At 44.8% G+C, this 144,179-nt stretch overlaps 2 protein-coding genes across 2 annotated transcripts in view; both read right to left on the bottom strand.

Moving 5' to 3' along the window:
• Nucleotides 1-22,023, bottom strand: part of LOC121576400 (excitatory amino acid transporter 2-like) — a 47,056-nt gene extending 25,033 nt beyond the window's left edge. The window contains exon 1 of the mRNA XM_041889504.2: nucleotides 21,785-22,023. The gene's annotated coding sequence lies outside the window, so the exon portion shown is untranslated. The remainder of the gene's footprint in view (nucleotides 1-21,784) is intronic.
• A 13,902-nt stretch (nucleotides 22,024-35,925) lies between these two features.
• On the bottom strand, nucleotides 35,926-105,831 carry LOC121576399 (inactive serine protease PAMR1-like). The gene is made up of 14 exons (XM_041889501.2): nucleotides 105,559-105,831; nucleotides 67,944-68,120; nucleotides 64,929-65,054; nucleotides 62,762-62,876; nucleotides 50,244-50,461; nucleotides 49,434-49,541; nucleotides 44,081-44,251; nucleotides 43,201-43,392; nucleotides 41,969-42,943; nucleotides 41,611-41,787; nucleotides 41,322-41,388; nucleotides 40,649-40,881; nucleotides 39,965-40,341; nucleotides 35,926-37,149 (listed from the first exon to the last, which is right to left on the bottom strand). The coding sequence occupies exons 1-14, from the start codon at nucleotides 105,719-105,721 to the stop codon at nucleotides 36,580-36,582; spliced, it is 3,669 nt and encodes a 1,222-aa protein (XP_041745435.2). The 5' UTR covers nucleotides 105,722-105,831; the 3' UTR covers nucleotides 35,926-36,579.
• Nucleotides 105,832-144,179: the final 38,348 nt, after the last annotated feature.

Raw genomic sequence — 144,179 nt, 5'->3', positions numbered from 1 at the left:
CCCCTCAGCAGCCTCCTGTGGTTCATATACAGGCTTGACAATACCCCAGAGACATCCAGAGATTTCCACTATACACATGATGTCTATACAAACCATATACAGGATGTGCTTCATTAGTGCAGACAGTCTCTGTCATCTCCCAGCTGCTCTGTATCCACAGACTCTACTATAGATTCCTCAAGACACAACTTATATCATACTGCTACCGTTACATTACTCTAGAGATACATACCTACAGAAGCACCATATGCCATCTACCAACTAGAAACGATGTAATGCTCAGTAAACAGCAAGTAACACAGTAGTTGTACAACACTATGTGGAAAGACTGCACTGAACATTCATACTGTTCTGTAACATACTTAACTCCTTTGTAAACATGTGTAAACTCTAATAGAAACAGGCTAATAGATGTTGGCAGTGAGGGCATCAAGTATTCATTTAGTGTTATGTCTTTAATTGTGTGTGTGTGTGTGTGGGGGGGGGCTGGTATCAGGGAGGCAGGAGAGTGTGACAGAGCTGTCAGTGAAGTAGCAAGATTTCGCTCACGAGACTCCTCTCCTCTCTTCCTTCCTTTCTCATTCTCTAATCTATACAGACTATCTCTTTATACAATGTATTTTATCTGCATCTCTGTGATAAGCACTAGTTATCCTGCAGACCATTGCCTTGCTTGTGCTGATGTGTCTGAACGAATAGCCCTGGGTAAGATATATATTTTTTTGGTCAAGATCCTGTTAGCCAACAAATCTGGAACACTGGACTGGATTCTGAGCAAACAAGTGCAGAGCATACTAATAAACCTATTGCATTGATGGGGAAAAGTCTAGCTAGACAAGACCCAAGTGTTTTACTAATGACTACCCTAGCACTGTGACTTTCAATCAATTCAAACAATCATTGGGGACATACAGTATGTAACTCAACGACAATTTATGTACCAAATGAGAAAGTTCTCATTTTTCTAGTCTTTTGAAGTAGGGCCTAGGGCTTGCAGGTAAGCACGATTTGCTTGGCGTTTGCAAGCCTGTGCTTTATGACTACTTTTTTTCAGTGCAAACTTTGACACGCCAAGTTTGCTGTCCTTTCAGAGTCACAATGAGCGGGACGACCCCCTGCTGTTCTTTCAGAACCCCATCTGCTCTAGCTGCACAAAACCTTCAGTGAAAACATAATCATTTTACATGAAAAACACTGATGGTAAACACCATGCAGGATTTTATAACGTACAGCAGGCAATAGGCCCGAAGACACATTGTATAGGAATAGGCATATAATCTACAGTCTACTGGCATATTGAACGCGTTGTTGTGATGGAGACTGGGTAGCCTATTGCCGCCTGCTGCCCATGTGAAATACCCTTGGGGGCTGGTCCCCAGTTCATTGTTTTTCTTTCCACGTCATGATTCGCCGCATGTTTTGTCGAACTGTGTAAATATTTCTTCAGCCTTACGCAGTTATGGAATGCTGTTGTGAGAGAGAGAGCGAGAGAGAGAGATGGAGGGAGGGAGGGATGACTGGGGGTGGAGAGCTTCTTCCCGCCCATTTATGTCAACTAGCCTACAACCAGTGGGAGTCCATCATAATTACTTACATTTATACATGTATTTCCCCTGTCAAGTGTCTGATACTCACGCATGTAATCCCCAAATGCACTCCCAGGGAATTGAGGTTTGAGGCACAAAACAAAAATTCCCCCAAATACACCAGCCTAAGAATCCCCTTATGTGTGATTCCCTGTGCTGTTCTCGCAACTGTCGGACTCTCAGTGAGTTAAAGACAGCAACTTTCTATGGAAAGTTCGAGACCTGAGTGATTTCCCTCGGACAAGTTGGTCTTGTCTCTTCATTCACCATCATTACGGGCTGGCGTGTGCGTTCGACACAGCTGCACTTATCTCACCATGTTAGCTCAGTGTTTTTAACACAGACAGATATATTAGTAAAGGCTCAAGCACACGGAGGCGAGTTAGTGCAAAATACGATATGAATACAATATATTAATATCGGAGGATGTCAACGTTATTTGCTTCCCACTAATTACAGAAGCCACAAAACCTAGGCTACAGCAGACCCACACAAGTTTTGAAAGGTCCTTAACTGCGAGAGACATGTCAGGTATGTGGTTGCCTGGTGGTTGCAAGCACACTCCATACATGTTATTGAAAGGATTGGTAAGAAATCATTCAATCAATCAATCAATAAAATGACATGGGATAGCATCTATTTTTACAGCTGCCATGTCAACTCCCAGAGCTTATAACAGACAGATCAGGAAGATAACCTTTACATCTGCACATTTTAGGCGACTATGAGAGAACCATTCACACCCCATCTACACTCAAACCATCCAACCATTATGAGAAGGCCAATAGCCTATACTGTAGAAAACCGTGCATCCCTCTCATCAAAGACTAACTGCTATTGTATCAGCATGAGCCAACAGTTCTCAGAAGTATTAGCCACAGAAGGCTAATACTTCTCCTGGAGGGCCCCACACATCTCAACATGAAGTTGGGAGAAGGGAGACAACACATTTAGCTGCTCCCATTGCCGCTCCCTACTCTGATACTGTACAGTAGACAGCATGTGCTTACAGCAGCACACAATGATACACTTGTCAATTCCAAATGTGTCTAATAATCCATCTAATAATGACAGAGAAGGAGTAACGAGGCCTGAAGGTGGACAGATGGAGAGATACACAGATAGATGGATAGATAGATAGATAAATGAATGCAGGTCCTAATTAACCAGTGCATGGTGTGGTGAGCCAAGAAGCCTGGAACAAAACCCCATCTGTGTTGGTCAGCCATTGAGGCAAGGCGCTCTTGGAACACGCCACCCCTGCTGGAATAATGGGCCACTTTAGAGGCCTCCAAGTTAGTTCACAGGCCCCAGGTCTGGGAAACCGCTATAGCGCAGGGTTCACAAGAGGTTTTTAATTGTTTCCTCTGTTTTTCTGTTTGTGTTTTTTACTTTTTTTCACTCTCTCCCCTCTTTTAGTTCTGAAAGGGGGGCTGACAAACAGGCGATGAAGGGGATTGTTGTGTGTTCTGCTGGACAAGCGGTGAGGTAAACAAAACATGGCTGTATGCTCCATCAGCTCGGCTTGGGGATAGGCTGAGGGATGGGGGGGCGGGGAGGGGAGAAGGGGTAGGGGATGGAGGTTGGGGGCTGAGGGGTAGGGATGATAGGGTAGTATTAGGGATTCGGGGAGCGAGGGGAGAGGGGTATGGGTAAAAAGAGGGAAAGGGGGGTCCTCCGGAAGGAGAGGGAAGTGGGTGCTGGTCGTTGAGGTTACTCTTCAGAGTGCGGCCATTGTCCTTGGTGCTGAAGTTCTCATGCATGTCCCCCTTTTGGCTCCCGGAGTGTCTGAAAGTGATGGAGCTCTCTGTGATTGCAGCTCAGCTCTGCGCTCCCACAGCCCGGGCTATTTACCTAGTCAAGAGGGACATTAATGCCCACCGATCCCCCTGGGCTGCACAAAGCAGCACACAAACCTGCCTCACAGGCCCATTACGGCTCTAAATTGAGGATTTGGGGGGAGAGAAAAGGGAGGAAAGGAAGAGAAAGAAGGGGAGAGATGGAGCTGGGGGGGTGGAGGAGGAGAAAGGGTGTGTGTTTTCACTATCCGTTCGCTACCAACTTGGACCACAGTGGTTGAGAGAGGTCTCAGCGATAGAGATATTGTTTGGCAGATTCTTCTTCTACAGCTCCCAAGTGGCTGTGGAGACACCTCTATTTTTCCCTGCGAAGGAGTGGAGTGGTTTCACTGGAGAGAGAGAGGGGATGGCCAAGTGGGACTGGGTTTCTACTGTCTACAATGGAAATCCACTCACTCTACTGAACATCACCAGGAGGCCTCATGCAAACATGTAATTGCTGAAAAGTATCCGTTTTTAGACAGATACTTGGCTTCGGATTTATGACATTAAACTCTAACCAATCTTCTGTGATCACCAACAACATCTGGTACTCACCAACAGAAATGCTGACATGCTTGGTTTGTGAGTGTGTGACTGTGTATGTTTAGGAGTATGTTTATGTGTAAGAGAGTATGAGTGCCAAAAACAATGCACACTCTCAATGCTGTGTTCATCTGATGGCCGCTCGGAGTCTGACGTGCTGCATATTGGAACAATTGTTCGGATGAGGTCTTCCATTTGTTTTTAATGATTCCTTAATTGTGCTTTAATTATGATTCTTCTTTTGTTGCCCCACAATGGGAGATTGTTCTCAGTGGTATGGGCATTGGTGCCAAGAGAGGGAACAAAAAGTGTGCCCCCTCCCCTCCACTTCTCCATTTCCCCATTCCTGCACCCCCACTTCATCAACCCCTCCGTGGGCCCTTTCGTGACTCCCCCCCACTGACCTGAATTCCGCTGGAGTGGGTGCCAAGGAGATTGTGGGTGGTTTAGGGTTTGGAGAGAGCGCTCGAGAATGTGGGGGGGAATGCTGACCACCATAACACTTCCCTGGCCTGTACTAGCCCCAAGCACACCCCCGCCACCCTTCCATACAAATACTAATCTTGGACTTCCGCCTTTGAAATGATGGTTATCTAAGTCACACGACAGGATGCCTTTCAAGAGAAGCACACTTGAAATCTTGAAACCATTTAGAGTGCAGTGAGATTCCACTAAAACAGAAATATTGACCAATACACAAGAACAGTACAAAGTTGGGTCTGACGCAAACAATCTATGTGAGGAAAATGTATCGATTTCGTCCATCTTGTACAGTTTGATCTGCAAGAGTTTGTTGGAACTCCTTAAACAGATTTATTTAGCTAGCTCAGTTTTCGTACGGGACATGACAGACTGACATTTGATCTGACTACAGAGTTGACATAGTTTGCCCCTGTAACTTCTCACTCTTAGTTTGGCTTTGCCGTTATCAGCTATCCTACAAACTGTAAATAGGAAAACATGTTGGACTGAATCCAGGAGCAGCCTTTCAATTTCACTAGCCATTACTATCATGTTCAGCTAAGGCAGACTACAGTAAAATACACTGCATGTACAAAACATTAAGAACACCTGCTCTTTCCATGACATCGACTGACCAGGTGAATCCAGGTGAAAGCTATGATCCCTTATTGATGCCACTTGTTAAATCTACTTCAATCAGTGTAGATGAAGGGGAGGTGACAGGTTAAAGATGATTTTTAAGCCTTGATACAATTGACATGGATTGTGTTAGTGTACCATTCAGAGGGTGCCTTTGAACGGGGTATGGTAGTAGGTGCCAGGTGCACCAGTTTGTGTCAAGAACTGCACCGCTGCTGGGTTTTTCACAAATTAGTGTGAACCAAGAGTGGTCCACCACCCAAAGGATATCCAGCCAACTTGACACAACCGTGGGAAGCATTGGAGTCAACTTGGGCCAGCATTGCTGTGAAATGCTTTCGACACCTTGTAGAGTCCATGCCCCGACAAATTTAGGCTGTTCTGAGTGGGGGGGGTGCAACTCAATATTAGAAAGGTGTTCTTAATGTTTTGTACACTCAGTGTATATGCCCAAGGTAAACATGTGTATTTTTCTGTCAAAGTAAAGGATATACAACATTTCCATGTGACAGCTGTCCACCTGTGTACTTTGCCCCTCTCCTGAGCACCAAACCAAGGAAGATAAAACCCAAATAGCTTGTTTATGCGATTGATCGCGTTATCAGAATATATTTAGAAGAGTTGTGAGCTGTAATGCCGTTCATCTTTCCTAGAAGCACAGTTTATGATAATCTAGCAAACACTTGAAAGCAAGCCTCAAGGGATTGATTATTCAAGGCAGCATCCAACTGCAGAGAGAAGGCGAGGAAACAGCAAACAGCCATGAAAACACACCTGGGACTATATTCTTTCCCCTTGCAACTGCAACTAACTACACTACACAGACTATCTGCAGGGACCCAAAAGTTATTCTAAATTAGAGAAAAACATTTTTGCTATGTCCAGCGGAGATCTATGGGCATGCAGGCAGGCGGGTAGGCAGGCTGGTGAATGCCTGTGTGTCTGTTCTAGTGCAGTCATACAGAAAGAAAGGGAGCAAGGAAGGAGGCTTTTGTTTGTCTAAACCATGGGAATAGGCTCTCATTCTCTCTCAGCTCACTGACGACTGAAACACTGGAGTTACATGGAGGACTACAGCGGCGAAAATAGGAAGTATCCTTTAGAAAAGGGAGAGTCATATGAAGCAGATAGGAATAATACAGATGTAGGATCTTAATTTGAGCCAGTTTGCTACAGCAGGAAGATAATCCTACAGCAACAGGAAATGTGAATTATTATGTGGATTATAATTAATGTACATTTATGTAGGGGGTGATACATGTTTCGTAAGGGAAAATCAAGTCTGAAATGTCTAACTTCAGAAGCCTTTTTAAACCTCAAATACACTACAAGTTTTACATCTCCTGCATTGCCGGAAAGTTCTCCTGCAACAGGATGATCAAATTAAGATCCTATATCTGTAGTAGCGTAGAGTTCTAGAAATAAAGAGAAGGAAAGTGGTAGTGAGGGGAAAAGGACGAAAGAGTAAAAGGGAGGGAGAAAAGGGGAAAAGCAATGGATTGATGAAATTGAAGGACCAGGGGAAAGAGTAAGAAAGACAGGGAATGAGATGAGAAGAGACGGAGAGAGGCAAAAACAGATGGGATGATGAAACAAAAAGACAGGAGATAAGAGACAGGGGAATAAACAGAGAGATAGATAGGGGATAGTAGAGGAAGAGACAGGGAGATAGGCAGGGGAGAGGGGTGGAAGAAACAGAGCGCTAGACAGGGGATAGTAGAGGGAGAGACAGAGAGATATGCAGGGATAAGAGAAGGAGAGACAGAGAGAAGAGGAGCTGGATGGTACATTGGCAGCTTCTGTATGTTCCCAGGGGGATTACTCAAGTGATAGATGCTACAGAATGCCAGCGAGCCCACAGTGAAGCCCTATGAATGGAGCCACACAAAGACACACACACACACGCATGCACACACATGCGCGCGTGTGCGTGCGCGAGCGCACACACACACACATACATGCACACTCTCATCTTCGCTTTCCCTCCCTCGCTCCTCTGACCCTATTCAGCATATTTAACTATCTCTTTCTTTCTATTCTTCCCTGCCCCTACACCCTCTATCACTCTTTCTCTGTCTCTCTCTCTCGTCTCCCTCTCTCTCTCTCAGTAGCAGTCTCAGAGAAGCAGCAGATAGAGGTTGACTACCCCTAGCCTGGCTGGCTAGTGACAGGTAACAGATGCCTAACGTCCAGGGGGCTGGCACTGCCCTGTGACCCCCTCATGGGCTCAGCCTCTCATCCTCTCAGCAGCACACAGTGCCCTACTGTCTATCTACCTCCACCAACTCTCTACCCACCACCACCACCACCACCACCACCACTACTACTATTACCCCTCTGCCCATTTCTCTCCTCCAAAGAAAATTCCTGATAGATCACTCTCTGTTCCCTCTCTCCCAGCCTCTCTCGCTCTTTTTCTCTCTCTCAAATGAAAAGTTCTCTCCTCCGCTGCCAGAAAATGAAAGTGTTTCACTTCCCTCCATTCTAGCTGAACTCCATTCTCCAGTGAGGATTGTGTTACACTGTAAAGCATCTGGATGACAATGTAGGGCAAGGGTTCAGAACAAATCATATTGCAGAACAATGAGCTGTGAGGATCATTTCTCACTCTCAAGCCCTCACACGCATTCATACAAACACTCAAATGTGGGTAATTTTTGTCATGCAGTCAAGCCTGGCTGTTATAATAATATATGAGGTACTCTGTGTTGTCTACCCAATGTGGATAACCTATTATTGATGTCAATGTTTACTAGTCTTTCTAGTACAACATCTGCAGCAGCGTAAAGGCAGTTTCATTTATTTGATTTATTTCTTGTTTATTGGTTAACTCCAATCCACCATCTGGCCCTTTCCCAGTCTATCAGCCAGTAATATTACAGTGGAATTCCTCCACTCCTACTTCCACACCATAACAGGGGAAGGCACCCTTTTCAAATTAGGGTGGAAAAGCTTTGCAAATAGTCATTGGATGCTTGCTATATTAGATATGTACAGTTGAAGTCGGAAGTTTACATACACCTTAGCCAAATACGTTTAAACTCAGTTTTTCACAATTCCTGACATTTAATCCTAGTAAAAATTCCATGTCTTAGGTCAGTTAGGATCACCACTTTATTTTAAGAATGTGAAATGTCAGAATAATAGGAGAGAGAATGATTTATTTCAGCTTTTATTTCTTTCATCACATTCTCAGTGGGTCAGAAGTTTACATACACTCAATTGGTATTTGGTAGCATTGCCTTTAAATTGTTTAACTTGGGTCAGACGTTTCGGGTAGCCATCCACAAGCTTCCCACAATAAGTTGGGTGAATTTTGGCTCATTCCTCCTGACAGAGCTGGTGTAACTGAGTCAGGTTTGTAGGCCTCGCTCGCACAAACTTTTTCAGTTCTGCCCACAGATTTTCTATAGGATTGAGGTCAGGGCTTTGTGATGGCCACTCCAATACCTTGACTTTGTTATCCTTAAGCCATTTTGCCACAACTTTGGAAGTATGCTTGGGGTAATTGTCAATTTGGAAGACCCATTTGCGACCAAGCTTTAACTTCCTGACTGATGTCTTGAGATGTTGCTTCAAAATATCCACATAATTTTCCATCCTCATGATGTCATCTATTTTGTGAAGTGCACCAGTCCCTCCTGCAGCAAAGCACCCCCACAGCATGATGCTGCCACCCCCGTACTTCACGGTTGGGATGGTGTTCTTCAGCTTGCAAATAGCCCCCTTTTTCCTCCAAACATAACGATGGTCATTATGGCCAAACAGTTATATTTTTGTTTCATCAGACCAGAGGACATTTCTCCAAAAAGTATGATCTTTGTCCCCATGTGCAGTTGCAAACTGTAGTCTGGCTTTTTTATGGCGGTTTTGGAGCAGTGGCTTCTTCCTTGCTGAGCGGCCTTTCAGGTTATGTCGATATAGGACTTGTTTTACTGTGGATATAGATACTTTTGTACCTGTTTCCTCCAGCATCTTCACAAGGTCCTTTGCTGTTGTTCTGGGATTGATTTGCACTTTTCGGACCAAAGAACGTTCATCTCTAGGAGACAGAACATGTCTCATTCCTGAGCGGTCAGACGGCTGCGTGGTCCCATGGTGTTTATACTTGCGTACTATTGTTTGTACAGATGAACGTGGTACCTTCAGGCATTTGGAAATTGCTCCCAAGGATGAACCAGACTTGTGGAGGTCTACACATTTTTTTCTGAGGTCTTGGCTGATACCTTTTGATTTTCCCATGATGTCAAGCAAAGAGGCACTGAGTTTGAAGGTAGGCCTTGAAATACATCCACAGGTACACCTCCAATTGACTCAAATGATGTCAATTAGCCTATCAGAAGCTTCTAAAGCCATGACATCATTTTCTGGAATTTTCCAAGCTGTTTAAAGGCACAGTCAACTTAGTGCATGTAAAATTCTGACCCACTGGAAATGTGATACAGTGAATTATAAGTGAAATAATCTGTCTGTAAACAATTTTTGGAAAAATTACTTGTGTCGTGAACAATGTAGATGTCCTAACCGACTTGCCAAAACTATAGTTTGTTAACAAGATATTTTTGGAGTGGTTGAAAATCGAGTTTTAATGACTAAGTGTATGTAAACTTCCGACTTCAACTGTTTGTTCTATACAGATGCAGGATGTTAATTTGATCACCCTGTTGCATGAAAATGTACACTTGTAGTGTAGTTGAGGTTTAAAAAGACTTCAGAAGTTTTTCATTTCTACTTTGAAATGTCAGATTTGATTTTCTCTTACAAAAATGTATCAATCCTTACAAAAAATATCATATAATAATTCAAATTTCCTGCTGTAGAAAACTGGCTCAAATTAAGATTCTACATCTGTACATTAGATAACTAAAAGTATGGCCAAAAGTATATGGACACCTGCACGTCGTACATCTCATTCCATTGGCATTTATATGGGGTTGGTCCTCCCTTTGCTGCTATAACAGCCCCCACTCTTCTGGGAAGTCTTTCTAGATGTTGGAACATTGCTGCGGGGACTTGCTTCCATTCAGCCACAAGAGCATTAGTGAGGTCGGGCACTGATGTTGGGCGATTGGGCCTGGCTTGCAGTCGGCGTTCCAATTCATACTAAAGGTGTTCGATGGGGTAGAGGTCAGGGATCTGTGCAGGCCAGTCAAGGCTGAAATAGGAAAGGGCCTTCCCCAAACTCTTGCCACAAATTTGGAAGCACATAATCATCTAGAATGTCATTGTATGCTGTCGCGTTAAGATTTCCCTTCACTGGAACTAAGGGGCCTTGCCCGAACCATGAAAAACAGCCCCAGACCATTATTCCTCCTCCACCAAACTTACAGTTGTCACTATGCATTGGGGCATGTAGCGTTCTCCTGGTATCCGCCAAACCCAGATTAGTCAGTCGGCCTGCCAGATGGTGTTGCGTGATTCTTCACTCTAGAAAACGCGTTTCCACTGCTCCAGAGTCCAATGGCGGTGAGCTTTACACCACTCCAGCCGACGCCTGGCATTGTTTATGATGATCTTAGGCTTGTGTTTGGCTGCTCGGCCATGGAAACCCATTTCATGAAGCTCCCGACGAACAGTTATTGTGCTGACGTTGCTTCCAGAGGCAGTTAGTGAGTGTTGCAACCAAGGACAGACGATTTCTATGCGCCACACGCTTCAGCACTCGGCGGTCCTGTTCAGTAAACTTGTGTGGCCTACCACTTCACGGCTGAGCCGTTGTTGCTTCTAGACGTTTCCACTTCACAATAAGAGCACTTACATTTGACCGAGGCAGCTCTAGCAGGGCAGAAATTTGACGAACTGACTTGTTGGAAAGGTGGCATCCTATGACAGATACCACGTCGAATGTCGCTGAGCTCTTCAGTAAGGCCATTCTACTGACAATGTTTGTCTATAGAGATTGCATGGCTGTGTGCTCGATTTTATGCACCTGTCAGCAACCGGTGTGGCTGAAATAGCCAAATGCACTAATTTGAAGGGGTGTCCACATACTTTTATATATGGTGTACAGTGCCTTGCAAAAGTATTCACCCCCCTTGGCGTTGTTCTTATTTTTTTGCATTACAACCTGTAATTTTAATAGATTTTTATTTGGATTTCATGTAATGGACATAAACAAAATAGTCCAAATTGGTGAAGTGAAATGAAAAATAAATTACTTGTTTCAAAAAAAAATATATAATAATAACGGAAAAGTGGTGCGTGCATATGTATTCACCCCCTTTGCTATGAAGCCCCTAAATAAGATCTGGCGCAACCAATTACCTTCAGAAGTCACATAATTTGTTAAATAAAGTCCACCTGTGTGTTATCTAAGTGTTACATGATCTGTCACATGATCTCAGTATATATACAGCTGTTCTGAAAGGCCCTAGAGTCTGCAACACCACTAAGCAAGGGGCACCACCAAGCAAGCGGCAACATGAAGACCAAGGAGCTCTCCAAACAGGTCAGGGACAAAGTTGTGGAGAATTACAGATCAGGGTTGGGTTATAAAAAATATCCGAAACTTTGAACATCCCACGGAGCACCATTAAATCGATTATTTAAAAAATTGAAAGAATATGGCACCACAACAAACCTGCCAAGAGAGGGCTGCCCACCAAAACTCAATGACCAGGCAAGGAGGGCATTGATCAGAGAGGCAACAAAGAGACCAACAATAACCCTGAAGGAGCTGCAAAGCTCCACAGCGGAGATTGGAGTGTCTGTCCATAGGACCACTTTAAGCTGTACACTGCACAGAGCTGGGCTTTATGGAAGAGTGGCCAGAAAAAAAGCCATTGCTTCAAGAACAAAATAAGTAAACACGTTTGGTGTTCGGCAAAAGGCATGTGGGAGACTCCCCAAACATATGGAAGAAGGTACTCTGGTCAGATGAGACTAAAATTGAGCTTTTTGGCCATCAAGGAAAACGCAATGTCTGGCGCAAACCCAACACCTCTCATCACCCAGAGAACAGTGAAGCATGGTTGTGGCAGCATCATGCTGTGGGGATGTTTTTCATCGGCAGGGACTGGGAAACTGGTCAGTTGTTGCTCACTAACTGTAAGTCGCTCTGGATAAGAGCGTCTGCTAAATGACTAAAATGTAATTGAAGGAATGATGGATGGCGCTAAATACAGAGAAATTCTTGAGAGAAACCTGTTTCGGTCTTCCAGAGATTTGAGTCTTGAACGGAGGTTCACCTTACAGCAGGACAATGACCCTAAGCATACTGCTAAAGCAACACTCAAGTGGTTGAAGGGGAAACATTTAAATGTCTTGGAATGGCCTAGTCAAAGCCCAGACCTCAATCCAATTGAGAATCTGTGGTATGACTTAAAGATTGCTGTACACCAGCGGAACCCATACAACTTGAAGCTGGAGCAGTTTTGCCTTGAAGAATGGGCAAAAATCCCAGTGGCTAGGTGTGCCAAGCTTATAGAGACATATCCCAAGAGACTTGCAGCTGTAATTGCTGCAAAAGGTGGCTCTACAAAGTTTTTACTTGGGGGGGGGGGGGGGTAAATAGTTATGCACGCTCAAGTTTTCTGTTTTTTTGTCTTATTTTTTTTTTGTTTCACAAGAAAAAATATTTTGCATCTTCAAAGTGGTAGGCATGTTGTGTAAATCAAATTATACAAACCCCCAAAAAATCAATTTTAATTCCAGGTTGTAAGGCAACAAAATAGGAAAAATGCCAAGGGGGTGAATACTTTCTATCAATTAGGGCAAACAAAGCATATAAGATTGTATGTTTTGTTTATTTTGAGCAGCTACTCCCAATCTGTCATGGTCAACAAATCTCCATTTCCCCCTACATGTGTACTTTCCCCTCCCAAAAGCAAAGCCCCCCTAGTGTGTGTGTGTGTGTTTGCGTGTATGTGTGTGTGTAACTGGGCACTATCAAAGCCATTCTATGTTGATCTCATGTCCCTTGGGCTAGAAACCATTTAACGTGACCTATTTTTTAAAATAAAAAGTCCACTGAGAATCAATTTTACCCATGTTCAGATTTTATCAGTCCCCTTCTACTTCATAATTGTCTTTTTGGGTTTTATTTTGTTCCTCACCAGACCACCATAGGCAATACACGGCGTAATCCAGGAAGGATTCTGCATAATCTCCCATAGACTCAGAGTAATTCAGCTCCTTTTCCCAGATTAACTGACTAACCTCAGACACTACAATCAGACCAAGAGAGTCCTCTAGGAAATCACAAAATCAATGAGGACTGGACATCTCCTTCTCCTCCTCTGGACATTCACATGGAGTCACCAATAAAGACAACACTAAACAAGAAGGATTTTATTTTTTATTATTTTTTATTTATTTCACCTTTATTTAACCAGGTAAGCCAGTTGAGAACAAGTTCTCATTTACAACTGCAACCTGGCCAAGATAAAGCAAAGCAGTGCGACAAAAACAACTACAAAGAGTTACATATGGGGTAAACAAAACATAAAGTCAAAAATACAACAGAAAAAAGATATACAGTGTGTGCGAATGTAGTAAGTTATGGAGGTAAGGCAATAAATAGGCCATAGTGCAAAAATAGTTACAATTTCGTATTAACACTGGAATGATAGATGTGCAAAAGATGATGTGCAAATAGAAATACTGGGGTGCAAATTAGCAAAATAAATAACAATATGGGGATGAGGTAGTTGGGTGGGCTAATTTCAGAAGGGCTGTGTACAGGTCCAGTGATCGGTAAGCTGCTCTGACAACTGACGCTTAAAGTTAGTGAGGGAGATAAGAGTCTCCAGCTTCAGAGATTTTTGCAGTTCGTTCCAGTCATTGGCAGCAGAGAACTGGAAGGAATGGTGGCCAAAGGAGGTGTTGGCTTTGGGGATGACCAGTGAGATATACCTGCTGGAGCGCAGACTACGGGTGGGTGTTGCTATGGTGACCAGTGAGCTAAGATAAGACGGGGATTTGCCTAGCAGTGATTTATAGATGACCTGGAGCCAGTGGGTTTGGCGACGAATATGTAGTGAGGGCCAGCCAACAAGAGCGTACAGGTCACAATGGTGGGTGGTATATGGCACTGTGATAGACTACATCCAATTTGCTGAGTAGAGTGTTGTACATGACATCGCCGAAGTCAAGGATTGGTAGGATAGTCCGTTTTACGAGGGCATGTTTGGCAGCATGAGTGAAGGAGGCTTTGTTGCGAAATAGGAAGCTGATTCTAGATCTAACTTTTGATTGGAGATGCTTAATGTGAGTCTGGAAGGAGAGTTTACAGTCTAACCAGACACCTAGGTATTTGTAGTTGTCCACATACTCTAGAGTAGTCATTCTAGTTGGGTGGGCTAGCAGCGTTCGACTGAAGAGCATGCATTTAGTTTTACTAGTGTTTAAGAGCAGTTGGAGGCTACGGAAGGAGTGTTGTATGGCGTTGAAGCTCGTTTGGAGGTTTGTTAACACAGTGTCCAATGAAGGGCCAGATGTATACAAAATGGTGTCGTCCGCATAGAGGTGGATCCGAGCGTCACCAGCAGCAAGAGCGACATCATTGATATACACAGAGAATAGAGTTGGCCCGAGAATTGAACCCTGTGGAACCCCCATAGAGACTGACAGAGGTCCAGACAACAGGCCCTCTGATTTGACACATTGAACTCTATCTGAGAAGTAGTTGGTGAACCAGGCGAGGCAGTCATTTGAGAAACCAAGGCTATTTAGTCTGCCAATAAGAATGCGGTGGTTGACAGAGTCGAAAGCCTTGGCCAGGTCGATGAAGACGGCTGCGCAGTACTGTCTTTTATCGATCGCAGTTATAATATCGTTTAGGACCTTGAGCGTGGCTGAGGTGCACCCATGACCAGCTCGGAAACCGGATTGTATAGGGGAGAAGGTACGGTGGGATTCAAAATGGTCGGTGATCTGTTTGTTAACTTGGCTTTCAAATAATTTAGAAAGGCAGGGCAGGATGGATATAGGTCTGTAACAGTTTGGATCTAGAGTGTCACCCCCTTTGAAGAGGGGGATGACCGCGGCAGCTTTCCAATCTCTGGGGATCTCAGATGTTACGAAAGAGAGGTTGAACAGGCTAGTAATAGAGGTTGCAACAATTCCGGCGGCTAATTTTAGAGAGAAAGAGTCCAGATTGTCTAGCCCAGCTGATTTGTAGGGGTCCAGATTTTTTTCAGCTCTTTCAGAACATCAGCTGTCTGAATTTGTGTGAAGGAGAAGGGGGGGCATGGGCAAGTTGCAGCGGAGGGTGCAGAGCTGGTGGCCAGGGTAGTGGTAGCCAGGTGGAAAGCATGGCCAGCCTTAGCAAAATGCTTGTTGAAATGTTCGATTATTGTAGATTTATCGATGGTGACAGTTTCCTAGCCTCAGTGCAGTGGGCAGTTGGGAGGAGGTGCTCTTATTCTCCATGGACTTTACAGTGTCCCAAAACTTTTTGGATTTAGTGCTACAGGATGCAAATTTCTGTTTCAAAAAGCTAGCCTTTTGCTTTCCTAACTGAGTGTGTATATTGGTTCCTGACTTCCCTGAAAAGTTGCATATCACGGGGGCTGTTCGATGCTAATGCAGTACACCACAGGATGTTTTTGTGCTGGTCAAGGGCAGTCAAGTCTGAGGAGAACCAGGGGCTATATCTGTTCTTAGTTCTGAGTTTTTTGAATGGGGCATGCTTATTTAAGATTGATTGGAAAGCACTTTTAAAGAACAACCAGGCATCCTCTACTGACAGAATGAGGTCAATATCGATCCAGGATACCCGGGCCAGGTCAATTTGAAAGGCCTGCTTGCTAAAGTGTTTTAGGGAGTGTTTGACAGTGATGAGGGGTGGTCGTTTCACCGCGGACCCATTACGGACGCAGGCAATAAGGCAGTGATCACTGAGATCCTGGTTGAAGACAGCGGATGTGTATTTAGAGGGTAAATTAGTCAGGATGATATCTATGAGGGTGCCCATGTTTACAGATTTAGGGTTGTACCTGGTAGGTTCGTTGATAATTTGTGTGAGATTGAGGGCATCTAGTTTAGATTGTAGGTTGGCCTATCCCAGTTTAGGTCACCAAGCAGTACGAACTCTGAGGATAGATGGGAGGTAATCAGTTCACATATGGTGTCCAGGGCACAGCTCGGGGCTGAGGGGGGTCTGTAGCAAGCGGCAACAGTGAGAGACTTATTTCTGGGAAGGTGAATTTTTAGAAGTAGAAGCTCAAACTGTTTGGGCACAGACCTGGATAGTATGATAGACCTCTGCAGGCTATCTCTACAGTAGATTGCAACCCCTCCCCCTTTGGCAGTTCTATTGAGACGGAAAATGTTGTAGTTGGGGATGAACATTTCTGAATTTTTGGTGGCCTTCCTAAGCCAGGATTCAGACACAGGGTTGGCGGAGTGTGCTAACGCAGTGAATAACTCAAACTTAGGGAGGAGGCTTCAGATGTTAACGTGCAAGAAACCAAGGCTTTTACGGTTACAGAAGTCAACAAATGATAACGCCTGGGGAGTAGGAGTGATACTGGGGGATACAGGGCCTGGGTTAACCTCTACATCACCAGAGGAACAGAGGAGGACTAGAATAAGGATACGGCTAAAGGCTTTAAGTACTGCTCTTCTAGTGCGTTGGGTACAGAGAAAAAAAGGGGCAGATTTCTGGGCGTTGTAGAATAGATTCAGGGCATTATGTACAGACAAGGATATGGAAGGATATGAGTACAGTGGAGGTATACCTAAGCGTTGGGTAACGATGAAAGAGATAGCATCACTGGACGCACCGATTGAGTCGGTCTCCGCGTGTATGGGTGTGGGACAAAGGAGCTATCTAAGGCAGGTTGAGCTGGGCTGGGGGATCTCCAGTGAAATAGTACAATAAGAAATAACCGAAACAGCAATAAGCAAGGCATATTGACATGGGAGAGAGGCATAAAGCAATCACAGGTGTTATTCGAGAGAGCTAAGACAACAGCTGGTAATGGCGACAAAGTTTGGGCTGAGGCTAAACATAAACAGGATGCGGTACCGTATAAAGGAACAGTCCAGCAGGCATCAGCTGTATAGCTGAGTTATCATAAGGTCCGGTGAACAGCAATAGGAGAGTTCGGAGGTAGTTCGGGGGCTGCTACAGCACTGGCGAGCAAGAGGCCACAGCTTGCGTGTGCTAGCGGGCCAGGGCTAGCAGTTGGATCTTCGTGGTCGACGTCGTAACGGGAAGACTGTTGAAACCACATCAGACGATTTCATCGGCAGACCAGTCGTGTTGGATCGGCGGGGCTCCGTGTCAACACTAGGAGGTCCCGTCCGGTTTACAGAGAGGTAGATAGCCGGGAGATGGGCCTGGCTCAAGGCTATCTCATGGCTAACTGGTGCTTGCTTAGGGGCAATGGTAATTAGCCAACGACAACAGCCATTCGGTTGCAGCTAGCTAGTTGCGATGACCCGGCGCTCGGGTCCAGTGATTCCGGCAGAAAATCCGATATGCTCTGGGTCGATAGCATGCTGTGCAGACTGGCCGACAAATTGTCCAGGCTAGAGCTAGAGCTGGCTGGTGGGTAGTGCAGGCCACGGACAATGGTTTAGACCGCTAATGGTGGCTAATAGCAAGTAGCTAGCTAGCTGGCTACAACAGCCATTCGGTTGCAGCTAGACTAGTTTCAGCTTAAGGTTCTTGATAAAAGTTATAAAGAAATAATAGAATCCTTTCCACGTTGGGTGAGGCGGGTTGCAGGAAAGTATATTTAGTTAAATCTATTTCCCATGATGAAACTAATGTGAGTCTCTTCTTTAGAGTCATTCTCACAGAAACAAATTCATGTAGATTATTGTAAATGGTTGTTGACAAGACATTCCCTTGTGAGATACACGCACATGCTTGTGTGCACAAACCAATCCCTGTCCAGATACACACATGAAATGGCACATTGTGCACTGACATACATTAAGCTCTCCCTGAATGTCTGCTGTGTATTCATTCATGTAAGGCAGCAGCCAGCGTGTGCTGTAGTATAGAAGAGCAACCTCCGGGCTCAGGACAAAACATATTAGCTGCATGGACACTTTCCCCTCCATATTCTCCTTCCAATTACACAAGGCTACATTTCACCAGATCCTGGCCTGAGGACATATATCACATAGATCTCCAGCCAGCCACGGTCCCTACAGACTGACTCCCACTGGAGGATGAAATATGAATTAATAATATTCTATGTGTATTTATCAAAGCCCCAGTAGGCTTGACAGACACCCCCTCTCTGCCGGTTTTGACCATCACTACCATCACTCAAGCAGCGATTGACGTTACATCTGGAAACATGTCCTCTGGTTTTGTTCAAATGACAGGCTGTGAGAATAATGTGACTGCAATCAAGTGCCAAGAGAGTATGTTTCCATGGTGACGATAGTGTGTGTGTGTGTGTGTGTGTGTGTGTGTGCGTAATTGACGGGGAGTAGGGGCAGGGGGATATAGGGTGTGAAGCAATTGGTTCAAGGAAGGGGTGGTGAATATATACCACTTAATGTTAGACTTCCATCTTCACAAAATGTTTACATTTGGCAACTTGAACAAAAGGAAAATTAACATGTTCTTCCCGCTAAATATTAGGGGTAAACATTCATCAAGTGCATCGGTCAAGACTCTGGGTAAATCTGATTTGCAAAAACTGATCACCTTTATCTTTTCATATATTGACAGGATCAGCTATGGAATGATCAGTGAAATAACAAGGCCCATGCCATAGCTTATAAAATAAAATAAAATAACAAAAATAGGAAATGTGGAAGGAAAAATGCAAATCAATTACACTATATATACAAAAGTATGTGGACACCCCTTCAAATGAGTGGATTCTGCTATTTCAGCCACACCCATTGCTGACAGGTGTATAAAATCGAGCAGCCATGCAATCTCCATAGACAAACATTGGCAGTAGAATAGCTCAGTGACTTTCAAAGTGGCACAGTCATAGGACGTCACCTTCCCAACAAGTCAGTTCATAAAATGTCTGCCCTGCTAGAGCTGCCCCGGTCAACTGTAAGTGCTGTTATTGTGAAGTGGATACATCTAGGAGCAACAACCGTTCAGCCACGAAGTGGTAGGCCACACAAGCTCACAGAACGGTACTGCTGAGTGCTGAAGCGCGTAGTGTGTAAAAATAATCTGTCCTCGGTTGCAACACTCACTATTGAGTTCCAAACTGCCTCAGGAAGCAACTTCAGCACAAGAACAGTTTGTCGGGAGCTTCATGAAATGGGTTTCCATAGCCGAGCAGCTGCACACAAGCCTAAGATCACCATGCGCAATGCCAAGCGTGGGCTGGAGTGGTGTAAAGATACAGTATACAATGACATTCTAAACGATTCTGTGCTTCCAAATTTGTGGCAACATTTTGGGAAGGCCCTTTCCTGTTTCAGCATGACAATGCCCCCATGCACAAAGCGAGGTCCATACAAAAATGGTTTGTGGAGATCGGTGTGGAAGAACTTGACTGGCCTGCACAGAGCCCTGACCTCAACCCCATCGAACACCTTTGGTATGATGTGGTCCTCTGTAGCTCAGCTGGTAGAGCACGGCGCTTGTAACGCCAAGGTAGTGGGTTCGATCCCCGGGACCACCCATACACAAAAAATGTATGCACGCATGACTGTAAGTCGCTTTGGATAAAAGCGTCTGCTAAATGGCATATTATTATTATATTATTTGGAACGCCGACTGCGAGCCAGTCCTAATCGCCCAACATCAGTGCCCGACCTTATTAATGCTCTTGTGGCTGAATGGAAGCAAGTCCCCACAGCAATGTTCCAACATCTAGTGGAAAGCCTTCCCAAAAGAGTGGAGGCTGTTATAGCAGCAAAGGGACCAACTCAATATTAATGCCCATGATTTTGGAATGAGATGTTCAACGAGCAGGTGTCCACATACTTTTGGTAATGTAGTGTAGTTATATATATTTTTGCTTGATTATGGTAAGTACCGATAAGGGGCCTTATAGAAAGTAGACCATCAGTTAAATACAAATATTTTAAACTCTCCTAGAGGAAGTTGACAATAAAGTGAAAACAGTGAACATTTAACCCCAAGGTTGGTTTGATGAGCATGTACCTGTCTTGGAATTTCCCTCGGATTTTATCCGGCTACAGTAACAACAGACCAGGGACTAGAAAAAAAAGGCTTTATAACTCACAACAAACCACTTTGATAACACTGCACAACAAGATAACTATGTTACCGAACACGTTATTTTTCTTTTACGATTTACGCAACGGATATGGCTGTGTTGTAAACTACTGATAAGATACTGAATGAACACTAGAAGAGCTAACACCTAAAACACTAAAACAATGATGATCTCTCTTCATCGTAGTCCTCCCTGTCTCGCGTTGAGAAGACCTGACAGTATACCTAGAGCCACGCGTGTGGGAATGCCTTGCGGCGATGCAGATACGATGCAGCTCGCGCAAGATATGCGCTTTGGCACAGAGGTATGAAGCCGTTTGGTAGAGAAAATATATTAACGGGATTAGAAGGCCAGATGCACGACATACCAGTACATAATTACCACACATTGTCTGTTTGCAAACGTTGGCTCCTCAGTAGTAGACTAGATGTGAGTGTGTTATGACAGAAACACACCTTGAATCTCACCGTTAGGGTACCGTGGGGTAATTTAGCTCCCCCTAAGAACAATGTCCAATTACCGACACAAGCAAAGTTTGGAAAAAATGTGGTATGGGGATGATGGTCATGCATATGCAAACAAACTATGAAGGGAAATAAGTGGCTAACGTTTTGTTCTAATGTTGTTTTTAGAAAAGGGGCGTTTTTCCCAAGGACCGGGGTAATGATTTGGACAATGCTAATTTAGGTACCATTGATTTGCACTCACATTAAATTGTACTGCTTTATTTAAAATGGAATTAAATGTTTATCTCTAAACAAGTGGGTTCTTTCTTTAGGCTCCCCTAATGGTATATACTGTATATATATATATACAACATTTATAGATCTAACTTCATTTGATTATACATATAACTTTTTCTATATGTATGTGTAGATACATTTACCTTAGAATCGTTTTGTTAGTGACTTAAAAAATGTAGATGAGACAGATAACACTTTTAATTGTGCAAGAGCAGTGGCAGCAAGGGAAAGTGTTCAAATTTTGTTTCGTGACATAACGTGTTTTTTTGTGAGAATTAAGGGGGGAGGCTAGTTACCCTACTGTTCCTTTTACTAGTTGCAGGTAAATGATATAAAACAACATGAAGACAATGTAGCAATTGTCAGGTGTTTTTTTGGAGTCTAGAGGGAGTGCATATTGCTGTGCTGCCTAAAATTGTGTCCACATGCACCTGTTTTGCCCACGCCGGTAATGTGAAGCGCAGCCCATTGTTTTCAAGAGGAGCGAGCTCCAACACTTTGTTCCTGACCATGCTCTTATAAGTGCAGTATATGGACATTTTGACCATTTGATGGCTAACCACATTGCGACTTTACTTTAAGTTGGTGTAAAGAAGCATGAATATTATTAATAATAATGATAATAGTGACAATAATTGTAATAATGATAACAATTAGAATTAGAATAATTAGGTAGCCTATATAATGAATTATCGTGTGCTGATCATCATAATTATAATTGATAATGTATTATTAGGCCTACTGCAAGAATTATTCTTATTTGTATTATTATTATGCTCCCCTCTTTTGCCAAAAGCCTATGTCCTGTAGACATGTGATGTGCATGCATGATAATAATCGCCTCTCACCTTTGTTTTCAATCACGGAGTTATTGGGAAATAAGTTTCAGTCTCTCTTCTTCTCCCTTCTCCGGGTCTCGCGCATCCGCTTCAGAGATGTTCGACTGCTGAAATGCAAGCCTTCAGTGCGTCCAGGGCATGAGCGAGAGCAGCACCAGAAACCAAACAGACAGATTTCTATCACAGTAATCCGTGGAGCTCTATGCTCAACAATCCCACTGAATGAGCTCTGCCTCACTTCGCTCCTTCACGCTTTCACTTCCCCCACCTCCCCTCCTCCTCTTCACCCCTTTTCTTCTCTGAATGCCGATCCTCGTTGGTTGACAGTACAATCTTAATGCCCCCACCCATCTTTATTATGTTTTAACACTTTTACCTTCTTATAACACATGCTTTTGCTCCTCTGTGCCTGTGTGTGTCTGTGTGTGTGTGTGTGTGTGTGTGTTTGTGTATGTGTTTGTTCGAGGGGTGTCAGTATCAGGTCAGGTGTAGCATTGACAGGTTAACAACAAGTTCACTATTCTCTATTGCAAGCACTAACGGTTATATTGGGGGTATGGAATGAACTGGCAGTTGCACTCTAAAAAATGCTGGGTTGTTTGGTTGACTCAACTGCTGGGTTGCAGGCGTTGGGTCACTTAGTTTGGATGTTTTCTTTAGAAACTGCTGGGTGCTGTGTTATTGGTGCTGGGTTATTGAGATATGACCCAGCCGTTCAGATCAGAAGACTGGAGGCATAGTTTAGTAGGGGTGTGGCTTTCAGATAGTTATTTTTTGCCACCCATGAGAGTAAATGTAATTCCTGTTAATCTGTTCTTTAGTATAGTTGTCACATGTTAAAGTTGAACATTTACATTTTTGTAGTTTATTGATGGTTACAGAAGTATATGAGTTTCCTAAATGCCTGTGTAAATCCCATTGTTGGGATACAATAAGTTGGTATACCTTATTAGGCAATAAGGTGGTGTACCTTATTATAATATGTATTTGGGGGCGGCAGGTAGCTTAGTGGTTAAAATCTGTTCCCAGGGCGCCGATGACATTGATTAAGGCAGCCCCCACAACTCTCTGATTCAGAGGGGTTGGGTTAAATGCGGAAGACACATTTCGGTTGAATGCATTCAGGTGTGCAACTGACTAGGTAATCTTAATATTATAGAAGAATGTGTAATAAACAAATAATTTGCAGTATGTAAACTTAACATGATGGACAGGAATTACATTTACTCTCATGGGTGGCCAATAAGATCTAGCTGAAAGCCATGCCCCTAACAAGCCACGCCTCCTGAAAATAACCTAAGGATTGCATTAAAAAAGACCCAGCTGCTAGGTCAACCCAGCATGAGAGTAAAAAAGACCCATGTTTTGGGTATTCCCAACAACCCAACTGGCTGGGTCAAAATAACCCAACGTGTGTTCTGTCCAATATTTACCCAGCGCTGGGTTACCAAATAACCCAAATTGAGTTGTTTTTAACCTAGCATTTTTTAGAGTGTGTTTGGTCAACCACGCTCATGTAATGAGTAACCTTGCCTGAAACCTGAAAACTCCCCAAGCTAATGTCTAGGCTTTAACTCAGCAAGCTAATTCGACAGTGTTCAAATTCAGACGGTCACCAATTTCAGTCGGTCACATTGGTGCCTTTATCGGAACTCGGTCAGTTAATGTATCAGCTGCTGCGGTCGTTGTGGAGAGATGGAGAAGGTCAAAGGTGACTGCAGTGTAGCAGAGGTGGTTGGGTGAACCAAATTTGTGTGACGCGTAACCTTGCATGAAAACTGATGTCTCGTGTTAGCTCACCGTGTTACTGCCTGAAGGCTTTAGCTCAGTATATTTACTCTGTCACACTTGTCATTGTCATAGCCATATAGTATGACAGTTTGGACTAGAAGGCTTTGGCTATTTGGTGGGTCCTCACACAGACATACAGTACTGATTCATGGCAGGTGGATTTCATTGGTACTTTACCATGTGGATTCAATTACAGTAGTAGCACAACAACATCCACATGGTCTATTACGACACTGTTCTGGCACATCCTCCGTTTCTGACCCATGACCATAGAGGAAAACATGAGTGCAGGAACCACAACATATTTACCAGACACACACAATGTGGCCTCATGTAGATTATGTAATAACTCAAAGGTGCTACAAGTCTTCTGGCGAGACATTGATGTTTGGTAGTAAGAAATATGGATAGGAAAGAATGAAATTGATGGGAGAATGAGTGCTAGGGCCCCAATGGGGTGTGTGATCACCCCTAGGTTATAGGTTGGCAGTTAGCCTAGCGGTTAGAGCGTTGGGCCAGTAACCGAAAGGTCGCTAGTTGGAATCCCTGATAAATCTGTTGATGTGCCCTTTTTGCAAGGCAGTTAACCCTAATTGCTCCAGGGTTGCCATTGATAATGGCAGACCCTGGCTGTGACCCCATTCTCCCAGGGTATCTCAGGGAGAGTGGGATATGCAAAACTGTAAATTCTAATTCACACATGTGTATTAATACACACTTCTGTAAAATAGGACAAATATAAGCACCCACCTAATTATAATAACTGTCTTTTCATGCTAGGCTAGGATCATATTCTAACTGTATTTCCAGGTGCACCATTGAAGCCATTGTGCCATGTGTAGACTGTAGACTTTAAAAATTGTTATAGCACAAGGGTTCTAACATGGGTTTCTGGTACGCTGTAGTATGCAATTTTGGCTGTTGTCCAGGTGTATTTAGCACATGTACTTTAGTCCATAGGCACCTGAGCAATGGAGCAAACGGAGCAGCTGCACCCCCACTTTTTACCAGAAAATTATCATGATCCATTGGGTAATTTGTCATTTTCAATTATTAATAATGTTTTGAGCTAGTCTTTATTAAAATAGATATGTCCATTTTATAGATGAAATAATAATTAACATTGCATTTTGCACCCCGAGGTTATTGTGTTTCTTCACAATTTGCTGTCAAAGATGTAACCCACTCACTGAAGTTGTTTTTCAAAAGGCCACTATTAAACAGAATGACAATAAAAAAATAATTGATAGTCCTGCAGGCTACAGATTTGTTCAAGTATTAAACCCTTTTATTTTCTCTCAACTTAAAAGGGCAAGATTCTCAAGGTAGGCTACAGTAGAATGATTTTGTTCAAAATGTGTGGTTTTAAGAACCAAAACACAATTACATTATGTGTAAAGTGTTGTTCTTTGTTGCTATTCATACAATTTTGCCTACACAATAACAAAATATGCAGGCTGTAATGAGTATGTAGCCTTTATGAAAGAAAAGGTTGGAGACCCTTTCTCTTGCCCAAACTGTTAAAATATTACCCATATTACCAGAGCTACATTTTATTTATTCTATTGCAAATTCTGGCCTGCAATTTATGGATATATATATCTAGCTGCCAAAAAAAACATCAGATTTGATAATGATAATGATAAATTAATAATATGTTTGCCACATAATGTTTATGTTAACATAATCAATGACCAAATTGTTATGCAAAACTCCAGTTTGCATTTTCAAATTGACAGTTCTTGTTCAATGCCCTACCAGACAACACTGCCATATTGAGAAAGAAAATTGTTAAAAGATAAATCAAAGTTTATATTTGTAATTGTACGACATTATTGTGATCTCATTATTTGTGACAAAAAAAAGATGACAACTTAATGTGCAATTTATAAATGCTTTTTCTTAACCCACCATGTACAACATTCAAATTCAAATCCTTATTGGGTAAAACTATATTATTCCTCCCATTTCATGTCATACGTTATCCTGGTCACATTCTTAACAGTTTGGCCTGTCAATCGATGACTGTGGGTGGGATTGTCAGGGGAGGAGCAGGATATTTGTTAGAGTCACAGAGTTGGTAGGGTTTCAGACCTGTCAATCGATCACTATGGGAGGGATTTTCAGGGAAGGGGGCGGTATGTTTGTGAGTCACAAGGTTAGTAGGGTTTCAGACCTGTCAAGGAATTATTGGGGGTGGGATTTTCAGGGAAGGGAGTAGATTAGTAATCTAGTCATTAAAACACTTTTTCAATATAATTTATTTTGGCAAACCCTAAGGAAAATAGTTGTGTTCTGTCATAAATATATATTCTTCCTTTCAAGAAACAATGTAGAATTGCAGGATTTTGTCTATGAAAATGTTTTCTGGGGGAGGTCTTACATAGTAAGACAGTAAATACACAGTAATAACCAATCCATTACGGAGTTGTTTCTTTGGGATTCACCACTAGCCACTAGGCTTCTTTAGGTACCAGCTGTAGTTACAGTTGTGTTGAATTATTTGAAGTAAGGATCACATTGTTACCCCACAAATTCATATAGCCAGGTAAATGCCAGTACCATGAAATAACGTGTCACCAGGTGTCTTTTATTCAGTAGTTTTCCTCTCTATGAATAAGGATTGTGTTTCTCATTTTTGGACTGGGATTATAAAATTATATTTCAGGGATTCCCTCTTACAAACTAATACAAATGTCACATGCCAGGGTAAGCATGAATGGAGTCCAGCACCACTTACTACGACAGCTTCCGAAGTAAGATCAATCCAGTTAAACAATAATGAATTTGTAGGAAACATTCCTCACCTTAGTGGTCCAGGTGTATGTTTCTCTCAGCCTGGGAAAAGGTGTTTCCTGGTCACCAGAAGAGCTCATATAAGATCAAAGCTGGCCTGTGTTAGCGTGTTGGTGGTCTCCATTCACAGCCAGTCTTTGCCCTTATCAGAAGATCTAATCAGAGTTGAATGATGATTTAAATACACATTGTACCTTGACTTAAGTGCTGGATGTTTTTGTTTGTAATTGTGAATACACATACAGAACATTTGAGAGCATTTTCAAACACATACTTGCAATGCAAGTTTCCACCACTGCTTTTGGAATGTGTGCGTTCGGAAAGTATTCAGACCCCTTGACTTTTTCCCCATTTTGTTACGTTACAGCCTTATTCTAAAATTGATTACATTCATTTTTTCCTCATCAATCTACACACAATACCCCATAATGACAAAGCGATAACAGTTTTAGAAATGTTTGCAATAATAAAATAAAAAATATATACCTTATCTACATACTTATTCAGAACCTTTGCTATGAGACTCAACATTTAGTTCAGGTGCATCCTGTTTACATTGATCATCCTTGAGCTGTTTCTACAACTTGAATGGACATGATTTGGAAAGGCACACACCTGTCTATATAAGGTCCCACAGTTGAGAGTGCATGTCAGAGCAAAAACCAAGCCATGAGGTCGAAGGAATTGTCTGTAGATCTCTGAGACAGGATTGTGTCGAGGCACAGATCTGGGGAACGGTACCAAAACATTTCTGCAGCGTTAAAGGTCCCCAAGAACACAGTGGCCTCCATCATTCTTAAATGGAAGAAGTTTGGAACCACCAAGACTCTTCCTAGAGCTGGCCGCCCGGCCAAACGGAACAATCGGGGGAGAAGGGCCTTGGTCAGGGAGGTGACCAAGAACTCGATGGACACTCTGACAGAGCTCCAGAGTACCTCTATGGGGATGGGAGAACCTTCCAGAAGGACAACCATCTCTGCAGCACTCCACCAATCAGGCCTTTATGGTAGTGTGGCCAGACAGAAGCCACTCCTCAGTAAAAGGCACATGACAGCCCGCTTGGAGTTTGCCAAAAGTCACCTAAAGACTCTCAGACCATGAGAAACAAGATTCTCATGTCTGAAGAAACTAAGATTGAACTATTTGGCCTGAATGCCAAGTGTCACGTCTGGAGGGAACCTGGCACCGTCCCTACGGTGAAGCATGGTGGTGGCAGCATCAAGCTGTGGAGACTAGTCAAGATCAAGGGAAAGGTGAACGGAGCAAAGTATAGAGAGATCCTTGATTAAAACCTGCTCCAGAGCGCTCAGGACCTCAGACTGGGGCAAAGGTTCACCTTCCAACAGGACAGCGACCCTATGCACACAGCCAAGACAACTCAGGAGTGGCTTCGGGACAAGTCTCTGAATATCCTTGAGTGGCCTAGCCAGAGCCCAGACTTAAACCTGATCGAACATCTCTGGAGAGACCTGAAAATTGCTGTCCAACTTGACAGAGCTTGAGAGGATATGCAGAGAATAATGGGAGAAACTCCCCAAATACAGGTGTGCCAAGAAGACTCGAGGCTGAAATCTCTGCCAAAGGTTCTTCAACAAAGTACTGAGTAAAGGGTCTGAATACTTATGTAAATGCAGTATTTCCTTTTTTTTGCAAACATTTCTAAAAACCGGTTTTTGCTTTGTTATTATGGGGTATTGTGTTTAGATTGATGAGGGGTAAAAAAACAAACAATTTAATCAATTTTAGAATAAGGCTCTAACTTAACAAAATGTGATTAAAAGTCAAGGGGTCTGAATACTTTCCAAATGCACTGTATTTGCAGTAGTTGAAAACCTAATTCAAACGGCACTTGGACATCTGAGCTTACTTTGTTGCAGGTGTATGGTAACAAATGAATAAAATGAAAGAAAAGAGAAACCCACACGCTGCTCTTGCTAGTATCCCTGTTCTTTATTATGCTTTATGTATCGGCCTCAAGGCCTTTGTCAGAGCTTTTGTGAGCAGTTTTTATTTGCACCCTTATGTAGACATTGCTCCACCCACATCAAGGAAAAATAAACGTGTTACCAAATATAACAATGTGCATTACATAAATATTCTAATAAAGTGTGTACATAAAACGTATTAAACACGTTTGTAAAACCACAATGAGGACATCAACCTATCAAGTAAGTTTTCATAAATCATTGGGTACCGTGCAGGATAAAAACTGCAGGCAGAGTAGGCTGAAGTGATTAACGACAAGGCATTAGTTCATGTTCACATTTAGAACATTACATGCATTTCATCATTAAGACCTTTTGGGAATAATGTCTGGAGGGTGAAAATCCAAAAACATTATCTTTTACTCAGAGTATTATTTATATCACCTCCCCTGTCTGATATCTTAACTTTCTCTATGCCACAAAATCTAAAGGTAGAAATGTAATGTTTTTGGTCATTAAAATGTACTGCGACAGGACAATCCCTGCCATTTCTCCTAATATAACTTTTATGTTCACTAATTCTCTGTTTGAGAGAACGAGAGGTTTTTCCTACATAAAACAGCCTACATGGTTGGAGGAGCACGTAATAATGTCATTTATTTGGAACCGTTTTCCTGTATGTGGGTGGCAGAAATATTCACACTTCATAATATTGTTGCACTGTGCGTAGATTTTCATTTTCATTGTTAACAAAACGTTCTTCAAATAGACCCACATAAAGGTTAGAGTAACCTGGAGCGAATGTAGAGCCCATCGATGTTCCATTAGTTTGGAGGTAGTATTCATCATCAAACCAGAAATAGTTATAAGTCAAAAAATATTCAGCCAGCTCTAGAATAAAGTTTGTTGGTGGATATTCATTGGTATTTCGGACTTTCAGGTAGTGAGCTACGGCTGCTGGTGTACAGACTCTCGACATCTAATGTGACCAAAATACAGTCTTCTGTTAATCCTGTTATTGGTGAGATATTGTTTATAAAGTCTATAGAGTCTTTCACATGTGATGGCAATGCTTGCAAATTAGATTTAATATAGGAGTCTACAAAGATTGACAATGGCTCTAGCATTGAGCCTATTCCTGCGACCACTGCTCTGCCTGGATAATTGCCTGGTTGTGTTTTAGGTTTGTGTAATTTAGGCAAAATGTACAGGCATGGACGTATGGCACATTTGCAGCATTGGTATTCATATTCAGGTTTAAAGATAAGGTTTTTTAATAGGGCTTGCTCCAGATTTGAGCTAATATCCCTTTGGAACATGTGTGGGATCAACACTCAGTTTTCTATAGAAACATTGCTGAAATGTCTCTGAATCTCTTCTTTATATTTTTCATTGTCTAAAACGACCACAGCACCCCCCTTGTCTGCAGGTTTGATAACTAAAGATGAGTCTTTCATTAGTTAATTGAGTGCCATTGGTTTTACAGACGTTTTTAATACGTTTTATGTACACACTTTATTAGAATATTTATGCAATGCACATTGTTATATTTGGTAACACATTTGTGTGTGTGTGTGTGCAGTAATATGTGAATAAACATGTGCTTATGTGTGCAAGTATATGTGTCTGTTCATGTATATGACTGAATAATATACAGCATATGTGTTCTGTTTGGTGCCTAAAGCCCCTCATTGCCAAGCATGGGGGGAAGGAGACAGAAGGGAGGGAGGGAGGGGTAGCAGGCAGGGTGAGTAGATCCGGAGCTAGGGTGGTGATAGCGAGGGTAGGTAAACACATCACAGAACACCTGAGAACATTCACATTTACATTTTAGTCATTTAGCAGACGCTCTTATCCAGAGCGACTTACAGTTAGTGAGTGCATACATTTTCATACTGGCCCCCCGTGGGAAACGAACCCACAACCCTGGCGTTGCAAGTGCCATGCTCTACCAACTGAGCTACACAAGATACAATGTAAATGCATGGTCTCCATGGACACAGCAAAACCCTGAGGACATCACAAGACTACTGCCAAGTCTCTCCCGTGTCGGCAGGAAAGCGAGCCATCTCTTTGTTGTGTAATTCCCTCTCCCTGGAGCTCCAACGACTGTGTTGCGTGTGCGCGTACACTCTTAAAAATAAAGGTGCAAGTTGGACCCAAATAAGGTTCTTGAGAGCGATGCCATAGGGAAACCATTTTAGGTTTTGTGAAGAACCATAAATGGGATGGTTCTTTGAATAGCCATACAAAAATCCCAAACCAGATATGTTTTGGCCCTCCAGGACCGGAATTGAATAGCCCTGCTGTAGGGTTTTAAGCCTTATTTGCATATTTCCCAGTGTGCCTTTCGAGTTAGACTTAGAGTTTCCAGTACCACCCATGACTGTGTTCACTAGTGATAGAGACATGGTTGTTGCCGTCATTCATTTTCAGTCCTGTGGCCTTCACCAAGTGAGATCCTAAGTGAATATATTGTAATTCAAATGTAATTATTATATATATGTAATTACTGTATATTTCATACAGCCTTCTTTTGAGGGCCTAATTTTACCCTAATACAGTGGCCTGAAACTCATAGTTTTCAGGCCATATCAGGCTTGCAAGTCACATGATTGAAAATCATCCTATTGGAATCCAGCCAGAGTGGGGATATCCAACATGCAACATGCGTTCAGAATGACTGCCAGGGTTGGGAAGACTAAAATATGAGACTACCTTAAACATCTGAACTATCACCATTTCAGTAACAGTTGCAATAAATCCAAGTAACAGATTGGAAGTTTAGAAAAATGTATGCTATTTATAGTTGAGTAGCATAAGATTAATTAAGCAATCAATGCAAAAACATAGATATTGAAACAAACAATTCTACCTGCAATAGAGCATGCTGGGAAATGATGGGCGTGGTTTTGGTTCAACTCTGGACATTAACACCAACACTGGGGTTCTTTAACACCACTGAGTGTTAATTGTTAACTGAAAAATCAACAATTTGTTGTGTGCTATGAAATGGACACATCTGCAGGCATCTTCCATACATTTAAAGAACCTTTTAGAATTTTGAAGAACCGTAGATGCCACGTCAAGAACCCCACACTTAACTCAAAGGTTCTTTATTGGGCAAGAGTTCCCCAAGGAACCTTAAGAGCTGAGGAAGAACCATTTAAGAACCTTTATTTTTTTTCAGTGTAGCATAGGAGGCTGGTGGGAGGAGCTGGAATGGAAACAATGGAATGGTACAAAACACATCAAACACATGGATAGAATGTGTTTGACTCCGTTCCATTGATTCCATTCCAGCCATTACAATGAGCCCGTAGTCCTATAGCTCCTCCCACCAGCCTCCTCTGGTGTGTAGAGCCGTCAGCACTGAGCTCTAAAGAACATGCAATGCTAGCGAGATCCATAGTACAGCTGGGTTTGACTGGGAAACTGGACTGTGAACGGGCATTTAGTGTACGTCAGGTGTCAAGTGCCTTGCCCCTCCGCCTCTTAAGTGCAAACACACTATAGAGCCTTCATTGCATCCCTTTTGTCAGCATTGTCAAGGGCTTTCCACTGGTCTCAGGGTCATTCTCTAGTTCCCAGCAGATGAGTCAGGTTATAGTGAAGTGTTGGCCCACTCTACTGATGATGGCCTGTGAGCTAACAGGGGCCTGAGAACGCGTCTGCTTCCAGCCTGGGTAGAATAGATCTCTACTCAGGGGTATTTGAGGCCTAAATGAGGCCCTTGTCCATTTCCAGTAAACAGGAAGAGAAAAGAGACAAAAAAGCTTTCATAAATCTTGTTCCTGTGCAAAAGAGAAAGTATACTGTCTCTAGGTTGCAGTCCATCCAAAGGTTTTATTGAACTTCGATCTCCTTCCAAGTATCCTTTGTACAGGCTGTTCCTGCCAGGGCAGTGAGGGTCCAAGGGAAAGCTATGGCCAGAATGTCATTGTTGCCAAAAGTAGGTTTTCTACAATGTGATGCAGAGGAGGCTGGTGGGAGGAGCTATAGGAGGACAGGGTCATTGTATTGGCTGGAATGGAATCAATGGAAATGAGTTATATATATATATATGTATATATCTATATGTTTGATGTGTTTGATAACGTTCCATTTATTCCATTCCAGCCATTACAATGAGCCCTTCCTCCTATAGCTCCTCCCACCAGCCTTCTCTGATGTGATGTATCTAAGCATGCGTATGCAATATTGTAGGTGTCGTCGAAGCACCTCCAAAGATTCTTCCTATCATATTCCTGTGCAATCAAAGATCTCACTGTCAATTCCATTTCATATTGTCATGAGGCCACAATTGTTTTTGAATCTCAAACAGTATATGCAGCAATGGATTGTGTACCTTTCATAAGCTTTGAAGAGCAATGATAATAATGGCACCCCAGCCTAAGTATCACCAGTAACACCAGCTTATTCTCATTCCCAGAATCCTTATGACTCATAACACGAGTGCCTATCAGCCAACCACAGACACAGCAGCTCCCCCAACATGGTAGAAATACATCTTCATCTGTTCATCTTTCAGACAGTGTGTGTGTGTGTGTGTGTGTGTGTGTGTGTGTGTGTGTGTGTGTGTGTGTGTGTGTGTGTGCATGCAAGAGAGAGAGAGAGTGTGTGAGAAGAAAGGGCAGGGTCGGGTAAGATATATGTATAGCAGAGAACAATGGACAAACACACACACACACACACACACACAATATTTCCCCTTGGTGTGTGCTTTGATCTTTGTGTGTATCTTTCCAGACAAGCTTGATCCCTCCGCCCACCTAGGAGGCTGTAACCTCAGTCTGATGTGGCTATGGCTGGTCCTCCTATAGACGACTATACTGAGGAATTACTCACTCTACCATTACATCTCATGGTTCATCAGTTATTACAGTGAGACAGCTCCTTTGTTCTCAGGAGGAGGAAAACGATCTATATGTGCATACAAAATGTCACTCTATTCCCTATAGTGTGCTACTTTTGACCAGGGCACAAGGGGCTCTGGTCAAAAGTAGTACACTATGTAGGGAATAGGGTGACATTTTGGATGAAATTTGGAAGATATATTTTCTGGTTTCTATAGTGATATGTGTGGTTGGTCGTGATTGGGTAAATTACAGTTTGAATGATCCAGGAGATTTCTATATCTATGTGTTTATTGTGTCCCATTATATGAACATATATACAGTGGGGAAAAAAAATATTTAGTCAGTCACCAATTGTGCAAGTTCTCCCACTTAAAAAGATGAGAGAGGCCTGTAATTTTCATCATGGGTACACGTCAACTATGACAGACAAAATGAGGAAAAAAAATCCAGAAAATCACATTGTAGAATTTTTAATGAATTTATTTGCAAATTATGGTGGAAAATAAGTATTTGGTCAATAATAAAAGTTACTCAATACTTTGTTATATACCCTTTGTTGGCAATGACACAGGTCAAACGTTTTCTGTAAGTCTTCACAAGGTTTTCACACACTGTTGCTGGTATTTTGGCCCATTCCTCCATGCAGATCTCCTCTAGAGCAGTGATGTTTTAGGGCTGTCGCTGGGCAACACGGACTTTCAACTCCCTCCAAAGATTTTCTATGGGGTTGAGATCTGGAGACTGGCTAGGCCACTCCAGGACCTTGAAATGCTTCTTATGAAGCCACTCCTTCGTTGCCCGGGCGGTGTGTTTGGGATCATTGTCATGCTGAAAGACCCAGCCACGTTTCATCTTCAATGCCCTTGCTGATGGAAGGAGGTTTTCACTCAAAATCTCACGATACATGGCCCCATTCATTCTTTCCTTTACACGGATCAGTTGTCCTGGTCCCTTTGCAGAAAAACAGCCCCAAAGCATGATGTTTCCACCCCCATGCTTCACAGTAGGTATGGTGTTCTTTGGATGCAACTCAGCATTCTTTGTCCTCCAAACATGACGAGTTGAGTTTTTACCAAAAAGTTATATTTTGGTTTCATCTGACCATATGACATTCTCCCAATCCTCTTCTGGATCATCCAAATGCACTCTAGCAAACTTCAGACGGGCCTGGACATGTACTGGCTTAAGCAGGGGGACACGTCTTGCACTGCAGGATTTGAGTCCCTGGCGGCGTAGTGTGTTACTGATGGTAGGCTTCGTAACTTTGGTCCCAGCTCTCTGCAGGTCATTCACTAGGTCCCCCCGTGTGGTTCTGGGATTTTTGCTCACCGTTCTTGTGATCATTTTGACCCCACGGGGTGAGATCTTGCGTGGAGCCCCAGATCAAGGGAGATTATCAGTGGTCTTGTATGTCTTCCATTTCCTAATAATTTCTCCCACAGTTGATTTCTTCAAACCAAGCTGCTTACCTATTGCAGATTCAGTCTTCCCAGCCTGGTGCAGGTCTACAATTTTGTTTCTTGTGTCCTTTGACAGCTCTTTGGTCTTGGCCATAGTGGAGTTTGGAGTGTGACTGTTTGAGGTTGTGGACAGGTGTCTTTTATACTGATAACAAGTTCAAACAGGTGCCATCAATACAGGTAACGAGTGGAGGACAGAGGAGCCTCTTAAAGAAGAAGTTACAGGTCTGTGAGAGACAGAAATCTTGCTTGTTTGTAGGTGACCAAATACTTATTTTCCACCATAATTTGCAAATAAATTCATTAAAAATCCTACAATGTGATTTTCTGGATTTTTTTTCTCTCAATTTGTCTGTCATAGTTGACGTGTACCTATGATGAAAATGACAGGCCTCTCTCATCTTTTTAAGTGGGAGAACTTGCACAATTGGTGGCTGACTAAATACTTTTTTTCCCCACTGTATTACAGAATCAATCATGCACATAGTCATAAAAAATGATCATACAAAATGTGTGATGAGCTTGTGGGCTTGTTCTGTAGTATTTTTTATAATTTTTTTTTACATGTGGTGGACATCTATTGTAAGTACACCGGTAATAGAGGAAGTGAAGTGAGCATAACTTTGGTGTGTGTGGATCCCCAGTCACTCTGGCCGTGAGTTTTTGGCTGAGCCTGTCTCAGAGCATCCCTCCATAGAAATTGATGTTTTGATACATCCACCCTATGGCTAAATGTGTCTCCGTCAATTACTTCCCTTATTTTCTCTTTAAATACAAGCAGAGGGGTCAACACTTAAATGATTAACTACATTCTACATACTTTATTAACTGGGTCGGCATATAAGAGGGAGCTGTTCTCTCTCTCATCTCTATTTATTCGAATCACATGGGTCTCCTTTGAATTAATACTGGATGAAAGCTCACAGAACCACACTCTCAGTGATCAACACCAATCAGACCACTGTGTCTTTACACACACACCCACATATCTTTAATAAAAAACATGGCTTTGCTGTCCTTCTATACAAAATGTACATCACTTGAGCCACGTGCAGAGCCATAATAATAATACATTACATTTTAGCAGACGCTCTTATCCAGAGCGACTTACAGTTAGTGAGTGCATACATTTTATTTTTTTCATACTGGCCCCCCGTGGGAATCGAACCCACAACCCTGGCGTTGCAAACGAGCTGAGCTACATCCCTGCCGGCCATTCCCTCCCCTACCCTGGACGACTTGTGCGCCGCCCCATGGGTCTCCCGGTCGCGGCCGGCTACGACAGAGCCTGGATTCAAACTAGGATCTCTAGTGGCACAGATAGCACTGCGATGCAGTGCCTTAGACCACTGCGCCACTCGGGAGATTATATATTATATATACATACATATCATAGAAGAGTTTAATTGTCTTTAGGACAGCTGTTTTTTTAGAGTATGTAAGTAGTTTTGTCTGAAACTTTGTTCCCCCTGCTGCTGTTGGACCTGGTCTCTCTTGAAAAATAGATTTTATCTCAATGAGAAAAACCTGTATAAATAAATGCTAAATAAAATTAAAATTAAAATATCAAATAATACAATGAATACCAGGTTTTCCCAGAGGCCTGGGGGAACTGGGTTTCAAGTCGTTTTCAAGTCTGTAGCACCAGGTTGAAGGTAAAGCCTGAACACTGAAGTACTGTGCTGAGTGGAGGGTATACCTGATCAGGCTGTGTTAGGGCCCCCTAACATCAGTGCACTGCCCTGTGCAGTCCAGCGTTACTCTGCTCTTTACTGATCACACTCCCTGCCTGTGTATGACAAAAAGAGGGACAGCGGGAGAAGGAAGGAGGGAAAGGAGAATGGAGAAGATGCTGGCAAATAAAAGGAACAGGTGGAATAATGATGAAGAGAGAGATTGGCAAAAAAGAGGGTGTAGTTGGTTGAAGAGAGGGAGGAAAAGAGAGATACAGGGTGGGTCACATCCTGGTGATCTCACTTCATATGGCTCTCTATCCAGTCTTTGAAGTTGGCCACATGTGTGTACACAGTAAACAGGTCCGGGTCACACTCTCCCTGGTCATACCCAAAACTCACCAACCCCAGCAGCCGCCACTCCCCTTTGGACTTGTCCCGCCCCCCTGGAGAGGCAAGAGAGGGGTCCTGGGCGGAGCCTGTCTGGGCAGGAAGGATCAGGATACCCCCTGTGTCCGCGGGACAGATGTTAGATGGGCCGTAGTCGGGTCGCTGCCGGCCGCAGAGCATGTTGTCTGTGACGCTCACAGGCACACCATTACGGGCGTACTGCTGCTCGCAGGGCACCACGTCGGCCAGGTGCTGCACACCCACCCTGGCCCTCTCCTCTTCCCCAATCTGTGGGTCCGGCAGGGGGGCCCAGCCCGTCACAAGCCCCTCTCTGGAGGTCACCTCTCCCCCCTGGGTGTCAGGCAGGCAGAGGGGCTGGACCTTCTCCCCGATACGAGCCTTGTCCAGCAGCTTGATCACGGCCAAGTCTGAGTCCAAGACCAGGGGGTCGTAGTTGTGGTGGACAGAGATGGAGGCCACCTGGAGGAGAAGATGCGGGATGGTTAGAGAGACATAAAATAAATGATCACAAGGTAGACAGAGAAAATAAACTGGTCAGAGTAAGAAACAAGAAAGGAGGTATGGTCAGCGAGACAAGGGATGGTCAGAATGAAGACGGAATGATGATGAGAGAAAGGAGGGATGTTTAGAGAAAGAATAGAGAGAGAAAGGTGGTGTGACAAAAATAAAAGCTGTAGAGAGAAGAGAGAGCCTGTGCCAAACGGAACAGCAGGGTGACAGCTTGCCTCTCTGTGGGACGATAGTAGCTGGGCTTGTTACCTGGCAACTCACACTCCTCACTCATATGCTCATACATTAATTGACTGTCCTTTATGTACTATTACAAACTGGGTGGTTCGAGGCCTGAATGCTGATTGGCTGACGGCCGTATACCACGGGTACGACAAAACATTTATTTTACCGATCTAATTACGTTGGTAACCAGTTTATAATAGCAATAAGGCACCTCGGGGGTTTGTGGTATAAGGCCAATATAGATTTTAGTCATTTAGCAGACGCTCTTATCCAGAGCGACTTACAGTTAGTGAGTGCATACATTTTTCATATACCACGGCTAAGGGCTGTATCCAGGCACATAAGAACAGCCCTTAGCCATGGTATATTGGCCATATACCACACCCCCTCTGACCTTATTGCTTTATTAAACCATATACAGTAAACTGCAAAATGGAAAATAAGCTACTGTGTATGTTGGATAGATCCAGACTAGCAATGTAGCACAACCACATTGGTGTTTACTTACAGTCAAAGTAGCTTTCTGGGACCTATTCAATGACTGAACATAAACAAACATGGGGCTGTATTACATGGCTAGATGTGGTAGACATGACGTCATGTTTGTAAAAGGCTGCATTATAATTGGACACAGGTTTAAAACCCCTGCCACCCAGCCATTAGTATTATATACAGTGGGGAAAAAAAGTATTTAGTCAGCCACCAATTGTGCAAGTTCTCCCACTTAAAAAGATGAGAGAGGCCTGTAATTTTCATCATAGGTACACGTCTACTATGACAGGCAAATTGAGGAAAAAAAATCCAGAAAATCACATTGTAGGATTTTTTATGATTTTATTTGCAAATGATGGTGGAAAATAAGTATTTGGTCACCTACAAACAAGCAAGATTTCTGGCTCTCACAGACCTGTAACTTCTTCTTTAAGAGGCTCCTCTGTCCTCCACTCGTTACCTGTATTAATGGCACCTGTTTGAACTTGTTATCAGTATAAAAGACACCTGTCCACAACCTCAAACAGTCACACTCCAAACTCCACTATGGCCAAGACCAAAGAGCTGTCAAAGGACACCAGAAACAAAATTGTAGACCTGCACCAGGCTGGGAAGAATGAATCTGCAATAGGTAAGCAGCTTGGTTTGAAGAAATCAACTGTGGGAGCAATTATTAGGAAATGGAAGACATACAAGACCACTGATAATCTCCCTCGATCTGGGGCTCCACGCAAGATCTCACCCCGTGGGGTCAAAATGATCACAAGAACGGTGAGCAAAAATCCCAGAACCACACGGGGTGACCTAGTGAATGACCTGCAGAGAGCTGGGACCAAAGTAACAAAGCCTACCATCAGTAACACACTACGCCGCCAGGGACTCAAATCATGCAGTGCAAGATGTGTCCCCCTGCTTAAGCCAGTACATGTCCAGGCCCGTCTGAAGTTTGCTAGAGTGCATTTGGATGATCCAGAAGAGGATTGGGAGAATGTCATATGGTCAGATGAAACCAAAATATAACTTTTTGGTAAAAACTCAACTCGTCGTGTTTGGAGGACAAAGAATGCTGAGTTGCATCCAAAGAACACCATACCTACTGTGAAGCATGGGGGTGGAAACATCATGCTTTGGGGCTGTTTTTCTGCAAAGGGACCAGGACGACTGATCCGTTTAAAGGAAAGAATGAATGGGGCCATGTTTCATGAGATTTTGAGTGAAAACCTCCTTCCATCAGCAAGGGCATTGAAGATGAAACGTGGCTGGGTCTTTCAGCATGACAATGATCCCAAACACACCGCCCGGGCAACGAAGGAGTGGCTTCGTAATAAGCATTTCAAGGTCCTGGAGTGGCCTAGCCAGTCTCCACATCTCAACCCCATAGAAAATCTTTGGAGGGAGTTGAAAGTCCGTGTTACCCAGCGACAGCCCCAAAACATCACTGCTCTAGAGGAGATCTGCATGGAGGAATGGGCCAAAATACCAGCAACAGTGTGTGAAAACCTTGTGAACACTTACAGAAAACGTTTGACCTGTGTCATTGCCAACAAAGGGTATATAACAAAGTATTGAGAAACTTTTGTTATTGACCAAATACTTTTTTTCCACCATCATTTGCAAATAAATTCATTAAAAATCCTACAATGTGATTTTCTGGATTTTTTTTTCTCATTTTGTCTGTCATAGTTGACGTGTACCTATGATGAAAATTACAGGCCTCTCTCATCTTTTTAAGTGGGAGAACTTGCACAATTGGTGGCTGACTAAATACTTTTTTTCCCCACTGTAGATCCCATAAGGCTGGTAAATAGACCTATATAGTGTGTTACCTCATGTGTGGTGAACTGTACACCATAGTTGTATTTCAGTGTAATTAGTGCAGTGTGTGGCTAACTGAGTACAGGTGGTCTCCCTAGCCTATATAGTATAAACCCCTTTCATTCCTTACTTGCCACCCCTACCCACCAACCCAGTTAGCCCTCTCCAAACCCTTTCTCACTCCCTATTCACGGCCCCCAACCCCCTCAGCCCTATCCAACCCCTCTCTTACCCTGAGATGCTGCAGGCCCTTGGTCTCCCGGAGGTCACTGCGGTAGTGTTTTCCCATCACCACCTTGACCTTGGCTGCATCCAGAGGGTACAGCTTCCCCAGCTCAGTCACACAGTGGGCTGCCACCACCACACTCCGCTGGTTCACCAGGGCCCCGCTACACACCAGCTGCCAGCCTGAGGCCTCGTCCTGCCCCTGGAACCCAGCCCCTGCTCCTGGTCCAGCTCCAGGCCCCATCTTTAGTGACCCATCCAGGCTGGCCTTCTTGTCCAGCTTGGTCCCTGCTCCGTTGGTGGAGCGTCGGTAGATGGCGGCTAGCCAGGGCCAGTGGGACTCTGCTGGGCTCTGAGGGTCAAATGTGGGGTGCTTCCCACACACTGGGAAAAGAGAAGGATGGAGAGACAAGGGTGGAGAAGAGGAAAGTGTGGCCAGGGAGGAGAAGGGTGGAAAGAAAGAGAAGAAAGAGAATAAACATCAGACCTGCCAGAGTGATAAAACAACACTTGATATTGTAATGTATGGAAAACTTATTCCATATCATACCCACCCTGGAATATTCGTTTTTCAGTCCAATTTCCTTGATTGTTTAGTGTCTGGGTGTGGTTTGAATGTGCCATTCTAGCACGCCTAAGCGGCAAGAAAAACCTTTCTTTATATCAAGTAATGTGGCTCTGCTGTCCTCACCTGGCGAGCAGGAGACATGACGCCCACTCCACTTGCCAGTCTTGAGGCAGGTGCGGCGTGCGCTGCCTGAGTGGTGATAAAAGGGAGAGGCACACTCGTACTCTACGTGAGTGTAGAGGTGGTGGAAGCCCTGGGGCAGCTGGGATAGCACTGGAGGACCTTTGGTGGGGCCGGCGGACTGGAACAGCCTCCCGAACCCAGAGGAGGAGTAGAGCTTATGCACAGGGGTCTTCCTGAGAGGGAGAGAGGAGAGGGGTCCTTGGAGATGCCTTTACAGAAACAACTAGTGTATAATGTTCTTTAAGAGGCTAGCGGTGTGTATAAGTAGAGTCCTTTTAGGTTTTTAAATGGCAAACTTTTATGTGGGCTTCACATGGTAAAGTGCCTCTGTCACTAAAGGATAGAGCTATGTCTTCTGCTATGCTGTGTGCATTAATGAGGGTCATACATAATATTCATGGTCTGTTGTGGTGTGTGTATGATGTTGATATATGATTATGCACATGTTTTATATGTATGTGGTTTTGAAAAATGATGATTGCTAAGGTAATGCGGATATGTGTAGTGTTGGTGAATGCTTACGTCTGTCGTATTTACTGTATGTAGACTATATAATGTGCATATTTGTGTCTGCTATGTAACATAATATGTTAATGTAAATCATTAGACATACCTGGATGGAGCCTGTGGAGGCAGAACTCTCTGTCTTACCAGCTCGGAGACCTTCGGCTCTCTGCAGGCTGCAGACAAACATACACAGGGTTCCCATTAAAACCTACTGTCAGGCAGGGAGCTGCTCTCATTCTCAATGTTGGGTTGATTAGAGGCTGCTAAAGGTAGTGCCTAACTGACAGGTGCAACAGCATATCCCTAGATGATAATCACAAAGTAGAGGCACACACACACCCATGCACACACGCTTGCGCGCAATCACACACAAACACACACATTCCAGTGCCTACCTCTCACACAAAAGGGTTGAGCGCCCCCCCAGGAGCCGCCAGGCTGGCAGGAGCGTCGGGCGTCACCACTCAGAGCGTACGAGTGGTTACAGAAGAACTCCACCGTCTCTGGCACCATCCCTGGCACCACCTGCTGGTACCCATGGTAGAGCCGTGGGAGAGGAGGACAGCTCTTCTCTGGAAGGAGTTAGTAAGGGAAAGAGAGCAGGTGGCGAGAGCGGAAGATAGAGAGATGGAAAGGGAGCGAGAGAGTGTGAAAGAAAATCTAAGATGTTGAGAGTCATTTTAATATCTGTTTTAATTGTGCAGTGTATTTTACAACATGCGCCTAAGGTGTTGGGGTGATTCTGAGTCTTACCATTGATGATTTGGTTCTCTCTCTTCTCATACTCAGACTCTTCTTTAGATGGTTTTTCTGAATCTTTTCCTGTATTTTCCTCTTCAGGTTTACTTGTACTTGCCACTGTGTCTTTGGCTCCTCCTGAATCTTTAGTTGATCCTATGTCTTTGCGTGGTTTTTCCACAGGCCTTTTGGTGTCCTGACCTCCTGATGAATATGGGGTGAACTGTGTGTTGTTGCTTCTAGCTGGAATAATACTCTTCACAATGTCTTTAGACACTGTTGTATTCATACCATGCTCTATGTCATTGGTGCCAAACACATCCGTAACAGTGTAATCTATGGCAAATGTGTCTCCCCTAGGTTTTATCTCAGTGTAATCTATGGCAAATGTGTCTCCTCTAGGTTTTAAGTCATTAGGATCAACTATGTTTGGATCACTGCTTGTATCTACCGGTTGCTCTTTCTTCTCCTCTTCCTCCTGTCCTTTATCCTCCACCACCATTATCTCAGGAACCTCTGTTGTCTTTCCTATCTCCCGTATCACGTCTGTGTCTCCCCCCGTATCTGGACTGCCATCTGTGTCCGCTGTGGTTTTCCCCAAGTCATTTTCTCTCTCTCCCTCCACTGTGTTTAACATGTCATCTGTTTCTTCACTGTCCACTTTATCCTTGCTACCTCCAGTAGTTTTCTCTAGCCCTGTTTCTTTTTCTTTGTCACTCATTTGATCCTTTCTTCCTCCTGGGATATTCACCAGAGTAATGTCTATGTTTTTATCTTTACCGTCTCTAATGTCCACTGTCGTGTTCCTCAGGCCTGTGTCTGGATCTTTACCAGCCACGTCCTCCTTGATACCTTTAGTGTTGTCTATTTCTTTGTCTTTGGGTTTTTCTATGTCTTTATGTGGGGCTGAGTCAGTGTCTTTGTCTTTTTCTGCATCATTTTCTTTGTCCTTCTCTGTATCTTTGCCTGATTCAGCAAGTGTATTATTCACTGTAAGAACAAGAAGAGAGAAAAAAAGTGAATTACTGGATTTAAATTGTTGTAAATTAGTGTTGTTATACAGTTGACTAACGATTCTGAATGGTTGTACACATTTTACTAGTGAAATATGATCAATTTCACGCAGGCTTGGTCACGTAGCACATAGTCATTTTACAATAATAATAGGACAACTGTTGATGTCTGTCAACACCTGTTCCCACTGTCTCCAAACTCTTATTCCTGTCATGCCATGCTCTGACACTAACCTTTGCCACAGGTGGGAAGTGTTCCGCTCCAGGTGTTGTTGGGCAGACAGGTTCTCTGGTGTGTTCCGCTCAGCTTGTAGGGCTGGTAGCACAGATACTGCAGGGCGAGGATGACGTCATTGGGCCCGTACACCAGGAAGTGGTCTCCATGGACAGGCTTAGCTGGGATGGCACAGAACTTCACCATGGGCACTGCAGAGGAACACAGAGATCAAGTAGGCTCAGTGAAGATGGGATTGAGGTGGTCAGACACTATTGCATAATTTTTCAGATGAGTTGTAAATATGTATATTCCTCAGAGTAGCTGTTGTGTCAGTAAGTCTCAAATGTTATTGTATAAAACAAACCTACAGCGTTAATGTCACTAAGGTCAATCAGGTTAGATTTTTCACAAAGCGCCCAAATATATACTGAGTGTACAAAACATTGGGAACACCTTCAGAATATTGAGTTGCACCCCTTCTGCCCTCAGAACAGCCTCAATTCGGCAGGTCATGAACTTGGTGGATGTCCTTTGGGTGGTGGACCATTCTTGATACACACAGGAAACTGTTGAGCGTGAAAAACACAGCAGCGTTGCAGTTCTTGACACATACCCCGCTCAAAGGCACTTCAATCTTTTGTCTTGCCCATTCACACTCTGAATGGCACACATACACGATCCAAGTCTCAATTGTCTCAAGGCTTGAAAATCCTTCTTTAACCCGTCTCCTCCTCTTCATCTACACTGACTGAAGTGGATTTAACAAGTGACATCAATAAAGGATCATAGCTTTCACCTGGATTCACCTGGTCAGTCCATGTCATGGAAAGAGCAGGTGTTCCTAATGTTTTGTACACTCAGTGTATATTGTGCCCCTCTCTCTCACTGGCCTCTTACCACACTGGGGGGCAGGGGCGCTCCAGGTGCCATCCCGGAGGCATACGACTGTGCGGATCCCCCTCAGCTCGAACCCGGGGTCACAGCTGAACGTGACTTGTGCCCCTGAGTGATGGAATACCCCCTCTGTGGAGCCATGGACAGGTACTGGGGGCCTCCGACAACCTACAACTAGAGGGATACACACAAACCCATACACACACATACACAATTACACACAACCCTTCTCATGCATTCTGAACACGTTTCATCTTCTGTCCACTATAATGCTACCAATCTTATGCCAGCCATAAACACAACTTCAGTGTGTTCACTGCTGTGTGATACAGTATTAGCATTTTGTTGTCTGGTATAAACACAACTCTTTCTGAATAGCCACCTACTGCCTAAGGGCTCTTAGAACCCAGTTCATCATTTACAAACCCATTCTTCCTCCTCAGAAATACCTCTTTGACTAGCTAGAAGTTTATAAATATAGCCTCCACATCGTACTGCCTTATTAATAGATCATTTCAGCAGGCCTGGAAAAAGTCTGAACAGCTCTCAAGGCGACGTACAGAGGAAGAAATAGAAAACTCCTAGTAAAAATAAGCTTTAGTCAAACTGTTCAATTTTCCACAGCAGTGAAGTGTTTTTATGATGTGGGTTGGTAGCGTGGGGCTTGGGTTGATGTGGAATGGAATAGTGGGTGTAATTGTTCAGACAATGCCCGGCTTTGAAACAGAGAACTTGATTGACACAAAAAGCACACGTCAATTTGTAATTCACTATCGGTTCCCCTCTCTCTGGTCCGGAACAAAGCAAAATACCAAGCACACACATATCTGCACGAACACACACACACAAACCCCCCCACATACACACACGTGTACAAGGGGTGTGTATGTGTAGGGCTTGTTATTATGTGCATCATATCACTCTGTAATGGGGGATACACAAGCATTTCGCTACACCCGCAATAACATCTACTAAATATGAGTATGCGACCAATAAAATGTGATTTGATTTTGATGTGATACAGTATCCCCTCTTGGGACCATACTGTGTCATAGGACCAGCCCCATGCTTCTCTCCCTCTCTCTGGCCATGGTCTGACAGCAGTGTGATCCAAAACCATCAGAGGAACCCTCCCTATAATCACTATCTCCCTGCCTACCAACATTTCCACCCTTCAGTCGAGCCTCACATAGGACAGGACAGGGGGGTTTCACTTGGCTTTCCGGACGTGGAAAAGGAAAATGTGCACCACCCTGTTGAGTCATTTTCTTTCTTAGAAAAACAGACATAAAAGGTGGGGGGTGTTAAAATGAGAGTCTATCATATCCTCTGTGTTTGCCCACACCCCTGTCCTCCCATCCCAGTGTCTGTCTGTCTACCCTAGTATAGCCAATCTCCTACTGGGCTGTCTCTACTGGGATGTGTCATAGCCATTATTAAGGAATGCTAACAGAGGATGTTATGATTAATGAAGCCTCATTAATTCACCACTAACTCCTGTCAACGCCTCAGAAACTATGTTTCAATAATCCTAATCTAAAATAAAGACTGTTGCTTCATCGGAAATATAGAGAGAGTCAGGAGGAAGGTTGTTTGGAATACTGTTTAATGCTAGGTAAATTATTGCAGACCCGAAGTGCAGCCGCTGCCAAGTCCACCATTTCAGTTCTTTAGTCTAACTGCCTCTGGCATAAACTGGGAGTAATGTACGTGTGTTTCCACAACATATACCACATTAGTGTTATCCCAAATCTACCTCACAAACGAGCAGGCCAGCCCTGCTCATGGGAATACCAGCTGAACGAACAACTTGTACGGAATTCCATCCCTCCACTTCTTCCATGCGTTTTATGAGCGCCTCTCATCCAACGGAAAAGCTGGCTTAGATTATAGAGGCAGGTTTGTTTCACCATTAGTTTTATAGACTCAAATGTAGCCCTGAAAATAAGACCACCTGAAAATAAATGATAGGGCTCTTGGCCAGCCTGTTTTGTCAGGGTCTGGGGAGAGGGGAGGGGTGTGGTGGTGGGTACGGAATCCCAGGCCTGCGTCCAGACACCCATAAAGAAGCAGGGTTGTGGTGGAGCTGTGGACAGAAGGAGCTCCAGAAATACAGGGCCCTGTTGGAGCCCTATTAGGATGAGGTAGGGGGCTCCCTGGCATGGTGTGTGTGGCAGGCAGGTGACTGCCCCAGATACAGATGGCCATAGGGAAGCCTAGCTTAGTTTAGCCTTGCTTACTCATTCTCTGTCTGCCAGTATCTATCATTATCTGTCTCTCTTCCTCACTGTCTCTCTCTCTCTCTCTCATCATTCTCTCTCACAGTCTTTCTCTCCATGTCGTTTATTATCCATATATAAACTCAGATGGTGAGATGTAGTTTCATGAAATTCCATCAGGTGGTCATAGCGGTTTATGGTCCATCTGTCGACACGGGACAGTTTTCCTAAGCAGCCGATTGGCCTGGGCCAGAGAGCAAGATGACCAGTAGGGAAGGCAGCTTGTCTGGAAGCCCTCCACACCACAGAGCCCCTGTGATGGTGACTCACTCACTGTTGTTAGCACTGACGTGTTCTGACTTATAAACTTGAAAGATCTTTAATCATGTCAATAAGGTTGTTTTGATCACGCGGACTGGGATATGTTCCGGGTAGCTTCCGAAAATAATTTAGATGAATACACTGAAACGGTGACTAAGTTTATCAGGAAGTGTATAGGTGATGTTGTGCCCACTGTGACTATTAAAACCTACCCTAACCAGAAACCGTGGATAGATGGCAGCATTCGCGCAAATCTGAAAGCGCAAACCACCGCATTCAACCATGGCAAGGTGACTGGGAATATGGCAGAATGCAAACAGTGTAGCTACTCACTCCGCAAGGCAATTAAACTGGCAAAACATCAGTATAGAGACAAAGTGGAGTCGTAATTCAACAGCTCAGACACGAGACGTATGTGGCAGGGTCTACAGACATTCACGGACTACAAAAGGAAAACCAGCCACGTCGCCGACACCGACGTCTCGCTTCCAGACAAGCTAAACACCTTCTTCGCCCGCTTTCAGGATAACACAGTGCCACTGACGAAGCCCACTACCAAGGACTGTGGCCTCTCCTTCTCTAGCTGCGTCCTCAGAGCATGCGCAGACCAGCTGGCTTGTGTGTTTATGGACATATTCAATCTCTCCCTTTCCCAGTCTGCTGTTCCCACATGCTTCAAGATGGCCACCATTGTTCCTGTACCCAATAAAGCAAAGGTAACTGAACTAAATGACTATCGCCCTATAGCACTCACCTCTGTCATCATGAAGTGCTTTGTGAGACTAGTCAAGGATCATATCACCTCTACCTTACCTGTCACCCTAGACCCACTTCAATTTGCTTACCGCCCCAATAGATCCACAGACGATGCAATCGCCATCACACTGCACACTGCCCTATCCCATCTGGACAAGAGGAATACCGATGTAAGAATGCTGTTCATTGACTATAGCTCAGCATTCAACACCATAGTACCCTCCAAGCTCATCATTAAGCTCGAGGCCCTGGGTCTGAACCCCGCCCTGTGCAACTGGGTCCTGGACTTCCTGACGGGTCAGCCCCAGGTGGTGAAGGTAGGAAACAACATCTCCACTTCGCTGATCCTCAACACTGGGGCCCCACAAGGGTGCATGCTCAGCCCCTCCTGTACTCCCTGTTCACCCATGACTGCGTGGCCAAGCACGCCTCCAACTCAATCATCAAGTTTGCAGACGACACAACAGTAGTAGGATTGATTACCAACAATGACGAGACCGCATACAGGGAGGAGGTGAGGGCTCTGGGAGTGTGGTGCCAGGAAAATATCCTCTCACTCAACATCAACAAAACAAAGGAGATGATCGTGGACTTCAGGAAACAGCAGAGGGTGCACCCCCCTATCCACATCGACGGGACCGCAGTGGAGAAGGTGGAAACTTCAGGTTCCTTGGCGCACTCATCACCGACAAACTGAAATGGTCCACCCACGCAGACAGTGTGGTGAAGAAGGCGCAACAGAGCCTCTTCAACCTCAGGAGGCTGAAGAAATTCGGCTTGGCACCTAAAACCCTCACAAACTTTTACAGATGCACAATTGAGAGCATCCTGTTGGGCTGTATCACTGCCTGGTACGGCAACTGGGGTCTGCCGAACGCGTTACCGGGGGCAAACTACCCGCCCTCCAAGACACATACAGCACCCGATGTCACAGGAAGGCCAAAAAGATCATCAAGGACATCAACCACCCGAGCCACTGCCTGTTCCCCCCACTATCATCCAGAAGGCGAGGTCAGTACAGGTGCATCAAAGCTGGAACCGAGAGAATGAAAAACAGCTTCTATCTCAAGGCCATCAGACTGTTAAATAGCCATCACTAGCACATTAGAGGCTGCTGCTGCCTATTGAAATCACTGGCCACTTTAAGAAATGGAACACTAGTCACTTTAATAATGTTTACATATCTTGAACTACTCATCTCATATGTATATACTGCATTCTATTCTATAATATTCTACTGTATCTTAGTCCATGCCGCTCTGTCATTGCTTGTCCATATATGTATATATTCTTAAATTCCATTCCTTACTAGTTTTGTGTGTATTGGGTATATGTTGTGAAATTGTTAGATATTACTGCACTGTCGGAGCTAGAAGCACAAGCATTTCGCTACACCCGCTATAACATCTGCTAAACACGTGTATGTGACAAATAAAATTTGATTTGATTTCATTTGATAAGGGAGAGAGGGGAATGCAGGACGTGTACATTGTGTCAGAATGTTATTGAATTATCAGTTATCCTATAGAAAGGTGGAGTGCCATAGTCTGGTATACACACCAGAAGTTACTGGTTATCTGTAGGAGGAATGTATATGGTGGGGTCAATTAAGGTTGGATAGGAGCCAGGGGGCTTTGGAATGTATTGAGTAAAGGAGAGGCAATCACATGATTGCAGTCACTGAAAAGGGTGGAGAGCTGTGGATTAGTGAGGAAGGGGGTTGAAATCAGGTCAGGTCAGGTCAGGTCATATTAAGGGAGAAGGAACAGTTTATTGCCTGCATCACTTAACTTCCTTCCTAACAATAAACATGTAATGTTTAGAGGGAAGGAGGATACTTCACCCAAATAGGGGTATATATATTTGTGCTGGTGTAAACAGGTTTATGTATTTTCAGCTTGTTGACCCTTTGGGTGAATAAACTTGGTTTGAGCTTTCCGTGGAAGTGCATGCATTTTTTACTGTATATTTGTCAGAACCTAACAGCACTTATGGGACTCTGAGGTTATGGTCAGGGGATACCTTTGTGAATAGGCTGACCCAAAGTTTAGTGTACTCACCATTCTCACACGTCTGTCCAGTGTAGCCAGCCAGACAGCCACAGTGGTAGGAGTAGGAAGTGCCCAGGATACAGGTACCATCATGGAGACAGGGGGAGGAGCTGCACGCTGCAAACACACAGGAGCAGGAAGGATGATTAGACACAAGAAATGGGCTATATAACAGCAGTAAAAAATATATTTACAAATAATTGCAGGCTTTCCTCACTCCTTCCCTTCATCTGCACTATTAAGGAGACCAGGAGAGTATACTTTGCTGTGTCCTTAGTATTGCTTTGAAATGCAGCAAAGGTTTTGTAGTAGATAGCTTATGTTGGGGATATGGCAAAAAAAATTAAACAAACGGTATAAAAGTGAGAAAATACATTGTTGTTTAAATTCATACCTACTCTCCAACACCCATCCCTAAAAATGTACAGTAGCCTACTACAGTTTGTATTTTATGCTTGAGTGCAGCTGGCTTGCAGTACTGTGTTACAGTGTGTGTTCATAGTGATTGGTTTGAATGAGGAACTGAGTGATAGGATAAGTTGGTACTTAATACGGGGTTTCTCTGTTAGGCTGCCAACCAGGGATCCCCAGGCATGAGTTTGATAAGGGTGTGCTCTGCTTAGTTTTCATAACAGTTAACATTCAGGTAGCTTTTTTCAACTTTCCCAACTTATGATGGACATTTCCATCCAAACCACAATTACAATAATGGATTTTGGTATTGAATTAGCATACATTTGCTACAAAATCCACTCCATAGTGATCTACTTAGTCACCATGAGAGTCAAAGGTTTCCTCTCAGGCATGTATTGTTCCTACCTGAGCTCTCCTGGAAGGTGGCAAAGAAGCCGTCAAAGTTCTTATAGCCATCGGACACAAACAGGACGTGTAGGGAGTTGCCGGAGCTCTGGATTGGAGCAGGCCTGTCGTTCCCACAGAACCGACCAATCACACGAGAGTTGATGCTGTCACCATCACGCACCTCTACATAGTCGTAGCGACAGGAGTGGTCGAACTCCAGGCTCAGCATCTTGAACCTGTGGGTGGAGGGAGGTGGTTAAAAGTGTCTAGGGAGACTGTTCTAAATGATTTTACTGCACATGTAGCAGAGGTCAGCTGAGTTTATTTAGTGGTATTGACAGTTTACCTCAATGTGTAGTACTAATGGGAGTATGGGGTTTGGGGGGTTGGTTTGCTACACAAATTCACATACAGTGCATTCTGAAATAATTCAGACCCCTTGACTTTTTCCACATTTTGTTACGTTACAGCCTTATTCTAAAATGGATTAAATAAATAAAAATCCTCATAAATCTATACACAATACCCCATAATGACAAAGCGAAAACAGGTTTTTAGAAATCTTTGTTATTAATAAAAATAAATAAAACAGAAATACCTTATTTACATAAGTATTCAGACCCTTTGCTATGAGACTCGAAATTGAGCTCAGGTGTAACCTGTTTCCATTAATCATCCTTGAGATGTTTCTACAACTTGATTGGAGTCCACCTGTGGTAAATTCAATTGATTGGACATGATTTGGAAAGGCACACACTTGTCTATACAAGGTCCCACAGTTGACAGTGCATGTCAGTGCAAAAACCAAGCCATGAGGTCGAAGGAATAGTCCTTAGAGCTCCGACACAGGATTGTGTCGAGGCACAAATTCTGGGGAAGGGTACCAAAAAATGTCTGCAGCATTGAAGGTCCCCAATAACATAGTGGCCTCCATCATTCTTAAATGGAAGAAGTTTGTAACCACCAATAATCTTCCTAGAGCTGGCCAAACTGAGCAATCGGGGGAGAAGGGCCTTGGTCAGGGAGGTGACCAAGAACACTATGGTCACTCTGACAGAGCTCCAGAGTTCCTCTGTGGAGATGGGAGAACCTTCCAGAAATACAACAATCTCTGCAGCACTCCACCAATCAGGCCTTTATGGTAGAGTGGCCAGACGGAAGCCACTCCTCAGTAAAAGGCAAGCGAAAGCCCGTTTGGAGTTTGCCAAAATGCACCTAAAGACTCTCAGACAATGAGAAACATGATTGAACTCTTCAGCCTGAATGCCAAGCGTCACGTCTGGAGGAAACCTGGTACCATCCCTACGGTGAAGCATGTTGGTGGCAGCTTTCTCTCGCTTTCCCAGACGTTTAGTTCATTTCATTCCGATCTCCTTTGCATTATTGTAGCCATTTTCTGTAGCCTGTCAACTATGCCTCTGTCTATCCCTGTTCTCTCCTCTTCGCACAGGCTATACAAACGCCTCATACAGCATGGCTGCTGCCTCTCTAACCTGGTGGTCCCTGCACGCACGACCCACGTGGAGTTCCAGGTCTCCGGCAGCCTCTGGAACTGCCGTTCTGCGGCCAACAAGGCAGAGTTCATCTCAGCCTATGCTACCCTCCATTCCCTCGACTTCTTGGCGCTGACGGAAACATGGATTACCACTGAAAACACTGCTACTCCTACTGCTCTCTCCTCGTCTGACCATGTGTTCTTGCATACCCCGAGAGCATCTGGTCAGCGGGGTGGTGGCACAGGAATCCTCATCTCTCCCAAGTGGACATTCTCTCTTTTCCCCCTGACCCATCTGTCTATCTCCTCATTTGAATTCCATGCTGTCACAGTCACTAGCCCTTTCAAGCTTGTCATTTATCGCCCTCCAGGTTCCCTTGGAGAGTTCATCAATGAGCTTGATGCCTTGATAAGTTCCTTTCCTGAGGATGGCTCACCCCTCACAGTTCTGGGTGACTTCAACCTCCCTACGTCTACCTTTGACTCATTTCTCTCAGCCTCCTTCTTTCCACTCCTCTCCTCTTTTGACCTCACCCTCTCACCGTCCCCCCCTACTCACAAGGCAGGCAATACGCTTGACCTCACCTTTACTAGATGCTTCTCTTCCAACACTACTCACTCTGCCCCTACACAGATGGTAATGCGCCGTTGCAACCTTCGCTCTCTCTCTCCCGCTACTCTCTCCTCTTCCATCCTATCATCTCTTCCCTCTGCTCAATCTTTCTCCCTCCAATCTCCTGATTCTGCCTCCTCAACCCTCCTCTCCTCCCTTTCTGCATCCTTTGACTCTCTATGTCCCCTATCCTCCCGGCCGGCTCGGTCCTCCCATCCTGCTCCGTGGCTTGACGACTCATTGCGAGCTCACAGAACAGGGCTCCGGGTAGCCGAACGGAAATGGAGGAAAACTAGACTCCCTGTGGACCTGGCATCTTTTCACTCCCTCCTCTCTACATTTTCTTCATCTGTTTCTGCTGCTAAAGCCACTTTCTACCACTCTAAATTCCAAGCATCTGCCTCTAACCCTAGGAAGCTCTTTGCCACCTTCTCCTCCCTGCTGAATCCTACTCCCCCTCCACCCCCTCCTTCCGCTCTGTGGATAACTTCGTCGCCCATTTTGAAAAAAAGGTTGACGACATCCGATCCTCGTTTGTTAAGTCAAATGACACTGCTGGTCCTGCTCACACTGCCCTACCCTATGCTTTGACTTCTTTCTCCCCTCTCTCTCCAGATGAAATCTTGCGACTTGTGATGGCCGGCCGCCCAACAACCTGCCCGCTTGACCCTATCCCCTCCTCTCTTCTCCAGACCATCTCCGGTGACCTTCTCCCTTACCTCACCTCGCTCATCAACTCATCCTTAACCACTGGCTATGTCCCTTCCGTCTTCAAGAGAGCGAGAGTTGCACCCCTTCTCAAAAAACCAACACTCGATCCCTCTGATGTCAACAACTACAGACCAGTATCCCTTCTTTCTTTTCTCTCCAAAACTCTTGAGCGTGCCGTCTTTAGCAAACTCTCTTGCTATCTCTCTCAGAATGACCTTCTTGATCCAAACCAGTCAGGTTTCAAAACTGGTCATTCAACTGAGACTGCTCTTCTCTGTGTCACGGAGGCTCTCCGCACTGCTAAAGCTAACTCTCTCTCCTCTGCTTTTGTCCTTCTAGACCTGTCTGCTGCCTTTGATACTGTGAACCATCAGATCCAACTCTCCACCCTCTCCGAGTTGGGCATCTCCGGCGCGGCTCACTCTTGGATTGCGTCCTACCTGACCGGTCGCTCCTACCAAGTGGCGTGGCGAGAATCTGTCTCCGCACCACGTGCTCTCACCACTGGTGTCCCCCAGGGCTCAGTTCTAGGCCCTCTCCTATTCTCGCTATACACCAAGTCACTTGGCTCTGTCATATCATCACATGGCCTCTCCTATCATTGCTACACAGACGACACACAACTAATCTTCTCCTTTCCCCCTTCTGATAACCAGGTGGCGAATCGCATCTCTGCATGTCTGGTAGACATATCAGTGTGGATGACGGATCACCACCTCAAGCTGAACCTCGGCAAGACGGAGCAGCTCTTCCTCCCGGGGAAGGACTGCCCGTTCCATGATCTCGCCATCACGGTTGACAACTCCGTTGTGTCCTCCTCCCAGAGTGCGAAGAGACTTGGTGTGACCCTGGACAACACCCTGTCATTCTCCGCTAACATCAAGGCGGTGACCCGATCCTGCAGGTTCATGCTCCACAACATTCGGAGAGTACGACCCTGCCTTACACAGGAAGCGGCACAGGTCCTAATCCAGGCACTTGTCATCTCCCGTCTGGATTACTGCAACTCACTGTTGGCTCTGCTCCCTGCCTGTGCCATTAAACCCCTACAACTCATCCAGAATGCCGCAGCCCGTCTGGTGTTCAACCTTCCCAAGTTCTCTCACGTCACCCTGCTCCTCCGCACACTCTACTAGCTTCCAGTTGAAGCTCGCATCTGCTACAAGACCATGATGCTTGCCTACGGAGCTGTGAGGGGAACGGCACCTCCGTACCTTCAGGCTCTGATCAGTCCCTACACCCAATCGAGGGCATTGCGTTCATCCACCTCTGGCCTGCTGGCCCCCCTACCTCTGTGGAAGCACAGTTCCCGCTCAGCCCAGTCAAAACTGTTCGCTGCTCTGGCACCCCAATGGTGGAACAAGCTCCCTCACGACGCCAGGACAGCGGAGTCACTCACCACCTTCCGGAGACACTTGAAACCCCACCTCTTTAAGGAATACCTGGGATAGGATAAAGTAATCTTTCTACCCCCCCTTACCCCACCCCCCCAAAAAAAAAAAAAATATTGTAAAGTGGTTATCCCACTGGCTATAAGGTGAATGCACCAATTTGTCAGTCGCTCTGGATAAGAGTGTCTGCTAAATGACGTAAATGTAATGTAAGTACTGTGTAAAGGGTCTGAATACTTATGTACATTTTATATTTCAGTTTATTTCGTTTTTATACATTTGCAAAAGTTTCTACCAAACAGTTTTTGCTTTGCCGTTATGGGGAATTGTGTGTAGATTGATGAGGAATAAATTATTTTTATCCATTTTAGAATAAGGCTGTAAAGTAACAAAATATGGAAAAAGTCAAGGAGTCTGAATACTTTCCGAATGCACTGTACATACTGTAGAACTCCACACCTTGAAAAACTTGGACACTGATATTTGTCTACAGCCAAAATATTGCAAGTGAAAAAATTTATGTTGACAAAGTATCTGTTCTCTTGCAGTGACATTTAAAAGGTGGATATCTTCAGAAGCCAATTGGCACGGTTTGTTTTAGCTAGTCACTTATACCATTCAGTCATCCAGTCATTCTTCTGTTTAGTCCAGCCAGAAAGTTTTCATTGCAGTAGCCAGGCCTGGATTTTCCATATCAAACCAGTCAACAGGTTCCTCACTTGGCTCCACTCAAAACTAATGGGAAGTAAACATCATGTAAATTGCTCATTACTACACCTCGTCACCCCCCTTTACTCTGAGTTGGGAGACTGTTCTCTTGTTTTCCTGCTAGAGCCTTTGTTTTCCTGGAGCAGCAGTGAGAAGGAGTGCCTCCCTGGCTTTCCTGGCTCTGCCACCCTGGCTGGCAACATCTCACACCCCTGACTCTTTTACTACAGCCAGCAGGCGAGCAATGAACAGCAATCAGAGCCAATTAACACGGTAATGGCTCCAACGAGTGATTCCCCCACTTTGCACGACTCACTTCCTTTTAATGGAGGTGAGAATTGAATGTTTAATTCCCTCTGGTTGTGGTGGAGGTGAAATATATTATGGATATGATGTATTTTCACCAAGACAACAGTGATCAGCGCTTTTTCCTACTGTCACCTTTTTTCTACTTCCTCGCCTGCGAAAGAGATCAATGCAAAGAAAAAAGTAGACTCAGAGTCATTATTTAAAAAAATAAAGTCTTAGGAATTCTCAGTGAATTTACACTAAAAGGTCGTCCAGAAACCAGGGGTCTGTGTGGCTTCGGGGCCTATTTTAATGAGAGTTAAAGTGAATAGCATAATTGGTGAGAGACACATTGGTATATATATCCTTTTAATGAATGAGCTGCTTGGTTTAGTGGTGGGAAAGCTCTGTGAGTGACGCCAGCTGGAAACGGGACAGGGAATGACAGAAACAAGGGTTTGGATGGAGGAGTGTAAGTAAACAGTCAGCTCTAACAGAAAAAGAGGAAAGAGAATGGGTAGTATCTCCTGTCTCTTCTCTATATTGGTAGATTTAACCCTCATACTACCAACATATTTTACACACATGGATTACCAATTGAGGTCATTTTGACCCCAAGAAGAAACTATTAGAAAAAGCAACAATCAAAATATCAACTTAATTCTCATGAAAACATCATTAGACATGTAAATTGTGTTATATAAAAATAAAAATAAAAGACCAGAACAGACATGTTCTGTAAAACGAAAATATAAATATTTTCCTTCAATAATGTGCAGCTTTTTTCTAAAGTATAATCAACATAAGTACTAAAAAGCTGATTTACGATCATACTAATTGTCATATTTATGTGGTAAAAATGACTGCCATGTAAAGGGACAGTACACCACAATTTGAAATATAATTAATTTTAGTGATAAAAAGTGATTCATCCATTGATCCTGAGAGACAGTACACAAAAATATGGCTTAGTTTTGTTTATTTTCTTACCACACAACAAGCAGTAGCATCTCTGCTAGTGAAACAATGGAAATGGTAGGGCCTGTGTGGCAGGAAGCTTAAAAAAGCATGTCTAAATCCTCAGTCACTTCAAACCAAAATGTTATAGCAACCCAAATACCATAACAGGTTGAATATATAATATTGGAGTATATTGTAGGAATTCTGGTATTTATATAACATTTCTGGTAGAATAAAAAAAATATGAGAATACACACCAATGCAGCACTGTGTGTACATTAAGATGGTAGCTGGGTTCTGTATTACAGTTCACTGATATACCACTGATAAACTTTTATTAGCTGTTTTGAACAAAGCATATATGTAATGTAATTTTGATTTGAGTTATAACCAGTTATAACCATAGGCGAGTACATAAGGTGCTCCTTCTCTGCAGATGTCTGCCTATCTGGTCAAAATCACTGATACAGGTCCCCCTCCACCCTCTGATAATATGTATAAACAGCGCCGGAGAAGATGGCTGCCGTTTTACAGCCCTCTAACCAATTGTACTATTATGTGTGTTTTTCCGCGTTATTTGTAATTTTTTTTGTACATAATAACCTTCTTATAACCAAAAATAGCTTCTGGATATCAGGACAGCGATTACTCACCTCGTATTGGACGAAGATTTTTTCTTCAACAGACACCCGACAAGGCCCAAATCCCCGTCATTCGCATGAGGAAGAGACAGAGATTTTTAAATTTATTTATTTATTTATTTTTAGTCATTTAGCAGACGCTCTTATCCAGAGCGACTTACATGAGCAATTAGGGTGAAGTGCCTTGCTCAAGGGCACATCGACAGATTTTTCACCTAGTCGGCTCGGAGATATCGTGGACGTAGGTCGGGGTGCCTTGTAAGGATCCGACGGCGAGCGAGTAAACTGCCGCTCCCATCAATCCTATTAGCCAATCTTCAATCATTGGAGAACAAATTGGATGACCTAAGATTACGGTTATCCTACCAACGGGACATTAAAAACTGTAATATCTTATGTTTCACCGAGTCGTGGCTGAACGACGACATGGATAACATACAGCTAGCGGGCTATACGCTACATCGGCAGGATAGAACGGCTGACTCCGGTAAGACAAGGGGTGGCGGTCTGTGTATATTTGTAAACAACAGCTGGTGCACAAAATCAAATACTAAGGAAGTCTCAAGGTTTTGCTCGCCTGAGGTAGAGTATCTTATGATAAGCTGTAGACCACACTATTTACCAAGAGAGTTTTCATCTATATTTTTCATAGCTGTCTATTTACCACCACAAACCAATGCTGGCATTAAGATTGCACTGAATTAGTTGTATAAGGCCATAAATCAACAGGAAAACGCTCATCCAGATGCAGCGCTCCTAGTGGCCGGGGACTTTAATGCAGGGAAACTTAAATCTGTTCTACCTAATATCTACCAGCATGTTAAATGTGCAACCAGAGGAAAAAAAAAACTCTGGACCACCTTTACTCCACACACAGAGGCGCATACAAAGCTCTCCCTCGCCCTCCATTTGGCAAATCTGACCATAACTCTATCCTCCTGATTCCTGCTTATAAGCAAAAACTAAAGCAGGAAGCACCAGTGACTCGGTTAATAAAAAAGTGGTCAGATGAAGCAGATGCTAAGCTACAGGACTGTTTTGCTAGCACAGACTGGAACATGTTCCGGGATTCTTCAGACAGCATTGAGGAGTACACCACATCAGTCACTGGCTTCATCAATAAGTGGATCGATGATGTCGTCCCCACAGTGACCGTACGTACATACCCCAACCAGAAGCCATGGATTACAGAAAACATCCGCACTGAGCTAAAGGGTAGAGCTGCCGCTTTCAAGGAGTGGGACTCTAACCCGGACGCTTATAAGAAATCCCGCTATGCCCTCCGACGAACCATCAAACAGGCAAAGAGTCAATACAGGACTAAGATTGAATCGTACTACACTGGCTCTGACGCTCGTCGGATGTGGCAGGGCTTGAAAACTATTACAGACTACAAAGGGAAGCACAGCCGCGAGCTGCCCAATGACACAAGCCTACCAGACGAGCTAAACCACTTCTATTGTCGCTTCGAGGCAAGCAACACTGAAGCATGCATGAGAGCACCAGCCGTTCCGGATGACTATGTGATCACGCTCTCCGTAGCCAATGTGAGTAAGACTTTTAAGAAGGTCAACATTCACAAGGCCGCAGGGCCAGACGGATTACCAGGACATGTACTCCGAGCATGTGCTGACCAACTGGCAAGTGTCTTCACTAACATTTTCAACATGTCCCTGACTGAGTCTGTAATACCAACATGTTTCAAGCAGACCACCATAGTCCCCGTGCCCAAGGACTCTAAGATAACCTGCCTAAATGACTACCGACCCGTAGCACTGACGTCTGTAGCCATGAAGTGCTTTGAAAGGCTGGTCATGGCTCACATCAACAGCATTATCACAGAAACCCTAGAGCCACTCCAATTTGCATACCGCCCCAACAGATCCACAGATGATGCAATCTCTATTGCACTCCACACTGCCCTTTCCCACCTGGACAAGAGGAACACCTACGTGAGAATGCTATTCATTGACTACAGCTCAGCATTCAACACCATAGTGCCCTCTAAGCTCATCACTAAGCTAAGGATCCTGGGACTAAACACCTCCCTCTGCAACTGGATCCTGGACTTCCTGACGGGCCGCCCCCAGGTGGTAAGGGTAGGTAACAACACAACACATCTGCCACACTGATCCTCAACACGGGGGCCCCTCAGGGGTGCGTGCTCAGTCCCCTCCTGTACTCCCTGTTCACCCATGACTGCATGGCCAGGCACGACTCCAACACCATCATTAAGTTTGCCGATGACAGTGGTAGGCCTGATCACCGGCAACGATGAGACAGCCTATAGGGAGGAGGTCAGAGACCTGGCCGTGTGGTGCCAGGACAACAACCTCTCCCTCAACGTGACCAAGACAAAGGAGATGATTGTGGACTACAGGAAAAAAAAGAGGACTGAGCACGCCCCCATTCTCATCGACGGGGCTGTAGTGGAACAGGTTGAGAGCTTCAAGTTCCTTGGTGTCCACATCACCAACGAACTATCATGGTCCAAACACACCAAGACAGTCGTGAAGAGGGCACGACAAAGCCTATTCCCCCTCAGGAGACTGAAAAGATTTGGCATGGGTCCTCAGATCCTCAAAAAATTCTACAGCTGCACCATCGAGAGCATCCTGACTGGTTGCATCACCGCCTGGTATGGCAACTGCTTGGCCTCCGACCGCAAGGCACTACAGAGGGTAGTGCGTACGGCCCAGTACATCACTGGGGCCAAGCTTCCTGCCATCCAGGACCTCTATACCAGGCAGTGTCAGAGGAAGGCCCTCAAAATTGTCAAAGACTCCAGCCACCCTAGTCATAGACTGTTCTCTCTGCTACCGCACGGCAAGCGGTACCGAGTGCCAAGTCTAGGTCCAAAAGACTTCTCAACAGCTTCTACCCCCAAGCCATAAGACTCCTGAACAGCTAATCATGGCTACCCGGACTATTTGCACTGCCCCCCACCCCATCCTTTTACGCTGCTGCTACTCTGTTAATTATTTATGCATAGTCACTTTAACTCTACCCACATGTACATATTACTTCAACTACCTCAACTAGCCGGTGCCCCCGCACATTGACTCTGCACTGGTACCCCCCTGTATATATAGCCTCCCTACTGTTTTTTTATTTTACTTCTGCGCTTTTTTTCTAAACACTTTTTTTGTTGTTGTTTTATTTTTACTTTTTTTGTTAAAAATAAGTGCACTGTTGGTTAAGGGCTGTAAGTAAGCATTTCACTGTAATGTCTGCACCTGTTGTATTCGGCGCATGTGGCCAATAAAATTTGATTTGATTTGAGTTGATTTGATTAAATTAACATTATGTCTCCAGAGAACCTGGATTAAAATAAATACTTTTTCAGATCTGCCCTAGATTAACTACTTTTCGGAGAATACGTACAACAGTACAGCTCTCTGTGTAGATTTACAGCATATCTGAGTTCTGTATTGTAGTTCTATCAAGCATTTACACCATTTGCAGACTTTGTATACCATTGGCAGATTTTTACATGCACAGAAATAAGATACTTTTTGTTTTGTACGCAGTCATATGATACGTGGTATAGAAAGTACAATCTTAGGCGAGTACATGGGGAGCTACAGTATATCTCTGCAGGTGATCTATCTATCTGGTCAAAATCACTAATACAGGTCCCCCATCCATCCTCTGGTGGTATATATAACTTTTTATTATGTCTCCAGAGAAATCTAGATTAAAATAAAGGTCCTTTCTATCAAATTACTATAGAAGAAATTAGGTGTTTTTGACTGGTGTCGAAATGACCCCAAAGGACTTGATTTTTAAAATAAAAAGTCCATATTGATACTGAAACACTAAACAATGATTTAGATGTATTAAGAAACAAGTTGATTGACAAAGTCATGAACATTTTCAAGATTTTAATAAACAGGGCCAGACTACTGCATTTGGGGCCATGGGGGTACCCCACAAAGTATTATTATTTGGTAATCAGTTTACTGCAGTTTACTGCATTTCATGAGGCTAAGAGAAAATGCCATGGGGCAGAGATTTTTTGTTGTTGTTGCTGTTTTATGCTCATCTCATGCTTTTGTTCACAATTTGCCATGAGGCTGAGAGAAATTGTTGTAGTTTTAAAGTTACTTTCCTGCAATTCTACACATTTTGCTACCATGTGCTATCTGGGGGCCCCATGACCTCCTGGGGTTGGGGGCCCTCTGGAGGTCGGGGGCCCAGGTGCACGTGCCCTGCATGCCCATTCGGTAATCTGGCCCTGTGAATAAACCACCTTTTGGGATATGATAAAAAATATGCCTCCGGGGTCAAAATGACCCCAGTCGGTAAATGAGGGTTATGATCTTTGACTCAACATACAAAGGAGAACAGTGGAATTACCTCATATTTTACATCAGACTTTGTCACAATATCAAGTTCCCCCATTGTTATCAAGGTCTCTTAGGGCCCTAAAATCTCAGGGCCCTAAAAGTATTGCTGTACAGCGTGTGTTGCTGTGTAACTCGATTGGTGTGTTGTTGTCCATGTGGCGTGTGAAGTGAGAGTCAACATTATTGGTATAAAGAAGAGCGATGTAGCCGAGAGTAGTGAGTAATAAATGCAAAATGGCCCTGCCAGTAAGGTTTCGCTGGCTGATGCCAAAGCTTATAACTTTTCATTAGTCCAACTATGAGCGCAGCAACATGAAACAGAGAGGAGCACTATTTAATTATGGTCTCTGTGGCTTGTATGTCATAAAGGACACAAAACAGCAGTATAAGGCCCTATTCCTTCACTTTAGGAGATGATTTATCAATCTCTTTCTGTTGATAGACCATATCGTGCAACTGTTTTTTCTGCTCTTCTTGCATATCCATTTCTCATCAGATCATGGATTTGGACTGGCTGCTGAGCCTGTCACGGTTGTGTAGTTTAACATGGAGCTTTATGTGTAAGGGAAAAATGCTGTCATTATTTACTACAATCTTAGAAAAAAGGGTTCCAAAAGGGTTATTCGTCTGTCCCCATAGGATAACCCTTTTTGGTTCCATGTAGAACCTTTTGTGAAAAGGAAAATGATTCTACATGGAACCCAAAAGGGTTCTACCTGGAACCAAAAGGCTTCTACCTGGAACCAAAAATAGTTTTCCAAAGGGTTCTCTTTTTTTTAAAGAGTGTATTGATCTGTTTATTTCAACACACAAAGCTAGTACTGGATGTACTACGTATTGTGCCAACAGACTGACTGCAGTTCAACAGACTGACTGCAGCTCAAGAGACTGACTGCAGCTCAACAGACTGACTGCAGCTCAACAGACTGACTGCAGCTCAACAGACTGACTGCAGCTCAACAGACTGACTGCAGCTCAACAGACTGACTGCAGCTCAATGTTCAATGTGGCTTTTTTTAAATCGTAAAAGCCCTCAAATAAATGCTTGGAGAAAATACAAAGTTATGACATGAGTGAAATGTAATTACTTTTCTTCAAGAATAGGAGTGGTTTCCATCCTGCGGTATAGACTCACATTGGTCCATGACATACCTCTCACAGAATTGTGAAAACTGAAATTAAATGGGTCAGGAATTAATAACTATTACAGATGGTCACCAGAGAGGCCAAAGAAGACCCCTTTCATGTCAGAGGAAAATATGACAAAGTGAACAATAGAACTAGCTGTCATTCAGTTACACCAAGTTTTGGCTCAGTGGACTAACTCTGTCTTGAGGTTAAGAGACAACTCAGGTCAGATACACGGTAGGTCACACCCACCTGAAGTCGATGGTGAGTGTTGGGTCCACCTGAACTGTCCACTCACAGCGAGCGTTGGTGGGGTAACTTTCCAGGACTATGTGGCCCTGACGTTTACGGATCAGTCCTCCACACTCTATAAACAGGAACAAAACCATTTAGAGCTCACATTTTACATGATCATGCAATGCAATCAGCTTTTTATTTATTAGTGTAATTATATGTTACAGTAAAATTGTATATTAGTTGTAATTCGGCCAGTTTCCTTTCATTATAATTAAATAATTGTGTTGTTGTGTAGCTCATACACAACATATACAAAGGTATGTGGACACCCCTTCAAATTAGTGGATTCGGCTATTTCAGCCACACCTGTTGCTAAAAGGTGTATAAAATAGAGCACACAGTCATGTAATCTCCATAGACAAACATTGGCAGTAGAATGCCCTTAGGCATTGGTAGGCCACACAAGCTCACAGAACGGGACCGCCAAGTGCTGAAGCGCATAGCATGTAAAAATCGTCTGTCCTCGGTTGCAACACTCACTACCGAGTTCCAAACTGCCTCTGGAAGCAACATCAGCACAATAACTGTTTGTCGAGAGCTTCATGAAATGGGTTTCCATGGCTGAGCAGCCGCACAAAATAATAACATTACCATGCGCAATGCCAAGTGTCGTCTGGAGTGGTGTAAAGCTCGCCACCATTGGACTGTGGAGCAGTAGAAAAGCGTTCTCTGGAGTGATGAATCACGCTTAACCATCTGGCAGTCTGACGGACAAATCTGGGTTTGGCGGATGCCAGGAGAACGCTACCTGCCCCAATGCATAGTGCCAACTGTAAAGTTTGGTGGAGGAGGAATAATGGTCTGGGGCTGTTTTTCATGGTTTGTGCTAGGCCCCTTAGTTCCAGTGAAGGGAAATCTTAACGCTACAGCATACAATGACATTCTAGACGATTCTGTGCAACAGTTTGGTGAAGGCCCTTTCCTGTTTCAGCATGACAATGCCCCCATGCACAAAGTGAGATCCATACAGAAATGGTTTGTTGAGATCAGTGTGTAAGAAGCCCTGACCTCTACCCCATTGAACACCTTTGGGATGAATTGGAAAGCCGACTGCGAGCCAGGCCTAATCGCCCATCATCAGTGCCCGACCTCACTAATGCTCTTATGGCTGAATGGAAGCAAGTCCCCGCAGCAATGTTCCAACATCTAGTGGAAATCCTTCCCAGAAGAGTGGAGGCTGTTATAGCAGCAAAGGGGGGACCAACTCCATATTAATGCCCATGATTTTGGAATGACATGTTTGACGAGCAGGTGTCCATATACTTTTGGTAATGTAGTGTATATATAATTGCCATGTAAAGTTGAGTAGTTACAGAGTAACAACATGGCTTACATTAGGAAAAATACACTTGAAGCGGGAGACAAATGAAGAATGTAGGCTGGTTAAAGTAAACAAAATACACATAAACCACAGGCCTGCAGCCAAGAGCCACAAATACATGCCAAGTTTCTGCTGCCAGCTTATTATGTTATTTGCATATTGTGAAACCTATACTTTCTCTAGAAAGGATATTGTGAGATTCCAGTATGTTGACTAACAGTATTTTGACTTGTCATTTCAGCTCCTTGAATGGAAAATCTATGAGACATTTAGCTCTCATCCACGCAAAATACTATTGTGCCAGAAGTGTCTCCTATAGTAATTGGTATATTTTTTATTCTTTAATTATTATTATTTTTTTTACCTTTATTTAACTAGGCAAGTCAGTTAAGAACAAATTCTTATTTACAATGACAGCCTACACCGACCAAACCCAGACGACGCTGGGCCAATTGTGCACCGCCCTATGGGACTCCCAATCACGGCCAGTTGTGATACAGCCTGGAATCGAACCAGGGGGTCTGAAGTGATGCCTCAAGCACTGAGATGCAGTGCCTTAGACCGCTGCACCACTGTAGGTACAGTATGGTATATGCCTATAGAGGCATGAAAGGGAAGCTAGTAGAAGTTGCTTATAACCCTGATACAAGGTCAGATACTCTTCATCCCCTTAATGGTTTTGGTTAGAACTGGGGGAATAAGGTAATCTGATCCTAGATCTGTAGTGAAGGGCACATTTTACCCGTAGCCATGGTGGGAGGTAATGTGGGTAAAGGAATATGTGAGAAGGAGTGTACTCACTCAAGCAGTCACCGCCTGACCAGCCGGGTCGACACTCAGCACAGTACTTCCCCTTGACAAAGAAATCATCTCTGGGGCCCCACGTCCCGTTGTTACACCGCTTACAGTTCTCAAATATGCTGCAACCTAAGAGAGAGAGAAGAAGAGAGGGGAAATGGGTGGAGTAAGAGAGACAAAGACTGAGAGGTTAAATAGAAAGAAAGATGGAGCCGGCACAGCATCAAGTAGAAAGCGCTGACTGAACACTGAAACGTCTGAAACCTCTTCACCATACAGTACCTTTAGAAAGTATTCATACCCCTTGACTTATTATACATTTTGTTGTGTTACAGCCTGAATTTAAAATTGATTAAATTTATTTTTTTCTCACCCATCTACACACAATACCCCATAATGACGTGAAAACATGTTTTTAGACATTTTTGTAAATGTATTGAAAATGAAATACAGACATATCTAATTTGCATAAGTAATAATAATAATATGCCATTTAGCAGACGCTTTTATCCAAAGCGACTTACAGTCATGCGTGCATACATTTTTGTGTATGGGTGGTCCCGGGGATCGAACCCACTACCTTGGCGTTACAAGCGCCGTGCTCTACCAGCTGAGCTACAGAGGACCACTAAGTATTCACACCCCTTTGCTATGACACTCCAAATTGAGCTCAGGTGCATCCAATTTCCTTTGATCATCCTTGAGATGTCACTACAACTTGGAGTATACCTGTGGCCAATTCAATTGTTTGGACATGATTTAGAAAGAAACACACCTGTCTATATAAGGTCCCACGGTTGACAGTGCATGTCAGAGCATAAACTATACATACACATATAAAATAACACCACATGCTATTAGTAGTGGCTGCAGACACACATAGACACATCTTAGGTATACAATTATGTGGTCTAATTAGACAAAAATTGAACTCTTTGGCCTGAATGCAAAGCGCTATGTCTGAAGAAAACCAGGCACAGCTCATCACCCGTCTAACTCCATCCCTACCGTGAAGCATGGTGTTGGCAGCATCATGCTATGGGGGATGCTTTTAAGCAGCATTGACTGGGAGACTGTAAGGATAGAGGAAACAATGAATGGAGGCAAATAAAGGCAAATCCCTGATGAGAACCTGAAAACGACCTTAGACTGGGGCGAAGATTTATGTTCCAACAGGACAATGACCCCAAGCATACAGCCAAAACAATGCTGGAATTACTTCAGAACAGGAATGTGAAAGTCCTTGAGTGGCACAGCCAAAGCCCAGACTTGAATCCCATTGAAAATATGTTTAAAGACTTGCTGTGCACAGCCACTCCCCATCTAACTCAACAGAGCTTGAGAAAATCTGCAAGGAAGAATGGGAGAAAATCCTCAAATCCAGATGTGCAATGCTGATACAGACATCCCCAAGACGACTCAAAGCTGTAATCGCCGCCAAAGGTGTGACTACTTATGCAAATTAGATATTTATGTAATTTATTTTCAATAAATGGGGGTTATGAATACTTTCTGAAGGCACTGTACGTGTGATGCATTCAGCCACAATCTTGGTTTGCCCGTTCCCAATTACTATTGACGGCTTCAATCGGTCCAATACCCCTACTGCATTCCCCTTGGTGCCTGTTAGATCTTTACATCAGACCTGCTAAACTCATCAGGCTCCTCTTCCACTGTAACAGGGTAACAGAACAGAAAAAAACAGCTTCCTAAAATAGAAATGTCCAGAAAACCCCCAGAAGGACTGAGTTTCAGATAGGATACATTTTCACATTGGAGGTTCTGTGGTGCTCTGTATTGCAGACATCCTGAGGACAGGCAGGGTGTCAGGGAGACGGACGTCAGGGAGACAGCAGCAGGACATATAAACGCCAACAGGTATCAGTGTAAAAATTACATGACTTTACCATGTCTCCTCCACCGTCTACATGCAGTACACATAAGGCTAGAGAGGGATGGAAAAGGGTTTACTGTATGCGATTTACAAGAAAAGTCCTTTATAAGTGCATACTTCAGACTTTTACTGTAAAAATGATTGTTCAAGTATGTATTTGATCATAAGCAGCTGTTATATCTATAGGCTTACAGAAAATGTGAGGACATGCAAGCTGTGAAAAAATGCAAGTCCAGGTGATGGAGAACAACAAGGTGTGTGTGTGTGTGTGTGTTTGTGTGTGTGTGTGTGTGTGTGTGTGTGTGTGTGCGTGCGTGCATGCATGCATGCGTGCACGCATGTGCATCTTAGGAATAGGAGACCCATCTGTGATCCCTCACGCCTGTGGTGCAGTGTGTAGTATGAAGAGTATGATGTGAAGTTGGAACAGACAAACAACATATTTTCATAAAGTAAAAGGATTAGCATATTCCCATAGGTCAACAAGTCTTGCAACAACTTGTGGTGAAATATAATAACTACGCATTGTGCCTTTTGAGCAATGTGTTTTCTCTTAGGTTATTTATGCTGTATTAACTTTGTTATTGCCAACACACCTCCCACACAGAGTAAATACACAACAGGAGAGCAAACATAAAGGGATGCCCTCAACGAAAGCGAATGTAATTAATTCGCTATTTTCTGGAAAATAATCAGGGTTAGGTATCTCTCTCTAATGTGGTTGGCCTAAACTCACTGCATTTCACTCTAGGTGGCCCAACCTCACTGCTATTGTATGTCTGCCAGGCTTATAAGACAGCCTTAAAGGCAGATGGAATATAGACTACAACATCAGTCAAGACATGACACTGGATCTAACGGGTACGGTACAGGGCAGACGTTTCAGAAATGTACTGGTAGAATGGCCTCCTCCACACTGTGTGTACTTGCAAATTAAACATGTATTAACAAATCCAGCACTAAGACATAATGTAACTACATGTATCTGACCATGTTGTTGTTAATAAAATCTAATACACAGTGTGCATTCAACCAGTCCTCCATGGGTTTACCAGATAAAATAACCTAAATGGAGAAGCACTCCCCAGGTTTTGAGCCATCATGATGGTCTTGGACAGGTTTACCTGGGTGGATGATGCAGGGGTCACACTCGTTGAGGGCGTTGCGGCAGCAGGGCACAGCGTAGCCAACAGGGGTGCCCTGGAGGGGACACTTACAGCGGATGACATCATACTCACAGCAGCCCCGACACATGACATTCCACTCTGGGCCCGGGCAGTGGTTATACAGGTACCTGTAGTCTGGGAACAAACCAGCACACCTGGGTCAAATACATTTTTATTTATTAACTTTTATTTTAATCAGGGGAGCCCAATTGAGAGCAAGGACCATGAAGTAAAATAAAAAATATATATACAGTGAGGGAAAAAAGTATTTGATCCCCTGCTGATTTTGTACATTTGCCCAATGACAAAGAAATGATCAGTCTATAATTTTAATGGTAGGTTTATTTGAACAGTGAGAGACAGAACAACAACAAAAAAATCCAGAAAAACGCATGTCAAAAGTGTTATAAATTGATTTGCATTTTAATGAGGGAAATAAGTATTTGACCCCTCTGCAAAACATGACTTAGTACTTGGTGGCAAAACCCTTGTTGGCAATCACAGAGGTCAGACGTTTCTTGTAGTTGGCCACCAGGTTTGCACACATCTCAGGAGGGATTTTGTCCCACAGACTGGCTAGGCCACTCCAGGACCTTAATGTGCTTCTTCTTGAGCCACTCCTTTGTTGCCTTGGCCGTGTGTTTTGTGTCATTGTCATGCTGGAATACCCATCCACTACCCATTTTCAATGCCCTGGCTGAGGGAAGGAGGTTCTCACCCAAGATTTGACGGTACATGGCCCCGTCCATCGTCCCTTTGATGCAGTTAAGTTGTCCTGTCCCCTTAGCAGAAAAACACCCCCAAAGCATAATGATTCCACCTCCATGTTTGACGGTGGGGATGATGTTCTTGGGGTCATAGGCAGCATTCCTCCTCCTCCAAACACTGCGAGTTGAGTTGATGCCAAAGAGCTCGATTTAGGTCTCATCTGACCACAACACTTTCACCCAGTTCTCCTCTGAATCATTCAGATGTTCATTGGTAAACTTCAGACAGGCATGTATATGTGCTTTCTTGAGCAGGGGGACCTTGCAGGCGCTGCAGGATTTCAGTCCTTCACGGCGTAGTGTGTTACCAATTGTTTTCTCGGTGACTATATTCCCAGCTGCCTTGAGATCATTGACAAGATCCTCCCATGTAGTTCTGGGCTGATTCCTCACCGTTCTCATGATCATTGCAACTCCACGAGGTTAGATCTTGCATGGAGCCCCAGGACGAGGGAGATTGACAGTTCTTTTGTGTTTCTTCCATTTGCGAATAATCGCACCAACTGTTGTCACCTTCACACCAAGCTGCTTGGCTATGGTCTTGTAGCCCATTGCAGCCTTGTGTAGGTCTACAATCTTGTCCCTGACATCCTTGGAGAGCTCTTTGGTCTTGGCCATGGTGGAGAGTTTGGATTGATTGATAGTAGTCCCCTGTAGCTCAATTGGTAGAGCATGGCACTTGCAACGCCAGGGTTGTGGGTTCGTTTCCCACGGGGGGCCAGTATGAAAATGTATGCACTCAGTAACTGTAAGTCGCTCTGGATAAGAGCGTCTGCTAAATGACTAAAATGTAGATGTAAAATGTTGATTGCTTCTGTGGACAGTTGTCTTTTATACAGGTAACAAGCTGAGATTAGGAGCACTCCCTTTAAAGTGTGCTCCTAATCTCAGCTCATTACCTGTATAAAAGACACCTTGGAGCCAGAAATCTTTCTGATTGAGAGGGGGTCAAATACTTATTTCCCTCATTAAAATGCAAATACATTTATAACATTTTTGACGTGTTTTTCATGATTTTTTTGTTGTTATTCTGTCTCTCACTGTTCAAATAAACCTACCATTAAAATGATAGACTGATCATTTCTTTTTCAGTGGGCAAACGTACAAAATCAGCAGGGGATCAAATACTTGTTTCCCTCACTGTATAACAAGATACAATAACAAGTACAATACATTAGAACATCACTAACATCACAGACATCATACACAAGTTATTAAAGCAATCAATCAACACAATTGCACACCTCAGTGAACTAATTTATCATCAGAGTTTGAAAATGCCCTAGTGGCACCAGGGAATCCAATTGTAAGGAATTTTGTAAGTGATTCCAAAAATGTGGAGCGTGAAGACTAAAAACGGATTCACCTAATTCATGGAGACCCAAGGAATCTGAAAAGTTAACCAACCCTGTGAACGGGTTTGGTATCTCATTATTTTATACGTTAGCAAAGAAGTTAGGTAAGTTGGAAGCTTTTGTAGTAGGGCTTTGTAAACAAAAAAGGAGTAATTAATTGATCTATGGGACTTTAATGAGGACCAGCCAACCTTTTGATACAGGATGCAGAGGTGAGTATTAAAACTGTCACCAGTTATAAAACGAATGGGGCTATGGTAGACCGCATCCAAAGATTTAAGAGTAGAGTCTACTGCAATGTGGCAAATGGTGTCATGATAATCAAGAACTGCCAGGAAAGTCGACTGTACAATCTGCTTCCTGCTATTTAGGGAGAGACTAGATCTATTCATTGACAATCCAGATGCCCAGATATGTATAGGCGGGAACCCAATCAATGGGAGAACCATCCAATGAATAAATATGTAGTCCATCTGAAACATTCTTGTGAGAACAAGAGAACAACATGTATTTAATATTGCTTGCATTAAGTACAAGTTTTAAACCAACCAGGGCTTTCTGTAGGGTAACAAGGTCAGATTGGAGCTCTAACATAGCCTGTTCAACAGTTGGGGCAATGGCATACATGACAGTGTCGTCTGCATACAGATGAATATTACAAGTTTTAACAGATAGACCAGTATCATTTATAAAAAAAAGTAAAGAGAACAGGTCCCAGTTCCGACCTCTGCCGTACACCTTTTGTAATATCCAGAAAACTAGACCATCAGAGATCACACATTGAGTCCTGTCTGGCAGATAATTTTCAAACCACTTGCAAGAAGCCTGATCCAGGCCTATTTCAGTCAACCTTTGAATGAGAATGTGATGGTCAACACTATTGAAGGCTATGGAAAGGTCTATAAATAAGGCAGCACAATGATTTTTATGATCAAAGCAATTTAACACGTCATCTAAAAAAAGTGTAGCACCTGAAACTGTGCTATGTCCAGGTCTAATGTCCAGGTCTAAAATCGGATTGGTGCACATTAAGAATAGAGTGAGTGTCACGACTTCCGCCGAGGCTGCCTCCTCTCCTTGTTCGAGCAGGCTTCAGCGTTCGTCGTCACCGGCTTACTAGCCACTGCCGCTCCATTATTCATTATTCCATTTGTCTTTTCTTGTCAATCACACACATCTGGTTCGTATCACCTCGTTAGTACGTGTATAAGTGTTCCCTCTTCCCCCCTTGTCCTTGTGGGTGATTGAGTATTCGTGAGAGTTGTGTAGCTCGGTGTGGCTACTCGTACATTGTTAATGCCGGGGTAGATATTTCCCTTGTGCCTGTTATTGTTGGAGCTACCGTTACCTTGTATTGCCAAGGTAGATTTTCCCCTGTGCCTGTTTCGTTTGTCACTATCCAGCGCTATTTGCGTACGACGGAATAAACTCTGCATTCGGTGATACCCCTCCTGCGCCTGACTCCTTCTATCACACTCATCACAGAATCACCCACCATCTATGGAGTCAGCGGGAGAAGAGCGCATGCCTGGAATCGTGGCATGGGTCCAGGAGCATTCCACGATGATGGCCAGCTTGGGGGAAGTTCTTCAGGTCGTCCAACGCCTGGAGAGGAGAGGACCCGATCTGTTGAGACCAGCTGGCCAACCGGATCCAGCCACCTACACCCCAGCACCCGGAGGGATCCAGATATCCCGACCACAGGCGTTCGACGGGACGGCGGTGTACTGCCAAGGATTCCTCTTCCAACTGGAGCTTTACTTCTCCAGTATCAGGCCGGCGCCATCGGAGCGGGAGAAGGTGTCCGTCCTCGTTTCCTGCCTCTCTGGGAAAGCCCTGGAGTGGGCAAATGCGGTTTGGAACGGAGCCGCGTTGGAGGACTACAGGGAGTTTGCTCGCCTCTTTCGGGAAGTCTTCGATCAACCGCCCGAGGGTCGAGAGGCGGGTGAGCGGCTGGTCCACCTGAGGCAGGGAACGAGGACTGCGCAGGACTTCGCGTTGGAGTTTCGGACTCTGACAGTGGGGTCCGGGTGGAACGAGCGGGCCCTGATCAACCATTTCCAGTGCCATCTGCGGGAGGACATCCGACGGGAGCTAGCCTACCGGGACACCATTTTGTCTTTCACGAAACTGGTGAACATGGCCATCCGTTTGGACAACCTGCTGGTAGCCAGAGGACGTCCTGGTAGGGGTCTGCCCATTTCCACCCCGGACGACTCGGATCCCGAGCGGATGGAGATGGGTGGAGCCGCCGTCCGAGAGAGCAGAGGACGACAGCGACAGTGCCATTCTGGTGGCACGAAGGGACAATACACCACACGTCGTAGTCAACGCTATTTTGGGCCTGGAGGCGGCAGGCAGGGCACTCTCGTATCACCCCAGGTATCGAACACCCACACTCGTTCAGAGCCCTCTGCTGCGCACTGTACCCTACCTATCCACTTTCCCGATCACATGGTAGTTCCCCAGTGTAAGGCGCTAGTCGATTCAGGAGCAGCTGGGAACTTAATGGACAGGGCATTCTCACGCCGTCAAGGCATTTCATTGGTTCCCCTATCCATTCCACTCCCCATCAGAGCACTTGATAGTCGACCATTAGGGTCTGGGTTCGTAAAGGAAGTCACAGTACCAGTCACCATGATCTCCCAGGAGACTCATCGTGAGCAGGTTACTTTTTCGATTATTGAATCTCCTGCTTTCCCTGTGGTATTAGGTATCCCTTGGCTAGCACTCCACAACCCCACCTTCTCATGGGGGTTCTCACGGGGTGGTCGCGAGAGTGTCAGGGTAGGTGTCTAGGTGTTTCCGTTGGTGCAACCACGGTGGAAAGTCCAGACGGTACCTCCACTGTGTGCATTCCCCCCGAAATCCATGATCTGGCGCATGCGTTTTCTAAGACACAGGCAACAAAATGACCACCTCATCGGGTGGGGGATTGCGCGATAAACCTTCGGGTAGACGCTGTACCTCCCAGGAGTCATGTGTACCCCCTGTCACAGGCTGAAACAGAGGCTATGGAAACATACTTCCCTGGGCCAAGGGTATATACGTCCCTCCACTTCACCCGCCTACTCGAGTTTCTTCTTTGTGAAGAACAAAGACGGCGGTCTGCTCCCGTGCATTGATTATCGATCACTGAACAAGGAGACTATAAGGTTTAGTTATCCTCTCCCCCTCATTCCTTCAGTGATTGAGTAAATGCATGGGGCGCGCTTCTTCACTAAACTAGATCTCAGGAGTGCATACAAACTGGTACGTGTTCGGGAGGGGGATGAGTGGAAGACAGCATTCAGCACAACCATGGGGTATTATGAATACCTGGTGATGCCCCACGGTTTGATGAATGCTCCTTCCGTCTTCCAGTCCTTTGTGAATGAGGTGTTTCGGGACATGCTTGGTTGCAGTGTGGTGTTCTACATCGATGACGTCCTGGTGTATTCCGCTACGCGCGCCGAGCATGTGTCCCTGGTTCGCAAAGTGCTGGCCCGACTGTTGGAAAATTACACTTCTCTGCCTTGCCATAAAGGTATGTTTTTCCAGCAGTCCGTCTCCTTCCTCGGATACCGCTTTACCACCTCAAGTGTGGAGATGGAGGAAGATCGCATTTCAGCCGTGTGTAATTGGCCGACTCCAACCACGGTTAAGGAGGTGCAGCGCTTCCTTGGCTTTTCCAACTACTATCGGAGGTTTATCTGGGGCTTTGGTAAGGTCGCAGCTCCCATTACATCCCTGTTGAAGGGTGGGCCGTCCCGGCTCTGCTGGTCTGTTGAGGCTGACCTGGCCTTCAGGAGACTGTGGGGTCTGTTCACCTCAGCCCCGGTACTGGCCCACCACGATCCATCACTACCGTTCGTAGTGGAGGTGGATGCGTCCGAGGTAGGGATAGGCGCTGTCCTATCCCAACGCTCGGGCACGCCACCCAAGCTCCACCCCTGTGCCTTCTTCTCTAAGAATCTTAGCCCGGCATAGCAGAACTACGATGTTGGTGATCGGGAGCTGTTGGCTGTTGTCCGAGCTTTGACCGTGTGGAGGCATTGGCTCGAAGGGGCAAAACACCCTTTCCTCGTCTGGATGGACCACCGTAACCTGGAGTACATCTGGGCAGCGAGGAGGCTGAATCCTCGTCAGGCCAGGTGGGCCCTATTCTTCACCTGGTTTAATTTTACACTGTCATACATTCCGGGTACGAAGAACGTGATGACAGATGCACTGTTCCTGGCTGTATGACACAGAGGAGAGGCCCAGAGACAACACCCCATACTCCCGGCCTCCTGCATTGTGACGCCGTTAGTATGGGCAATGGACGCGGATATAGAGCAGGCATTACGCACAGATCCATCTCCACCTCTGTGTCCAGCTGGGCTGCTGTACATGCCTGCTCTTATCCGTGATCGGCTGATCTACTGGTCACACACGTCACCCTCCTCTGGTCACCCAGGTATCGGTCGTACTGTGCGCTGCCTGATCGGAAAGTACTGGTGGCCTACCTTGGCTAAGGACGTGAGGGTGTATGTGTCCTCTTGCTTCGTGTGCGCCCAGAGTAAGGCACCTAGGCACCTCCCAGTGGGTAAGTTACAACTTTTATCAGTTCCACAACGACCATGGTCTCACGTTAGTGTTGATTTCGTGACTGATCTTCCCCTCTCCCAAGGTAACACCACCATCCTGGTCATTGTGGACCGCTTTTCCAAGTCCTGCCGCCTCCTTCCTCTGCCTGGTCTCCCCATGGCCCTGCAGACTGCGGAGGCCCTGTTTACTCACGTCTTCCGGCACTACGGGGTGCCAGAGGTTATAGTGTCCGACCGAGGTCCCCAGTTCACGTCCAAGGTTTGGAAGGCGTTCATGGAACGTCTGGGGGTCTCGGTCAGCCTGACCTCTGGGTTCCACCCCGAGTCAAATGGGCAGGTGGAATGGGTAAATCAGGATGTGGGTAGGTTCCTGCGGTCCTACTGCCAGGACTGGTCGGGGGAGTGGTCGGTGTTCTTGCCATGGGCAGAATATGCCCAGAACTCTCTCCGCCACTCCTCTACTAACCTAACGCCATTCCAATGTGTTTTAGGTTACCAACTGGTTCTGGCACCATGGCACCAGAGCCAGACCGAGGCTCCTGCGGTGGATGAGTGGGTTCGGCGCGCGGAGGAGACGTGGGGCGCTGCCCACGTTCACCTCCAGAGTGCCGTGCATCGTCAGAAGGCCAACGCTGACCGTCACCGCAGTGAGGCCACGGTCTTCGTACAGGGGGATCTGGCTTTCGACCCTTGAATCTGCCCCTCCGCCCGCAAATTGTGGGGCCATTCAAAGTCCTGTGGAGAATCAACGAGGTCACTTATACGTTATTACTTTCCCCTGATTACCATATTAACCCCTTGTTTCATGTGTCTCTCCTCAGGCCGGTGGTGGTTGGTCTGCTCCAGGAGTCTGAGGTGCGGGAGGTTCATCCACCTCCTCTGGACATCGAGAGGGACCCCGGCGTACTCTGTCCATTCCATCCTGGATTTGAGGCGTTGGGTGGGGAGCCTTCAGTACCTCGTGGAGTGGGAGGGGTACGGTCCGGAGGAATGGTGCTGGGTCCCGGTGAGGGATATCCTTGATCCCTCCCTGTTGCAGGATTTCCACCGACGCCATCCGGCTCACCCTGCTCCGTCTCCTCTGCCGCTCCATTATTCATCATTCCATCTGTCTTGTAAATCACACACACCTGGTTCTTATCCCCTCATTAGTCTGTGTATAAGTGTTCCCTCTGCCCCCCTTGTCCTTGTGGGTGATTGTTTATTCGTGAGAGTTGTGTAGCTCGGTGGAGCTACTCGTACATTGTTAATGCCGGGGTAGATATTTCCCCTGTGCCTGTTATTGTTGGAGCTACCGTTACCTTTTATTGCCAGGGTAGATTTTCCCCTGTGCCTGTTTCGTTTGTCGCTATCCAGCGCTATTTGTGTACGACGGAATAAACTCTGCATTCGGTGATACCCCTCCTGCGGCTGACTCCTTCTATCACACTCATCACAGTGAGAAGTTTAAAAAGTCCTTAGCTGAAAGTTAGTCAGGGATTCTACAACTTTGGAAAGGCAAGATCATTTGGAAATTAGACTGTAGTATCTATAATGAACAAAAATATAAATGCAACATGTAAAGTGTTGGTCCCATGTTTCATGAGCTGAAATAAAAGATCCCAGAAATTTTCCATATGCACAAAATGCTTATTTCTCCCAAATGTTGGGCACAAATGTGTTTACATCCCTGTTACTGATCATTTCTCCATTGCAAAGATAATCCATCCACCTGACAGGTGTGGCATATCAAGAAGCTGATTAAACAGCATGATCATTATACAGGTGCACCTTGTGGTGTGGAAAATAAAAGGCCACTCTAAATGTCCAGTTTTGTCACACAACACAAAGCCACAGATATCGCAAGTTTTGAGGGAGCGTGCAGTTGGCATGCTGACTGCAGGAATGTCCTACAGAGCTGTTGCCAGAGAATTGAATGTTAGTTTCTCTACCATAAGACGCCATGTCATTTTAGAGAATTTGGCAGTACGTCCAACCGGCCTCAACCGCAGACCACGTGAAACCACGCCATCAGGACCTCCGCATCTGGCTTCTTTACCTGCAGGATCATCTGAGACCAGCCACCCAAACAGCTGATGAAACTGAGGAGTATTTAGGGCCTCCCGAGTGGCGCAGCAGTCTACGGTACTGCAGTTCTTGAGGCGCCACTACAGATCTAGGTTCGATCCAGGGCTGTGTCGCAGCCGGCCGCGACTGGGAGACCCATGAGGCGACACACAATTGGCCCAACATCGTCCGGATTAGGGGAGGGTTTGGCCGGCCGGGATGTCCTTGTCCCATCGCGCTCTCGGGACACCTGTGGCGGGCCGGGTGCATGCACGCTGACACGGTCGCCAGTTGTACGGTCTTTCCTCCGACACATTGGTGTGGCTGGCTTCCGGGTTAAGCCAGCAGTGTGTCAAGAAGCAGTGCGGCTAGGCAGGGTCGTGTTTCGGAGGATGCATGGCCCTCGACCTTTGCCTCTCCTGAGTCCGTACGGGAGTTGCAGCGATGGGACAAGACTGTAACTACCATTCGTGAGAATGAGTCACCACCATACAGCGCCCAGATGTTGAATCCAACCATATGGTTGCAGCCATGTGGATGCAGCCTCCCTATTCATGTGTTCATCCTCTGCCTGCTCATCTGTGAGTGTTTTGTCATATTGTACTACATTAGACATCATTAATTTGGTAATGGCAAATACAGTACCTTAACGATCAAGTGTTGCAAGATGGCAAATACATTATTGAATCCAATCATTAATCATAAACGATATTGAATTATGTGGCAGGCTGGCAGCACTAATGTTGACCCTCTCTCCATGTGTTAGGTTGGTACTCAATAAATCTGAGGAACTTTTAGTCGGAAATTGATTTGATCTGAGGTCCTTTTAAACTGAATAGTTTTCATTATGTAACTATGGAGAAGTCTGAGCAGAGACAAGTGGAAATCCTTCTGAGGTGAATGTGGAAAGAGAGAGAGAGAGAGAGAGAGAGAGATGGAGAGGGAGAAAGAGGGGAGCGAGAGAAAAAAGAGAGAGGGAGAAAGAGGGGAGAGAGACAGAGAGAGGCTTCAGACTTGGCACCGTGTAATCATCACGTTACACTCTTCTCTTCTCTGAGCATTCTACACATTCCCTACCACCACCGCTCCAATCATAATATCCTTCTTTCCTCCCCCCTCTCTCTCTCTCTCTCTCTCTCTCTCTCTCTCTCTCTATTTCTCTCTCACTAATTCCTCCCTGCATTTAAGACTTCAACATAAATGTTCCCAGTTTTCATATGTCACATATGAGCTGTAACTGCAGCCAATGAGGCCTGAACTGTTAAATCGATTTAGGAGCTCTCTGGCTCTTTCCTCTGACCCAAAGTCATGTTGCTATGCAGAGCTGTTTCTCCATGGTAACAACCTCAACAGTATGTTAGGAAGTTTTAGCCTGCCCCCCAATCTAAGCACCACACACCTGCCCTCGCACGCATACACACAGTATACATACAGTAAACGCACGCACACACACACACACACACACACATGCATACACACACACACACACAGGGGAGTACAGTGGGGGGAAAAAGTATTTAGTCAGCCACCAATTGTGCAAGTTCTCCCACTTAAAAAGATGAGAGAGGCCTGTAATTTTCATCATAGGTACACGTCAACTATGACAGACAAATTGAGAAAGAAAATTCCAGAAAATCACATTGTAGGATTTTTAATGAATGTATTTGCAAATTATGGTGGAAAATAAGTATTTGGTCACCTACAAACAAGCAAGATTTCTGGCTCTCACAGACCTGTAACTTCTTCTTTAAGAGGCTCCTCTGTCCTCCACTCGTTACCTGTATTAATGGCACCTGTTTGAACTTGTTATCAGTATAAAAGACACCTGTCCACAACCTCAAACAGTCACACTCCAAACTCCACTATGGCCAAGACCAAAGAGCTGTCAAAGGACACCAGAAACAAAATTGTAGACCTGCACCAGGCTGGGAAGACTGAATCTGCAATAGGTAAGCAGCTTGGTTTGAAGAAATCAACTGTGGGAGCAATTATTAGGAAATGGAAGACATACAAGACCACTGATAATCTCCCTCGATCTGGGCCTCCACTCAAGATCTCACCCCGTGGGGTCAAAATGATCACAAGAACGGTGAGCAAAAATCCCAGAACCACACGGGGGGACCTAGTGAATGACCTGCAGAGAGCTGGGACCAAAGTAACAAAGCCTACCATCAGTAACACACTACGCCGCCAGGGACTCAAATCCTGCAGTGCCAGACGTGTCCCCCTGCTTCAGCCAGTACATGTCCAGGCCCGTCTGAAGTTTGCTAGAGTGCATTTGAATGATCCAGAAGAGGATTGGGAGAATGTCATATGGTCAGATGAAACCAAAATATAACTTTTTGGTAAAAACTCAACTCGTCGTGTTTGGAGGACAAAGAATAATGAGTTGCATCCAAAGAACACCATACCTACTGTGAAGCATGGGGGTTTAAACATCATGCTTTGGGGCTGTTTTTCTACAAAGGGACCAGGACGACTGATCCGTGTAAAGGAAAGAATGAATGGGGCCATGTATCGTGAGATTTTGAGTGAAAACCTCCTTCCATCAGCAAGGGCATTGAAGATGAAACGTGGCTGGGTCTTTCAGCATGACAATGATCGCAAACACACCGCCCGGGCAACGAAGGAGTGGCTTCGTAAGAAGCATTTCAAGGTCCTGGAGTGGCCTAGCCAGTCTCCAGATATCAACCCCATAGAAAATCTTTGGAGGGAGTTGAAAGTCTGTGTTGCCCAGCGACAGCCCCAAAACATCACTGCTCTAGAGGAGATCTGCATGGAGGAATGGGCCAAAATACCAGCAACAGTGTGTGAAAACCTTGTGAAGACTTACAGAAAACGTTTGGCCTGTGTCATTGCCAACAAAGGGTATATAACAAAGTATTGAGAAACTTTTGTTATTGACCAAATACTTATTTTCCACCATAATTTGCAAATAAATTCATTAAAAATCCTACAATGTGATTTTCTGTTTTTTTTTCTTCTCATTTTGTCTGTCATAGTTGACGTGTACCTATGATGAAAATTACAGGCCTCTCTCATCTTTTTAAGTGGGAGAACTTGCACAATTGGTGGCTGACTAAATACTTTTTTTCCCCACTGTATGTGAGTTGGTGTTGATGCTTTGATTAATCTGTGAGAGGCTGTTTGTGGACAGTCAGCTGGACAGGAGCTGTACAGGCGATGTCCTGGAATGCCGTTAGATATCCCTCCCTACAATCCTCACATCTCTCTGGTTCTGTAACATTAATCAACTTATAAATGATATCCTACTCCAGGGGAGATCTGCACTTCTCCTTAAGAATCTCAATCTCATCTCTGCCATCCAAGGACAGTTCAGGAATGGCATACTATTTACATCACTCAGAGAATAGATTGCATAAGAGGCCAGGTCAAATGTATTATCGGTGCGGTATTATAAGTGAGGACAGTCATTTCAATTGCACTGCTGTCATACTTTGTTTGGAAAGCTCAATGAGTGATTTCGCAATTCAGTTTGTTTTGGATCGGTTCTTCTTTTGCTGACATATTATTGCTGTGGTAACCCTGAAAATAAGGGTTATGTTGAATGTAAAACAACAACCTATAGAAAATGTTTTACTCCAGTGAGAACAGGGAAGGTAGTCTTTACAGGGAATCTATCATTGTCATAATGTCTATGACCTCAGAATTCCAGTATGATTCCAGTATGATGATGTTGAGCTATTGCTTATGTAACCAGTAGCCCCTTCCTCAACAAGCCTGTCCCTCCCCTTCAATACCCCCCTGATGGTTTTATGTGTTCAAAGGCACATGTGGCCCAGTGCTCTTGTTCTCATCCCTACTCATCTCTTTCGCATTGTTTTGTGTCTTCAGCTTTTACTGTGTGTCTGCAGTAAAGCACATAGAGAGAAAATGAGAGGGAGACAGAGAGAGAGAGAGATAGACAGACAGACAGACAGAGAGAGAGAGAGAGAAACCAAGAGGGAGAAAGAGAGAGAGAGATAGACAGACAGACAGAGAGAGAAACCAAGAGGGAGAAAGAGAGAGAGATAGACAGACAGAGAGAGAAACCGAGAGGGAGAAAGAGAGAGAGATAGACAGACAAACAAAGAGAGAAACCAAGAGGGAGAAAGAGAGAGAGAGATAGACAGACAGACAGAGAGAGAAACCGAGAGGGAGAAAGAGAGAGAGAGATAGACAGACAGAGATAGAAACCGAGAGGGAGAAAGAGAGAGAGATAGACAGACAAACAAAGAGAGAAACCAAGAGGGAGAAAGAGAGAGAGAGACAGACAGACAGACAGACAGACAGACAGACAGACAGACAGAGAGAGAAACCGAGAGGGAGAAAGAGAGAGAGATAGAAAGACAGAGAGAGAAACCGAGAGGGAGAAAGAGAGAGAGATAGACAGACAAACAAATAGAGAAACCAAGAGGGAGAAAGAGAGAGAGAGATAGACAGACAGAGATAAAAACCGAGAGGGAGAAAGAGAGAGAGAGATAGACAGACAGAGATAGAAACCGAGAGGGAGAAAGAGAGAGAGATATAGACAGACAGAGAGAGAAACCGAGAGGGAGAAAGAGAGAGAGAGATAGACAGAGAGAGAAACCAAGAGGGAGAAAGAGAGAGAGATAGACAGACAGAGAGAGAAACCGAGAGGGAGAAAGAGAGAGAGATAGACAGACAAACAAAGAGAGAAACCAAGAGGGAGAAAGAGAGAGAGAGAGAGATAGACAGACAGACAGACAGAGAGAGAAACTGAGAGGGAGAAAGAGAGAGAGAGATAGACAGACAGAGAGAGAAACCGAGAGAGAGGGCATAAGAGAGGAGGGGGGTATGGAGAGTTGTTTACATAGAACATGCAGGGACATTTTACAAAGCTCTGCATTCGGCCAGCCTCACCAGCATTGTTACTGGAGTCAATTACACATGCATTCAACCAGACAGCATCAGAGGCACGAATGAACATAATAACCAACAAGCCCATGGGTTAGGAAACTTAGTCTCCGACCTGTTTGTGTCTATTGTTTAAAGCCAACACTTCTCAGCTTTACAGCATTAAGTTTTAAGAATAAAGAAGCTACCATTTTCCCTCCAGCAGTGGCTAAATACCTTCCACGTATCCAGTCTGTTTTTCTATTCATATACCTAAGTTGGACTGCGAAGTGGCAACAATAAACCCATGCTTTTATAAAAAGTAGACAGTCTACTTTGTCCTTGTCTCATATTGTTTGTGTGGAGCTCGGCACTAAGTGCACCACCAGCAGAAGTCTGGAGGGGAGCCATGGTGGAGGCGACAGTGACTTAGTGCATCCTGTGATTTGTATGGGATCTGTTAAGTGTCTGGGTAGACTAATCTAGCCCCCGTAGTTATTGGCTTGGACTTCATCCACCCAGACTCACGTCTGCTTACACTCACTGAAATACTGTACAGCAGTGTACAGCGGTACAGACGCAAGGGTAGAAACTGTCAAATAGTCATCCTCTTTGCTATAATTAGAGCATGAAGTGGATTACATAAGAATAAGGCTTGGTGTTATCAAATTAGAGACTCTGTGTCATTAAATTGCAATCAATGTTGTCATTATTGCTTAATTGACCGCTGTCGCTGTAGATTCACTACACCATTTGTCAACCAAGTTCTGGTACATATACATCATGGGTGGGTTACTGATGTGAATACCTGAACTAGTCAGGGCTCAGACTATCACTAAATAATCGGATTGTCAGTGAACTGAGGATCCTCTTGGGGTGTTGAGGTGTCGGCGGTCTCCTTCTGCTTAGTGACAGTTTAACTGGCCTATAAATTAGGCTAGTATACCACGCTGATTTGGCATGCGGTGGGAACTGATTTTTATTGGCCTACAGGGCAACTACAAGAGAGGGTCAACAGGTTTTATGGCTGGTCTGGCATTGTCATCATATCTATTGACACGTCGTCTCCGGCCTCTAGAGATGCTGAAAGTCATGCTTTGTAATGTCTCAAGTGGTATTGATAAGCTGCCCCAAGTACATTCCTGTCATATCATACAACACACTACAGCATATCATAATGTATCTTATATAATACAATCTCAGGAGTACCATGGGTGAATACTATCCCTTGCCTCGTTTATTGTTGGTCTATGCCTCCTTGGGGCAAATACCTCCAGACGGTGTTATATTCAGTGTTTATACTGAATAAAGAGACAGAGCGAGAGAGAATGGTGCTGGAGGGAATAGCAGCCGTTTTACGGGCTCCTGACCAATTGTGCTATTTAGTATGTTCTTTTTCAGCTGATTGTAACTTTTTTTTTACATAACGTTTCCGCCATCGTTTCCTATGACTGAAAATAGTTTCTGGATTTCTACTTCAATGAGTCGGCGGCAAAGAACATACTGCTAATCTTGGACTAGGCCCAATTCCCCGACACTCAAAAAAGGAAGAGTCAGCGTTATAGAGGCCGGCGTGCGGGATACCTGGCGAGACTACGTCGGCGACTAGATAAACAGCCGCTACCCTCTGTTCTATTGGCAAATGTGCAATCACTGGAGAATAAACTGGACGAGCTCTGTTCGAGACTATCCTTTCAACGGGATCTGAAGAACTGTAATATCCTATGTTTCTCTGAGTCGTGGCTGAACAAGGACATCAAACATATAGATCTAGCTGTTTTTTCTATACATTGGCAGAACAGAACGGCAACATCGGGAAAACTCAAGGGGGGTGGTGTGTGTCTCTTGTTAATAACAACTGGTGCACAATCTATAATATTAATGAAGTCTTGAGGTTCTGTTCGCCTGATTTAAAATAGCTCATGATAATCTGTAGACCCCTCAAAACTCAACTCTGGAACTCGAAGCCAGTTCCACTGCTTGTTTCCATTGTTCCCCTATAATAAGGAACTGATTTAGACCTGACACACCAGGTGGGTGCAATTCATTATCAGGTAGAACAGAAATCCAGCAGGCTCCGGACCTCGTAGGGTAAGAGTTGAAAACCCCTGCTGTAAACATACTATTTACCAATATAGTTTTCATCTATATTTTTCGTAGCTGTTTATTAACACCACAAACCGATGCTGGCACTAAGACTGTATAGGGCCATAAATAAAGAAGAAAATGCTCAGACAGAGGCGGCACTACTAGTAGCCAGTGACTTTAATGCAGGAAAACTGAAATCCGTTTTACCTCATTTCTACCAGAATGTCACCTGTGCAACTAGAGGCGAAAAACTCTAGATCACATTTACTCCACACATGGAGACTCAAACATAGCTCTCCCTCGCCCTCCATTTGACAAATCTGGCCATAACTCTATCCTCCTGATTCCTGCTTACAAGCAAAAACTCAAACATAAATACGGAAGCTAAAGGACTGTTTCGCTAGCACAGACCGGAATATGTTCCGGGATTCATTTGATGGCATTGAGGGGTTTGCCACATCAGTCACCAGTTTTATTAATAAGTGCATCGACAACGTTGTCTCCACAGTAACCGTACGTATATATCTCAACCAGAAGCCATGGATTACAGGCAACATCCACACTGAGCTAAAGGTTAGAACTGCGGGAGCAGAACGCTAATCCGTACGCTTATAAGAATTCCCACTACTGTATAGTGCATTCGGAAAGTATTCAGACCCCTTGACTTTTTCCACATTTTGTTACGTTACAGCCTTTTTCTAAAATATATTCAATTATTATATGTTCTCATCAATCTACACACAATACCCCATAATGACAAAGCAAAAACAGGAATACCTTATTTACATAAGCATTCAGACCCTTTGCTATGAGACTCGAAACTGAGCTCAGTGGCATCCTGTTTCCATTGATCATCCTTGAGATGTTTCTAAAACTTGATTGGACATGATTTGGAAAGGCACACACCTGTCTATTACATTTACATGTACGTCATTTAGCAGACGCTCTTATCCAGAGCGACTTACAGTTAGTGAGTGCATACATTATTATAATTTTTTTTATACTGGCCCCCCGTGGGTATCAAACCCACAACCCTGGCGTTGCAAACGCCATGCTCTACCAACTGAGCTACATCCCTGCCGGCCATTCCCTCCCCTACCCTGGACGAATTGTGCGCCGCCCCATGGGTCTCCCGGTCACGGCCGGCTACGACAGAGCCTGGATTCGAACCAGGATCTCTAGACCACTGCGCCACTCGGGAGGCTATATAAGGTCCCACAGTTGAGAGTGAATGTCAGAGCAAAAAAAAAGCCATGAGGTCGAAGGAATTGTCGGTAGAGCTCCGAGACATGATTGTGTCGAGGCACAGATCTGGGGAAGGGTACCAAAAACTTTCTGCAGCATTGAAGGTCCCCAAGAACACAGTAGCCTCCATCATTCATAAATGGAAGAAGTTTGGAACCGCCAAGACTCTTCCTAGAGCTGGCCGCCCGGCCAAACTGAGCAATCGGGGGAGAAGGGCTTTGGTCAGTGTCAGCTTCCTGCCTCCTGTTTGTCTCCGGGCCTCTAGAGGTCATCTGTGTTCCCCTCTGCCTTAGTTCTTCCTCGTGTGTCCTTATTAGCTTTATCCAGGTCACCTGTGCCTTGTTTCCCCTAGAGTATTTTAGCTGTGTTTTTTCCCCTTGTTCCTCACTTGGTGTTTGAGTCCTGGCTATGTGTCTCCTGCTGTGTCCCACAGAGTCTTTCCGAGTAAGCTTTTCTAAGTTATCTTTATTTTGTTTTTCTCCCTCGTGGAGTTATTTTGTTTTGTCCTCCTGTTTTGTTTACTGTACCTCTGTTAGTATACCTCTTTCTGAGAAGAACTTTTGTTGGATTATTTTTGAAGTGCAAAGAAATACCTTTTTTATATTAAACCTACTTTGCCTGGAGTATTGCCTTGGGTGTTTCGTTTGGGTCCTACTATACCTCCTCTGTGGCTAAGGGGTAGAACACCCAACTCTCCACATCTGAGACCTGAGTTCAAGCCTAGCTTGTGACAGAAACACCAAGTCAATCATGGACCCAGAAACACTCAGTTCCAAGGACCTGTTGGCGGTGATCGCTCGACATGAGGCATCTTTCCAGCGCCATGAAGCCGTTCTCAGCCGACAGGAAGAGCTGATGGCTAGTCATTCTCAACTCCTGGCCGATATGATGAGTTCCCTCCGCCAGCTCTTTGAACGCCTCCCTGGTCCTTCCCCTTACTCCAGGTCACCCCCAGTGACGACAGGCCTTCTCCATCGGCGGAGCCCCGACTACCACCTCCCAAGCCCTTTTCTGGGGATCCAAGCTCTTGCCAGGGTTTCCTCACCCAATGCTCCCTCACCTTCGAGCTCCAACCCTCAAGTTTTCCCACCGACCGTTCCAAGATTGCCTACATCATTACCCTTCTTTCAGACAAGGCGCTCTCCTGGGCCTCTGCGGTGTGGCAGTCCCAGGAGGCCTGTTGTGACTCCTACGCTGCATTTGTAGAAGAGTTCAAGCGGGTGTTCGATCATCCTGTCAGTGGGCGGGAAGCTTCCAGCGCCTACTGTCTCTCCGTCAGGGTCCCCAGAGCACGGCAGATTTTGCCATTGAATTCCGGACCATAGCAGCAAGGAGCGGATGGAATGATGAAGCGCTGAGGGTCTGTTTTCAGGGAGGGTTATCTGAGCCCCTTCAAGATGAGTTAGCCACCCGAGAACCAGCTGGGGATCTCGAGTCCCTCATAGCCTTGGCCATCCGCCTGGACAATCGTCTAAGAGAGCGGAGAACGGCTCGCCGCCAGGGGTCTCAGTCCCAAGTTCCTCTGAGCAGCTCTGTTTCTCCTGTTTGGGCTCCGTCATTCAGAGCTTCCCCGGCTCCTGAACTGCTCCAGGATTCCCCGGAGAACATGCAGTTAGGCCGTTCCAGGCTTTCTCCCAACGAAAGGGAACGTCGCATGAGGGAACGTCGGTGCCTCTACTGCGGGGTTGCCGGCCACTTCCGCTCCACTTGCCCCGAGCTTTCGGGAAACGCCTGTCCCCGCCTAGCTACAGGAGGGCTGTGATGGGGGAAAATTAGAGCTCCTCCTACTAACGCTGTCTTAGCTATCCCAGCCACTCTGTCCTGGAAGGGCCACCAGCATCGGGTCCAGGCTATGATTGATTCCGGTGCCGCAGGTGATTTCCTGGATTTAACCTTGGCTAAGGAACTTAAGATCCCTACCCAACTACTTCCTCAACCCCAGGCAGTTACAGCCTTAGATGGCAGACCTCTGGAACCAGGAAAGGTTACAGAGGCGACTCAGTCCCTGCGACTTACCATCTTTCAACACCAGCAGGAGGAGACCTTCTATCTCATTGACTCCCCGAGTATCCTATTATCCTGGGTCACCCTTGGCTATGCAGACATAATCCCCAGATCGACTGGCCTACTGGCACCATTCTAAGCTGGGGTCCCACTTGCCAACTCACCTGCATGCTTCAGAGTCCCTCAGCCCCTAGTACCCAGTTTCAAGAGTCTGTTGACGTCTCCCGAGTCCCCAGTGTTTACCATCGGTTCAAGGCAGTGTTCAGCAAGTCCCGGGCTACTTCCTTACCGCCTCACCGCACGTATGACTGTGCCATTGATCTACTCCCTGGTTGCTGCCCTCCTAGAGGTCGGATCTTTTCCTTATCCTCCCCCGAGCACTCAGCTATGGACACCTACATTAAGGAGTCCTTGGCAGCCGGCCTCATCTGTGCCTCTACTTCCCCGGCTGGGGCAGGCTTCTTTTTTGTTGAAAAGAAAGACGGGGGTCTTAGGCCTTGTATTGATTACCGGGACTCAACAAGATCACGGTTCGGAATCGATACCCCTTCCTCTCATGGCCACTGCTTTTGAGCGGCTTCAAGGGGCTTCCATTTTTACTAAACTGGATCTCCGCAATGCTTACCATCTCGTGCGGATCCGGCCAGGAGACGAATGGAAGACGGCCTTCAACACGCCCACGGGCACTATGAATATCGGGTGATGCCGTTCGGGCTCACCAATGCCCCCGCAGTATTCCAAGCCCTGATTAATGATGTTCTCCGGGATATGCTTAATCTGTTCGTCTTCGTGTACCTGGGACGATATCCTCATCTTCTCGAGGTCACTGAAGGAGCATGAGGGGCATGTTAGCAGGGTTCTCCAGAGGCTCCTTGACAATCACCTCTACGTTAAACCTGAGAAGTGTGAGTTTCATGTTTCCCAGACTCAGTTTCTCGGGTTTATTGTCACTCCCGGCCACCTAGAGATGGATCCCAAGAAGGTCAAAGCGGTCCACAGCTGGCCCACACCTGCCACGGTCAAGGAGGTTCAACGGTTCATTGGCTTTTCTAACTTATATCGGAAGTTCATTAAGAATTTCAGCTCTGTGGTAGCCCCCTTGACGACGTTTACCAAGGGAGGAGGGACCAAGATTCACTGGGGTCCGGAAGCAGCAGGGGCCTTCGAGGATCTCAAGCGCCGCTTCACTTCTGCTCCGATTCTGGTGATCCCTGACCCAGAAAGACCTTTCGTGGTGGAGGTGGACGCCTCAGAGGTGGGGGTGGGAGCCGTCCTGTCACAGAGGGGTGAGGATGGGAGATTACACCCTTGTGCCTTCATGTCTCGCCGCCTGTCTGAGGCCGAGCGTAACTACCACGTGGGGGATCGAGAGTTGCTTGCGGTAAAACTGGCCTTGGAAGAGTGGCGCCATTGGCTTGAGGGGGCTCAGCATCCTTTCCAGGTTCTCACAGACCACAAGAACCTGGAATATCTCCAACAGGCAAAGCGGATGAACCCTCGGCAAGCACGATGGTCCCTTTTTTTTAATCGATTCCAGTTTCTCCTGTCTTACAGACCTGGCACCAAGAACGTCAAGCCGGATGCCCTGTCTCGAGCCTATTCTCCCGAGATACAAGAGAAGCCCTTGGCATCGATTATTCGAGGTCTAGGATCGTCGCACCTCTTCAGTGGGAACTAGAAAGAGGGGTACGAGAGGCCCTTGTCCATGAGCCCGATCCAGGCGGTGGTCCTGCCGGACGCCTGTACGTTCCTCTCTCTGTTCGGGCCCGCGTCTTGCAGTGGGGTCATGAGTCGCCCTTGACATGCCATCCGGGTAGTGCTCGCACACTGGAATTCCTCCAGCGGCGGTTTTGGTGGCCGTCCATCAAGAAGGACGTGCAGGTCTATGTTGGGGCCTGCCCTGTGTGCAACCAGGGAAAGTCGACACGACAGCGACCCCAGGGACTGCTCCATCCCTTACCTGTTCCTCGCAGGCCATGGTCACACCTTTCTCTGGATTTTGTTACGGGACTTCCTCCATCCCAGGGCAACACAGTCATCCTAGTGGTTGTTGACCCGTTCTCTAAGGCTGCCCGGTTTATTCCCCTGCCCAAGCTGCCCTCGGCCAAGGAGACTGCTGAGCTCCTCATGAACCATGTCTTCCGGATATTTGGTATTCCCCTGGACGTTGTCTCCGACCGAGGTCCCCAATTCTCGTCCCGGTTTTGGGGGCCTTCTGCAGGCTTATTGGGGCCACAGCCAGCCTATCGTCTGGGTTCCATCCAGAGTCTAATGGCCAAACGGAACGGATTAATCAGGATCTGGAGACCACCCTGCGGTGTATGGCGGCCAGTAATCCCACGTCTTGGGCCACCTATATCATTTGGGCTGAATATGCCCACAACACCCTCCAGTCCTCAGCCACCGGATTGTCCCCCTTCGAATGCCAGTTCGGATACACCCCCTCCATTATTTCCAGAGGAAGAGGCGCAAGTTGGTGTTCCCTCGGCCCAGCGCTTTGTCCAACGCTGTAGGCGGACCTGGAAGAAGGCCAGGCGACCCTCCTTCGGACCTCCCAGAGATACCAAAGTCAGGCTAATCGCCGCCGCCGGACGGCCCCTAGTTTCCGAGCTGGTCAGAGAGTTTGGTTGGCCACCAAGAACCTGCCCCTCCGGGTCGAATCCAAGATGCTTTCCCAGAAGTACATCGGCCCTTTCCGCATAGCAAGAAAAGTTAACCCTGTTTCTTATCGTTTGGTTCTCCCTCGCTCCCTTAGAATTAACCCCACTTTCCATGTTTCACTACTAAAACCTGTCTTGTCTTCTCCCTTTGCCCCCCACGCAGGCCCCCCGCCACCTCCCAGGATCATTGACGGCCAGCCAGCCTACACAGTGCGCCGGATACTGGACTCCCGGAGGGTCCAGAACTCTCTGCAGTATCTGGTGGACTGGGAGGGCTACGGGCCAGAGGAGCGCTCCTGGGTTCCAGCCAAGGACATCCTGGACCCAGGTTTGATCCGAGAGTTTCGCACCCTGAGGCCAGGGTGTTCTGGAAGGAACGTCAGGAGTCGTTCCTAGAGGAGGGGGTCCTGTCAGCTTCCTGCCTCCTGTTTGTCTCCGGGCCTCTAGAGGTCATCTGTGTTCCCCTCTGCCTTAGTTCTTCCTCGTGTGTCCTTATTAGCTTTATCCAGGTCACCTGTGCCTTGTTTCCCCCTAGAGTATTTTAGCTGTGTTTTTTCCCCTTGTTCCTCACTTGGTGTTTGAGTCCTGGCTATGTGTCTCCTGCTGTGTCCCACAGAGTCTTTCCGAGTAAGCTTTTCTAAGTTATCTTTATTTTGTTTTTTCTCCCTCGTGGAGTTATTTTGTTTTGTCCTCCTGTTTTGTTTACTGTACCTCTGTTAGTATACCTCTTTCTGAGAAGAACTTTTGTTGGATTATTTTTGAAGTGCAAAGAAATACCTTTTTTTATATTAAACCTACTTTGCCTGGAGTATTGCCTTGGGTGTTTCGTTTGGGTCCTACTATACCTCCTCTGTGGCTAAGGGGTAGAACACCCAACTCTCCACATCTGAGACCTGAGTTCAAGCCTAGCTTGTGACAGTCAGGGAGATCACCAAGAACCCGATGGTCACTCTGACAGAGCTCCAGAGTTCCTCTGTGGAGATGGGAGAACCGTCCAGAAGGACAACCATCTCTGCAGCACTCCACCAATCAGTCCTTTATGGTAGAGTGGCTAGATGGAAGCCAGTCCTCAGCAAAAGGCACATGACAGCCCTCTTGGAGTTTGCCAAAAGGCACCTAAAGGACTCTCAGACCATGAGATACAAGATTCTCTGGTCTGATGAAACCAAGATTGAACTCTTTGGCCTGAAAAGCATCACGTCTGGAGGAAATCTGGCACCATCCCTAAGGTGAAGCATGGTGGTGGCAGCATCATGCTGTGGGGTTGTCTTTCAGCTGCAGGGAGACTAGTCAGGATCGAGGGAAAGATGAGCGCTCAGGGGCTCAGACTGGGGCAAAGGTTCACCTTCCAACAGGACAACGACCCTAAGCACACAGAGAAGACAATGCAAGATGCTCAAGGAATGTGGAAAGGCTTGCCAACTATCATTGATTACAAAGGGAAACCCAGCCACTCGCTGCCCAGTGACACAAGCCTACCAGATGAGCTAAATGCCTTTTATGCTTGCTTTGAGGCAAGCAACATTGAAATGCATGAGAACACCAGCTGTTCTGGATGACTGTGTGATCACTCTCTCCGTACCAGGATGCATACTCAGAGCATGTGCTGACCAGCTGGCAAGTGTCGTCACTGACATTTTCAACCTCTCCCTGACCCAGTTTGTAATACCTACAGTACATATTTCAAGCAGTACACCATAGTCCCTGTGCCCAAGAACGCGAAGGTTACCTGTGTAAATCACTATCGCCCTGTAGCATTCACATCTGTAGCCATGAAATGCTTTGAAAGTCTGGTCATGGCTCAAACCAACATCATCATCCGAGACACCATGGACCAACTCCAATTCGCATACTGCCCCAACAGATCCACAGATGACACAATCTATATTGCACTCCACACTGCCCTTTCCTACCTGGACAAAAGGAACACCTACGTGAGAATGCTGTTAATTGAAAACAGCTCAGCATTCAACACCATAGTGTCCTCCTAGCTCATCACTAAGCTAAGGACCCTGGGACTGAACACCTTCCTCTGCAACTGGATCCTGGACTTCCTGACAGACCGCCCCCAGGTGGTGAGGGCAGGCAACAACACATCCGCCACGCTGACCTTCAACACGGGGGCCCCTCAGGGTGCGTGCTTAGTCCCCTCCTGTATTCCCTGTTCACCCACAACTGTGTGGCCGTGCACGACCCTAACACCATCATTACGTTTGCCGACGACACGACGGTGGTAGGCCAGATCAACTACGACTATGAGACAGCCTATAGGGAGGAGGTCAGAGACCTGGCAATGTGGTGCCAGGACCATAAACACTCTCTTAACATCAGTGAAACAAAACACATTTCTACAGCTGAGAGCATCTTGACTGGCTGCATCACCTCTTGGCATGGCAACTGCTTGGCATCCGACCGTAAGGAGCTACAGAGGGTAGTGCGTATGGTCCACTACATCACTGAGGCTGAGCTCCCTGCCATCCAGAACCTCTATACCAGGCGGTGTCAGAGGAAGGCCCTAGAAATTGTCAAAGACTCCAGCCACCCAGGTCATAGACTGTTCTCTTTGCTACCGCATGGCAAGCGGTATCGGAGCGCCATGTCTGGGACCAAAAGACTCCTGAACAGCTTTTACCCACAAGCTTTGCATTGACACCCTTTTTTTGTTTTTGGACTGACTCTATTGAGCTGGCTCTATGCACACTCACTGGACTCTACCCACACATTAACACATACTACACTCACACGCACAAACACACACTCACACATAGACACACTTTTACACCCTTCACATACGATGCTGCTACTCTATCCTGATTGCCTAGTCACTTTTACCCCTACCTACATGTACATATTACCTCAACTACGTACCTCGTACCCTTGCACATTGACTCGGTACCGGTACTCCTTGTATATAGCCTCGTTATTGTTATTTTATTGTGTTACTATTTCCTTTTTTTATTTAGCTAATTCTTCTTACTTTTTAACTCTGCAGTGTTGGAAAAGGGCTCGTAAGTAAGCATTTCACAGTAAAGTCTACACCTGTTGTTATCGGCAAATGTGACAAATACAATTAGATTTGATTTGACTTTGTTTACTGAGACAAAGCTCTGCTGATAAGTCTGTAATGTTTTGTCAGAGCGTGACTAAAAGTGTTCTCTCTGTCAGTTCTGGACCACGCAGGAATGATGCTCTATCTCTGAGGGGAGCCCACTCCTCTCCCACTCCGCAACTAATGACTGTTTACCAGGCCTCAGTGGCAGTACATGTCTTCTGGGTCGTACTTTAGCATGTGCCTGATGAGCAGATCTTATACAAAGCATAGAGATACAGTTGAAGTCGGAAGTTTACATACACTTAGGTTGGAGTCATTAAAACTCATTTTTCAACCACTCCGCATATTTCTTGGTAACAAACTATAGTTTTGGCAAGTCGGTTAGGACATGTACTTTGTGCATGACACAAGTCATTTTTCCAACAATTGTTTACAGACAGATTATTTCACTTATAATTCACTGTATCACAATTCCAGTGGGTCAGAAGTTTACATACACTAAGTTGACTGTGCCTTTAAACAGCTTGGAAAATTCCAGAAAATGATGTCATAGCTTTAGAAGCTTCTGATAGGCTAATTGACATAATTTGAGTCAATTGGAGGTGTACCTGTGGATGTATTTCAAGGCCTATCTTAAAACTCAGTGTATCTTTGCTTGACATCATGGGAAAATCAAAAGAAATCAGCCAAGACCTCAGAATTTTTTTTTGTAGACGACCACAAGTCTGGTTCATCCTTGGGAGCAATTTCCAAACGCCTGAAGGTACAACGTTCATCTGTACAATAGTATGCAAGTATAAACACCATGGGACCATGCAGCCGTCATGCCGCTCAGGAAGGAGACGCGTTCTGTCTCCTAGAGATTAACGTACTTTGGTGCGAAAAGTGCAAATCAATCCCAGAACAACAGCAAAGGACCTTGTGAAGATGCTGGAGGAAACAAGTACAAAAGTATTTATATCCACAGTAAAACGAGTCCTATATCGACATAACCTGAAAGGATGCTCAGCAAGGAAGAAGCCACTGCTCCAAAACCGCCTTTAAAAAAGCCAGACTATGGTTAACAACTGCCCATGTGGAAAAATATCGTACTTTTTGGAGAAATATCCTCTGGGCTGATGAAACAAAAATATAACTGTTTGGCCATAATGACCATCGTTATGTTTGGAGGAAAAAGGGGGCTGCTTGCAAGCTGAAGAACACCATCCCAACTGTGAAGCACGGGGGTGGCAGCATCATGCTGTGGGGGTGCTTTGCTGCAGGAGGGACTGATGCACTTCACAAAATAGATGACATCATGAGGAAGGAAAATTATGTGAATATATTGAAGCAACATCTCAAGACATCAGTCAGGAAGTTAAAGCTTGGTCGCAAATGGGTCTTCCAAATGGACAATGACCCAAAGCATACTTCCAAAGTTGTGGCAAAATGGCTTAAGGACAACAAAGTCAAGGTATTAGAGTGGCCATCACAAAGCCCTGACCTCAATCCTATAGAAAATGTGTGGGCAGAACTGAAAAAGCGTGTGTGAGCAAGGAGGCCTACAAACCTGATTCAGTTACACCAGCTCTATCAGGAGGAATGGGATAAAATTCACCAAGCTTATTGTGGGAAGCTTGTGGAAGGCTACCCGAAATGTTTTACCCAAGTTAAACAATTTAAAGACAGTATGTAAACTTTGACCTAATGTGATGAAAGAAATAAAAGCTTAAATAAATAATTCTCTCTACTATTATTCTGACATTTCACATTCTTAAAATAAAGTGGTGACCCTAACTGACCTAAGACAGGGAATTTCTACTAGGATTAAATGTCAGGAATTGTGAAAAACTGAGTTTAAATGTATTTGGCTAAGGTGTATGTAAACTTCCGATTTCAACTGTATGGCTTACTGCCCTATAAACACGTCATCCGTGCGGCATGCAGCTCAACACCTGAAAAGGCCATACATCGGATAGTAGCATTATTGTGGGCAAGGAGAGACATTAGAGCTGGTGGGAACTGTGTGTGTGTATGTGAGTGTGTGCGTGTCTGTTTGTGTGTGTGTGTGGGGGGGTGCGTGCGTGCGTGCGTGCGTGAGTGAGTGAGTGCATGTGTGCTAAGGTGCAGAGTCAGTGCAGTTGGTCAGTCCAGTTCAAGTGTTTAGCAGTTTGATGGCTTGTGGATAGAAGCTGTTTCTGAGCCTTTTGGTCTGAGACCCGATGCGCCGATACCATCTGCCCGACGGTAAGGGAGTGAAAAGTCTGTGGCTGGGGTGCTCAGGCACCGTTTTGAGTAGATGTTTTGAATGGGTGGGAGCACGGTATGGAGGTGGTGTTGTTGCCAATCCTCACAGCCTGTTGTCTGCCCGTCAGGAGGTCCAGGATTCAGTTGCAGAGGGTGGTGTCCTAGTCCAGGACCGAGCTTGGAGGGAACAATAGTGTTGAATACTGAACTGTAGTCAATGAACAGCTTTTTCACCAGAGTACAAATTATACCGTGACATTCGGGGGTCAATTTTTTTTTTAAGGGACTTTCTTTTTTTTATGGGCCTAATAGTAAAGACATGTATTTTAACAGTAAATATGTATTTCCTTTTTTTTTGTCATGAACACAACCAGTCATGATGTTTTCATATGATTGACAAACAAATCACTTCAAAAAGTAGACTACCTGCACACGTTTGTCCACTCCAAAATAATTCCAGCATCCAAACAGTGCACTGTGCGCCTGCCATTTGATGAAGGGAAAGAGACATCTGTTACAAAACACCCAAAAGTGTAATCATATTTGGTGATTGTCATTAGGCCTACACTCTTGTAGCCTGAATTAATTAATGCGTCTTGCTGACAAATCAACATTTTTTTTTAAAGAAATGTCGGGACACCTGAAAATGGGCTGAAATATGCGACGCAAACACAGCTGTGTCTGTCCCGAGCTCACCGGCGCAGGAAACTGTGAGGGCCCAGTTTATAATGTTGCAAGTTCGCTAGTGGGCTGGACCCAGTCGATACAATGTTGTAAGTGTGCTAGTGAAAGCTCAAGACAGACAGTGAGAGAGTCAGAGTAGAGAGATGAATGCAATTGAAAGAACTTGAACCAACTGTCACTGGTTTAAACCCTGACAGAGAGGTGGGGGTGTTTGTTTAATTTGGAATAAGCTTCTATTTTCATATTTACCACTGTAGCAGTATAAAATTGCCTTTTAAACAAATAGGAGAATGGTTAAATTAGAGACCCCCTCAAAGTTAGACTTTTGTTGCATTTAGGGGAGCTCAGGTCTCCCCCTTCCCCCCGCGCAATGGAAATGGCATTGTCCATGGATCTGTTGTAGTGGTAGGCAACTTGGAGTGTGTATGACATGCTGGCCTTGATGTGGGCCATGACCAGTCTCTCGAAGCACTTCATGATGACTGGGGTGAGTGCGACAGAGCGATAGTCATTTAGGCATGTCACATGGTTTTCTTGGGCACTGGGACGATGGTAGTCTCCTTGGACTACAGCCTGGGACAGTACACTCCCCCCGTAAGTAATTTTCCCAGGCTTTTGGCTGGGCATGCGGATCTCAGTGCGGTTTGTGTGGTTTCTATGGTATCATGTAATTGGTATCTGTTTTTTCCATCCCTGATGTTGTGCTGCCAGGAGATGTGCTCCAACAGGAAACGAACAACCCCCCCCGTGTATGGGTTTTAGGCACATGTTGTGCATGCAGCTTTGATGTGGATCCAGAGGCTGACATCATTGTTATTCGGGGCAGAACAGTTCAGTCACGGGAGCTGGGAACTCCTCCTACAGAGGTGCTGGTATGTCTATCTCTGACCCCTGTTCTATTACCCTGCTACCCTGTTGCCTTACTGCCCCCTCCATGTCACAGGTCACATACAGCAACAAGACCTTAGGAGAGGTAATACACTATCACAGAAACACAAGGAGCCTGTAAAGGACAAACAATATTGACTGATACCCCACATCCAATAATGTGGCTGCTCTGACTGTGTAACGATCCCGGCAGTCTGAGTCGGGTCCTGTCGGTGGACTAGTTTTTCTGCTCGTGATCTCCAGTTTCCCGAGGGTTCTGGAACGCTCCGGGGAGCTCTCTTGATTTCCGCACCTGCATCCCATCAGCAATCTGCACACCTGGTCCTGATCATCACCCTTCTTAGGCTCTGGCCTAACATCCATTCCCTGCCGGATCGTTAGCCATGAACAGTAGGTTTACCAGAGTATCAGTCGTAGAGCTTCTAGCGTTAGTTTTGTTGTTTTGCACCTTGTTGGTTTGTTGTTTACTTACCTCCGTTTTGTTCCATCTGCAGTCACTCGTCCGGAACCTTCATCCAACCTCTGCCTGGTGGTCGGCGGCTGCCGAGCCATGATTGGATCAACCACTGCACCCCCAACAACTAATCAACGCCGCCCGCTCTGTTCCCTGGATTATTCAGCATCACTCTTGAATTTGTAAATAAACACTCACCTTCGTTTTCAACTTACCTTGTCCTGGTCTGCTTCTGGGTTCTGGCTTTGTAACTCGTGACAGAACGATCCGGCCAGTAATGAACCCAGCGGACCTGGACTCTGTTCGCCATGCCATTACCCATCAGGAGAAGATGTTGGGCCATCATAGCACGGAGCTACAGGAGATCGCGTTGGCAGTTCGGAACCTTTCTACCGGTCTGACGGAGGTCCAGAACCAGCGCAAGTTTCCGGTGGAGGATCCACTACCGGTTTCACTCATCTCGCCTGCCGCGTCTGGAGCGGTGTCCTTCCGTGAGCCCAAGGTTCCGACGCCGGATAAATATGAGGGGGAGCTGGGAAGATGCCGTTCTTTCCTTATGCAGTGTGGGTTAGTGTTCGATCTACAGCCCTACTCTTATGCCACAGACAAGGCTAGGATAGCCTTTGTGATTGAGTTGCTGCGTGGTCGAGCGCTGGAGTGGGCTTCAGCCGTTTGGGAACGACAAGACCCTGCATGGCTTCATACCAGGGGTTCACGGCCGAGATGAGGAAGCTTTTCGACCATTCCGTCCGAGGGAGGGACGCAGCTAGGCGCCTGTTTTCGCTTCACCAAGGAACTCGCAGCGTGGCCGACTTCGTGATCGAGTTCAAGACGTTGGCTGTGGAGAGTGGGTGGAATGAGGAGTCTCTGCAAGCGGCCTTTACCAGGGTCTGTCGGAGCAGCTCAAGGATGAGTTGATCTCCTATCCGGAGCCTAGTGACCTGGACAGCTTGGTAGCCTTGTCTATTCGGGTGGATAATCGAGTCCGAGAGCGAAGGAGGGAGAAGCAATGGGGTCCGTCCAATCGATCAGCTTCTCAGGTTCCAGTCGGGTCGGGATTGGACCAGAATACGTCGATCATCGTCCACCACACAGGATTAGTGGAGAGGTCCTGTCTCCCGATTCGGAACCAATGCAAGTAGGGCGGCACGGGTTAACCAAGGAGGAACGCCAACTCAGACGTAGGACTAACTGTTGCCTCTACTGTGGTGGTTCGGGACATTACCTCGCCACCTGTTCCCGGCGGTCGTCAAACTGCGCGGCTCGCTAAAGTTGGGAGGACTTTTAGCGAGCCAGTTTCGACCTCTCAATACCTCTGTCAGACCCCGTTTCCCGGCTACCCTTGTGAACAGGAATCAGAGCTTAGCGATTAACGCTTTATCGATTCAGGTGCCGATGGAAGCTTTCTTGATGCCGAGTTGGTGGAACAGCTGGGGCTTTCCAAGGAGCAATTGCCGAAGCCATTGAAGCGACCACTCTGAACGGCAGTAGTCTGGCACGTATCACGATGAGGACTGAACCGGTTAAGATGCTGTTGTCGGGGAATCATTCGGAGATGATTTCATTCTTCATTCTGCCGTCTTCCCATGTTCCTCTGGTCCTTGGATACCCCTGGCTGAAGGAACACAATCCCACGTTCGATTGGGTGACGGGCAAGGTAACGAGTTGGAGCCTTGATTGTCATGCTAACTGTCTCAAGACTGCCTGTCCCCATTCGGTTCCCAGTCAGGTGATTGAGGCTAAACCCCAGATTTGTCCCTGGTTCCCCGAGACATATCACGATTTGGGGAAGTGTTCAGTAAGCAGAAGGCTCTGTCACTCCCTCCCCACCGACCATATGATTGTGCCATCAACCTGTTCCCTGGAGCTGTCTACCCCAAGGGAAGGTTATACAGTATCTCCCGCCCTGAACGTGAGGCTTTGGAGACCTACATCAAGGAGTCCCTAGCTGCTGGTCTCGTTCGTCCCTCGTCATCACCCCTGGGGGCAGGATTCTTCTTTGTGGGTAAGAAGGATGGCTCTCTTCGACCGTGTATTGATTATCGGGGGTTGAATGACATCACGGTCAAGAACAAGTATCCCCTGCCCTTGATGAGTTCTGCCTTCGACTCCTTACAGGGTGCTACGGTGTTCACCAAGCTAGACCTACGCAATGCGTATCACATGGTCCGGATCAGAGAGGGAGACGAGTGGTTGACGGGTTTCAATACACCGATGGGTCACTTCGAGTATCAGGTGATGCCGTTTGGACTGACCAATGCTCCAGCGGTATTCCAGAGGATGGTGAATCGACGTCCTGAGAGATATGATCGGTCTCTTTGTGTTTGTTTATCTGGATGACATTCTGATCTTCTCGAAGGAACCTTCCGACCACGTCCAGCATGTCCGGCAGGTTCTGCAGCGATTGTTGGAGAATCGCCTGTTCGTGAAGGCCGAGAAGTGCGAGTTTCACGCCCACACGACATCCTTTCTCGGGTACATCATCTCCAGGGGAGAGATTAGGATGGACCAGGAGAAGGTTAGAGCGGTTCTGGAATGGGCCCAGCCCGGTACGAGATTGCAGCTCCAGAGATTTTTGGGGTTTGCGAATTTCTACCGCAGATTCATCCGGGATTACAGCCGTGTGGCCGGCTCCGTTAACTGCCTTGACTTCCAGTATCAGGAGCTTCAAGTGGAATCCGGAGGCGGATCGAAGCGTTCTGGATTTGAAGAGGCGATTCACCAACGCACCGATTCTCTCTCAACCGGACCACGGCCCGTCAGTTCGTCGTTGAAGTGGACGCGTCTGATGTGGGAGTTGGCGCCATCCTGTCGCAGCGATGCTCCACGGACAGTAAACTCCATCCCTGCGCCTACTACTCTCGTCGCCTTCGCCTGCGGAGAGGAATTACGATGTGGGTAACCGGGAGCTTCTCGCGGTGAAACTTGCCTTGGAGGAGTGGCGCCACTGGTTGAGGGGGCGGAGCAACCGTTTATTGTCTGGACTGACCACAAGAATCTTGCTTACGTGCAATCGGCTAGACGTCTCAACTCCCGTCAGGCCAGGTGGTCGTTGTTTTTCGGACGATTCAATTTTTCCCTGACGTTCCGACCTGGATCTAAGAACGGCAAGGCGGACGCCTTGTCTCGGATGTTCTCCAAGACGGAGGAGAGTGGGTCCAAGACCGAGACAATTCTCCCCCGGAACTGCGTCGTGGGAGCTGTTAGGTGGAAGATTGAGGAGGAGGTGATGGCGGCCCTTCGGACGCAGCCCGGTCCCGGTAACGGTCCACCCGGTCGGTTGTTTGTGCCTGAGTCGGTTCGTCCTGCGGTCCTCAAATGGTCCCACGCCAGCAAGATGGCTTGTCACCCTGGCGTGGCTCGGACGATGGCGTTTCTTCGCAGACGCTTTTTGGTGGCCTGCCATGGCCGAGGATACTCGGGGTTATGTTGCTGCCTGTCCAGTGTGTGCGCAGAATAAGAGTACCAATCGGCCCAGCTCTGGACTACTTCACCCCCTTCCTATTCCCCGCGACCATGGTCGCATCTGGCCCTGGACTTTGTCACTGGGTTGCCCGCTTCTGAGGGGAACACGGTCGTTCTGACTATCGTGGACAGATTCAGCAAGTTCGCCCACTTTGTGCCAATTGCCAAGCTTCCCTCTGCCTCGGAGACGTCCGAGATCCTGGTTAGGGAGGTTTTCAGGGTCCACGGTTTGCCCAGTGATATCGCTTTCCGACCGTGGCCCTCAGTTTACCTCTGCTGTCTGGAAGTCCTTCTGTTTGGCCATTGGAGCTACAGTCAGTCTCACATCTGGTTTTCACCCCCAATCTAATGGTCAGGCGGAGAGAGCCAACCAGAAGATGGAATCCACGCTACGCTGCCTGGCCTCTTCCAACCCCACCTCCTGGGTCTCTCAGTTGCCTTGGGTTGAGTATGCCCACAATACTCTCCCCTACATCTGCCACTGGGATGTCTCCCTTCCAGTGCCTGTATGGTTACCAACCTCCCTTGTTCCCTTCTCAGGAGAAGGAGCTCTCAGTGCCTTCTGTTCAGGCCCATATTCGCCGTTGCCACCGGACCTGGCATCGGGCCAGAAAGGCACTCCTTAGAGTTTCGGACCGGTATCAGCTCCAGGCGAATCGTCGCCGGATCCCCGCTCCCACCTATACCATCGGAGATAGGGTCTGGTTGGCCACACGGGATCTTCCTTTACGGACTGAGTCTAGGAAGTTGTTACCGAAGTTCATTGGTCCGTTTGTGGTGGAGAAGGTGATCAATCCGGTGGCAGTTCGACTCAAACTCCCGAGGACGCTCAGAGTCCATCCCACCTTTCATGTCTCCTGCCTCAAGCCTGTTTTCCTCAGTCCTCTGTTGCCTCCTCCGCCTCCTCCTCCTCCTCCTCGGATGATCGGAGGTGGTCCTGCCTACACGGTGCGACGCATCATGGATTCCAGACGGCGGGGCCGGGGTTTCCAGTATCTCGTGGACTGGGAGGGGTATGGTCCTGAAGAGAGGAGTTGGATTCCGCGGCGACAGATCCTAGATGCTGACCTCATCCGTGACTTCTACCGCCTCCATCCTGGCGCTCCGGGGAGTCCGCCCGGTGGCGTTCGTCGGAGGGGGGGTACTGTAACGATCCCGGCAGTCTGAGTCGGGTCCTGTCGGTGGACTAGTTTTTCTGCTCGTGATCTCCAGTTTCCCGAGGGTTCTGGAACGCTCCGGGGAGCTCTCTTGATTTCCGCACCTGCATCCCATCAGCAATCTGCACACCTGGTCCTGATCATCACCCTTCTTAGGCTCTGGCCTAACATCCATTCCTGCCGGATCGTTAGCCATGAACAGTAGGTTTACCAGAGTATCAGTCGTAGAGCTTCTAGCGTTAGTTTTGTTGTTTTGCACCTTGTTGGTTTGTTGTTTACTTACCTCGTTTTGTTCCATCTGCAGTCACTCGTCCGAACCTTCATCCAACCTCTGCCTGGTGGTCGGCGGCTGCCGAGCCATGATTGGATCAACCACTGCACCCCCAACAACTAATCAACGCCGCCCGCTCTGTTCCCTGGATTATTCAGCATCACTCTTGAATTTGTAAATAAACACTCACCTTCGTTTCAACTTACCTTGTCCTGGTCTGCTTCTGGGTTCTGGCTTTGTAACTCGTGACAGACTGATACACACTGGGCTCGAAATGTGCTTATTGTGCACAATATGGTTGGCCAAAAACCAAATACTACCCATAAACCAGCATGCACGCCACCCCTGGCAGTATGCCATCACATATCAATCCACTGGAGTGTCCCTATAGGTGTCCATTCTGGGTCAATCTCAAGGTTGCTCTGCAGCCTCTTAATTTGTTGTGTATAAAACGTCAATGTTGACCCAGGTCCAGGCTCACATCTGTGGAGCCACACTGCCTTCCATTCCTCTCAGCTCTGATTTCACATCCAAATGCTTTGAGTGTGCGTGTGTGTGTGGACGTGTTTAACTATACTTGTGGGGACCAGAAGTCCGACTGTGTGTGTGTGTGTGTGAGTGAGCGACAGCATGGAATCGCTGTGCTGTGCTAAAGCAGTGAGTTAACATTGTATTAGAGATTAATGCTGTCTCCATGTGGGGATCATCTCCATATTTCCCTCCTCCTGCTGACTGTTGATGGCTGCATGTGTTTGTGTGACAGGAAGTGTTGTGACTCAGGAGCCTTGTGTCTTGTGGCTCCGTCACTGTTGTGGTCATACTCTTTGTCTGAGTTTTATGACACGAGCAGTTGTGTCAGGAAGCACTGCCTATCAATAGGATGACATGTTGCATCTGCTACCAAACAAATGTTCCCCGTTGGCAGAGCGGAGTAGCTGTGACACTGGCTGTGGAAAAAAAGCTGATTCCTCAGCTATAGTGTGTTTGTGTGTGTGCGTTTGTGTGTGCGTGTGTGCTGACTGTCTGTGCTCCCTGGCTGCCCACAGCAGCAGCTGTCTGGTATTTTGGTGCCTGAGCGATTTAGCGGCCGTGGAACAGGAAACTCCCCTGGGTGTTGTTGTGTATGTGGGGATGGCATGTGTTGGGGTACTGTAAACTGTGCACACGTACGGACTGTGATCCCAAACATAGATCTCAATGGACAACCTCTGCAATGCTTTAAATAAACCTCAGTCCGATAGGAAACCACAAGTCAATTTCAATACAAACCCCCGTTTTGGGTCTTGGTCAAACAGGAGTCTGAAATTTGCACATTTGTTTTAGATATTTGGTCCGTTAACCCTTTCAGACAATATAATATAATATTTTCCAAACTCAATTTCCCACCAATTGTCTCGTCAATGGCAAACTCTCCATATCCTTTCTCCCATCATTCATTATTCTCTTCTCCCCCTCTTGCCTCCCCCACCTCCACTCTGCCCTTTCCCCTCATCATCTCCCCTCATCCTTCATCTTTTTCTGCTCTCCCCTCTCCCCTTTTCTTTCTCCTTGCATTCCTCTCCACTCTCCCTTTCTTCTATCTGCCAGTGAACTTGGTCTCTATTTCTGACTGCTAACTACCCATTAGCCTAAACCAGCCTCCTGTGGATCTTAGCCAGATAAGCTGTGAGGAGACACATCATTGACTGACTGTGTAGGAAGAACCGAGGTCCTCAGGGAGCACAGTGGAGGGAGAACACCACATTCAACAGAAAATAATGTCCAGGCAGCTGACTGAACTCAGCTTGAGCCTCAGAGAGTAAGGGATTGTCTGTCTTTGTTTTTATCTCTGCTTCTCCATTTGTCTCTCTCACTCTCACCCTCTCTCTCTCTCTCTCTCTCTCTCTCTCTCTCTCTCTCTCTCTCTCTCTCTCTCTCTCTCTCTCTCTCTCACCCCCCTCTACTCTCTATCGTCTCTCTCTCTCTCTCTCTCTCTCTCTCTCTCTCTCTCTCTCTCTCTCTCTCTCTCTCGCTCTCTCTCTCAATCACTCTCTCTGTCTTGTATTCTCACTCTTTTTCTCTTTCTCTCTCAATTTTTCTCTCTTGTGCTCTCCCTAAAGACTTGGCTCTAGTGTGTAAGCACTGCTCTTTAAAAACTCCTACAGTCCAACCGTGGTGCCGGCACATTTTGGACTTCTATACCAACCATTAGTCTGTGTGATTAACAGGAGCTGAGCTAGAGCAGTGTTTTTGAGACAAGGCCGGATCACGAATGGTTTGAACTACAAACTATTATGACCCATATATGAAACGCTGAGACACTCACGATCATGTACATGTAATCTGTTTTGCTGTATGATGCTCACAAGCCACACAAGAGTAATTAGAAGGTAAGGAGTTTTTCTACATAGAAGATCATAGGAAATCCCAGGACATAGTGTTATTAATACTGTAATAAGTTCACATAGTTGCTGTCACAAACTCCAAACTCCACACAGTTATCACTGACTAGTTGAGTCAGTTCTGTACTTACAGCCTTCATATAAATTCATTTTTAGCTTGGCAGACCTTTTTGTCAATAAAACTCATGAATGCAACTTTTATTAAAAAACAATGTGTGTTCTACTTGTACCCCTGGTTGTCCTGAAAATAAAATGGTAAAACACTTAATTGTGAGGCTAAATATAAGGGCTGGACTTGCAGATAAATTAAAGTAGTGAAAAAAACACATATTTTTGCTGGGGTCCTCGGGCCTGATGAGGTTGAGAAAAAGCTCCAAACCCACACCCTTCACTCTAGGCACAGTTGCATCGTGTTTTCTGTGTTGCTCCACCAATTTTGTCCGTCATCAACTAATTGCATAACGATTATAAAGTGACTGGTGCATAAAGAGTCAGCCTCGCTGCCAAATTGCTGTTTAAGATCAGGTAAGTAGTCAACTCGGGTATAGCTCTCATTGCCGAAGGGAGGCGTCTTCATTACATGCATTTAAAACAGCTGTAGTCTACCTCATACTTTTTCCCCCCATTATGCTTTATTTTACTGCTATAACACCTATTGAAGGTGTTAGTTATATTGTCTGTGTCTGCTAAGGGTTCAGGAGGTGAGGACATGTCTTTGGACAGGTCTGGCAGACACTGTATGCTAGACACATCAGCAGAGACTGCACCATTTACTCCCTGCAGCGCTTCAAATGGTCACTGAGGGCCAATGGACAGATGGTTCTGAGCAATCCTCATCAACAACACTCTGTCAATAGACACCAACTGCCAAACTTTTAACAGGACGATTAGCAGGCTCGGAACAGCTCCATCTATTTACAAGGAATGTGTGTCTTTGTTTGGGATCCAGCACATATCTCAGATAAGAGATGATCAATTTAAATAAAATAATTATCTCAGCAGATGTGAGATCATGTTGCACAATAAGTAAAAATGGTAGTAAAGAAAGAGTGACAATAACAAGTTGAAAACACTAAGAGGTTGATCCATGCAGAATCCCATAACAGTATCCCATAGCAGGGTCTGTAAGACAAACTAACAACAAACTCTCTTTCCTCCCTCTTCAAAACCTCACTCTGAAAGCTTTAAGAGTAGGGAGAGAGAGCGAGAGCGAGAGCGAGAGCGAGAGCGAGAGAGAGAGCGAGAGAGAGAGAGAGAGAGAGAGAGAGAGAGAGGAAATAAAGACTGGATGGAGAGTGCTGGCTTTTTGAGAACAAAGGGCACAGACAGAGAGACTCAGAGAGAGCAGACAGATAAAGACAGGGAGAGTAGATAGAGAGATGTCTTGTATTGCCGGGGCTCTTACCATATGGCCATGCTGTCCCCTGGGGCAGTGAGATGAGGATGAGGAGGGTGATGAAGAGGAGAGAGCCGGGGGTCTCGGGGGAGCGGTGGGTGCCGGTGTGAGAGAGCGTAGGGGTCCCCCTGTAGGTTCTCCACAGCTGCAGTCCCTGTCCCGCAGAAAGCATGCTGCAGTCTGGAGTTCTGTTTACTTTCTGAGCTCAGCTGGTTTGACATCACCCTCTCTCATTTACTCTCTCCCCCTCACTTCGTTGATTTCTCTTTCTCCACCCTTCTCTCTTTCTTTCCTTCCCTCCCTCTCTGACTTTGTTTCTCCACCTTCCTTCCTTCCTTCCTTCCCTCTCTCTCTCTCTCTCTCTCTCTCTCTCTCTCTCTCTCTCTCTCTCTCTCTCTCTCTCTCTCTCTCTCTCTCTCTCTCTCTCTCTCTCTCTCTCTCCCTCCCTCTCCCATTGGATTCAGGTTACAGCCGAGCCTGGTAAGGAGATTCCAACGGGCCCACTCAACTTTTCAGACGTCGTCACAGCTCTTGAATGAAACCCGGCTCCCACTGAGCAAAGCCCCGTTTCAACCCATTATTCTCTCGCACAGCTGTATAAACACACGCACACGCACACACACACACACACACACACACATGTACACACACACACACTGTCTTTGCAGAAACATAACTATCTTACTCCAAGAGTTGTGGTGAGGTGAGTGCCTGCTTTAAGGTTCAGTAAAGGTTTTCACCTAAAAGTTTAATAAAAAGCATGAGCTGGTGCACACCCAGAGAAAATTATTTAGTGTAGAGGTGCTGACTAATGGTGAATAAACTGTAAGCTATAAAAACAAATAAAGAGAGTCGCACACTCTATGTATAAACTCCCAGTAATTTACTGTTTAAGAAACCACCAACATTTCGGCGTAACTGTGCCTTCGTCAGGGTAATGTCATGAATGCTTGAACCTGGTTATGTAGACAAACAGTGCAATTAGTGCAACCAATGACAATAGTGAGGGGTGTGTCGTAATTGCTAGGTTAATCAGAATGAATTGAGCGAAACTGTTAAAAGACAATAGCCCATTGTTATCATTAGCATTAGCATAACATTAGCATCAACATACATTGTTTCATTTAATTTCACCTATAAAAAGTTTGCCGCCAGATATATTGGTATGTAGTATATTGTCATTTTCCATGCAGTTCTATTAATGAGTTCTCCTTGGTGTTTTATTGAGACTGAACGCATATTTAGAATCAATTAAATTAGTATACTTTACCTGCATGGGACCTCAGACTGCCTGCAATAGCTAACAGGCAACGCAGATCGAAGGCCTCAAAATAAATGCATCAAATATCACTGGCTGGTTCCTAAAATAACATGATTTAGACCTAAGACCATAGCAGGAACACATGAGCGGTCATCCAGAGACAGAGAGAGAGAACAAGAAAGATAAAGAGAAAAAGGAAAAAGAAAGAAAATGTACACCTTCCCTTCTCTGCACCTTCCACCACCTCCTGACTGTTTGTTCAGATGCCTAATGGTTTATTATGAGTAACCCTAGGCTTCAGGGCTGGACCAACTCACCCCACCCAGAGACCACATCTGTACACAGAGCCTACACCCCAGGAGGAGATGTACTACATGGCACAGTGACAACAGAGGTTGGATTCTATATTTACATTGTAGATTATGTTTATACCAGCAGTTTAAAGGGAAAATCCACTCAAAAGCTCTTATGGTATTTTTTCATTAGTCCATGCACTGTTGATACAGTCAGAGATTTTTATATACTGACGAGATACCTATGTCTCCACCCTAACAATGGGATTTGTTGTCCACAGAGCGGAATGGCGGGCTGTCAAGCTCCCGCCTATTCCTCTCTTTGGATTGGTGGATACATCCCATTATTTTAATACTTTATTAAATATTCAATGAGGGGTGTTGACATCAACCGCCTGTATTCATTGGAGATGCTATGCTATCCTCATGAATATACATAGATGTCTCGAATTTCGATATAAAGTGTTTTTTCTCAAAGTTGCCGGGATGTCACGTGAATCACACTTATATCAGTACACTCGTAACAACCTAAGCATTACAATACTTCTACTAGATCAAATAAGCCTCAATTCATGTTTCTCTTGGCTAAATTCAACACTCTCTCATTACCCCATACAAAAACTCCTCACCTGCTTAATAATTAAGGATCTGCTTAACGTGGACAGATTTGGGGCAGAGATTGGGCTCTCACTTCGCCCCCCTCTCTCTGATACTGGCCCAACATATTTTGCATGTCAGCAGTCAAGTTTTCAAGATATTGGACTTTCAAGAAGCAAAGTGTCACCGGCTACATCATCATGATCATCATGTGGTATTTTGGACGCAGTAATTGCAAAATAACTGCAGTGTACTGCAATTGAACTGCAGTTATACTGCACTCTGACTGCAATCTTTTTTTGTAAGGGTAATGAAAAAAATACCCAAATATAGTTTGAGTAGATTTTCCCTTTAATACTAAAAGTGTCACTTCATATCTTCTAGATCCCCATCCAGTGGTGGATGCAAGTTACCCAGTCTGTCGACTTAGTGCATCAGTGCCTTTACAGTTGTATTGTGTTTTGTATCTAGATGTCTTTCTTTCTGTTGTTTGCCTCACTGGCCAACATTGGGTTTGTGCTCTGTGCCTGGCTTCCCTCACACAGTCAGGGAGTGAGAAGCACGGTTAGAGGCTGATGGTAGCTTCCTCCATCAGCCATCCACGATGATGATTCAGTTCATTAAAGTTTTGTGAAGAAAACATTCTAATACATTTATTTTAATAGAGTTAGCTGAGGTCACTAGGGCTTGTTGTTATGGTCGTTGGTTAGCGCTAGCTAGCGCCACACTGGCTGTGGTCTGCCAAAGGCAAGTGGGTTGCCGTAATGCACCCAATCTCACTATAAAGTCTCAGTACCAAGTCAGCAAAGGACGTCACAGCAGGGGTGTAGCAAATTAACAGAGTGATAAAAAATAAAACTCACAGTGTGAGCTGTATAGTGTTTCATATTGTTTGGGATGTCAAATGAAAGTCAGTGATACTGGGGAATATCATGTGTTGAGGACAGCGCTCCGGAGGCCTCGTTAGTTGCTGTAATTTAGTCAGTTGCTTTGTTCAATGACTGTCTTTAAATGAAAACAGGCTGAAAGTGTATTTCAAACAACGTTTGCACAGTCTCCCTGGTGGTAGTAGTAGGGTTTCAGTACCCCAAGCACATACTGCAATGTGCGTTTGATTGAATTGAGCCCAAACACTCATATCGAACTGTAAGGAAGTTATGTTGAAAACCCATGGATGCTGGAGAATATCATGGTCTGGGCAGAGAGCTCTTGAGGCTTAATTAGTAGCTGGGGTTTTGTCAGTAGCTTGGTTCAGTGTCTGGGATTCGTCTAAGGGAGCACAGTATCAGAGCAGGCTAAAGCATGGACATAATTGCCTGTTAATTGGCCGAAGAGATGCTTGAGAGGTTAAAGGCAGTCAAAATTCAGTGCAGTCAAAATTCAACTTTTTATGTCTTTTATAATATATATCATATTGTACAACAGCTGATGAAACTATCACTGTAAAAGTTTTATTTTATTTTTTATCAATGTTATTTCAAGATAGTTGCTGGTTGAAAATACAATCTACACAGGACTTTCTAATCAGCAGGTTTGCATGGGGCGGGAGTTTCGGCTTTCCATGGGGAAATCAACATGTGGAAAATTGGTTAATAGACCAATAACAAAGAGAGTTCCAAACCTCTATGCCAATAACATATCGTTTTTAGTTTCCCCCTCCCCGCTCAGACCACTCCCAGACAGTCCTAGCGAAATTATTGCTTGAGAAATAGTTTTTAGCTAAAAAGCTATTTTTGTCCATTTTAATGTGAATTTATTACAGTAAGGTACTTAATTGTTACCCAGAAATGATTTGATATTGATACAAAAACAGCTGCATTGGGCCTTTAATGTTCAGGATCAAGTGAAACAGGGATGTGCATGTGGATTTTATTTTAATATCAAGAATTCTAATCATAGAGTCATGTGACTGAGGGCTAGTCCTGTTTCCATGGTTACAGGATATACATGAGGATGATATGTGGCTCATCTGTCTCATACTGTCTCGAATCAATTCAAACTATATTTGAAGTGTACTCAAACACCAATCAATATTACAGTGAACTAGACAATAAAATACATGAAAATCAAGAATTGAAAACAGATTGGCAACAATAGAACATGGCAGGTCACATGACTTCCATGTGGCATGGAAACCTGGCGGTCTGCTCCACAGGTGAGATGATGCACCGACTGGGCCAGTCATTAGGCAACCTGGCTACAACTGTTGCCAAGGGGCCGCGTGCCATGACAAGGTGCAGACAGCCTCACAGAGACTAGTAACACAGTCAAAATGGACGCCAAGTCTGCACTCACTTAAACGCTGTGCCTGAAGGCAGAATGTTCCACTTCTGAAGGCAGCATTAGCTTATTTTATAGATGCTGCTGTAGCTAACTACTCTCTTTCTGCCCAGCCACTGTATTTACACATAATCATCTGTCCCGGGAGAGGGAAGAGAGGGGGGTGGATGTTTGTGTCAGTCTTTGTGTCTAGTCTGTCTCTACAGCATTTTCTCTGTCTGACACATCTGGAGAGAGAAAGACAGAGAGGTGAGGGAAGCTGAGATACAGGTCCTATTTACACAAAATGAAGTGAGTGAAATCAATCCAAACCTATTAAGCATATTAAGCTCTCACTAGTATGACATGTTGGATGGAATTATGTTTTTCAGCGTTATCACTGTTGACAGGTCATCTGATACACTTTGAGGCTAAGTCAGCATTTGAAACATCACATGTACACACAATCTAGAGAAATCAAAAGAAGGAAATGAAAAACGTTGCCTGCTGAGACCACATTTTTCTGTCAGAGCCATTTCTATAATACAATATACAGTGTTATATACGGCCTGGTTTGAATTTATCCCTGTCGGCGTAACAGGTAAAGTATTCCCACAGAGCCTTTGTATGGAGCTTTGTATCGTACACCTTGCCACTCCACCCAAATTAGCTATGCAGCCATGGCTAAGTGGTGGGGACGACACACAATTCACCTCCCATTTAACAGATGGCAGCCACAGCACAGGTCCATCTTTAGGGGATTGGGGCAGTACAGGACCACATCATGGGAAATATTATTATAGCATGTCCAAGGGCATCTAAAGATAGGGGTTCTGAGGAACATAGGTACACCATAGCAGACAGACACACACTACGGAGTGTGTCAAGCGAGAACATCCACCATGTAGTGTGAATTGTTCCATAAGAGGCTAATAGAACAGGCAGTACTGTTACGTTACAGCCTTGCTCTGTCTCATGGGGACATAGTGGGAGCATGATGTGAACAGCCTGAACCATTCCAATCAAGATGGATGATGCACACTTCCTTCCTTCCTCCCCATTTGACAGACCATTTGACAACGATTCATGATAGCCCAATTTAATGTACTGTATTCACACTGTGTGAACTGACTGCCTAATAGAAAATGAATGGCGACTCTCTTCATGCCGTGTCCGGATACCCATTCTTGCCTTCTAAATAGTAGGCATTTTGGGTATGTGAAAATATAATGTAGTATGCTTTAAATGGCAGGATGTCATACTCATTTCGGCTTTTCATCCTAGTAGATCTCGCTGCACACTAGTGAGGAAGAGAATCGTCTTTCAACGACCATGTGTGTTTGACAGCAGCTAATAATCACATAAGGTGACGCAGTGTACTAAAATGAAGGAATGGAGCGAATGAACGCAATTGCGCATTAGATGATGCATTCTCAATATGGATGAGCCTAGTAGGTTAATATTTGTTGCTTACTGCATCTATTTTTACTAAACAGTGCGTTCTAAACAGTATGTAGTTTTAATAAGTAGTAGGCAGAACACCTCTATAGAGCTTAATGGAACAGTGTGTACAGTACATCTGGAGTAAGATCAAGACTGAGTAGGTCAGAACTGACATAAATACTGATCTTTCCTTCGACATAGTAGGCAGTTAGTAGGTAGTTCCCCTGACTTGTACTACAATAAACCTGCTCTGAGGTAAACCCCCAGGGCTTACTGTATCTTTCTGGGAGGAGAGAGTGGGGCTTGGGAAGAGGCGGGGGGGGTTGGTTTACCTCAGAGCGGTAGGACTACTTCTAAACTTCCAAAGATCCAAACAACCATGGACAAATGATAGTATACCTAGCTTCACGTTGAAAATATGTTTTTTTTCCAATCCAATGTATTCTCCACGTTGATTGCACATCACAATACGTTGACAAATGATGTTGAAACAATGTTGATTCAACCAATGTGTGCCCAGTGGGTGCTGACCAAGCCTCTGGCCTGGAAGACAGGAGCACATTGGGAAACGCTGTTAGTCATGTAATGGAAAGCACAGAGTAGCGAGGGAACAAGACACAGAGAGAAAGAGGTGGAGAAAGAGGAGGGATACTTTCCGTCTGGCCCGGCCAAACGTTCCGACCGGGAGCCACATGGTCTCTGACACACGCCACTGCCTGCTCGGTGCTCATCAGTTGGGTGTTTTTTCCTGGTCAGTTCACATGGTCAGTGTAAACTCTTGACCTTACTCATCAGTCTCACACCACCCACTATGCACCGACGTCAATTCAATGTCTATTCCACGTTGGTTCAACGCAATTTCATTGAAATTACGTGGAAACAACGTTGATTCAACCAGTATGTGCCCAGTGGGCAGGCACTAATACATGCTCTCTGCTGTACACAAACATGTTGTTTACTCTCTTTCCCCTCATCCTTGTTTTGATCTAGATTCCAAGAGGAACCCTGAGCGTGTCTGTGTGTTTTAAAGTACTGGAAAACAGCCAGAGGCAATGGCGCAGACAGACGGTTCACACTCAACAGTTGTTTTTGGTTTGCCATAGCAACAAAGTTTCCATGTTGTAGGTCCCTTTTTTTTCAGTCTCTGTATCCAGTCGAGCACCAAGCCTGTGCCATTACTTTGGAAAATTGGTCAGCTGTATGGAAGTGTGGTACTGTACATGTCCATGTGTGGAGGGTGGAAGTATTGTGTGCGTGTCCGTGCGTGTCTGTGCGTCTACAGAGAGGTGAGAAAATTGAATTGGAAGCCGATAAACCGTTCATTTAAAATGGAAAATGAAGGGAACACCACCCAAAACAGCCCATTAACAGAAACCCCAAGACTTTGTAGAGACATCATTTATGTCTCAGTTTAAATTCTCTTTATTCTGGACTTTTACAGCAAATCCCCAGTCCTGATCTCACCACAGCTTTGTTTTGTTATTGGTTTCTATTGGTAATAATGTCCTGTGAGTCTATGCAGGCAACGGTAAATGATCTCACCCTTTTGGTGGTGACACGCACAGTCAGTGGTATCTGTGTGGGCGAGGAACTGTTGGCAGGAAGGAACCTCGGTTCCACAGAAACAGTTAACGAGCCTTCACAAACAGAACAAACAGAACAAAAACAAAAAGAGGAGGATCTGCCTCGTTGTGATGGATGTTGGGTCTGGGGGTGTGGAAGGATCTACATCCACCTGATATTGTGTGTGGTGTGTGTGTGCGCTTCCACTTGCTTTAATTTTGTATCTTGTTTCAGGGTGGGTTAGGCTCTAGAGACACCTTCATAGTAAGAGTCGGGGTGGTATCACACGCATGGACACAATCCCTGTAGCCTTGTATTACCAAACTGATTACCGCTGCGCAGAATGTAAGCTTGCGAGACTTTCGGAAGGTTGCACAAGGTTAGATGGAATCCGTGTAGCGAAACAGAATGTAAGCTCGTGAGACTTCCAGATGGTTGTACGAGATTAGTATCCCTGTGTCCTGGCCAATTATCAGAGGAAGAGTTACAGTATGCGTTAGTACATTGCAATGGGCTATGGTTGCATAGAAAGATGTCAATCTCTGAGGTCATTCTTATCCATTACCTATGTTCAAGTCCAAAGTTCAAACTGCTTTATTGTCCACAACGGAATAGATGTGTTTTGTCTTCCATTTCCCAGCCTCAATCAAACACGTCATCACAATAACACAAATTATACATTCTCTAGCATGGACATCAGTATGCTCTCCATTTACCTTCTGTATCTCCTTGATTCTCATGGGAGAGAAGAAGAAAACAGCTCATTTCTACCGCTCATTCCTCAGCCTGAGCCTCTGGCACCAGAGTACCCTCTTGTGGCCAATCGTGGAACTTCATGAACAGTTGTTTGTGTCAGTGTGTAGGCAAAGGTCCTGACCACAATGCAAGCTATAGCCACGCCAGGACCAGCATGGTATTCCCAGTGTGGTCAGTCAGTTTAACGCTCGCCTGTAGACAGCCATGATCGGTACACCCAAAACCACTAGGGTCTGGTAATTTGAGCCAATTTGCCTATGATGGTGCAAAAGCAAGATTTGTGTACACTATCTATAATAAGGCATTCGAGACAGTTCTGCATTACTGAATCCCTCTTAACAACCTTTGGGTTTTGAAGGACCTTGGCTAAGCAAAGGCCCGCTGTACTCATTCACTGTTGATTATGGGAAATGAGTCTCTATAGACTAATTCTGGCCACAGAGCTGTTTTCTGACATGCTGACCAGCATGATATGAATCTTAGGTAGACACATGCTAGCAGGAGGCTTGAGTTTCTCTTTGTCAGACCTAGAGGGAAGCATTTAGATAGATGTCAATGTAGACCACTTTTTATTTTATTTTATTGGACACTTGAAATGTGTAGGGGTATCTGGGGAGTTGGAGAAGACAGAGCAGAAGGGTTATTTTGATATTAAATTTCAGTTGTTGGAGACATCTTTTGTAATCCTCAGCCAAGGCAATATTACTGTGTAGACATTGAATTACTGTATGTGTAATGGTGGTCCTTTGTGAATTGGGAAGAGGATATACCCTATGTTGGGGTATGTATTGGACATCTTTGCTAGAGGGGGGGGGTTATCTGTGGGGACTGGTTAAGTGTCTGCTGTAGCTCAGAGCTGAGACAACAAAGCACTGCCCTGATCATCATCAACCCACAGGGAGGGAGCACATCATTATCCTCTCCTCTGAGACACCGGTACCCTGAGAGAGAGAGAGAGAGAGAGAAAGAGAGAGAGAGCGAGAGAGCGAGACAGAGAGGAGTTGGGGGGGCTAGGGGGAGAGGGAGAGAAAGTGGGATATAGGGAGCAAGGGAGAGGGAGACGAAAGGGAAAGTGGGACAGAGAGGGGAAAGAGAGAGGCAGTGGAAAACCTTTAAAAATATTTGACCTCTCAGCTTCCCTATCAAATCAAAAAATGTCAAGCAGACAACCTAAGAAAATGAACAACAATGACATATGGTTTTATGAAGAATGCAAAAACCTAAGAAAGAAATTGAGAAACCCATCCAACGAAAAACATAGAGACCCAGAAAACCTGAGCCTACGCCTTCACTATGGTGAATCACTAAAACAATACAGAAATACACTACGGAAAAAGAAGGAACAGCACGTCAGAAATCAGCTCAATGTAATTGAAGAATCACTTTGTAGGATTTTTAATGAATTTATTTGCAAATTATGGTGGAAAATAAGTATTTGGACAATAACAAAAGTTTCTCAATACTTTGTTATATACACTTTGTTGGCAATGACACAGGTCAAACGTTTTCTGCAAGTCTTCACAAGGTTTTCACACACTGTTGCTGGTATTTTGGACCATTCCGCCATGCAGATCTCCTCTAGAGCAGTGATGTTTTGGGGCTGTCGCTGGGCAACACAGACTTTCAACTCCCTCCAAAGATTTTCTATGGGGTTGAGATCTGGAGACTGGCTAGGCCACTCCAGGACCTTGAAATGCTTCTTACGAAGCCACTCCTTCGTTGCCCGGGCGGTGTGTTTGGGATCATTGTCATGCTGAAAGACCCAGCCACGTTTCATCTTCAATGCCCTTGCTGATGGAAGGAGGTTTTCACTCAAAATCTCACGATACATGGCCCTATTCATTCTTTCCTTTACACGGATCAGTCGTCCTGGTCTCTTTGCAGAAAAACAGCCCCAAAGCATGATGTTTCCACCCCCATGCTTCACAGTAGGTATGGTGTTCTTTGGATGCAACTCAGCATTCTTTGTCCTCCAAACACGACAAGTTGAGTTTTTACCAAAAAGTTCTATTTTGGTTTCATCTGACCATATGACATTCTCCCAATCCTCTTCTGGATCATCCAAATGCACTCTAGCAAACTTCAGATGGGCCTGGACATGTACTGGCTTAAGCAGGGGGACACGTCTGGCACTGCAGGATTTGAGTCCCTGGCGGCGTAGTGTGTTACTGATGGTAGGCTTTGTTACTTTGGTCCCAGCTCTCTGCAGGTCATTCACTAGGTCCCCCCGTGTCGTTCTGGGATTTTTGCTCACCGTTCTTGTGATCATTTTGACCCCACGGGGTGAGATCTTGCGTGGAGCCCCAGATCGAGGGAGATTATCAGTGGTCTTGTATGTCTTCCATTTCCTAATAATTGCTCCCACAGTTGATTTCTTCAAACCAAGCTGCTTACCTATTGCAGATTCAGTCTTCCCAGCCTGGTGCAGGTCTACAATTTTGTTTCTGGTGTCCTTTGACAGCTCTTTGGTCTTGGCCATAGTGGAGTTTGGAGTGTGACTGTTTGAGGTTATGGACAGGTGTCTTTTATACTGATAACAAGTTCAAACAGGTGCCATTAATACAGGTAACGAGTGGAGGACAGAGGAGCCTCATAAAGAAGAAGTTACAGGTCTGTGAGAGCCAGAAATCTTGCTTGTTTGTTTGTAGGTGACCAAATACTTATTTTCCACCATAATTTGCAAATAAATTCATAAAAAATCCTACAATGTGATTTTCTGGAGAAAAAAAATCTCAATTTGTCTGTCATAGTTGACGTTTACCTATGATGAAAATTACAGGCCTCTCTCATCTTTTTAAGTGGGAGAACTTGCACAATTGGTGGCTGACTAAATACTTTTTTCCCCCACTGTACATGATCAAATAAAAATCTTAAAATCAACTATTAAAGACTAACAGAACCCACTGGATTCTCCAATTACATTGAATGAACTAGAGGACAAAATACAAACCCTCCAACCCAAAAAGGCCTGTGGGGTTGATGGTATCCTAAATGAAATGATAAAATATACAGACCACAAATTCCAATTGGCTCTGATGTATTCCCCAATATTTGGAACCAAGGACTGATCACCCCAATCCACAAATGTGGAGACAAATTTGACCCCAATAATTACCGTGGGATATGCGTCAACAGCAACCTTAGCTAAATCCTCGGCATTATCATTAACAGCAGACTCATACATTTCCTCAGTGAAAACAATGTACTGAGCAAATGTCAAATTGGCTTTTTACCAAATTACCGTACGACAGACCACATATTCATCCTGCACACCCTAATTTACAAACAAACAAACCAAAATAAAGGCAAAGTCTTCTCATGCTTTCAAAATTATTTCAAAAAAGCTTTAGACTCAATTTGGCATGAGGGCCTGCTATACAAATGTATGGAAAGTGATGTTGGGGGAAAAACATACGACATTATAAAATCCATGTACACAAACTTGGCAAAAAACACACATTTATTTCCACAGGGCCGGGGGTGAGACAGGGATAAAGCTTAAGCCCCACCCTCTTCAACATATATATATATATATAAACGAATTGGCGAGGGCACTAGAACAGTCTGCAGCACCCGGCCTCACCCTACTAGAATCTGAAGTCAAATGTCTACTGTTTGCTGATGATTTGGTGCTTCCGTCCCCAACCAAGGAGGGCCTACAGCAGCACCTAGATCTTCTGCACAGATTCTGTCAGATCTGGGACCTGACAGTAAATCAGGGCCCTAACAAAAAAATAATGGTGTTCCAAAAAAAGTCCAGTTGCCAGGACCACAAATACAAATTCCATCTAGACACCATTGCCCTAGAGCACACAAAAAACTATACCTACTTCGGCCTAAACATCAGCGCCACAGGTAATTTCCACAAAGATATGAACAATCTGAGAGACAGGCCAAGAAGGGCCTTCTATGCCATCAAAAGGAACATAAATTCGACATACCAATTAGGATCTGGCTAAAAATACTTGAATCAGTTATAGAACCCATTGCCCTTTATGGTTGTGAGGTCTGGGGTCCACTCACCAACCAAGAATTCACAAAATGGGACAAACATCAAATTGAGATTCCGTATGCAGAATTCTGCCAAATATCCTCAGTGTACAACGTAAAACACAAAATAATGCATGCAGAGCAGAATTAGGCCGATACCTGCTAATTATCAAAATGCAGAAAAGAGCCGTTAAATTCTACAACCACCTAAAAGGAAGCGATTCCCAAACCTTCCATAAGAAAGCCATCACCTACAGAGAAATTAACCTAGAGAAGAGCCCACTAAGCAAGCTGGTCCTGGGGCTCTGTTCGCAAACACAAACAGACCCCACAGAGCCCCAGGACAGCAACACAATTAGACCCAACCAAATCATGAGAAAAGAAAAAGATCATTACTTGACACATTGGAAAGAATTTACAAAAAACTGAGCAAACCTGAATGCTATTCGTTCCTAAACAGAGAGTACACAGTGGCAGAATACCTTTGACTATGTACAGACTCAGTGAGCATAGCCTTGCTATTGAGAAAGGCCACCGAAGGCAGACCTGGCTCTCAAGAGAAGACAGGCTATGTGTACACTGCCCACAAAATGAGGTGGAAACTGAGCTGCACTTCCTAACTTCCTGCCAAATATATGACCATATTAGACACACATATTTCCCTCAGATTATACAGACCCACAAATAATTAGAAAACAAATCCAATTTTGATAAACTCCCATATCTATTGGGTGAAATACCACAGTGTGCAATCACAGTAGCAAGATTTGTGACCTGTTGCCACAAGAAAACGGCAACCAGTGAAGAACAAACACCATTGTAATTACAACCTATTTTTATGTTTATTTTATTTTCCCTTTTGTACTTTAACTATTTGCACATCATTACAACACCGTATATACAGTGGGGAAAAAAGTATTTAGTCAGCCACCAATTGTGCAAGTTCTCCCACTTAAAAAGATGAGAGAGGCCTGTAATTTTCATCATATGTACACGTCAACTATGACAGACAAAATGAGGAAAAAAAATCCAGAAAATAACATTGCAGGATTTTTAATGAATTTATTTGCAAATTATGGTGGAAAATAAGTATTTGGTCAATAACAAAAGTTTCACAATACTTTGTTATATACCCTTTGTTGGCAATGACACAGGTCAAACGTTTTCTGTAAGTCTTCACAAGGTTTTCACACACTGTTGCTGGTATTTTGGCCCATTCCTCCATGCAGATCTCCTCTAGAGCAGTGATGTTTTGGGGCTGTCGCTGGGCAACACGGACTTTCAACTCCCTCCAAAGATTTTCTATGGGGTTGAGATCTGGAGACTGGCTAGGCCACTCCAGGACCTTGAAATGCTTCTTACGAAGCCACTCCTTCGTTGCCCGGCGGTGTGTTTGGGATCATTGTCATGCTGAAAGACCCAGCCACGTTTCATCTTCAATGCCCTTGCTGATGGAAGGAGGTTTTCACTCAAAAATCTCACGATACATGGCCCCATTCATTCTTTCCTTTACACGGATCAGTCGTCCTGGTCCTTTTGCAGAAAAACAGCCCCAAAGCATGATGTTTCCACCCTCATGCTTCACAGTAGGTATGGTGTTCTTTGGATGCAACTCAGCATTCTTTGTCCTCCAAACACGACGAGTTGAGTTTTTACCAAAAAGTTATATTTTGGTTTCATCTGACCATATGACATTCTCCCAATCCTCTTCTGGATCATCCAAATGCACTCTAGCAAACTTCAGACGGGCCTGGACATATACTGGCTTAAGCAGGGGGATACGTCTGGCACTGCAGGATTTGGGTCCCTGGCGGCGTAGTGTGTTACTGATGGTAGGCTTTGTTACTTTGGTCCCAGCTCTCTGCAGGTCATTCACTAGGTCCCTCCGTGTGGTTCTGGGATTTTTGCTCACCGTTCTTGTGATCATTTTGACCCCACTGGGTGAGATCTTGCGTGGAGCCCCAGATCGAGGGAGATTATCAGTGGTCTTGTATGTCTTCCATTTCCTAATAATTGCTCCCACAGTTGATTTCTTCAAACCAAGCTGCTTACCTTTTGCAGATTCAGACTTCCCAGCCTGGTGCAGGTCTACAATTTTGTTTCTGGTGTCCTTTGACAGCTCTTTGGTCTTGGCCATAGTGGAGTTTGGAGTATGACTGTTTGAGGTTGTGGACAGGTGTCTTTTATACTAATAACAAGTTCAAACAGGTGCCATTAATACAGGTAACGAGTGGAGGACAGAGGAGCCTCTTAAAGAAGAAGTTACAGGTCTGTGAGAGCCAGAAATCTTGGTTGTTTGTAGGTGACCAAATACTTATTTTCCACTATAATTTGCAAATAAATTCATTAAAAATCATACAATGTCATTTTCTGGATTTTTTTTCTCTCAATTTGTCTGTCATAGTTGACGTGTACCTATGATGAAAATTACAGGCCTCTCTCATCTTTTTAAGTGGGAGAACTTGCACAATTGGTGGCTGACTAAATACTTTTTTTCCCCACTGTAGACATAATATGAAACTTGTCTATATTATTTTGGAACTTTTGTGGTTGTACTGTTTACTGTTAATTTTTTATTTTTTATTTCACTTTGGTTTATTATCTACAGTTGAAGTCAGAAGTTTACATACACCTTAGCCAAATACATTTCAACTCAGTTTTTCACAATTCCTGACATTTAATCCTAGTAAAAATGCCCTGTCTTAGGTCAGTTAGGATCACCACTTTATTTTAAGAACGTGAAATGTCAGAATAATAGGAGAGAGAATTATTTATTTAAGCTTTTATTTCTTTCATCACATTCTCAGTGGGTCAGAGGTTTACATACACTCAATTACTATTTGGTAGCATTGCCTTTAAATTGTTTAACTTGGGTCAAATGTTTTGGGTAGCCTTCCACAAGCTTCCCACAATAAGTTGGGTGAATTTTGGCCCATTCCTCCTGACAGAGCTGGTGTAACTGAATCAGGTTTGTAGGCCTCCTTGCTCGCACACGTTTTTTCAGTTCTGCCCACAAATGTTCTATAGGATTGAGGTCAGGGCTTTGTGATGGCCGCTCCAATACCTTGACTTTGTTGTCCTTAAGACATTTTGCGACAACTTTGGAAGTATGCTTGGGGTCATTGTCCATTTGGAATACCCATTTGTGACCAAGCTTTAAATTCCTGTCTGATGTCTTGAGATGTTGCTTCAATATATCCACATAATTTTCCTTCCTCATGATGCCATCTATTTTGTGAAGTGCACCAGTCCCTCCTGCAGCAAAGCACCCCCACAGCATGATGCTGCCACCCCCGTGCTTCACGGTTGGGATGGTGTTCTTCGGCTTGCAAGCTGCCCCCTTTTTCCTCCAAACACAACGATGGTCATTATGGTCAAACAGTTCTATTTTTGTTTCATCAGACCAGAGGACATTTCTCCAAAAAGTACGATATTTTTCCCCATCTGCAGTTGCAAACCATAGTTGGCTTTTTTATGGCAGTTTTGGAGCAGTGGCTTCTTCCTTGCTGAGCGGCCTTTCAGGTTATATCAATATAGGACTTGTTTTACTGTGGATATAGATACTTTTGTACCTGTTTCCTCCAGCATCTTCACAAGGTTCTTTGCTGTTGTTCTGGGATTGATTTGCACTTTTCGCACCAAGTACGTTCATCTCTAGGAGACAAAACGCATCTCCTTCCTGAGCGGTATGACGGCTGCATGGTCCCATGGTGTTTGTCCTTGCGTACTGTTGTTTGCACAGATGAACGTGATACCTTCAGACGTTTGGAAATTGCTCCCAAGGATGAACCAGACTTGTGGAGGCCTACAATTATTTTTATGTGGTCTTGGCTGATTTATTTTTATTTTCCCATGATTTCAAGCAAAGAGGCACTGAGTTTGAAGGTAGGCCTTGAAATACATCCACAGGTAGACCTCCAATTGACTTAAATTATGTCAATTAGCCTATCAGAAGCTTCTAAATCCATGAAAAAAAAAAATGACATCATTTTCTAGAATTTTCCAAGCTGTTTAAAGGCACAGTCAACTTAGTGTATGTAAACTTTTGACCCACTGGAATTGTGATACAGTGAATTATAAGTGAAATAATCTGTCTGTAAACAATTGTTGGAAAAATTACTTGCCAAAACTATAGTTTTTTAGCAAGAAATTTGTGGAGTGGTTGAAAAATGAGTTTTAATTACTCCAACCTACGTGTATGTAAACTTCTGACTTCAACTGTACTTCACTTGCTTTGGCAATGTTAACATATGTTTCCCATGCCAATAAAGCCCTTAAACTGAAATTGAAATTGAATTGAATTAATAGGTGGAAGGGAATGAGAGACAGTAATAAACACAAAGGGAGGGGTAGTGCTGCTTTCACTGTGACTGACAGGGTAGGCAATGCAGCTCCGGTTCATTCAGGGATCACAGAGGAATAATAAAATAATGTGTCGACTGAGCTCAAAGCTACTAATTGGTGTTGAAGAATTCACCAATATACTGTAAATATTAGTCTGCCTTCCTTTCCAAGAGAATTGTCATAAAAACTATCCTTCTTGAAACATTCAATCATTTATTGAGAGGTACCTATAGCGTAATGTATACGATCACAATGTTAACGTAGGTGACGTAGGTGTAACGTTAGGTGTCTAGACTTCAATTCTGCTCTGATTCAACCATGTTTAGTGATATAAATGGAATGATATACAATTAGGTTTATGACAATGGATGAGAATAATCCATGTATGACTGGAACTATCCTCGTATTCTTGCACTACTGTCTGTGGAAGATTTGTTCTAACACTTGAATTACGTGTGCAGATTTTAAATAAGGACTCAAGCCCTAAGAACACCAAGATAATTCTCACAATTGACATGCTAAACCCTTTATTGATCAAAAGCTATTTCTAACTGTGGAAATCAGCTAGGATGAAGATAGAGTTGATGAAAATGCATTGCAACATTGATTAATAAACCGTACTTCACCTTTTCAGAAATCATAAAGGTCAACAAGTCAAAACTATATTTAAGCTCTGAATTAAAAGGACAAAAATAAATAATGCTGAGACACGTAGCAGTTATTTGCCTAGATGAACGTGTGTTTGAAAGGCCAGTCATTATCAGTAGAAATGTCCATTGTTATTGATGAGGATGAGTTATCAGTCGTCAGGTTTAATGTGTTATTTAAACAAAGCCTGGGAGTGGAGATTAAGGTTGGTTCTGTCTATTACTACTACCATCCTCTAGGGGGCACCATAACCTCAGAGTCGTCAAGGAGATGTACAAGGAGGGCAGGACTTTAAGGTGGCTTCCTCTCCTTGTCATCTCCTCTCAGTCATCTCTGCAGAACTTAGATGACAGGAGAGGATGTAATATAAGTTCATAAGGTATTTCCTTTCAACCTATCCATTTCTCTCGCATCAGTCTGGATGAAGGTTAGAATAGTGTCTACAGACATAGCTTTCTATGTACTCATTTGACTTCTTCCCATGTTGCATTTCAATCTACTGTATATTGATTTTCAATGTGCCAGCTAAGAGCAAGATGTCCTCTCCTGAGTAGGAGCAGTGGACTGGAGCAGTGTGTGTGTGTGTGTGTGTGTGTGTGTGTGTGTGTGTGTGTGTGTGTGTGTGTGTGTGTGTGTGTGTTTGATCATCCTCTATCTATCAGCGACGGTCCGCTACCACCACTACCCACCACGCTAAATAATTCAATTGGGGCTCCTTTGTTGTTATTTTTGGTGATCATTCTCGCTTAAACTGTGTAATGTGATGCGATGACAGCCAACAACAGTGATACAAGCCAGTCCCAGGGGACACAAATCTATCAGTGGCAATAGACTATCCACCACATTAGAGCTCACAGGCAGTAAGTAAAGTAAAGCAGTGGGAGGCAAAAACACACGCAACACCAAGGCTTATGAAGATGCATGCTTTGGCAATGTCGAGGTCGTAAATGATCTTGCCTACCATTTCATGGCTGACATGGAATGAAATAGAGCCAATTATATCAGGCGCTGGTGTTGTGCATCCTCTTAGGCTCAAATGGATGGCTCCACTCTTTCATGTATCCCTTTGTCATTGAAGTGGGGTATAAAAAAACAGGACTATGATTATACAGTTCAGTAAAATGAAAAAAGATTATGAGACAAGAATAAGAGCTTACTCCCAGTTTGGGAGAAAAAACTATTTTCAATATTTTTCAAGTTTGGGTGCACTGTGCCAAGCACAAATAATAAACTCAAACAATTAATGTATACATTTGTCCAAGTAAGCACTCTGGCTGCATACTTGAGATCAAGCACTAAACATGTAAAGGTTCTTGAAACCACTTCTCTCAGAACTTAGGGTGTGTGGATGAAAATAGTAGCATCAAATGCTGTGTGGGGGATCGACAATCAAAAAGAGATTTAGAAGTGTATTTGTTCTCATGAGAGTCATGAGAAAAGCACCAAAAAACAAGAATGATTAAAGCATGAGGCATTGAAAAATGTTTGAATCTCTTTTTGGAGTGTGAATCCCCCACACAGCATAGCTTTAAGCATAGCACGACATGAATGCATGATTTACGCAGATATTTCAGTCATGGGCAATCAAGCACGAACCCCAAGTTAAGAAGTGGCCCTACAGCATGTGTCTGGTTACATGTGGACCATTTGATCAGGCATGTCTGATTCAGTCCTCTATGGCTGTTTGGGTCCCTGCCTGGCTGGTTTAGATGCCTTACTCCCCGTGTGACCAGCATGTTTACCCCTCCCCCACCAAGGCGCTGTCAACAGCCCTGTCCCAGTACATCAGGGGGTCAACAGGTCAAGGGAGAGTCTTGTGTCCAAGACCCTGACCCTTTAGCCCCTCCCCCAGTTCCATTACTTTTAGAATATTGTCACAACCTTGCAGACCAACCGAGGTGCATAAATCAACACTAGGTGCCGAAACAAAAGAATGTTTAACATCATTCTTTATTTTTCTAAACAAACATGTTGAAGAGATTTTTAGCCACTCATGGTGGAAAATGGGAGTAGGGCTACAAGTGTTCTTTTTTATTAAAAAATGAATGTGTTTTGGCATTAAATAATGGAAATCCTGGGACAGCTAACCTAGTTCTACTGCCCCCAAAATCTGAATGTACCCTACGAGTGTAGCCAGTTGGAGAGCAGAGAGAGAGAGACTATGAGCCATGAGGTTGGTGAACCAGTAAAAAAAGAGGCAACAGAAAACTGCCAGACCCCCAGGGTCCAATGGTAAACCACGGTAAAGTCTGAACACACCGCTCACAACACAGTTAGCCTGGCAGAGAGATGGGAGTCGGGGGGGATGGGTGGAGAGAGAGAGAGAGGAGGGAGAGGATAGGATTAGTTGGATCAGGAAGGCTTTGCAGAGGAGTCTTTGCTCTAGAGAGATGCGATTTTCCCTTTAAAAACAACAAGGCCTTTGGAGGCAGGATATGCACAGCTGGACAGACGTCCCCAGTTAGAGATTCAGCCAAGTTCTGTCTGCTCTATGCTCATATGCCTCACAGTGCACGTTTTCAATTAGAGGTTGGTTGACTTGGTTTGAAAGATCTGGGTTAGTTGGATTGGAAGAGGATGGTTGGAGTGTGTGTGTGTGTGTGTGTGTGTGTCTGTGTGTGTGTGGGTGTGTGTGTGGGTGTGTGTGTGCGCTGTGTGTGTGTAAGGGTGGTTAAGAAGGGGTATGTTAGCCACAGCCCCCTGAAAAACCATTCCAATGTGATGTGATGAGAACAAGCATTTCAGGCTGCGAAGCGCGTGCCCATTTATTGCTCTCGTTTAGCAGAGTAAATCTTCAGATGAAACATGATGAGCCTAGCGTTTGAGCCCCAACTCAAATCCTAACCGGCCATGTGACCCATATAAGAGACCCGGACCTAATCATAACCCATGGTGCATTTCACCAGAACAATAAATTAGATGATGTGGCTGAGTCTACTAACAACAATCAGAAGCAGTTAAGCTCCCCTTTAGACAATTTAACCACCGTAAAAGTCTAAGCCCTTAGATCGCAATATCTACTAAGCTAACAGGAATTGTTTTAAGATGGTCATAAAATGTATCATTTAGCCATTTGATTTTAAATGTTAGGATCCCTGTAGGTCAAAACAATTATTTAACAAAATTATTTGATGAATCATTGGATTTGGCATTTACTGCTATAGCCCATAGAAACCCATTGAATAACACATTTGTACATGGCAAAACACAGTCAATAAATAAATCATAAAGGTTTTGAAGTGTCTGTCCTATATCTGAGAGATATGTGACTGACCGGCTCGATTCGGTCTTATGTAGCAAAATTTGAAATGTTGTTTTTTACATTGGATAAAAGTAGAGATTCAGAGCTAGAAAATGGTATATCATACACTACAGTTGGGGAACAATGGGAAAGTAATTCTGCTTTGAAAGTTGATAAACTTGTAACCTCACTTTTGAGAAAATGGACCTTGAATGTTTTGGCACCTACTGGAGAGCTCTTCTTTGTCTACACCCATTCAGCATCGTTCATACCCTTTTAAGCTTTAGGCCCACCCATCTCTTTAAGCATTCACATGTACTAAACAACCAAAGATTTCAATACTAAAGGCTGGTTTATACTACGGGTGTGTTCGTAAAATTGTATCTGGAGTGCCAGAGTGTGCTCTGCCGTTCGTAAACTCAGAGCGTTGTCAGATTGGCCGTTCGTAAATTCAGAGCGTTTCGCTCTCGGAGCGTACACTGGACGCTCTGGCTGAAAAGTAGGGTTGATCCGAGCGTTCTGTCCTAACAACAGCAGTCAAGCACCGAAGCTAACTGGCTAACGTTGGCTAGTTTGCTAGCTACTTCCAGACACAAATGAGAGAACAGCTCCCTCTGACCATTTTACTCACCATAGCAGAGCTGGTTAGGCTGTTTTTATGTTATCGAGAGAGTTGGTGCAACAATTTAACTACGCTTTTTTTGGCAACGTTTACTGACACCGGCCATATTCAACGGGTGTTGAGCGTTCGTAAATTCGTCAGGTATTCTGCGCTCTGGCACACTCAGACAAGAGTGCTCTGAAATCGGAGTAGATAGCCAGAGCAAATTTACCAGCTACGTCTATCGACAGTTGTCGCAGTGACATCATAAACATTCTATTGAAATAGCTATTTGCATAGTGGAGTCTTTTGTTTAGACATGTAGCTAGCTAGCTAAGTAATTAACTATAATCCCAACTCATAACATTACTACCCTGCATGAATCTGCAGGTAGCTAACCAACCACGTTCAATATTAGCTAGCTAACATTAGGCTATAACTAGCAATGCAAATGTCTCTGAGATACGAATAATATTACAGCACAGATCATACATGTAATGTTAGCCAGCTAGCCAGCCAGCTAACGTTAGCTAGCTAGCTAACAGTACACTTTAACTTGAAATGAAAACGACTATCTGACAAAATTAGAAATGTGTAATATCTGAAAATGTAGCTAGCTAGACTCTCTTACCTGTATACATGGGTGGATGCTTCTCCCTCTCTGTCACGGATGCCATGGTTGCCCTTAGTTTGAAGATGTAATCCGGAGCCTTCTGTGTTCTCTTTTCGACTCCATCTGCATAATTGCAATCAAACGCCAGAATTTTCTCCATCTCCTTAGCTATCATACTCTAATTCCACTGATTTCAAAACTCGATCCTCCAGAAAGTGGAGAGCAACACTTATGCAGTTCTACAATGTGATATCTTTTTTTTATAAACGTGTTAGAAAGGATTACCTACACATACTGACCAGCTCATATTATAGACAGAAGCATGCTACATGGCAGACCAATCCGAACTCATCTCTCGACATGTCCAGCCCACTCATTATCTCAGCCAATCATGGCTAGCGGGAAGGTTGCTGACTTTATCCATGGCTAAACCACTTAGGCTCGTAATTTAACAATTGTATTCGTATTTACAGATGGCATACAAGTTTGTTACTAAGGCACCTGAAAGTTCACATGTTCCAGAAGGCATTTCTGCCAAAAAACGCATTTTGATTTAAAAAAGTTTACGTTCAAATGGCGCTCCTGTGAAGTAGTGACGCGCGACATACGCCTAGTTTACCCCATGTTATGGAATAGGCGCAAACTTTATATCACCGAAAAGAGGGGATTGAGCTGCAGCCACTAGGCTTACCTAGAAACGGTAAGTCTCTAGCATAAACACACAGGGAGCTATTCAGTATAAAAAATGACATCACCGTGTGATGCATGTGTGCGTCAATGTACTTTACTTAAAGGCAGGCCTTCCCACAAAGCACTGAGCATGCCAGAGTCAATACGCCAGTTAATGGAGGGGAATATAGAAAGAAAAAAAAATTGAATTGTTGAATTATTTAATAGGGGATTTAGTGTGGCAGGTCAGTGGGTGTAATCTGTGAGATTGGACACTGATTCCTAATGGAGTTACTAGACAGTGCACCAATCCCCCCACCCCACTTAGTGTAGCATAGCTCTGCATCTCAGTGCTCCTCTGTTTCTGTAACAGAACAGTGAGGGAGGAGCGGAGAGCAGAAAACCACATTTCTCTCTCACTGTGTATCTTTTCTTTCTCTCTCCCCCTATATTTTTCTATCTCTCTCCTTTCTCCGTATGAAGATGAGTAGAGTGCAGTACATCAAACGGGCCAGTCTTTCCTCCCAGTCTTTCCACCATGGCTGTCAGAGCAATAACCCAGGGTGAGTAAGGAGGAGAGTAGAGGAGGGAAAGGGGGCCATGGTGCCATGCCAGGACTGAGCTGCATTAATCATCTCTGAAAACCATGGGCCCACTTATTGGCCACCACAAAGGGGGGCTCAGGAGATTGTCAAATGCAAGCTAATAAATTCGTAGTGGATTTTTAAAAAGACAGAGCTTTGGGGAGGCTGTGTAGTAGTGTGCAATGCTGTGCAGGTCCCAGGCCAGCAGCGGATTTCCAGCCTCGACTTTATCCGCCGCTCGCTTCAGCAAAGGCTGAGTTTTATGCTTCGTATACCCACTGGGCCAAGCTCTGTGTTTAGATGGCAGTGGAGGAGAAAGGGCTCTCGCCTTTTATGGTGCATCGAGTCTGAATGGAAAATTGGCAAATAAGACCCATGCATGTGAGCTATTTAGTTGCGAGAGAAATGCAGCGTTCAAAGCAACTGTGTGATCCTCAGCCAAGATTAAAAGCATATCCTCTGTACCTTTCTGAAGTGAAGCAAGACGTGGCAGTACAGCACATCACCTGTCAGGCAGCCAGCACAATGTGGCGCATACATGTATCACATACAACTGTTTACAATGTCTGCCCTGTGTAATAAATGCATTATTCAAATGTTCAGTGGTGGGGAGATGACACAGTAGTGACAGCCTGTCATCATTCCTCACAGCATCACCCAACAAACACAACAAAAGCTCCACAGTGCCATCAGAAAGTATTCATACCGGGCCGGGCTGGGCCGGGCTGGCGACGCGCACCACTGGCTTGGTGCGAGGAGCAGGAATGGGTCGGGCCGTACTGGGAACACGCACCACTGGCTTAGTGCGGGGAGCAGGAACGGGCCGGACCGGACTGGCGACACGCACCACTTGCTTGGTGCGAGGAGCAGGACTGGGTTCCTTTATTAACCCCCGCTCCTTCTGCTGCCTAACCAGCTCCTCTCGCCGTGCCTCTACACTTTTCTTCTCCCTCTTAGCCTCCTGTAGCGCCTCCCTCTGAACGAATAACTCCTGCTCCCTCTGAACCAATAGCTCCCGTAACATGGTGGCCTCCTCTCCTAACCTGCAGACCCGCCCTTTAAAGGCCTCCTGCTGCCTCGTCGTCCACACCGTGTGCCCCCCCCAAAAATGTTCTTGGGGTTGCCTCTCTGGTCTCCGTCGTCGGCACTGTTGGCGCCGTTTCTCCTCTCTATACCGGGCCTCCACTGTCTCCTCCCAAGGACGGCGATCCATCCCAGCCTGAATCTCCTCCCAAGTCCAGGATCCCTTACCGTCCAGGATCTCCTCCCAGGTCCAGGCTGTCTGCTCGTGAACACGCTGCTTGGTCCTCGTTTGGTGGGATCTTCTGTCACGTTCGTTGAAGGACGGGTCAGACCAAGGCGCAGCGTGATATGCGTACATGTTTATTTTCTATTAAACACAACGACAAAACAACCAACGAAACGTGAAGTCCAAGGTAGACGACACAACATACCTTAACCGGAACAAGATCCCACAACCCACTAGTGCCAATAGGCTGCCTAAGTATGGTCCCCAATCAGAGACAACGAACGTCAGCTGCCTCTGATTGGGAACCACACCGGCCAACATAGAACCATACATACTAGATCGACAAACAATGACCAAACACAACAAGGAATATACACACCCTGACTCAACATATAAGCGTCCGCTGAGTCAGGGCGTGACACACATTTTGTTTTGTTATAGCCTGAATTCAAAATATATTTCTTTCCAACCCATGTACACACAATAATACCCCATAAAGACAAAGTGAAAACATGTTTGTAGAAATATTAGCAAATTAATTGAAAATGAAATACGGAAATATGTCATTTATAGTTGAAGTCGGAAGTTTACATACACCTTAGCCAAATGCATTTAAACTCAGTTTTTCACAATTCCTGACATTTAATCCTAGTAAAAATTCCCTGTTTTAGGTCAGTTAGGATCACCACTTTATTTTAAGAATGTGAAATGTCAGAATAATAGTAGAGAGAATGATGCCATCTATTTTGTGAAGTGCACCAGTCCCTCCTGCAGTAAAGCACCCTCACAGCATGATGCTGCCACCACCGTGCTTCATGGTTGGGATGGTGTTCTTCGGCTTGCAAGCGACCCCTTTTTCCTCCAAACATAATGATGGTAATTATGGCCAAATAGTTATATTTTTGTTTCATCAGACCAGAGGACATTTCTCCAGAAAGTACGATCTTTGTCCCCATGTGCAGTTGCAAACCGTGGTCTGGCTTTTTTATGGCGGTTTTGGAGCAATGGCTTCTTCCTTGCTGAGCGGCCTTTCAGGTTATGTCGATATAGGACTCATTTTAATGTGGATATAGATACTTTTGTACCTGTTTCCTCCAGCATCTTCACAAGGTCCTTTGCTGTTGTTCTGGGATTGATTTGCACTTTTCGCCCCAAAGTACGTTCATCTCTAGGAGACAGAACGCGTCTCCTTCCTGAGCGGTACGACGGCTGCTTGGTCCCATGGTGTTTATACTTGCGTACTATTGTTTGTACAGATGAACGTGGTACCTTCAGGCATTTTGAAATTGCTCCCAATGATGAACCAGACTTGTGGAGGCCTACAATTTTTTTTCTGAGGTCTTGGCTGATTTCTTTTGATTTTCCCATGATGTCAAGCAAAGAGGCATTGAGTTTGAAGGTAGGCCTTGAAATACATCCACAGGTACACATCCAATTCACTCAAATTATGTAAATTAGCCTATCATAAACTTCTAAAGCCATAACATCATTTTCTGGAATTTTCCAAGCTGTTTAAAGGCACAGTCAACTTAGTGTATGTAAACTTCTGACTCATTGGAATTGTGATACAGTGAATTATAAGTGAAATAATTTGTCTGTAAACAGTTGTTGGAAAAGTTACTTGTGTTATGCACTAAGTAGATGTCCTAACCGACTTGCCAAAACTATAGTTTGTTAACAAGACATTTGTGGAGTGGTTGAAAAACAAGTTTTAATGACTCCAACCTAAGTGTATGTAAACTTCCGACTTCAACTGTACATAAGTATTCACACCTCTGAGTCAATACTTTGTAGAAGCACCTTTACAGCAATTACAGCTGTGAGTCTTTCTTGGTAAGTCTCTAAGAGCGTTCCACACCTAGATTGTGCAACATTTGCCCATTATTCTTTTCAAAGTTCTTTAAACTCTGTCAAATTGGTTGTTGATCATTGCTAGACAACCATTTTCAGGTCTTGCCATAGATCTTCAAGTAGATTTAAGTCAAAACTGTAACTCTGCCACTCAGGAACATTCACTGTCTTCATGGTAAGCAACTCCAGTGTAGATTTGGACTTGTGTTTTAGGTTAGTGTCTTGCTGAAAGGTGAATTCATCTCCAAGTGTCACGCCCTGGCTCGGGGGACTCTTAAATGTTGAGCCAGGGTGTGGAATTTCTGTTAAATTTTTTATGTTTTCGTTCTAGATCGTTTATTTCTATGTTGGCCAGGGTGGTTCCCAATCAGAGTCAGCTGTAGCTCGTTGTCTCTGATTGGGGACCATACTTAGGCAGCCTGTTTTCACTAGTCATTTGTGGGATCTTGTTCCGTTAAGGTTTGTTGTGTACATGTTGTTGTGTACAAATAAAGTATGTACGCTTATCACGCTGCGCCTTGGTCCGCATCATGTAACGAACGTGACACCAAGTGACTGGTGGAACGCAGACTGAACCAGGTTTTCCTCTAGGATTTTGCCTGTGCTTAGTTTCATTCCGTTTCTTTTTATCCTGAAAAACTCCCCAGTCCTTAACGATTACAAGCATCCCCATAACATGACGCAGCCACCACTATGCTTGAAAATATCGAGAGTGGTACTCACTTTTTATTCAGGACAAAAAGTGAATTGCTTTGTCACATATTTTGCAGTATTACTTTAGTGCCTTGTTGCAAACAGGATGCATGTTTTGGAATATTTTTATTCTGTACAAGCTTCCTTCTTTTCACTCTGTCAATTAGGTTAGCATTGTGGAGTAACTACAAAGTTGTTGATCCATCCTCAGTTTTCTCCTATCACAGCCATTAAACTCTGTAACTGTTTTAAAGTCATCATTGGCCTCATCCCTGAGTGCTTTCCTTCCTCTCTGACAACTGAGTTAGGAAGGATGATAACAGCGCCGGAGAAGATGGCTGCCGTTTTACAACCCTCTAACCAATTGTACTATTATGTGTGTTTTTCCGCGTTATTTGTAATTTATTTTGTACATAATGTTTCTGCCATCGTCTCTTATAACCAAAAAGAGCTTCTGGATATCAGGACAGCGATTACTCACCTCGTATTGGATGAAGATTTTTTCTTCAATGAGGCGGCCGCGAAGGATATCATACAGACACCCGACAAGGCCCAAATCCCCGTCATTCGCGTGAGGAAGAGACAGAGATATCATGGACGTAGATCGGGGTGCCTTGTAAGGATCCGACGGCGAGCGAGTAAACTGCCTCTTCCATCAATCCTATTAGCCAACGTTCAATCATTTGAAAATAAATTGGATGATTTAAGATTACGGTTATACTACCAACGGGACATTAAAAACTGTAATATCTTATGTTTCACCGAGTCGTGGCTGAACGACGACATGGATAACATACTGCTAGCGGGCTATACGCTACATCGGCAGGATAGAACGGCTGACTCCGGTAAGACAAGGGGTGGCGGTCTGTGTACATTTGTAAACAACAGCTGGTAAACAAAATCAAATACTAAGGAAGTCTCGAGGTTTTGCTCGCCTGAGGTAGAGTATCTTATGATAAGCTGTAGACCACACTATTTACCAAGAGAGTTTTCATCTATATTTTTAATAGCTGTCTATTTACCACCACAAACCAATGCTGGCATTAAGATTGCACTGAATGAGTTGTACAAGGCCATAAATCAACAGGAAAACGTTCATCCAGATGCAGCGCTCCTAGTGGCCGGGGACTTTAATGCAGGGAAACTTAAATCCGTTCTACCTAATTTCTACCAGCATGTTAAATGTGCAACCACAGGGAAAAAAACTCTAGACCACCTTTACTCCACACACAGAGATTCATACAAAGCTCTCCCTCGCCCTCCATTTGGCAAATTTGACCATAACTCTACCCTCCTGATTCCTGCCTATAAGCAAAAACTAAAGCAGGAAGCACCAGTGACTCGGTTAATAAAAAAGTGGTCAGATGACGCAGATGCTAAGCTACAGGACTGTTTTGCTAGCACAGACTGGAACATGTTCCGGGATTCTTCAGACAGCATTGAGTACACCACATCAGTCACTGGCTTCATCAATAAGTGCATCGATGATGTCGTCCCCACAGTGACCGTACGTACATACCCCAACCAGAAGCCATGGATTACAGGAAACATCCGCACTGAGCTAAAGGGTAGAACTGCGCTTTCAAGGAACGGGACTCTAACCCGGACGCTTATAAGAAATCCCGCTATGCCCTCCGACGAACCATCAAACAGGCAAAGAGTCAAAACAGGACTAAGATTGAATCGTACTACACTGGCTCTGACGCTCGTCGGATGTGGCAGGGCTTGAAAACTATTACAGACTACAAAGGGAAGCACAGCCGTGAGCGGCCCAGTGACACAAGCCTACCAGACGAGCTAAACCACTTCTATGCTCGCTTCGAGGCAAGCAACACTGAAGCATGCATGAGAGCACCAGCTGTTCCGGATGACTATGTGATCACGCTCTCCGTAGCCGATGTGAGTAAGACTTTTAAGCAGGTCAACATTCACAAGGCCACAGGGCCAGACGGATTACCAGGACGTGTACTCCGAGCATGTGCTGACCAACTGGCAAGTGTCTTCACTGACATTTTCAACATGTCCCTGACTGAGTCTGTAATACCAACATGTTTCAAGCAGACCACCATAGTCCCCGTGCCCAAGGACTCTAAGATAACCTGCCTAAATGACTACCGACCCGTAGCACTGACGTCTGTAGCCATGAAGTGCTTTGAAAGGCTGGTCATGGCTCACATCAACAGCATTATCCCAGAAACCCTAGACCCACTCCAATTTGCATACCGCCCCAACAGATCCACAGATGATGCAATCTCTATTGCACTCCACACTGCCCTTTCCCACCTGGAAAGAGGAACACCTACGTGAGAATGCTATTCATTGACTACAGCTCAGCGTTCAACACCATAGTGCCCTCTAAGCTCATCACTAAGCTAAGATCCTGGGACTAAACACCTCCCTCTGCAACTGGATCCTGGACTTCCTGACGGGCCGCCCCCAGGTGGTAAGGGTAGGTAACAACACATCTGCCACACTGATCCTCAACACGGGGGCCCCTCAGGGGTGCGAGCTCAGTCCCCTCCTGTACTCTCTGTTCACCCATGACTGCATGGCCAGGCACGACTCCAACACCATCATTAAGTTTGCCGACGACACAACAGTGGTAGGCCTGATCACTGACAACGATGAGACAGCCTATAGGGAGGAGGTCAGAGACCTGGCCGTGTGGTGCCAGGACAACAACCTCTCCCTCAACGTGACCAAGACAAAGGAGATGATTGTGGACTACAGGAAAAAAAAAGAGGACTGAGCACGCCCCCATTCTCATCGACGGGGCTGTAGTGGAACAGGTTGAGAGCTTCAAGTTCCTTGGTGTCCACATCACCAACGAACTATCATGGTCCAAACACACCAAGACAGTCGTGAAGAGGGCACGACAAAGCCTATTCCCCCTCAGGAGACTGAAAAGATTTGGCATGGGTCCTCAGATCCTCAAAAAAATTATACAGCTGCACCATCGAGAGCATCCTGACTGGTTGTATCACCGCCTGGTATGGCAACTGCTTGGCCTCCGACCGCAAGGCACTACAGAGGGTAGTGCGTACGCCCAGTACATCACTGGGGCCAAGCTTCCCTGCCATCCAGGACCTCTATACCAGGCGGTGTCAGAGGAAGGCCCTCAAAATTGTCAAAGACTCCAGCCACCCTAGTCATAGACTGTTCTCTCTGCTACCGCACGGCAAGCGGTACCGGAGTGCCAAGTCTAGGTCCAAAAGACTTCTCAACAGCTTCTACCCCCAAGCCATAAGACTCCTGAACAGCTAATCATTGCTACCCGGACTATTTGCACTGCCCCCCCACCCCATCCTTTTTACGCTGCTGCTACTCTGTTAATTATTTATGCATAGTGACTTTAACTCTACCCACATGTACATATTACCTCAACTACCTCAACTAGCCGGTGCCCCCGCACATTAACTCTGCAACGGTACCCCCCTGTATATATAGCCTCCCTACTGTTATTTTATTTTACTTCTGCTCTTTTTTTTCTCAACACTTTTTTGTTGTTGTTTTATTTTTACTTTTTTTGTTAAAAATAAATGCACTGTTGGTTAAGGGCTGTAAGTAAGCATTTCACTGTGATGTCTGCACCTGTTGTATTCGGTGCATGTGACCAATAAAATTTGATTTGATTTGATTTGATGCCTGTATATTTGTAGTGATTGGGTGTATTGATTCATCATCCAAAGTATAATAATAACTTAATCATGCTCAAAGGGATATTCAATGTCTGCTTTTTTTTTTTTACTCATCTACCCTTCTTTGCGATGCATTGTAAAACCTCCCTGGTCTTTGTGGTTGAATCTGTGTTTGAAATTCACTGCTCGACTGAAAAATCATGTTAAACACTATTATTGTACACAGAGTGAGTCCATGCAACTTATTGTGTGACTTGTTAAGCAAATGTATACTCTTGAACTTATTTAGGCCTGCCATAACTAAGTGGTTGAATACTTATTGACTCAAGACATTTCAGTGTCATTTGTAGTTAATTTGTAAAAATGTTCGAAAAAAACATAATTCCACTTAGTGGTGTTGAAGACTCTGGGGCCTTTCAGAACAGGTGTATATATACTGAGATCATGTGACAGATCATGTGATACTTAGACTGCACACAGGTGGACTTTATTTTACTAATTATGTGACTTCTGAAAGTAATTGGTTGAACCAGATCTTATTTATGGGCTTCATAGCAAAGGGGGTGAATACATATGCACGCACCATTTTTCCGTTATTTTTTTTTTTCCATTTCACTTCACCAATTTGGACTATTTTGTGTATGTCCATTACATGAAATCCAAATAAAAATAAATTTAAAATTACAGGTTGTAATGCAACAAAATAGGAAAAACGCCAAGGGTGATGAATACTTTTGCAAGGCACTGTAGGTATCATCACACCAGACACCAGCAGATCGAGCGGTGAATTCCTTCCAGAGGATATGAGCCCAGAGTGTCCCCAACGCCCAGTGAAATGATGGCAGCTCACAGCGGTAATGGAAGACCTCTCCATTAATTTTTTAGCCCTGCAACCAGACTCCTGGGCCGCATCAGGGGGCCCACGAGTTATGGCTCAGCATGGGCTAACCTTAAACAGGAAATGACAGCAGCCTGGTCGGTGTGCTTTCTCCTACTCTCGTTTGTTTGTCTCCCTCTCTCAGGCAGGCAGACACCACAGAGAACCCGAGCTCTCACAGCTGTGGTGTGGCCAGACGGGCGGCCGGGCCGGGCAGGGTGTACTATGTCCCGGGAGCCACGCTGCGGACGGAATGACAGAAAGCATGGGCTCTCGTGTCGCCTCAGCAGCCACCACCGAGGGAGGTGATTGGAGGAGAGTGGCCGGGGCCGGTGTTATACAGCCCTCTTGGGGTTTTGCGTTTTTTTACGAGGAAGACTGTAGTCTTACGAGGAAAGAATGAAGAAAGAATGCAGTAGGGAGGCGGGGGCTCAGAGGCACTTTGACCTGGAGATAACACATGGCAGGAAATGGATAGGCTTGATATCTGAACACGCAGGCTTCTGGGAGAAAGGGACACCGCACACTGCTGCGGAGTGGAGCAGGGCCAGTCAACACAATAGGGTCAAACCAGACTCTTAAAAGCCTGCACAGCACACACCCACTAGACGGAATGCCAATACTGCAGTTTAAACCGTCTTCATTTCCTATGTCTAAGCCTTGCCTTGTTGCCACTGATATGCCAGGGCTAGAGAGGTGAAAGTTATACGGGGCAATTAGTGTCTGGCCCACACATCCTGTCCTCTTAGTATAACAGAGGGACAATCATCTCCATGTTAAAGTGGCCTCATTCATATGACAGAAGGCCATTTCAGAACACTGTTGTTCATGAACCTCTGGCTATTTTAGTCCTGGTAAATGAGCATCCAGTCTGGAGCTGTGTTATTCTGGACTCAGGAAATGTGGTATGTCAGAATGCTACTGTAAAAATGACCCAATTTCAATTTACAATACAGAGTTGACTGGCTGTGAGGGTCAGGGGCATCAGTTGGGTATGGCACCCTAGCTTAAGACCAAAAATAAAGTTGGCAAAAAATCATTCCAATCCTGATTAAAATGCAACAGCTCTTTAGCGTACTGGGAGGCTGGCTTTAGGACCATGCGGAGCATTGCTCGGAGAGCAGCTGCCAGCCTGCATGCCTTTTGTCTCACTTTTAGAAAGCAGAGCAGAGACAGTGCCAGTTTGCTTTGCCGGTCAGCCATTTAGGCAGTGTGCCGATTGCTTTGAATTTGATGTTGGCATTTGAATCCGGCCTTGTAGGCCTTGTTTTAATCTGATATCCAGGGGTTAATTACATTGGGAGTTGGGAGGTGGGGGAGCCCTCCTTTTTGGTGACCATTCGACACCAAAAGTTATTTTATTGCTATTAAAATATAGGTTGTGATAGCTGTATGCCTAATTGATATTTTCATTAATTTGTGCAGTAAGCTAGTGCAATTTTGGTTTCATGTATTGGTATGAAACTAAACAACTGAACAACTTCTCCTGTTTTTGGCTTCAAAGACAATAACAATTGTAGGCTATAACAAATGTGCATTGTCATGCAGTGACAGAATGATAATTGAGATAATGCTAATAATTAATTATTACTTAGTTGGGCTAACTTTTTTGAACTTCTTGCAGTAGGCCTACTTCATCATCATTCTTTGCCTGCATCCCGAATCCCTACCTGTAGCCTTCCTGCCTCTGATAATGAATTCCCACCTTTCACTATCAGTCTTGCTTGTCCATCGTCCTCAATTAAAATGAGATATTCTTACAGATCAATCTGGCTGGCAAAACGTCATTAAATATTGCTGCATTTTTTAGCTATAGAGTGGATGTAGGGCTATGATTTTCAAATGTAATGAGCACCCAGATGCTGCGAAGGCAACACAATAATATCAGACAGAGACAAGCTGGGAGAAATGTGCTAATATTATACAATGAATATTCTCTGAGCCGCCTTGAGATATACAAAATGTTTCAACATTCTCCGAGCTGCCTCGATCGTTGATACAATGTTTCAATATTCTCAGAGCCATCTTGTTGATACAATGCTTCAATATTTCGCAGAATGTTTCCCTTCCCTGGCAAATAACGCAGACAGGCAATGCAAAAATGAGCGGGAAGTGCACGAGACAATATTGATTGGAAGCACATGAGACAATGACATTGTCATAGTACACTGTATGTGCCGTTCTACAAGGTTGGCTTCATATAGCCTATAGAAGGGCGTCAGACACCTTTTTCATTTATGGAGTGCCAATTTACAATTGATCCTACCATTTCTAATGATCTGCGTGGCAGTTATGATTTTCATATACGCATTGAACGCTACATACAGTTGAAGTCGGAAGTTTACATACACTTAGGTTGGAGTCATTAAAACTCGTTTTTCAACCACTCCACAAATGTCTTGTTAACAAACTATAGTTTTGGCAAGTCGGTTAGGACATCAACTTTGTGCATGACACAAGTCATTTTTCCAACAATTGTTTACATTTTAGTCATTTAGCAGACGCTCTTATCCAGAGCGACTTACAGTTAGTGAATACATTATTTTAATTTTATTTTTTTATACTGGCCCCCCGTGGGAATCGAACCCACAACCCTGGCGTTGCAAACACCATTCTCTATCAACTGAGCTACATCCCTGCCGGCCATTCCCTCCCCTACCCTGGACGACGCTGAGCCAATTGTGCGCCGCCCATGAGTCTCCCGGTCGCGGCCGGCTGCGACAGAGCCTGGATTCGAACCAGGATCTCTAGTGGCACAGTTAGCACTGCGACGCAGTGCCTCAGACCACTGCGCCACTCAGGAGTTTACAGACAGATTATTTCACTTATAATTCACTGTATCACAATTCCAGTGGGTCAGAAGTTTACTAAGTTGACTGTGCCTTTAAACAGCTTGGAAAATTCCAGGAAATTATGTCATGGCTTTAGAAGCTTCTGATAGGCTAATTGACATAATTTCAGTCAATTGGAGGTGTACCTGTGGATGTATTTTAAGGCCTACCTTCAAACTCAGTGCCTCTTTGCTTGACATCATGGGAAAATCAAAAGAATTCAGCCAAGACCTCAGAAAATAAAGTGTTGACCTCCACAAGTCTGGTTCATCATTGGGAGCAATTTCCAAATGCCTGAAGGTACCACATTCATCTGTACAAACAATAGTACGCATGTATAAACACTATGGGACCACGCAGCCGTCATACCGCTCAGGAAGGAGATGCGTTCTGTCTCCTTGAGATTAACGTACTTTGGTGCGAAAAGTGCTAATCAATCCCAGAACAACAGCAAAGGACCTTGTGAAGATGCTGGAGGAAACAGGTACAAAAGTATCTATATCCACAGTAAAACGAGTCCTATATCGACATAACCTGAAAGGCCGCTCAGCAAGGAAGAAGCCACTGCTCCAAAACCGCCATAAAAAAGCCAGACTACGGTTTGCAATTGCACATGGGGACAAAGATCGTACTTTTTGGAGAAATGTCCTCTGGTCTGATGAAATAAAAATAGAACTGGATGGCCATAATGACCATCGTTATGTTTGGAGGAAAAAGGGGACAGCTTGAAAGCCGAAGAACACCATCCCAACCGTGAAGCACAGGGGTGGCAGCATTATGTTGTGGGGATGCTTTGCTGCAGGAGGGACTGGTGCACTTCACAAATGGCATCATGAGGAAGGAAAATTATGTGGATATATTGAAGCAACATCTCAAGACATCAGTCAGGAAGTGAAAGCTTAGTCGCAAATGGGTCTTCCAAATGGACAATGACCCCAAGCATACTTCAAAAATTGTGGCAAAATGACTTAAGGACAATAAAGTCAAGGTATTGGAGTGGCCATCACAAAGCCCTGACCTCAATCCTATAGAAAATGTGTGGGCAGAACTGAAAAAGCATGTGCGAGCAAGGAGGCCTACAAACCTGACTCAGTTACACCAGCTCTGTCAGGAGGAATGGGTCAAAATTCACCCAACTTCTTGTGGGAAGCTTGTGGAAGGCTACCCAAAACGTTTGACCCAAGTTAAACAATTTAAAGGCAATGCTACCAAATACTAATTGAGTGTATGTAAACTTCTGACCCACTGGGAATGTGATGAAAGAAATAAAAGCTGAAATAAATCATTCTCTCTACTACTATTCTGACAAGTGGTGATCCTAACTGACGCTAAAACAGGGAATTTTTACTAGGATTAAATGTCAGGAATTGTGAAAAACTGAGTTTAAATGTATTTGGCTAAGGTGTATGTAAACTTCCGACTTCAACTGTAACTGTGCCAAAAAAATTTTTTGAACTGCCCACAAAACAGAGACGCCGTCCATTCAGCCCCACGCCACCGAGCTCGAGTATGATTACCTGTATGGAGGGCTGTCCATTCAGCGGTGCTGAATCACAGGTGGGGCTTTAGCTCACTTTAAAAAGGCATGGGTAGGTTTTCCTTTTGTATTTCGTGATTTTTCGTCATTCTTTGGGCGAGTTTGTTTGTCTTCATGTGCCCCTGTCAATAGTAAGCATAAGTAAGTCCTTTGATGTATGCATTTTATTTCAATGCATGTGTAGGATTTATCTGACATACTGTAGTTTGCATTCACAGTCAGCTATTTTATGCACCTGTTACTTTCGCATTGATGTTGGCATTTGAAGTCGGCCTTGTTGTGACTAAATAGTGTGTATTATGCATCTATTTAATTTTCTGGACACTGGACAAAGTCAGCCGAACTATTTTGGTTTCATTTTGTTAAGACACTCCAAGACTGGACTTGTCCAGAGCAGATTGTGGATAAATATCTGTAAAATACTAAAGACATGTAGGCCTAAGTAAAATATATTTTTGCCACATTTTTCCAAAGAAAATGTTATCTAGAAAAAGATAATTGACAATATATCAACAATTCCATCTGGGCAAGTCTGGAGAATATATGTAAGGATATTTTATTTATTATATTTAACCTTTATTTAACTAGTCAAGTCAGTTAAAAACAAATTCTTATTTAAATCAAATCAAATCAAATTGTATTGGTCACATGCGCCGAATACAACAGGTGCAGACATTACAGTGAAATGCTTACTTACAGCCCTTAACCAACAGTGCATTTATTTTAAACAAAAAAAGTAAGAATAAAACAACAACAAAAAAAGTGTTGAGAAAAAAAGAGCAGAAGTAAAATAAAGTGACAGTAGGGAGGCTATATATACAGGGGGGTACCGTTGCAGAGTCAATGTGCGGGGGCACCGGCTAGTTGAGGTAGTTGAGGTAATATGTACATGTGGGTAGAGTTAAAGTGACTATGCATAAATACTTAACAGAGTAGCAGCAGCGTAAAAAGGATGGGGTGGGGGGGCAGTGCAAATAGTCCGGGTAGCCATGATTTACAATGATGACCTTTATTTAACTAGTCAAGTCAGTTAAAAAATAATTATTTTTTACAATGATTGGCTACCCCGGCCAAACCCAGACAACACTGGGCCAATTGCGCGCCACCCGGATTGCAATACAGCCTGGAATCGAACCAGGGTCTGTGGTGACACATCTAGCACTGAGATGCAGTGCCTTACACCACTGCGCCACTTGGGAGGATAAGCACATACAATTTGGAGAATGCAGATGGTTCTGAAGCTGAGTAAAAATGTGTTGGCGTATGGAAAGAGTCTGACTTTCGGGAAATGGCAATTAAAGACAAGTACACTCAATTTAAACTATCAAACAGCAAACACCTATTTAGACCCAATCACCATCTCTTCAAAGTAAGTTATTAAATATAGTCTAGTTTGTAACACTCTCTATCAAATGGGCTTTTAAATTATGTGTAATTTAATGTAGTGAGCTTTGAAGTTGTTGATGTATGTCCATTTTAAAGTGATTAAAATTCATAAAAATGTTGATGACGGTAGTATGATAAACTAAAATATGATGATGGCGGAGAATAAAGGAATGACTTTGGCTTGATGACTCATATTAGTATTGGAGTAACTCTATCTGTGTGTTGTAGCTAGCTAGCTAGCTAACGTGTGTCTGTGAGATGTCTCATATTCTACACCATGCAGCTACAGTAGGAATACAGACAGTACACAATGATTGCCCATGAATGTGTAATAGCATTTTCATCTTTCTCTCACAGACAATACTGCTTCGATACAAAGAAGTTTAAGACTCTCAAGAGATGTGAACGGTCCCATAACAACAAACTCCCCTTGTATCAAAGTGACTCCAAACACCTCACTGCACCACCCAAACACACCATATGCAAGTATTCCCTTTGTAGAACTGTAGTATGCATTATAAGCCTTAGTAGTATAGTTTTCTTCTACTGTATCATACATTGCCATAACTGTTACTGCATGCTGCTGTGTAAACTCACCTCGGTTTCCAAAGCAAATAAACGTTGTCTTGAGTCAAGGTCATCGTCATCAGCAGCAGGATTAGTCTGTAGGACAGACAGTAGTTAGTGATTAGCCAACATTTTACTACTTTGTCCCCATCAATACACACTCAAACAACATGCTATATCCACATACCCCCCTCATGTCACTAGATCATTAATTCTAACCTTCACACAATACCCACCCGCAACAGACACCAGTCAGTTACCCACACCATCCGCTCCTTACTAATACCTCATTTTCTCCAATTTAGACTTCAAGCCATGCATGAACAATCAACTAAGCCTCCATAATACAGAAAACTAGAGTAGAAGTTATAGCCTACTTGTAAACACACCAACTATGACAACAAGAGACAGACCATGTTTATGCCTGGCTCCAGTATATTTATTTGCTCATCATGGAGTCATGGAAAGATTTAGTATATTTTAGTACGATTTCAGAAAGTGACTTACACTAGTTTGTGGTGCTGAGCTTGATGTTGATGATGTGGTATCTAAATAACGATGCTAATTATGCTGTGATGACAAGAAATCCGCTGACACTGTCCTTGATTATAATAGTTTATTACACCAAAGATTTCAGCGTCGATTTACAGACTCCTGCAGACATCTGGAGAACAACTGACCCAATCTCTAATATGTTGTTCCTCCTCGTCCTTTGTTCCAGCCATGGTATTTATAATCTGTAACATGATATGGGTGGTTTTCCCATAAACCAATCCCAGGACGCCACATAACAGACTTCCTCTAACACACCATTTGCAAACATCAGCAAAGTCATAAACTGTTTAGACACTACATATTTCCCCCCTTCGAGACTAATTAAGTCTCGAAAACAAAAAGAATAGGATTATGACAAATAACAATTTCTCTTATTGAGTAACTTTAGCAATAAACCAAAATGTATGGAGAGTAAACACATTTTTCTATGGAGTGTAAATACATTTCTATGAAATATGAACAAATCTTTATGGAGTGTGAGAGCGAAAAACCTGTCTGGCAGCTTTCTTTCCAAATATCCATCAATCAATCAAGACAGTAAAATTCTCTCACGGCCCCTCTGCCCCAGGCGACCACCTAAGTAC

Source organism: Coregonus clupeaformis, chromosome 11 (genome assembly GCF_020615455.1).
Source record: "Coregonus clupeaformis isolate EN_2021a chromosome 11, ASM2061545v1, whole genome shotgun sequence".
Taxonomy (NCBI): Eukaryota; Metazoa; Chordata; class Actinopteri; order Salmoniformes; family Salmonidae; genus Coregonus; species Coregonus clupeaformis.
This window is presented reverse-complemented; position numbering and strand designations above follow the sequence as displayed.

Excerpts from the sequence above, each read along its gene's own strand:
- LOC121576399 (XM_041889501.2), bottom strand. The coding sequence starts at position 105,721 with ATGCTTTCTGCGGGACAGGGACTGCAGCTGTGGAGAACCTACAGGGGG. Across the intron at positions 68,121-105,558 it reads GGGGACAGCATGGCCATATG|ACTACAGGTACCTGTATAAC; the intron begins GTAAGAGCCCCG and ends GTTTGTTCCCAG. Across the intron at positions 43,393-44,080 it reads CGCCCCTGCCCCCCAGTGTG|TGCCCATGGTGAAGTTCTGT; the intron begins GTAAGAGGCCAG and ends GTTCCTCTGCAG.